Genomic DNA, 124215 nt, shown 5'->3' on the forward strand with positions numbered 1-124215 from the left:
TGCTACATTCCTATTTACTCTGCCTTAGTTTGTTCTCCTTCCTCTGACTGATTTTTCCATTTCTCACCTATCATTTATCTCAAGCTCTTGTGCTGACAACATGTTCTCTGGCCTGTGCCATTCCCTGTAATATCTAATGATTTTCCCATTCTTGCCTCTCAGCTAGCTTTCAGTATGTTTTCTCAGCTAAACACAAAGATCCTCGTGTATTTTGGTATACTTTTGTTCAATTTCTTTTGTCATCAATGTTTAAACCTGTAGAGCACTCTCCATATTAACTATAGCTCTAGTTTAACCCTGTGACAGCAAGATATTTTCCCATGATTACTCAAAACTGGTTTTGTCTGATGAATTCTGGCTCTGATCTTATTATTTCATCAATAATAATTTGGCATAAGAGTTCTCAAATACTTAACATGGCACATTGCATTTCATCTTGTTTTTCATAAGCCTTTAGTTTCCTGAGCTTTGATCTTAATTCAGACTCCTGGGTTGCAGAGAGCACTGATCATAAAGCTCTTTTTCTCTGAAATGACCTTGACCTAATCAATTTAATGATGATTTTTACCCAACAGTCCATCAGTTAAATAGGTTCTATAGCTGCATGAGCCACCTGAGAACTATGTACCGACTTATTTCAAAACAAAAAGATGGCATTGAACATATTTTTTGAATTCTTGTGTTAGAATTCCTGTACAAAATTGTTAAACAATGTTTACCTTAATGAAAGATTGAGCCTTGTTTATAAGTTTCTAGAATCATTCTTATAGTCTGTGAGCAATCCCACCATGCCAGAACAAGAAGTGCAACACCAACTAACATACTGCTGTAGCTACTGTAATTAGAACACAACAGCATTATCTAAAGTTATGGACCCATACTTATCTGCAAATGTGTTGAGATGATGCTTGGAAACTAAACAATAACTATGTGTCAGACTATCTAGAAAGAGACAATCTGCAAAGGACAAAAGACAAGTGCACCAACTAGGTACAACATAGTGTGTATGGTAGACTCGTCATTGCAGCAGATTACAACTCTGAAAGCAACTTTTAGCCTGTAACGTAAGTGAAACAGGCAGGCTAAGATTATTTCAGAAGATAAAGATTATGGCCACTAACTTTCTCTTGATTTTTAGTTATATATCACATACTTAGGTCTCTCACACACAACAAGCTCTGTACAGATATGAGAAGATAAAGCTTTTTTTAAACAACTGTTTAATGATAAAAACTGCTGAGATCAAGAATGAATCTTTCAGAACTTTATGTTTAAACTCCTTTATTTTTTTCCAGGTTTTTGAGTTTTCATTTTTGCTACCACATTCAAAAATGGACCTGGATAATACCCATTGACATTTGCCATCACTGCTCTCATAAAATTCTCTTAATTTTTGGAACCTGTTTACTGGACTCCAACAATAATTCCTTCAAATAATTCCTGCAATAATATCCAGTTCTCTCGTATTCCTTGACCTTCTTAATGTGAGACAAATATTACTAACATCTCCTCCTGTACTTTACTGCCTATATGTTTAGATAAAGATTGTCATGCAGTTACTCCATTACCATTTCCTCTTGAGTTTTCTGTCTCCCTGTAACCGCCCCTTGCATTTTTACAATGTATATAGAGTTTAAAAGTATGTGGTCAGGCAAATATCTATTTTAGTAATTGTCTATGAGCCTTAAGGCTGGATTGAATTTCATTCATAAAGCAAGGTGTAAGTCCCTTACATCATTAATGTTAGAGCATGACTGCCAAATTTGTGTCATTTCTGAGAACGGAAACAAATGAAACTCCAAATTAGTTTTCCAGCTATGCTCATTGGCAGTTTGAAGATTTTGAGTAATTTAAAACATTTCCTTTAAGAACATTTCCTTAGCATCTAATTTTTTTTCCTCTCAGATCAATCTAATTTAATCAACAGTCGCCTAATTTACCATATGAGTTAGCTTCACACACAAATATTCACATAAGGGAAACCTGAAAGGGCTACAAAGTCTTCAAGTGATTCAAGGCACATTTTTTTCTGTAGGTATACTGGTCCTTCCAGCATACAAGACAGAACTAGTGGGTGATAACTGAAGCCCAGAAGTGGAGTCTGACTGTGACTGGAGCCAGGAGATGCCTCAGAAAAAGACTACTCAGGCCTCTAATTCTCCTGGGTAGCTCCTGCTGTAGTAGGTAAAAGCAATGCTCTTTGTCCACCACCCTCAAGGATAGGAATTCTTTCTTTTTTTCTTGGTGTCTGAACAACAGAAAACTCTTCTTTTGTCACTTTCAAATTAAGCACTCAGCTTCAGTGAACCACTGGCATTTCTGCTCTGGTCACAGCATGTGTACAGCATAATGATGCTTTCTCTGTAAATCAGAGGTGTAGCATAGCTGGAGTGACAGGTTCGCACTCTGAGAAGTTGCCATGATTTCTATAGAAGCTTTAAAAATAGGGTTGATGAATAGGTTGAATAGCATGAAACTAGGTTTGGAGCCTGAAACAAAGCCCAAAGGCAAAACATAGCAGAACATTTAGAGAAAACACCCTGACACTGAAATTATACTCTGACACTTCCTCTCCTGTCACCTTCTATCAGTGTTCAAGACTACTGTCAGGCAAGTGGTAGTATAATTGGCAACTGGTGATCTAATTGCACTCATATTGTTAACAAAGTAAATGTGGAGATATGCACACTTTGGGTCAAAAGGCCCTGGCTAGTTCTTTAGTGTAATGTAAACGCATAAAACTGGTTTTAAAAACAATTGTCAAACAAGGGGAAAGTTCCTTGGAAATGCTGAAGTCCATCAGTATCACAGAACTTGGTAACAGCCCTGCCCTTTAGTCCACAAGGTGAGAAAGAGATGGTTTGTGAGAAGGCTCTACAAAGCATGTGGTTTTCACCCTGTTGTGGAGCCCTTGGAAGAGACCTGAGCAGCCAGCCCACGTTTGGTGAAAATTATTACAAACTCACTACAACAGATAGTGTTAGAGAGCAACAGAAACAAAGTATAAAATAAACAGGGGAAAGAGTAGGAGGTGCCTAAGAGCCACTGCAGAAGGGAAGATGTTACATGATCACAGGCAGGATTCAAACATATAAACAGTAAATGATTAGTGTTTGAATCACCTAGAGAATAACCTTAATTTTAGCTGTACGACAAGAAAACCAAAGCCTAAAGTCACTGATGGCTTGCAGACTTAGACATGAAATAGCTGTTGATCTTGTGATGATCGTCTAGCTGGACAACTAGTCCGTAGCTTTTTAACCAGCCTTTCTATTCTTAGTCACTGCTTTGAGAATATATTTTATAAGTAGTGGCTGTCATCTACCATCTATGACCTCTTAATGATCTGATACGTCCAGCTTCCACGAAGCAATTTTCTTGTGAGTTCAAAGAAATTGTTCCCCACTGATATATATCATATAACAAAATACAGCATCAGAACTGATGCAAAGCAGCCCCTTCTTGGTAATTGCATCAGACAACCCAAGGACTGAACGTATATAAAATTCTACTTGTGCAAAAGATTAAATGTCCATTGCATCTGCCCAATCTTGATTACTTTTTAGGCATATTGCCCAATTGTCTGCATTGTCCAAAGCAGACCGATAACCTCGCATTTCAAGTTTCATCTCTTCTTAACAGAATAATTTTTCAAAATTCTTTATCAATATGGAATTAGGTCCCGGATTTAGGATTTTTCTTATATGTTTGAGGTTGTTAATAGGGTTGGGAAGATGACAGCACATCATACAGCAATTGGAGAAAGACTTGGGAAGAATGGATTCCTTTGTTTAACAGAAATCTCAAAACAGACAAACTATTAGAAACCCTGGGAAATTATAAACTGCAAATGATTCTCCTTTCTGATTTTCAGACACACTCAAGCTCCAGCTAGGAAGATCACTTTCTTCTTGAAGAAACATTGTGTTCAAATCTGTTATCTAGTTGGTTGACTCAAGCCAATGTAGTTTCAGGTAGAGATTGAAAACAGTAGCAAAGCAACCAATCAATTCTCTTGATTCTCTGTGAGACCCAACATGGGACAGGAATCTCTTCATCACCTCGTGTAGATACAGAGTTCTACACCCAAGGCTGTCAGCAGACCACGTTTTACAAACATTACCTCCACTTAAGTTGTATTTATAGCTGGTATTCCTGTGGTGATTATCCTTCTGGCTATACTTTAAAATACTTAATTCAATTAGACAGATGAAGACGTCAGGTGTTGTATAAATGCACGCTGCAAAAGAATTGTGCTGGAGGACCTCTACGTCTTTGGATATGGTTTTGGCAGCTGTCCGGATTGCAAACACAATCTCTTTAATGTTCAAATTATGTTCTCTTAATGGCGTTTGCCCTCAGTACATTGGCTGTAATTTACAAGCTGCAAAGCTACAAATCCAGTTTGTGCCTGCTACTGTAGGTATTATTGCTCTATTAATACCTATTAAGTCTCTGAAATATATTAAAATTCACATTCAACACATTTTTCATGGAATGTTTCAGGCTAATGTATATTAAATAAGAAGTCTAAGTTAGGAAGCAAAGGACACTGTCCAGAATCAAAAAGAAAAAAAAAAAAAAAAATCCAAATGTGTTTAAAAGACATTATTACATTTACACCTGAAGGACAGGCTAACAAGCTAACAGGCATTTATAGAAAACCAACACTTAAAAAGACATTGCTGTCAGTATTATCAAGTAAAATAAAATCCAAAACAATTGGAGGGTTAGCATTTGTATATCTAACTTACATTTCTAGGAGGCATAAATCAAAATTCATTCCTCACTCAGTTCTAACTAAGAAAACTTAGTTATGGCCCTAAATTCTGTGAATAAAACCTCAGACATTTTAGTGAGTATGACTGTCAGCAGAATTTTAAGTCCATCTGATGGCACTTTGGAACACCTGCAGTTTTCCAACTAACGGAGAACAAAATAAGCATCTTTTGAATCAGCAACATATCTACTATAAGTAAGAAGTGAACAAATAAGCAACATCTCAAATGTTTAGAAAGATTTACACAGATTTTTACTACACAGATCTGAAATTAAGAAATTAATGATGGTGTAACAAGCTTGGGTGGACAAAGTACAGTCAAATGAGGAGGGAAAGGTGTGTGTGAGAGGAAGGCAGTATACTGCAGCAGTTGTGAATTTCCAAGAGAAGAGATTGAAACTACACAGAGATCAGATCTTTCTTACTTGTTTCATGCATCATGTAAAATATATGGTTTCACTGAATAATAAGAATGAAAAAATACCTGACATAAATTTTCTAACTGGTGATCCCAAGTAGACATAGAGACTGATCAAATATCATACAGTTAATCAAGAAAAAGTCAGGAGTGCTGTGTACCAATGGATGGCAAATTCCAAGCAGCTCAGCTGGAAGACAGAAAGCCTGCACTCTGTGTACATTCCAACACTCACTGGAGAGAGTGCATTTCTACAGGATCACTAGAGCTGAATCTTTCCAAATGCACCTAATGCCATCTCTGAGATTCTGAGAAACACACACACACACAAAAAGAAAACCAATTAAGTCATGAAAGTAGTATAAATGCAAAAGCTGTTATTATTACATTGAAAATATTGTCATCGTTACAGAGATACAGTTTACCTTGTCATACTTCCCCTATCTAATACATGAAGTTGAGTAGGAGAAAAGCATTCATATTGTGGTCATTGCTTTAGCAATTATGGGCAATCTTTCTCTCTCAGCCCTCTGAAACGCTACCAATTCCATGCCCCTTTATTTGTGGGTTATTTTCAGCTTCATAAAAATGCATTAGCAGCAATAAAAGACCAAATTGTGCCAGAAATCTTGATTTTACCTTTCATAGATTTTTTTCTTACAATCCTAATAGCCTTTGCAGAAAGTTTTTTAGAATATAACAAGCTAAGGAAAAAAGACTGGTTTAATTACTATTGCAAGAAAGTCCTATTTAAATAGCACATTTCATGATTCCTATAAATTTTATCTATTTGTTTCAGTGGTGCATTGTAACATCTCCCCTTTACCACTAAATAACTAAAATAGAAAGTCATTCCATGTCTAGTTAGTGCCATATAGAAAGACTATCACACAGAAACCGTTAGAATTTTCACAATCAAAAAATTGTTGTAATGTCAGTCTGCAAGGTTAGCTCATATTCCTTCATGACTATGTATATAAAAAACTTTGTGACTATAAACTGGAAACGCGGACATCCATATCAGTGATTAAAAACTGAGTTTTGCAGACCAGATATAAGCTCATAAAGGAAATTCACAGAATCACAGAATGAAAGGAAATTCACAGAACCACATAATGGTTGAGGTTGGAAGGGCCCTCTAGACGTCATCTGGTCCAACTGCCCTCCTCAAGCTGGACCACCTACAGCTGTTTGCCCAGGACCATGTCCAGACAGTTTCTGAATAGCTCCAGGACGGAGACTCCACAACCTCCCTGGGCAACCTGTGCCTGTGCTCAGTCACCCTCACAGTGAAAAAAGTGTTTCCTGACATTCAGAGGGAACCTTCTGTGCTTCAGTTGGTGCCCATCGCCTCTGGGCCTGTCACTGGGCACCACTGGAAAGAGCCTGGCTCCATCCTCTTTGCACCCTCCCTTCAGGTATTTACAAACATTTATGAGATCCCCCTCTCAGCCTTCTCCCACTCCAGACTGAACAGTCCCAGCTCTCTCAGCCTTTCCTCGTAGTAGAGATGCTCCTGTTCTTTCATACTCTTTGTGGCCCTTTGTTGGATTCTCTCCAGTATGTCCATGTCTTTCTTGTACTAAGGAAAAGAACTGAGTCCAGAACTGGACACAGCACCCCAGGTGTGGCCTCACCAGTGCTGAGCAGAGGGGAAGGATCGTTCCTCTCAACCTGCTGGCAAAACTCCTCATAATTCAGCCCTTTGATCTTACAGCCTGGAATGAAATAGGTCCACAACAAATTCTCAAGAACTTGCTGTTCTCATCCATGATATTAGATGTTTCACTCAGCAAAAAACTTCCACCAGAGTTCTGGTCCATGGGTAAGAGATCTAAGTTATTGCCAGGTCCTCAGTCTATAGCTTTTGTATCTGTAAAATGAGAATCTTAATCTTTACCTTGTTTGGGTGCTAAGAGATTTAGTTCATTAATGTTTATAAAGCACTTCAGAGCCTTAGATGGGAGTTATACAGGAATGCAAATTAATATTAAGTTCTTCCATATGTTACAAAAATACAGTTGTCTTACCTCATCGAAACAGAACTCTCAGATGTAATAATAAAATTTCAAAACATTTACCATGATTCCTAGTCTTCCCTCCTCCTCCATCTGCTTCATCCCAGTGACACACAGTAATATTCTTAACCTCCCTCTAAAACTGAATGAAAAAAAGTGCCAAAAAATTCCTCAAATCTAAAAGAATAATATTAAACCACCCAACAAATCGGAGGGCTTTTTGCAAACATATACATGAGTCAAAGCTACAGGATTTTAGTCCCTACCATTAAGGATATTTAAGCCTTAATATTCTATTCGGTAATGAAGCAAACATGTAGAATAATTACTGTCAAGCAATTAACACATTTTAGTGAAGAGGAAGTATATAATTTCCTTTAGAAAAAAAAAAAAAAGCAATAAGTGCTACAGATGATTACAGAAATTCAGTCCAAAATTCACTGTGTTTTCTTTTATAGTTCACGGTGAAACACGTTTTAGGGCAACCTTCAATATTTTTTTGAAGTTTATTTGAATGGAATACATTGGGCTTGTCTCTTTGAAGCAGTAAACAGTGAACATTTGCAATGTGCAGTCTTGATAAATAGGAATGAGTCCAGACAAGGGAAACAAGCACACATTCAAAAACGATGGGTAACTGCTCTCATTAAAAGAAAGATACAGCTTGTTACCAAGGATGTTTTGCTTAAGAACTAGGAATATCCTCTAGATCTTTCTGAGATGTACAAAAGAACAGTGCAGCTACAGAGAAATACACAAAATCAAAGGACAAATCTTGGAAAATAGCCTGAGGAAATTAATCTCTCCCCTACATGGAAGCATGCTACCTTCTCTTCACAGGCTGACAAAAACAAGGCAGGAATACATGAAGCAATTAAAACAGAAGGTGATAAAAATTAGGTCAGGAATTGATTTAAAATTAGAATTAAACCTTGGATACCAAAATGGCTGGGTATAGCTTGGGTTTATATAGAGATTATTTTTTCCAATAGTAATAACTCTAAGAAAACTCCTTTTGATTGGAAGCTATACATACTTTCCAGGCATCCCACAAAAGGGCACAGTCAACTTCATAAATGCCTTTATAGTGGCAGCTTCAATAGAGTCAGTCACCCCTGAGTACTTGCCAGGATAGTCTCAGTGTGCTGGGTGTTTGCTCACTGCTCTAGCTTTATGTTCCATCCATATTACATGTTTTTCTATATTACATTGGTAAGAAAAAGCTGCAAGAATTCCTCCCTCATAAGAATTATTCAATCCCCAGATTCTAGAGCAATGTATCCTGATATTATCTGTGTGACTTCAGTGCTAGTTGCACCAATGCAAAGGTCACAGTGTTCAGAAAATGCATGAAGGAGATTAAGAGAGTCTCATTCATAGAAAGAACAAGAGTGCACTCCTTATAATCAGTATTTAGTGAGTATGGGAAGTCTCATGTCTCAACAAATGAAATTGTAGAGGTAGCCTGATCAGATATTCAAAATGCTGCACAATGTGTAGTGATTTCAGCAGAACAGGGCTCAGTTATAACTGTTGTGCTTTGTACTTACTGGACCTTTTTAGTAGTTGTCCCACAATTCTGCTCTGTCAAGTAGACTCAGTTTCACCAAGGGAAATCTGAATACAGTTTTCTATTCATAAAAAAGGTTTGTACCCACTGATTTCCACCAGCATATCTCTCAGCAGTCACTTCTCACTGAGAACAGGGCTATGAGAAATAAGTTCATTGTTGATTAACCTGTTCAGGAACATGGTATTTTTCATTGTCCATTAATCATTCATGTCAGGAACATCTATTTCTATCCATTCTATAATTATTTTCCAATTAAAATAAAAATCCATATTAGTGCATCATCATTTAATAATGAACTCAGGAAAAACTCTTTCCGAAAGAGTGGGCAGGTCATTTAAGGCAAAGCTCAAATTGATGGCCAGGCTTCCTTATTCGGAAAGAATATTCAAACTGTATGTAAAGGAGCATGGGAAATTTCTGTCTCAAAGAAGGAGAGATGACAAATAGGTCAACATTAATTTAAGCCTCACTGAACATGTCTAAAAATAGCTGTCTGCAGTTACAGTGCTACACCTTCTTCATTTATTTAATGCCTACTCTCTGCAATATACACCTAATTGCAAAAAATGATCCATTCAGCACAACATAATTTAAGACTAACAGATTGCATTGTAGAGCTTTATAGAAGTCTCTGGGGTTTACTGTGCTGCTGCTGGCTCCTACAGGTCTTCAGAAGAGGACCGTTCATACCAACACTGCTAACAGGTGGAAAATTGGTCAGTCCTGCTTCTGCTTGGCACACTGCTGTCTCCAGTTTATTTTCATTGGCTGCATTTGGACTACAAATGAATCACAACAGATATGAGATACATAACCCTTCAGGCATATATATGCTGTATCATCGGCTGTGGGCCAGAGCATCAGACCTACTACATCAAACTGACATGTTCTGCCAACATTCATCATCTTGTATAATTCCATTGTATCATGACATGTCTGAGAAAAGGTAAAGTATTAACTGTTATGACCAAGCTGAAGAAATTTAAAACTTTGATTCCAGATACTGCTAATTAAAACAATTGTTTAAAAACCCTTCTAAATGAAGTCAATAAACATTGTTTCAATGACTGTATTTATTGTTTCAATTATTTTATGTATGTATTTATCAAACATATACATATCACACTGCAGAAGAAACTCAGAAAGTTAGCCTATGGGAAACTCCATCCCTATGTTCCCTGAGGACCAGGTAGAAAAGATGAGAAAACCATAAGTAGGCCCACAGAGCAAATTATCTGACCTACCACTCTCCAATAGTATATCCTCATAGTCAACATGATCTTTTCAGTAGCTAGAATCAGTAATAGTCAAATTATTCCACACAGAGCCCTGTTATCAAGGATTCAGGATACCCACAGACTGCTGGAACACCATAGTTTATGGGCATGTTCTGCTCAGTTCACAAAGCCAGGGTTCTCTTCCCATCTCTCATCACTGCAGCATAGGCTGCACTAGATGCACAAGCAGTGAGTCCTGAGAATTCAGACAACATCTTTGGCAAAGAGACTCATTTTCTGTCTTGTGCAGTGGATCTCCTGTTTTCACCTTTTCTGTTTTATCCCACTGTGGCACTGTTTGCTGCTCTGAAACACAGCTGTCTGACTTGTTCATCCATGTGGTCACACACTCGGGAACTGCAGTTCACCATTTTTGCAAGCTCTGAAACATTATCTCTCTTCAAATGAGTATTGCTGATCAAACATTAGCCAGACCGTAGTGACCACACGTCAGCAACAAGGCCTTCTTTCTTTTCAGACACATGGGAGTATTGCCACTGTGTTAATTCCTTGTACCTTTTGAGTGCATTAAGAGCAATGCACAGGCTACAGGAATAACAGTCAGTGCATTTTTTAAAGGTCTGAAAGTTGTAATCAAGCAAGCTCCGTGATACAGCAGTACTACTGCTAACAACAGGCCATTAGTTCCATACTGAATTTGCAAGGTTTCAGGCCTGAGGCTTGTCAGCCGTGCTCTATGTCTTTGTTTTACCTGGTGTAGCTACATTTGTGATTCCTCTGACCAGTTGTGTACCTCTAATTTGTTTTACTTTTGTTTATCTTTGGACAACCATAGTTTTATATAGATAGCAATAAAAAGCAGTTACTCTGTGTAGAATGAGATATTTAGGACTCTAAGATAATGATGTAGTATGAAGAGATATAGGCCTGGTCCGATAGCAAAGGCCTTAAGAAGTAGAAACATAGGGTGCGGTATAGAAGAGTACAGGTATGGGATAATAAGAGGTGAGGCACAGACTTGACACTGGTGACTATAAACAATCACGATCAGTAACAAAATGCAGACCTGGACAACACTGAGTTTAGAGGTAGCTAAGAGAACAAAGAAGCAGCATCCAGTACATGTAAAATGCACCATACATTATCAATCCAGATGTATCACAGAGCTGCAGACCAATGAAGAAATGGCAAAGGTGTAAAAGTGTTATAGCAAATGTATAAAAATGATCCTGAGTGGCAGATCCTAGAGTGAGGAAGAAGGAACTATCGATACAAAATCCTATTCCTCCTGGCACAGGACTCTAGATGCTGACAACTCACCCGTAACACCACCACCAGAACAAAACCACCGACGCTGGGACACAAAGGAGCAGTGAAAGGGTGAGCATACCCCCCCCTCAAAATGGAGTGAAGCTGAGAAGTGTTTGAAAAGCAATTTTAGCTGTATTATGATTTTTCTTTTTTCTGCAACAGATCTAGACTAGTAATGATTCTTGAATTAGACTGCTCAGATTTCAACTATACTAATTTAAGAAACCATGGATATATATTATATATATATACACACACATATATATGTTTATAAAAATGTGTGCTTCCTCTACTGTAAACAAGATTTTTAATGTAGCAGACTTCTGATTCCATTGCTGAGGCTAACTCCCAACACTGTATTTGCTTACATGACACCAATGGAGATGGAGGCAGACAAAAAAAAGTGGAAGCTATGGTAAGTCTAAATTTTGAGCAAAACTGAGTAAGTCCAGTTACAGCTTAAGTCAGGGAACACGTCCTGATTGGTGGAAATTACAAACATAGGACAAAATATGACCGTAGACAATTAGTTAAATTCTGAAAGCAAAACCTTAATAGATGTAAGTCTTTACTAGGACTCAAATGTAAAGTATTTTAAAATGAATAGTTTTCTCATTATGATTCTCACCATCTCCTGTTAAGAACAGCTGAACAGAGAGCATTCATATGATTTAACTTCCTGCAAGTCAAGAAACAAAACTAATTAGAAGACCTTTCTTTCCAATTGCTGTTGTCTGTCTAGATAAACTGAACAATAAAACTTTCACTTGAGAAGTTTTTTAACTCAAATGCATGGTAAATTCATACATTTAAAACCAAACATTCTCAAGTGGCTTCATCTTTTCACATCTCATGAAATGCAGTCACTCAGAATTTTCAGTTCTTCCTAAAAGCAGGACAGAATTCATAAATGCTAAAATTGTGTTTATTATTCAGTTTGGGGAAGTCAATGCTAGAAGCTTTCCTGTTTTTAGCAAGGGATATTGTTGGCCTTTCTTCTTTAATTAACATAATTCCATAAATTCATAAACTATCTGTCAAATTTCTTGATATGAAATACCAATAATCAGGCAGTAATCCTACAAGTTACAATGACTGTAAGAATTAGTTTTAAAATACATTATTCTGTGACTGTAAACAGGAATTCACTTACAGAATAAAACTAGTGATTTGATCCAATGTCAACATTAGATTATTCAGGGATATGACTGGTGACTGGGAAATGATTCACATAGAGCAAAACATGTAAATCAGGCTACAGAATACACACACGCTACATTCTGCTGAGAAAGTACTTGTAATCAGATGACTGTAGAAAGTAGGTACAATTATGAATAATAGAAGGCAGAATACTGCATAATCTCAGGTACTTCACTGGAGCCAAGCAAACTGAGGAAAAGGCCTATTTAAGTCACAGTTTAGATTAACTCACAAATAATCAAATCAGCTGTAGTTCAGTACAGTGTTAGAACGTTGTTAGTACTACACCACAGAATCTTTTCCAATTAGCTAAATAATAAGTACAGCTACGCCTGTTTCTCTGATTTTTTTTTGCTCAGGTTACATTAAAGATTACAAACATATAAGAAAAAAAGATATGCACCTTGAAGGATACCAGTTATGCGCTGGACTGGAAGTCAGGAGATGTAGGTCCTATTCTCAAGTTTATTGATGATTTGCTGAAAGATACTGGTCAACTTTGGTTTCTGTAACACAGAAATACGCTTTATCTATATTGACTATAAAGAATTTAGCCATACAGAAATTATTCATGGCAGAACTGGTTCTTCTTGCTTTTCATATAATGGGAAATACAATGGATGTTGATCTCAGTGAAGAGCATCTATGTATTAGTGCCATAAATTACTTAACAGCTTACATAGTGAATCTTCTGTGACAGCTAATTGCCCTACATATAAAATGCATCAGCTGTTTCCTACAACAGTCAGCGTGTCAGTTTAGTTGCAGCCAGGGAGAAAAATAAAAATCCTAGTGAATACTAGGAAAGAAACAGAGAAGATTTCTTGCTCCGATGGGCCTTGGTGGTTGCAGCTGTACATGCCACCAATCCACCTCTTGCAGTTAACTGTAGTGAAGTCTGCCCTCCTCAGCTGGCCACCAGCTAGCATTCCACTTTTCACAGTCACAAAAATGAGCACAGAATATGCTTCAAAGTTAACGGCACCAAAAATACATTAAGAGAAACACAATAAGATTAATTAATCATACTCTATTTCTCAACAAAAATAATGCCATCAAATATGAATGAAGATCACACAAATCCAGACAAACTATAAACAACAATATTTCAAAACACGGTTGAAATAGGGTCCAAATTATTTCTGAGGCATTCAATGCACTCTCACAATTTAAAATTATTAAAGACATTTCTGCAAAACGATATTATAATAGGTTACTGTAAGCGTTGATTGGTTTTACACTATTTTAATGGAAAATGATTACGAGAATTCATATGCAATTTCAGCAGAACAAACATATCAAGGTTGAATTTAAATGCAGTCTTTTTGGATAAAATATCGTGCAGTCAGTTGACTGGCAGCCATATATAGCATGAATTTACTTTATAATCCATCAGATTTAACCATACTGTGTTCTTTTGCTCCATTCTAGCAAAGCAAAACTAACACTCAACTAGAACAGGAATTGATTTTCAGTGGTAACTTTGCAGGAAATGCATCATCTATGGTGATTTATGGTGGAAACTATAGCTACCTGCTGGTGGTACCTTAAGAATCATATTTTTTGTCCCTTAGCAACCTTTGCTATCACTACTGTACCATTTATAGATGCAAACATAGCACCTGATGACTTTGTACATTACGTATATGTGAATAGAGGATAGATTTTTAAATTTTTCTTTTTTTTTTACACTGCCCATTGGGCCCTGCTTCATAATTCAGAATGTTGAAGTCACACATTATAGGTAAAATAATACACTTGAGTTAGGAAATTAATTACAGTTAGCTATTTATAGTTACAAACAAATCACTGTGGAAAAAAAAAAAAACAAACAAACCAACAAACAGCCAAAAAACCCCCAAACCAACAAACTTTTGCCAGTCTAGGAAGAGTACACAACATATATCTGTATCAAATTACTTGTAGTCACATGATATAAATCATGCGACGACTGTAATGTTAATAATTTTCAACAGAGATAGTAGAGCTACATCACCAAGTGCATTCTGGTTATTTTCTACAGTATGACTGCCACAGTATCAACTGTAGAGAAAAGGCCTTCTACTTATTAAGTATTTTTCACTAAACTATAGACCAAAAAGAACTTCTCTGCTACTGCAGTGAGACATTTTAATCTACATTTAATACAGAGTGAATAAATATTGAAATTCAGAAAGCGGTTTTAAGTACTGCGGTTTTGATTAGCAGCAAAGCATGTATTTTACTTAGTCCATTAAACAGTAAATGAACGTGTATATAAAATGTAAATAAAAGTACATGACACATTTTGTATACACAGATCTATACAATGTGTGCCCGAAGATAGACATATAATATGCAGACATTTTGAAATAGGAGTAAAAAGAGCAGTTTTTAAAATAACAATCATTTCAGAAGCTATGCCAGTTGCAAATAATGACTATTGATATGTCATACCAGCATTAGAATTTGCTACTATCCAAACTAAGTAGAGAAATTCCTTCTAAATATTAAAATCATACTGATGGTGTTTAATCTGTTTCTAAGTCTGGTACAATGAACCTACACATATTTTCTGTCTGGTCATATCACAGAGCTCTTTTTCTTCCCAGAGAAGACATACATCGATATAAATAAGGTTACAGGCTTTGAACTATCGTCCCAGAAAACCTAACTATGCAGTGATTCTTTAAAAAAAAATTACAAAAATAGAACATATGTACTGTTGGGAATTGTGTTTTGTTCCTAATGTATAAAACTGGAAGCATCAGTCCCAATGTTCCTTCTAAAGTGCTTATGCTGTGAACAAAGCTAAAGATTACAGTGTCATCCTGAAATATAATGTGAGGTCTCTTGAAGCTGTCCCACACTGGTATTCCATCTGGATGCTATTTAATGAGCAAAGCTTGCCCCTCTGGTAATCAGACAGACTCAGCTGAAGTACAGGCAGGTTGACTTCATTAGGATCAATTCTGAATCCTTTGTTCAGAATTACAAGTTCTCTTCTTTTGCTGGATAGTCCTTTGTCCCCCTTGGATAGTAGAGATACCTGGAGGAAAAGAAAAATGGGTACTTCGTATGTGTTGGAAGTAAGAATTCCCCACTATTCACAGTCACCAGGTATGGGATCAATCTTGGCACTACTAGCAGAAAGCAGAGATACAAGCCAAGGAACTTCAGAAGTCTATTAAAAGAGAAGTTTTAGTTCATGGTTTACAATAGGGTTTGATGCATAAATCTCTGGGTGAAATTCTGTCATTTATACTACACACAGGGAAGTAGTTCATCTAATGATCCTCTGACTCAAAATTTATGGACTAGTCTGCACTGCACACAAATAGAATTAGAGCAGCATGGTGCAAAGGTCTCCCACAGCTGATCAATGAGGCCTGAATGCAACATAATGTATTTGTGGGCCAGCTTTAACTTACGTTGCTGATGCAACATCTCCAGAGACTTCAGCACTATAGAGAACTAGTTGAAAGTCTTTAACACCACTTGGTTTTCCTTTTCCAATTCCCCTTCAGCATGCTACATAAAAAATTAGCAGAGAAAGTGATGGAGCTGCTTCTGTCAGCTTTATATAGGTGAAAATTGCCTCATAATCAAGTTGTATTATAATTATTCTATGAAAATATGATGTAAAGACTTCTCATAATCAGTGCTGTGAGAAAGTAAAATAGATGTTTCTTTTTTGTCTCAAAACTCCACCAGTGTCCATTCCAAGAATAAGACTTCTGAAATTTTCACTGACTACTTGGATACAATATTTATAACATGGATATTCAAAGCCCTTTCAAACATTCCTCTATACACATGATCCCTCAGAAAGCAGAGTGTTATTTTGATTACTGAAGTACTGAAAGATATGGAAGTATTCTAGTAATAAGAAAAGGAATAATAGGAAAAATTTTACAGTTTTGCACACATACTTCAACACATGTAGATAGAAATCCCTAAGCTGGAAGTCTGTTATTAAAGTTGCAAACTCAAGTGCACATAAGAAACATAAAACTGAAGACATTCAGCCCCCTATGTAGATAACATAAACCTTAATGGGGCACTGTACCATTGCAAAAAATAGAATCATAAAATACTTTAGGTTGGAAAGGACCTCTAAAGATCATCTAGTCCAACCCCCCTGCCATGGGCAGGGGCACCTTCCACTAAATTCGGTTGCTCAAAGCCCCGCCCAACCTGGCCTTGAACACTTCCAATGATGGGCTATCCACAACTTCTCTGGGCAACATGTTTCAGTGTCTCACCACTCTCATTGTAAAAGATTCTTCCTTATGTCCAATCTGAATCTACCCTTTTCAGTTTGAAACTGTTGTCCCTTGTGGTGTCACTAAAGGACCTCATAAAAAAATATCTCTCCATCTTTCATATAAGTCCCCTTTAAGCACTGGAAGACTGCAATAAGGTCTCCTCCAAGTCCACTCTTCTCCAAGCTGAATAACTCCAACTCTCTCAGCCTTTCTTCCTAGCAGAGATGTTCCAGCCCTCTGATATTTTTTTGTGGCCCTCCTCTGGACCCATTCTAACAGGTCCATGTCTTCCTTGTAGTTTCTGGGATGCCAGAGATGGACACAGTACTCTAGATCAGGTCTCATGAGAGTGGAGTAGAGGGGGAGAATCACCTTCCTTGACCTACTGGCCATGCTTCTATTTATGCAACCCAGGATACAGTTGGCTTTCTGGGCTGCAAGCACTTCCCTGGACATTGCTGGTTCATGTCCAATTTTTCATCCACCAGCATCACCTAGTCCTTCTCTGCAGGGCTGCTCTCATTCCCTTCCTCCTTCAGTCTGTATTGATACTGGGGATTGCCCCAACCCATGTGCAGCACCTTACACTGGGCCTTGTTGAACTTCATGAGGTTTGCATGGGCCCAGTCCTCAAGCCTGTCCAGGTCCCTCTGGATGACATCCCTTCCCTCCAGTGTGTCGGACCACACCACACAGCTTGGTGTCATTGGCAAACTTGCTGAGGATGCCCTCAATCTGTGTCACTGATTAAGATATTAAATAGTGTTGGTCCCAGTACAGGCCCATGAGGGACACCACTGATTACTGATTTCCACTTGGACATTGAGCTATTGACTATAACTCTTTGGATGTGGCCATTCACCCAATTTCTTATCCATCTAACAGTCCATCCATCAAACCTGTATCTCTCGAACTTAGAGCTAAGAATGTCATCAGGACTGTACCAAAGTCCAGGTAGATGACACCCATAGTACTTCCTTTGTCCACTGATGCAGTTGCTCTATCATAGAAGGCCACTGAGATTAGTCAGCTATGATTTGCCCTTGGTGAAGCCATGTTGGCTATAGTCACATAACTAAAATATTTACCATGATACATATTAAGAGTACTTACTATGTCTTTCTTGAATCACAACTTCTGCAATGAAGTTAAGAATATTTAATATAAAGCTTTGTGTATGTTACTTCCTAATTTTTACACCAAAAGCTAACCCCTCTCCAGGAATTTCATTATGTGATATCACCAACTCACTTCACTGAAACCATTATCTGCACTGCACAGTCTCTGCTTTTAGGTTAATAAATAGCTTGTAGCAGATACGGGTAGCTATACTTCTGTGAGGACCAGCACCAGATGATAATGACACACAGTTTACTCACAATATAAAAAAGAATAGCGTGCACTCAAGTGCTCCAGCTGTCAGAGGATCCCCTTCTGTCAGAGCCTTGGAGCTTGATTCCTGTTCTGTGTGCCTACCCTTTCTACCCTCTGCCCTTACTGCAAACCATTCTCTTCACCTAGTCAGTCCCAGCTACAGGTGGTTTCTCCTTCTCCCCACACCAGCCTCCTCTCCAGGATTCCTACATTCTGTCTTCTGCTGTTCTTGGCTCTGTATTAGATATATGTATCTACTGCTCACTTCCTAGCCTCTATCTCATCAGTTGCTACTTATCAGTTCTTTGCCCAGGCATCACCTTAAAATGATCAGACTGACTCACTTTCTGTTCTGATGTCTAGACTTGATGTGACAGTATTTCGGTGTTCTCATAATGCTACTGTTAAGCATATACCTACTGTGATTTTTCAAAATTATAACTTGGTTACATTGGCAGGAATTTCTAAGAGAAGGGTGCAAGTCGTATCTGTGACAAAAAAAAAAGGTACTTTCTTGGCCAGATTTTAAATCCTTGCACTAATACACAAGTTAATAAAACATTGATAGAATTTTTTTAATACCACCAAGCAATGTAGGGCAAAGCTTCATACTTTCAATGCCTTCATCCAGTGCTCTAAAGGTTAAAATCTTCCATCTCCTCCTATGGCACAGATTTCTAGTGCTACAGGACTCCATGGAAACATGGAAAACTCAGGATATGAGGTGTTTTACAGATACAAAATCTCAGTAAGAGAAACAGTTATTTCTTCTTTTCACATAATTTTCAGATGATTGTTCTTAAGTAAAAGGTTTCAAATTAACTTCCAAAACTGGTGCTGATACTTTGATGAGGCCTAAGAGTTAGTTTTATGGAGTACCATGTAAAAACATGAATCTGACTTTCCCTTATTGGTAAACAGAAGTTATGTTAGCAAAAAGGCAGCCTTCAAGAATAAGGAACACAACTACACTATGTAGAAGAACACTGTGCCTGTTAGTACTAAACTGACATCCTAAAATAGCTTTTGTTGTATCTTACAGTGCTATATCCAAACAGCTACCTCTGTAACCATGTGCAATTTCTCCCCTAGCCACAGTCATGAAGGACATCTTGAGACAGTTAAAAGGAATTTATCTTTGTATGGCCCTAATTTTTGAACACTGAGGCCAATCTTGTCTTCCATTTCTTTGAAAACTTTCAGATTGTCTTTCACATAGCCTGAGTTACCAAAACTCCTTTCAACGGCACCTTGCTGTGGCATGGAAAGATACTACATTCTTCTCAGGTAAACTGCCCTACCTGGACCAAACCATCAAAGTCTCAAACAAAAGAAAAATTCCTCTTAACTTCAACTCAAAGTGTTTAGTTCCCAGCAGCTGTATAAGATTCAGGCCTGCTAGCACAGGAATGATTCCAGTTTACAATGAGCTTTCTGAACCACCTTGCATAGGAAGGTGTCATCTTATTTGATGTTATTTGACAAACTTTATCTATGCTCTATACATGAACTCTGCCAAGCAGACATCTCAGACACACAAAAGTCAGTCTCAAAGTATATCTTTTTCCTCAAACTGGTAGAAAGACCTGATTCAGAACTGCAAGAGCAAACTCTTATCTCAGCCAAACAAGTCTGTGACGACAGATGCTTCTACTCAAAGATAGGAAGCTCATATAAGAATGTCTGAGAACTCAGGGCATGTGATCTCTGCAAGGTATCAGAGCCATCTGCCTAGTGTTGAAAACAGTCATTCCCACAGTCCAAATGCTGACAGACAGCTTCATAAACATGCACTTTTTCTACAGACAGTGTGGACTTCAGACATTTCCACTGTCAGGAGACCACCTAATTTTGTGTATTCATCACTGAACTGTATCAATGACTCTGTACCTATCAGTTAGCCAAAATTCAGGTCAGATACTCCTTCATTTTTTCCAACAAAGAGGTGAAATTCACCTTTCCACATACATCATTGCTAAAGAAAAACTTCAGCTGAGTGAGGGGAGAGGTGCATCAATGACAGTCCTACCACATGACCAGATTATTTTGGTACTTGGACCAGATGGATCCCTGGATCACTTCACTGTTCTGCACAACACAATGTCATGAACTGCAGTCAGGTTCTACATCTAAGTCTTTTATACCTAGCAGCCCTGATACTAGCCAAATCTAGTAGTCCTGATGCTGACTAACTGCTATAGCAATAAAAAGTTTCTGCCAGAGATCCTATCATTCTGATTCACAGGAAAAAAAGTCTAAAATAACAAAAGACTGACTTACTAACCAAAGTAGGAAAAGTGTTTTGTTATGGTATTGTAATATCAGAAAAATGCAAATCTTTTTTCTGTGTCATTAGATTACTGGCCATCCCTGAAGTGACCAGAACATTCCTGCAATTCTCCAAAGATCCAGTTAGCGGTAAGTTTTTTACACCTGGACATCTGATTTTGACAAACACAGCTGGTAATACCCTAGGATCGAAGGCATATATTTTCCCTAGTTTATAAATCATTATTTCTCTAGAGCTCCACTGTATCATTAAAGTCTGACACATGTATCTTCTGAGCACAGCCAATATTGGTGCAGCTGTAACAACATGGTAAAAATTATCCCTCTAGCAACCATGAAAAGGTGCAGTGTGACTTTCACCATGTGCAATGGTGAACTCTATCCAGCAAGTGTCTTTTCATTCATCTCCTAGTCAAAAGTTTCATTGTCATTGGAACACTTCATATTCATCAATGTGACAAGGATTTGTCTCTGCCTTACCCTAAGAGTTGGATGAAATTCACGCTAGAATCAACTGCTACTCCATGTTTTCACTTGCTTCTCCTTTTTCTAATTTCCGTAGAATCTGTGACTTGGGAAAGGTAGGCCAATACTGCCTCTTAGTGGAAGGACAGCTAACTCAAAAGATGTAGTGAATGATGGTTTGTGGGAACAGGGCGGCATACTTAGAGTGCCACACAGACCCTCAGCTGATAGCCATCAGAACTGCAGCTGGGTAGATCAAAGACTCTTGCAGGCAACAATATTTAGAAGAAAAAAGTTCTGCAGAGCTTTGGCAGACTTTCTTACCTCCTTGGAGAGAAGTACAAATCAACAGAATGTTGGTATGACTCTAATAAACATTGCTGGGCAAAACCATCTTCTTTTGTATGTGTGAGAAGTAAGAATCAGCATGGACAACCATTTGGAAGAAGAAAAGAATTAACAGAAAACACCAGGCAACATTAGCAGGGAGAGGTGCCAGAACGGAATAAAAAGTAGCAGTGTCTTAAATGACCTAGATATCACTAAGTCAAAAAATCCACTTTAGATTCCAGGAGCATTGGAGCTGTGTACTTTCATCTATTGTCCAGTTTGGTATGTTCTAGAACATTAAAAAACATTAATTAAGCTAAATACAAACTTGAATCTGTTAGTCATGAAAACACAATTAAAGAATACCTAGATAACTTGGTAAGAATTTGCAGATAGAAAAAGCTCTATTATGTACCCATGGACCATAGACCCAAATATCATAGACACAAATGAGGGCTGCCTCAAACAGGCAAAATTCAGAATTTGCTGACATTCCTGAGCTATATTATCCTGTGAATAACACCTTGAGCTATTCTTTGAGTAGTTAAAAATGTAGAGCTATTATTAGAGCCAGACTTGACAGTTTTCATGAAATAGCTTTTTCTAACTACATGAATGGTTGCTTCTCCAATTCTAAAACTTCAATAAAAATGGAAAAGATTAAATTGAACAAAGTTATGAAAATTTTAAGTGACAACATATCAATATATGCATTTGATTATGAAGACAGTTTCCTTCTATTCTTACTTGCATCGCAACCATTTTTTTCCTATAAAGCTAATGTTGAAACAACATTTCTCTCAAACAGACTGCTGGTCGTATGACCTTGTACTGGTTTTGGCTGGGATAGAGCTCCATTTCTTCACAGTACTTTGTGCAAATGAAAACAACAATGCTATGTTTTGAATTTGTGATGAAAACAGTATTGATAACATACCAGTGTTTTAGTTATTGCTGAGCAATGCTTAGACAGCATCAACGCCTGTTTTGTGTCTCACACTGCCCTGCCAGTGAGTAGTCTTGGGGTGCACAAGAAGTTTGGAAGGGACCGCTGACTCCAACTGACTAAAGGGATATCTCATACTATGTGATGTTAAGCTCAGCCATAAAAAACTAAGGGAAAGAAGGAGGAAGGGCAGGCGCAGATGTGGTTGCACTGATGGCACTTGTCTTCCCAACTAACTGTTAGGCATAATGAAGCTCTGCTTTCCTGGAAACAGCTAAGCATCTGCCTGCTGATGGGAAGTCGTGAATGAATTCCTTATTTTGCTTTGCTTGCACACACAGCTTTACCCATTAAACTGCTTTTATCTCAAGCCATGAGCTTTCTCACTTTTACCCTTATGGTTGTCTCTCCTTTCCCACTGCAGGGGAGTGAGCAAGTGGCTGTGTGGCGATGAGCTGCCTACTGGGGTTAAACCATGACAGACCTACAGCACTCAGCTGAACACAACGCCTGTCTCTGACCATTGCTATTTTTGTTTATTTATAACAAATCTTTTTTCATATAAATGAGTTTCTGCTTGGATTAAGTCTCTGAATGCGATTTATTAAAAATAGATTTCTGCATCAATTTGGGTATGACATGTCTACTTCAGTACGAAAAAGCACGATGAAAGTTTGAAACCAGTATTCATTGTCCTATTCGTAAATAGGCTCACAAACAAGGAGCTTGCCTCTTGTGCAGTATAATATTAAATCAGAAGGATGAAAAAGAAGAAAGAGTGGCACAATGGATGTGAATAATTTTGAAACATTACAGGGGCTTTTTATACATGTTTACTAAAATTCTGTATAAGTAATACAATTGGAGTGCTGAGTAATTTCAGGAGATTAGTGATAAATGGGCACAAGGTGATTATTCAAGATAAAGCTGAGGGTCATTATCCTCAGCTGGTCATTAATTTCCATGAAATGACTGGTATTGAGATAGTAATTACTATTATAATGAAAATGGGAAAAAAAAAGAGCATGACATTTTTCTTATGAAGCTGTCTCAGCTTCTAAAGAATTCACATTTCTCTCATAACCCAATCAAGTTGCTTGAATAATTTTAACCCTTTATACAGTTTATTCACCCTACTATGATTTTCCGGTCATTGCCTCTCTTAAGGTTTGGTTTCCCACCATATATTCCTGGAATTTCAGGGGGCACAGCAAGGGGCAATAGCAATGGGAAAGAAGGACAATGCACACACATCCCACAAAACCAGAAAATAAATTAAAAATATTTTCAGAATATTTTCTCTATAAAGTGTGCTTCACAATGAGGTAGAAGATTTCATTATTATCCTATATGCTATCTAGCTGTTTATTCTGCATTAAATAGTGCTTTTAGCAATAGCACACACATCCCATGTCGTCGCACAGCAGCTATGGAACTCTTTGTTCCAAACCAGAATTCACCTTGTAGCTTTACAAGATGTTGTCAAGTCAATTGGGTCAGAATTCATGAAGAAATTTGACCCTAAAATGAAGAAACATCTTTAAAAATTTGCAACTTCACAAATTAAATTTGTGTTGTTCTGATGTGCCTTCTGTGGACTTCTAAGCCTTTGGCATTCTTTTTTTCACATTTCTATTAGAAGAGCTAGAAACTTATTATGGGCAGAAGGGAAGGCAATTTGTTTCCTGCTAGAAACACTATCATTCTGATTCCACTGTGAAAGACCCACACATGCTGCATCATTACAACATCCCATCTTAGAAACTGAAAAACTCAAACTAAAGCTTTTAAAATAAGCTAAGAAAGTTTAAAAAAAAAAAAAAAAAAAAGGTATATTGCTCTATATGTTGCTAAAGTAAACTAGATACAGATATTCATTACTCTAGTGCTTTTTTCTAAAGCTTTTCTGTGAAAACTTTTCTAAGAAGGGGGTCCAGGAAAGTTACAGGATATAGTGAGTTTCTGCTGGAAAATTTGCTGTTGCTTCTCTTTGCATAAAAGAGAGGAAGTACAGCAAGACTCAAAACAGTTTTAGGCAAGAATGGCCTATAGGATGCTGCTCTGTGGGCTACAGACTAAACTGCGCATGGTGGAATAGATAATGGTGGACACTGATAGATGACTTGCAGTGCAGCTTGGGAGACTGATTTGTCCTTCTAGCTTGCTTAGCAGTTAGGAGAGTTTGAGGCGAAACCTAATGATGCATGTCTGCTAGCCAAATGAATCATTCAGTACTGGACAGCTATCAAAACTGGACTGTTTGGCGATTTGGACATGGTCCGAGAAGCCAAAAAAAAAAAAAAAAAAAAAAAGAATTGCTTAAGTTCTGACAGTTCTGAGTGGCATTAAGAGAGCATACTTTAGACAACATGACAAGTCCTCTGGAAATAGAGACATGTTTTTGACAGCCAAGGCCAAAGCATGGTCTGTCAATTTTCTGGAGGACAAAGAAAAATAGTTATTTGGGAGTAGAACTTTGTCTGGAAAAGATGTAATAGTGCAGGGGGACCAAACATAATTATACATCACAGCAGGTAATAGGATTCAAAAGCATAGTAAAAAATCAAGTTGTTGGTGACAGACCAACAACTGGGTTGCAGTATGGCTATTTTGTATCTGCCAGCTAAAGCCAGGACATGCTAGAGTGAGACACAGGCAGTGGAATGGGTCAAAGTCTACAATATCTGTTACATGCACACATTAACAATTCTAAGCAAGATGAAAAAAAAACCAAATCTAGACAACATACTTCTAAACTTCTAAGGAGGTTCACACCTATAACGAGATGTCACTCCATTCCTTTCACCCACTCCAAAATCAATTTTGTCTTTGCTACAAGTTCCATGAACAAAGCACAAATCAGCACTGACTGTCGATGACATCTTCAGCACTGCTGAAGAAGTTGCATGACTCGAGGGAAACACAGAGTGACTTCCAATTTTCCTGTGCTCCTGGGAAAATCAAATGCATAGCACATCCACCAATATGAAGAAGGATGCTGAGCATCCACTGGCCTTCTCCAGACTTTACGTATGTGTGGAGGTGTGCTGCTTGCTCTTTTCCCCCTGTTTCCTTCTGCAGGATCAAGGGTGGTCAGTCACTGGAACAGGTTCCCCAGACAAATGATCATGGTGACAAGCCTGTCAGAGTTCAAAGAGTGTCTGGATGACATTTTTAGTCATATGGTTTAGTTTTAGTTAGTGCTGCAAGGAGAAGGGAGTTGAACTTGATGATCCTTATTGGTCCCTTCAACTTGAGATGTTCTATAATTTCCATTAATAGATACCTTATTTCTATAGTAGCTTGTGTGAAATGCTCAAGTCCATATTCAGCATACACCTGATTTATTAAAGTTAATTGCAGTAAGATGCTTTTTGCCAGTATGTTGGTGAGATAAATACCTATACAACCACAACACATTTATATGTTTATAATAAGACTTGCTAGATCTTGATGTTAAAAATGAATGCCTTTTTCTTTTTGGAAGTTGTGGGATTTTTTTTCTACAGCACCAAATCTTGGGAGCTTGTGATTAGGACACAAATTTAAAATACTTGAAAACACTTATAAACAAATTTGTTAGACCTCATGGCTGCAAAAGTGATTTGTAAACATGATTCAAATATACCCCGAAGGTCTAAAGAGTGAATTATTATTTTATTTTGGGAGTGATGAATCATGATTTTTTCAATACTTGCAGCTGGCAGCTGCAAGACACTTGTAAGCTGGAATTCCAATTTAATGAGCAGCCTATAAAAAAAAATATTCAAACTAACATTTAACACTTTTCAAGCTAGAGTCAATCCATACAGAAAAGTTTGCAGAGATAATAAATAACTGAAAAATATCACCCGCCAGGAACTATAAATTCCTAAAACTTCTTAATATCTGTATTGGGGGGGTTGGTTTACATTTGTTTATTTGTTTTCGAAAACCTAACTGCAGTCTCCCAGGCTTAAAATGTTGATTACTGCAAAGACAAGGAACAGACTTACTTGATGGAAGTAAAGAACTTTTTTTGCACTGAAGAATATCTGAGATGATAAGTAATAGGCTAGCAGGTAAAAAGAATGAGAAATGATAAGCTTATACTGTAGACTATAGTGATATTTTTCAAATATTTTCTTTCTTGTGTTCCACAAAGGTTTCCTGCAGGAAAAATACACCTTCTCCAGGACAAGTCATTTCCCTAGTTTCAAAGACTATTAATTTTTTTTTCATCCCCTGCACTTTTGTGCTAACAACCACTTATTCTGCTTGTTGTGTTGTACTCAAATATTTAACTAAATATGTCAGCTTCACCTTTTCAACCATGTAATGGTAGATTGTTATAATAAAATATACTTCTGTTTAGCTAAAACTTTTGTTCAGCTGCGGTTTTATATGGGAAAAATGTAGAGGAAATTGCTGCCAAACTTGTTCTGTTCTATCATCTGAGTGAAGAAAACAGAGGTGGCCAAAAAAACCTGCTTAGATTAGCTAATACATCCCATGTACATTTCTTCCAGTCCATGAATCCATGTATAAACAACCGTGTATTGCACTAAGTTTAAAGTGAGATTGCAGTCACATAAACAGGCAGATGATACATTTGGTTTTAGCACATGACAATTAACTTTTTCTTTTTAAATTGAACAGACTCACCTGTTAGAAGAGAAATTGTAATAACCGCTTTCCTCTAGAATCTCTTCAATTAGAGTCTACAAGATAAAATAAATTTATTTCAGTAAATTATCTTTATTAAAAGTAATAAATTAATACATATAGGTATATTTATAGCCTACCTGCAACTGTTCATATGTCATCCCTTCTGCTATGTCAGAAGCGCCAACAATACCTTAAAGTAAAAGGCAAGTAATGTTATACTACTGAATTTGGGGTTTATGCTTCCTCATCAGTGTCTCAGCAATTTCACTACAAATGTAATGACAAAAGAGATACTTGATTATCAACAACTTATTCCACTGACCACAATGACCCCCTGTAAAAGTGGAAGGCCTCTTATGGCATAACGTGAATATTTGAGGCACACATTGTTATCACACTGTGAAAGAGTTCTCACTGACAGAAAATATTTTAAATACTTAATGTAACAGAACACAGTGCAACCTTCTTATTCTTTCCGATTTACAATTTGTAGTGGAAAGAGAACACAGCCAGCTGCAATTTGTGAGGACAAAACTATTCTTTGCAGGTTAAGAGATTCAGAAATCAGTTACTGAGCATCTGAACAAATCACATTGTTGTCTTCAGGAACAAAATAAAGTTCATATATAAAGTGATGGTTAGGGACTTTTACTCAAATATCACCCTTGACACAGAGTTATTTGGGGGTTTTGCAACAAGTTGTGGAACTAATATGCTAGTTTCAAAACAAAGGCCAGCAAAACCAAATTTTCTCACCCTTCTTTCTGGCACCATAGTTTTTAATGTTACTACGTCCTCTAATCCATGGATTGCAACAGAGATTTTCCTGCATTTAGAAGAATTGAAATGGCACAAATACCAAAATACAGGCTGCATGTTTCCCTTATGTGCACTGCACAGAGGCATCTGATGAAACAAGTCTCTGACCTAAGGTGGCTCCCCACCCATGATGCAAGTGATTGTAGGTTTGATTAAAGATGGAGTTCATGATTTGTCATGCTGAGTATCACTAGTCCAAAGTATATTTGACACTATTAATTTTCTAAAGTGTGTATGTATGTACTTAACATATACTTTACAGATGTGATAAGGCATGTAGCTTTTCCCTCCTCAAGTCTGTAGGGTTTGATTGAGCCAGGTAATTAAATCATCCCAGTATAACAGTTTCAAAAATGACAGAAGAACAACATAAGGTTTAAACAGAGTTTGTTTAAAAATCATGTGCAAAGACAGGTAAATCCTAAGTATGACATTTTCAGTTACAAACATTTATATTGATTTCAATAGATGAACCATGTGTTATTTGTATCTTTGCTATTTCTTTGTAATTCCAATATATTCTTTTAAATTATTAGAATGTTCCATCAGTGATAAACTACGTATCTTACCAGGAATTAAACAAAAGAAACAAACACCCTGGTAATGAAAATCAGTATAGTCAACATAACTGTCTTTAAAGTCAGATCTTAGAGCAGCAATTCCTTCTGCTTTGATACCATACCCTTTACTAGGGTACCCTTTACATATGCCATTAGAGAGGTTTTGTTTCTTTCTTTACCTTTTCTGTCATCTGGAAGCAACATGTTTCGACCTGAAGAGAGAAGTGCCACATGCCAATCTGCTGTGAAGAAGTTAGGCTCAATCAATTCAGGAGATCCTTGTAGCAGCTGGGGAAGAAAAAAAAAAAAAAAAAAAAAAAATAGAAAAAAGCAAAGGACACCTGAAATCCCCATCCTTCCTATCTGCCAAAACTTTGGACTTCTGTGAGGTGGTTTACCTTTTCCTATGTTTCCCAGTGCGCTCAGAAATCAAAGGAGATTTCAATACTTTTTAGATTAATGAAAAAGTGGTCAATACAATTATGAATGTCCTACCTTCTTCTCTCCAGAAATACTGTCTGAACATTTGAAGTTGCCAATCTGCACTGAGTTCTTTAGACTATCTGAATAAAATGTCATGAACTATACATTTCTGTAAAGATAAACAGGGAAGTGTATTCCCTCAAACCTAGGAGAGAAACAGCTGATGACTCTGGTTTTCAAAACTGGGGCTTCAATTGAAGCTGTCAGCCCACATTCAAATGATATAATCACCATTAGAAAGAAGTCAGCACTTCTGAAACCTGAAAGTTAGTTCAGCTACTTGATTATGTGAGGAAGGATATTGCCGTTAAACTTAAAACCATCTAATTTTGAAAATATCCACTGGTAACAACTCTGACATGAAAATATCTGTGGGCAGGAAAGAAATTCCAGTTATGCATTTCTGCAGCATGTTAACACTTCTACAGTTACAGAAACAGAAGAATATCTGTTGTTGGAAGACCTTTACCCTACTACCACCAATAAGTGGAGGAATCTTTTTGTCTTTATTCTAATTAGGTTTTCTAATACATCATAGTTTAAAACCCCATGATTTTTAAATTTTATTTGCAGAAATTGCACAACCTCATAACAATTGCTGGAAAAGTTCAACCTAATTCTTTTCTCTCTTTAGGTTCTTCCTATTACCTCCAGATGATATCTATGTTACCCAACATATTTATGGTGGTGATTTTGGTAAAATATTCACCAATGCTTATCAATTCTCTGTCCTTCTAACTGCGTTTCTTGTTGTTACTTTCTATTAATTGTTTCTATAACTATTTCCTTCAAGGTAGAAATGCCCAGAACTGCATTCAGCATTTCAAAATCTTCAATTTACTACCATTTACTTTTAAAATAGTGTATTTCTTTCCTTTTCTTCATGTTTGAAACCAATCATTTCAAAGTTACCACAGTCTTACTGAAATAAATAGGTTCCTTTATTTCTGGCCATTTGAAATTTAGGTTAATTTTATAATAAACACTTCCTTTTTCTTACCATTTTTTGGGCATCCTTTCTGGAAAACATCAACTCAATAAATTATTAGCAAATATATCCCTATAAAAGTTATGGCTGAAATACAGGAATTGCTTAATGCAAATCCCAGCTTGATTTACAGGACAGCAAATTGGCATGAAACTGATGGCTCAGAGAGAGGCATCTTTAACTATCTTTCAAATGTACTACCAACGTAAACACTAATTAGCCATCTTTCACAGAATTTAGCATCTCAGATTAATTATTACAAAAGTACAGGAAGGATTTAGCATTTAGGGTCAGTCCATTCCTAGCAAACAATGACTTAGAAGACTCCACAATTCAGTACAAGTAGGTGACAATCAAATTAGATTGCACAGGGTAATTATGTGAGTGATAAGAATTCATCTTTGCCATCATATTTTAGATAGAATAACATAACTAATAACTGCATTGTCATCAGTTCAAAAATGAAATAGCTTCAATCTCCCACAGTACACAGATGCCAAGGATGTCATTTTCAGATCCTCTGCTGACTACAGTCTTCTCAAGAGATTTTTGAAGGAACATTCAGAAATTCTGATACTAGTTGTTAGCTCTTTCTCTGTTGGAGGGCGCCCATCTTGTCATTGGAAAACATGCAAGCATCAGTCTTTAGTCATGCCATTCTTGCAAATCTTCAGTATTTTTAAACTGATGACACTAAACAGTTGCTGCCACACTATGCAACAATAGGACAAGGTATGCTATAGTCAAGACACTCCGGGATGGTGCTTTCTTAAAATTCATAGTTTGAGTAGGAATACATACCAAAACATGAATAACATTGGGAAAGTAATAACAAATTAAGAAGATCTTACATAAATTAAGAATTTACATAATCTCTGTCAGCCTTTAACACAAAAAGTTGCATTTTCTTTCCTCTTCTCTTTTTGAGCTCTGAGGAGGCAAAGTCTGATTTTGCATATTAGCAGCTAGCAGATCCTCTCCATTTACAAAAATGTTCTAATGATCAGACACAAACTTGAAACTAAGCTGTAGAAACTGCTTACTTAAGAAGCCTCCATATTTTCCAAATAAAGAATTGCTAGAGAATATTCTCAATATTTCCTTTTAAAAATGGAATCTTACACTTATATTTCTGTGATATTAATATCGATATTTTAATTCAAAGAGAAGAAGAGACAGTCAACCACAGGTAGTAATTGGTGTACTACACCTTTTTCATTTCTGATTTCAGATTACAAGGATTGCTCTGCTGACTGAAGAGGGACTTCTTGAATCTCTCAATGATTCTCCTTTTAAAGTTGCATTGCAAAGCTGGAGGAAGCTACATGAAACAAAGAAACAGATGTTTTCACCGCTCAGTTACACCTGCCATAAAGATGACCTAATCAGCAGTACCATTGTCAAAAAAGTGTAGCTACACTGCAAAAAGAAACATTGATATTTAATACCATGGTGATAAACAACAGTACAATATTTGATTTAAAGGCATATTAGAATAATGCTCCTTAGTTTGTCCATTCTGTGAGGCTTGGCATACCGTATAACAGTCCCTCTAGCCTTGAAGGTGAAGACCATGATAACGAGCCTAACACAGGTAATGCTAGATTTGCCTCCCTGATCAAAGTGCCAGTATTTGGGATATTTTTCTACAGATGAAGCCCATAGAACATTAGAATAGATTTCATGTTGGCTATAATGAGTGGCTCCAGCTGAAATTAATGGAATTTAAGAAGCTTAGATCTTCATTCAACGTGTGTAGAATGGCTTCAACGGGCTCTTTAAAGGTCCTTATGTACATCTTAAAACAGTTCAGAACATTCTTTTGCTAGAAACTTCCCGTGGGAGGTAATTTACATTTCACTTGTCCATAAAGCAAAACTGATTTTGTATACTTTTTTCTCCTGTAATTTTTGTTGAAAAAATACACATCTTTCAACTATATTTACAGAAGAAAACCACAAATCATACTTTATCATGTTTTAAAGTCTTCAATAGAGAGTTCAGAAGAGCTGTCTTTCTTTGCTCTTTGAGATTTTAAAATCATGTTTATGATCCAATAGTAAATGTAAAGTTTCAGCTGTTGGTCACTGCAGTGACGCCAACCCAGTCTGATGATAATTCTATAATATGTGCTACCCTTCTGGAAGGATCTCCTATGCTGTTTCTGTATAGTTGCTTATACCTACTGACAGTGTTTGTAAACCTACGATTTTCTACCATTTAGTATACACTTTATAAGCACATCATCGATGTAAATTCATGAAGTGTCACTCTGCTGAGTTCAGGAAGCTTTTTGACTACTCAAAGAAGGTCTGACTGCTAATGATTCATGTTCAAACACTGTCACAATACACATTATAATGATTTTTTTCCCCACTGGAACAAATTACTGCTTTTAGACGGCTATAAATCTGGAACAGCTATATTGGCCTCACAGGAGTCCTGATTTGCTCTGACAAACCAGGGATCAAGGTTACATCCTAAGCATAAAAGACTGCATCAGACAGCTTGTTACATACAGTTTTTTGTTACAGATAGCTACTACTCGCTTTTCATGTAGATAAGGCCTTACACAAATGCTCTAAGTCAGATGTTGAATGTTCCTTTGTCTGTAAGTGAGTAAAAAGAACAATGCCTTAGGAAAGGCCTGCAAGATACTCCATAAACTACATGCTACTTCAATGAACTGTGTGCAGTTAATGTACCATGGGCATATTGGGATATTCTTAATCAAAAGTGGGAAAGAACAAGTCCACTGCTCGAGAAATTCGGAGCTGCCTCAGGCACTAATGTTCAATTTTAGCTTTTGTTTTAATGAAATCAGATGTCAGATCAGTTTAAAAAAACCCTCAAAACCGGCCAAGGATTTACATAATGCTTTTTTAAAAGCTTTCTCTTACATTGTTTTCCACAGATCACTCTGACTCTTGTTCCCATGGAAACTGGATTGGGAAGGCTGCTGGCAGCCAAGAACTAACAGGCAAGAACTCTCCCTTGTAAACTTCAGTTTAGAATTGTCAGCTGAAATATGCAACAGAGTTTCATAAAACAGCTATGTATTATAACAAATATTCTACCTTAGATCTGTAAAAACATAAACAAGTACAAGAGAAGCACATGGTACACAGTGAACAAGTACAGGTATGGATTGGGTTCCCTGCTTTCCCATTCCAAAGTCAGCTGATACCCAAAGCATCCAAGTTGTTACTACTGCTTCAGTGGCCAGTTCTGAGCGAGTTTTTGAGTTGCTGTTAGTTCTCAGTTATTTGGCATACACATTAGGATAACTTGCATTAATTAGTAGGCCACTTGAGAAAACCTTCAAGAGAGAGGATAGGTTCACTAATGAGCATCTTGGACTTACTCCTAATATAGCATGTAAAGACCGAATTCCTCATTTCTGTAAGCAGGGGAATGGGATCATTTCCAATTATTTTAAATAACAATTGTTTTCTTTGTCTCTGTTAATTTAATTCCTGTATTACCTGCTTTGATACCTTGACAGTTAAAAAAAAAAAAAAAAGAGACATGTAAAACACTTGCTAGTTCAGTTATGCTATTCTGTTCTAAACAAAAACAAACAAATTTGGTTCAGCAATCTGAAATCCCCTGAGGTGAAAAGTATCACTTTCCAAATATAAACACTTCATTTTGGAAAATAAAAATACGTTTATTTAATAACAGCAAATTTTACAAGTAACTTTCTTTTGGCAGCCATCTTTCTGGAGAAGAAAAAGTTTCCTGTCACATTTTTAGTTGAGAATTCAATGCAGATATATATCAGCTCCATTTTCATTTTGGAATTACCATGAAATAACTTCAACTCTCTTTCACTATGAAACATTTGAACTTAATTTTAAAATAAGCCTTAAATTTGAAAAAGATCTGACATTTCAAAATATTTAAGATTTGAACTATTGCACTAGAAATCTCAATAAATTATTACTATTTATTGATAATAAAAAATATTATGTAGTAGTTATTTAGAAATTATTGCTATAGAGGAAAACATTTTATATACTCTCCATGTCATTATATGATATTAAGTCACTTAAAATATTCATATTGCTGGCACGACAGAATGTTGTAAAACCAATTTACGGTACAATCCATTTTTCTGAGGTGAGCTGATGAATTTTTTTTTCATATGACTCAATTATTGCCATCCTCCACATAACTAATATTCAAGGTTAGTCTTTATTTAAATGATATATTTTTAAAGCATCCTGCCATCTGCAAAAATGTCAAGTTCTGTTGTTTTTAAAGAACAGTGACTAAATTAGCAGCACTTTGCAGTACCATCATTTCGACAACAGCAAATAACTTAAAAGTATAGAATGTCAGAAGCAACAGTAATGCATACTTGAGTGATGAAGATAATTTTGTGCAGCTGAATAAGAATCTGCTGAACAGGGTCACTGATCTGACGCACCTTCCTTTGTGAAACAGCAATTCCTGCTGATGCTGTAGATGACAAGAATAAAATCAGAAGGAGGGATAATTTTGTTGCCTTAATATATTAATAGCATACACTGTTAAAAACCTGTAGATGGAAATATTAAGTTTTAATGCATGACTTGTTTTTCCAATACTGTTGGGAACATAAAAGGGATAATCTAAAAACTTAAAAGGTTAGACAATGTAATTGGTAATGGGTTTCAAGAGAAAATCCCTTTCTCTAATTCATTTCTAAGTTACTCTAAGAGAAAAGAAGTATCAATATACCTTACTAATCATAAAATTTTTCCCACATTTATTCAAAACGAAATTTAAAGATACAATAAACAGAATTTTCTTATTTTAACTGATTTTTTTTTACATAGATTAACACACATGATATTTATTTTTTTATATATTTTGATGTCATGAAATTTATTTTCATTTTATCTTCAGAATTAAAATGTCTGATGTGGACCATTTGGAGAACAATTTTATTAAAATACATTTTCATGTTGTTTATAGTGATGTGTGTATCACAGCTACTTTTTGTTTCCAACATCTAGCAAGAGCATGCTTTGAGAGAAACCTCAAGAAAATGTGCAAGAAGCTATGAATCTCTTGGGTCTTCTTTACTCTGCATCAGAAAATTAGTGGTTTCCCTTCTTTGCCATAAATTCCTCCCCACCAGAGATCACCCTATCTAAATGACATATTGGTGGAGACTGCAGAAAGAACCTCTTACCAGCATTCTCTGTGATCAAAATGACATCATCATAAAGCACGTTAATGTTCATTTTTCATATTTAGTATAAAAGAACACCAATGCTAAACAAAGAATAATGCTGTAAAAATTTCTCTCTCCACAAAAGAAAGAATACAGACATTGCTCTGTATTACAGTTTGTATATTGCTTTTGCTTGTAAATTCCATAAAAATAGTAGTGTTGACCCATGAATATAAGGGAAAAGCAGGCTATAAAAACTTTTAAATGCAAAACTAATTACATATTGATAGAAAAACGCATAAGGCTAAAGAAACCCCAAAATAGGGTTATGTAAACCAAAAGTATTAACACAGATTCAATTCCCATGTACATACACATGTAATTATGAGCTACGCACATTACATACACACTATACATAATGAAAATTTTATTCCCCCTCCTGCCCCTGCCATATTATATGGGATATAAAGTTGGCCTGTAAGATGAAAAAGAAAAAACAAATTTGAAATTAAATATTTTATCAGCTTTGAAAAGTGTTCTTTCTCTTAATATATCTCCATATCATTTCTCTAAGCATTAACATTTCAAGTAGACTTGAACATTAGACAGATAAGATAAAATATTCATTGACTAATTATAAGAAGAGATCTTGAAATTGGAGATGTACAATAAAAGTAGGGGCACTTTGAGAAAATAACGTTGCTATAAGTTGCTTCTAATATTTTCTTCTAAAACAGACATTACCCCCCCCTTTTTTTTAAAGCATATTGTATTTGAACATTTCCTTTAGCTTTTACCTAACAACAAGCACAATAGATATGCATACACAAATTCACAAGGAGTTCACACACATGCTTATATTTTAGTGCTTAACTATTTAATTGAGTATCCAGATATGATTTTTGCTAAAAAGCATCCATCATACCTGGTGACAATGACACCACATTTTGTAGTATAAACTCTGAAGTAAAGAACAGAGTCAGTTTGTAATTAAAAGGAAAAACAATACAATCGAGAATATTACAGTACTTCAAACATTTAGGCTTCCTCATATCATTTTTATTAGATTATTGTTGATTTTATTTTGATAAGTGTGAATTAATTATCAAGGCAAGGAGCAAGAAAGCTGAATTTTTCTTATCTTATGAAAATAGTGAATAAATGTAAACCTGTTCCTCTTCCTCTAAAGCTAGACTACCATTCTCTGTCAAGCAAATCCACGTACATAATGTATACTTTTCATAGACAAAAGCACTGCGAAGGAAGTCACGCATGATCAGAAGCTATGGTTTACTTTCAGCAAAATTTATTTAACACAACAATTTTAACATGTTCATTTACTTCTATGTGTTAAAATCGGAATATATATATATATATCAGCTATGGGGAGATACTTATTTCTTGGGATCAAGAACTGAAAACAAAAGCAGAAAGTGAAAAGTTATTTCCCCCACTGAACTACTGTTTGGTACTTACACAAACAGCCATTAAACCAGATATGGCCTTGGTCGTCCAGGATTTGAGACAGATATACTTGTCTGCTGTAGGTATATTTTTTCTTGTAGTACAAATAGCTTTGTGATTAAAAGACTGCACTTTTTTTCTAAAGCAGAAGTGCCTGATTTACCAGCTAGTAATATGAAATATCCATGTGATATTTTTCTTGCCATATTCAATGGCATGTTTGAAAAATACTAGACAAAGGCAGCTTGATAAGAAGCAAAATCAAATTCACTTGACTACCTAAATGAGTGAGCGTTACTTAAAATTTACAAAGCACAGTAAACTCAGTACCAATTCGTAGGTATTATACCTAAAAGGCTGACTATATTTTGCTAACTAAAGAGCATTATGAATTTACCTATCGAACCAAAAAAAAGACATCACAATTTATTTGTGTTCAATGGAATAATTTTAATTCCAGGCATAAGAACCAACAGAGAAATACTGCTGATCAAGCTTTAGGTAATTTAATAGAATTAGGACATAGAAGTAAATATACATTCTACAAATTGTGCAGATTTACAAAATATCATTCAGATTTTGAATATAACAATTAAACCAAACAGAACAGCTTTATTCTTATTTACCTAGTTGCTCCTCTATTATGCTTTGCCTGCTGCAAAAGAGTATAGAGCCAAAACTAAATCAGTTTTTTGAATTTTTATGTGGCAAATCATTTGTTATTTATGATTTTTGATCTTGTGTATTTAAGTCATACACACTCTCAGACCCAGAGATTAAATAAAAGCTTACCAGCAGACTGCCACCATAAAACACTTAGTGTTATCACTGAAGAATAGTAGTTAACAAAATTATCTTTCCAAGTGGCATATTAGACCTGGAAGCTAAGAAAAGAGCTTAGGTCCAAGTATTGGACTTCAGCCAGCAGACTGGTATCTCTCTCAAGTACAGTCTAAACTACACTTCTGAGGCTAATTTAGGTCCATATACTAAAATTTCCTATTATATAAGTAAATTTCCTATTATATAAGTAAATAATATAGATTTAGAATAATGCCTAAATTTAGACCATATAAATATTTTTAAAATGTTCTAAAATACATGTTTTCTAAAATATTATTCTAAATATTTTCTAAAATATTATATGCCACAAGAAGAGCACTTTTGATCTAGCTCAGAAAAAGTATCTCAAGTGGAAAACTTGTTTCATCAGTGATGATGTATAAATACATGATCATTTACAAGGGCTCTACAAAATGTTCCTTTCATAGGAGAATTTCCCATTGCATTCAGAAGTTTAGCAAGGATAATGACCATTAAAATGAGCTCTTGCTGATTTACTACAGGAATTAATATTTTTTAAAAATTCCTTAAGGAAATTTCAGATAACATATTTGTATCTGAAATGTAATTATCTCCTCTTCTAACATTTAAAAATATAATTATTAGATAATATTATGATTTTTCATATTGCAAAGAACTACAACTGAAAGACTATGAGACTGCCACCCTGTCACAAACTATTATCTTAGCGTGGACCTTGCGTATAAGTGGAGGCACTCTCAAGACCAGATCAATAGTCAGTAAAGTCGAAGAAATAAAAGAGGAGACAGTCTGCATGCAACAGGAGAATAAGGTTTAAATACTTGGAAATCATTAGGTTTAATTTAAGTTAAAGTTTGATTTTGTTGCAAGCACAAAATTACCTGGTCGCAGTCTTGATCCTGGACCTTCAATATAACCTCTAGTATTATTTAAAATTAAAAGAAAAAAAAATAGTTTTAATTGTGTTTAACATCAATGACTGTACAGGAAATATCAGTATATGAAGCTGCAGTGGTAAATAAGGAAATGTTTCATGAAGGCAACTGCACAACTGTTCCACTGTGAAACGACCAATTGGAATTGATCATAACAATGATCAATTATATAACCTATATTAAAATCAGAAATCATACCTACCTAACCTGAGATTGTCTTTCAGAAGCACTAAGACTTCGTTTAATTATACCTGAAACAAATGTATAAATATTATCTCTGGATTAAAATATATATATATATATATATATATATATATATATATATATATACACATACATGTAAATATTTTCTACTTCTCAGACATGGTATCAAAATAACCTAAAAAGCAGTGTTAAACAACCTTCAAAGACCCGTTTGACTGTGGAATTGCTGTTTGATGTATCAAAGATTTGTTTGCATCATAACTAAAATCTCAGCCCTGCACAGTATTTTAATAAATACTTTCAGAATTTCACATAAACTAACAACACATGCTGATTAGATGTCCACAGAAGATGTACCTGGATTTGCATTAAATTACTACAGTTACAGCTGCCACGTAGTCACAATATTACTCTAGGTTTTTATCCAGACTAGAGACATTTACATGTTTTCTCAGAGGACCTTTGATGGATTGTCTAAACTTTGTTTTACCAGAGTTTTATTGCCACCATTCTATTAGCTAACTACTCAAACTACTGCATGTGCAATATCTTACTTCTTAAATAATCCCACTGATTTTAAGACGCTGAAGACAGGGGTATGACCAATCATTGGTCAAATATCTAATCAGCAATAAAACTGAACTGAAACATTTATGTCATATCTTGCATAATGCCAACAAAATTTGTAGAGGGAGGGGTAATGTTTGATGATATTTATTATTATGCACTTGGAAAGCATTGTCTTAAAGCAAGTATTTGTCTTAAGCATGTCTTAAGACATTCCTATAAAACCATTCCTTTGATGGTAATTTTGACATATAAGACCACTCTCTCCTACAAATGTTATCTTTTTTGAATCTTCCTCATCTTGAATAAGGAATAAGTATATGTTTAAATCTAGACATATTTCAGCTAACTGAAGGTCTGAGTAGGAAATTCTACAACAGTTTTCCTATACAATTATTGCATTTTAATATAATACTCTGCATCTTTGTTTACATGAGATGTTTCTTCCAGACTAGTTACATCACAAGCATTATCATAAAACAAGAACAGTAGCTAAGAAAAGAAAGATATTACACCGAACTTACTCTAGTTTTCCCATTGTTGGTCTTGTTACAGCAATTATATTAGTTCTACAGCAATAGTAGAGGACTTTCAGAGAGCAAACACATTTCTGAGAGTCTTAAATCTTTTCTTTGTGTTCAAACATACTTTCTGTTATGCTCTGAAATACAGTGCCTCTTTTTTTCCTACTTTTATGAGATCCTCTGAATTTAAAAAAAAAAAAAAAAATCCTGAAGAAGGCTTGCATCTGTCACACAGAATCCACTTTAAAAACAAAAGAAATGATACATCTTTAGGCCAAATCTTTCTCCTTAAAAAGAAGACACACAGACAGACAGAGAATGAAAGAAAAAGAAACAGTATTTTATTCCTCACTAATGCTTTGCAAAACAGATATTAAAACTCTGTAGTAGTCCCAAAAGAAGGTTTGATAAGAGCAGTTGATTTATATAAAAGCAAATAAACTAGGCCCTTATGGAAGCAAAGATACTTCAATTGACTTTAACACTGACAGTAAAATAGATCGTAAAATACAATGTGCACTGTCTAAAAAGTAAAAACAGCCTTTGGAAATGAAAAAATATGATTGTGCCTATTCAAGAAACAGATATTTTACCTGCTTAGGATGCAGACACAATATTACAGATACAAAAGTAGACTGACTGAACCTGAATCAGGTTCCTTGGGGTAAGGATTTTGAGTGACAACCTCAGACACTGTTATAACAAAGTCTATACTATGTTATGGGAGTATGTGTGAGAAAATCTGTAGCAGAAGGCACTTGGCTAGAAAGCTAAATTTCAACACAGCTGTTTGCTAGAGTTTTAAAAACAGCTCCCCCTTCCAAGCATTCATATACAAAATTGGATTTGAAATACTATACCCTTTGGCTGTTTCGAATAAATGGTCTCTATCAGTAAAGGGCTCATATCCAAATTTGCTTAATTAGTTTAATGACTCACCACATTTGATCTGCTAATCCACCAGTTTATGAGTGTATTTACAAGTGCATGATATTTCACACCAAAGAGTCTGTCTCACCACTCACTGTACATGGCAGATGCAGTATTTTCTGATTCATATGCTAAAGTTAGGAAAATATGTATTTATGCTAAAAAAAAAGCCAAAACCAAACAAATAGAAATCATGATGCAGAACATCACTAAACAATAGCCAATAGCCTTCAGCCCTATTTCTATTACTTATTATTATGAAACCCACTGAGCATCTAGCACTGAGATCGGAATTTCTTTATGTTAGACACTATGAAAACACATTGGAATAATTTCTTCAGTAACTAAGCACAAGGAGACTCAGACATCTAAAAATCATTGTAACAAATACATTCATGCGTGTAGACACATACTCATCAAACACTAATGATTTTAGTTATAATCCTTTGTCTTTTTGTGTAAGAGATGCTAACCATACAAACACAGACAGGGAGTAAGAAACAACATAAATGTGTAGGAAAGTTAACTAACGTAAGTCATGGAGTGCATAGTGCATCCTGATGTTCAGCCAGGGTGCTACCTGGACCATAAGGCCTTTGACACCGTTTCCCACAGCCTTCTCCTGGTGAAACTGGCTGCTCGCGGCTTGGATGGGCACACGCTTCACTGGGTAAAAAAACTGTCTGGATAGCCGGGCCCAAAGAGTTGTGGTGAATGGAGTTAAATCCAGTTGGTGGCCGGTCATGAGTGGTGTCCCACAAGGCTCGGTGTTGGGGCCACTCCTGTTTAATATCTTTGCTGATGATCTAGACAAGGGGATCTAGACACCAAGTTGGGTGGGAGCGTTGATCTGCTCGAGGGTAGGGAGGCTCTGCAGAGAGACCTGGACAGGCTGGAGCCATGGGCTGAGCCCAACTGGAGGAGTTTCAATAAGGCCAAATGCCGGGGGCTGCCCTTGGGCCACAACAACCCCCAGCAGCGCTACAGGCTTGGGGAGGAGTGGCTGGAGAGCTGCCAGTCAGAGAGGGACCTGGGGGTGCTGACTGACAGCCAGCTGAACAGGAGCCAGCAGTGTGCCCAGGTGGCCAAGAAGGCCAATGGCATCCTGGCTTGTGTCAGCAATAGCGTGGCCAGCAGGGACAGGGAAGGGATCTTGCCCCTGTACTCGGCACTGGTGAGGCCGCCCCTCGATTCCTGTGTTCAGTTTTGGGCCCCTCACTACAAAAAGGACATTGAATGACTCGAGCGTGTCCAGAGAAGGGCAACGAAGCTGGTGCAGGGTCTGGAGCACAGGTCGTATGAGGAGCGGCTGAGGGAACTGGGGGTGTTTAGTCTGGAGAAGAGAAGGCTGAGGGGAGACCTCATCGCCCTCTACAGCTCCCTGAAAGGAGGGTGCAGAGAGCTGGGCATGAGTCTCTTTGATCAAATAATAAGCGATAGGACAAGAGGGAATGGCCTCAAGAGCCAGGGAAGGTTTAGACTAGATATTAGGAAGCATTTCTTTCCAGAAGGGGTTGTTAGGCGTTGGAATGGGCTACCCAGGGCGGTGGTGGAGTCCCCATCCCTGGAGATGTTTGAGAGTAGAGTCAACATAGCGCTGAGGGATATGGTGTAGTTGGGAACTGTCAGTGTTAGGTCAATGGTTTGACTAGATGATCTATCAAGGTCTTTTCCAACCTAGATGATTCTGCGATATTTCATTTTACCATGGTTACTCTTTTGACATGGATGGGAAGAGCAAGACAACATATGTTTGTTTAAGTGCCTTGCAAGAGGGAATTCTCAGTTTAAGATGATCTCAAGGAAAATGAAATATAAATCCTTCATCTCTTTCCTGTCTTGTGCCCACCCTTGTTAGAATGTGAAAGACACACAGAAGGCAAAGCTTTTGATTCTCATCAGTGTCCCTATTCTGAAGAGTTCTATGAAAATTGCTTGAGAACATTAAAACATTAAAAAGACATATATACACACATAAATGAGGCATCAAGAATTTTTCTGACTGCTACTTTGGTCATTAATAGCTGATGTAATTAAAGCAACTTTTTTTGCTCACTAGCAGTGACTACATGTACAGCAACAGAAGCTGCCATAAACATAATCTAAGTGTAACTCAAGCATCATACTGGAAAACCAGGTCTTGGCAGATTTTGTTCTAGCTACTGTCTTCAACAAAGTCCCATTAGCCTGAGGTCTCAAAAGAAATCTAAATCTTAAAAGTCAAAGTCAAATTGGGCAAATCAAGTCTACAATACATTGTAAGATCTCCAAAATTCTTCACAGACAGTCCATTGTGCAAATTATAGGTTTCTTGATGCAATAATAATTTTCAACAAATTTCCTAAGCTTTCCCTTCACAATCTCAAGAACCATATATAATAGATGTGAGATGATCTTAACCCTAAGATTTACCAAACAATCTAAATATCATATGTAAAGAATAAATATCTTCTCAAATCATCATATCCACCAAAGAATACAACTGGTCTGAATTTAAAAAAAAAACAAAACCAAACAAACAACACACACACCCCCCCCAAAAAAAAAAAAACAAACCCAAAACAGAAAAACACTGTGATCACAGAACTTGCAAGATACAAGGTAGCTGTCTGCAATTAAATTTTGAATGAAAATACTAGTTCCAGACAGCAAGTGACCTTACTGAATGAGTATTTATTTTCTACTGTGTTTGCTGTCATCTTCAAAAATAATTAAATTTGGAGCTAAGTGATGACCTAAACTCAGAGCCCAATCATTTACTACATACAACATGCAGAGTTCCTATTTTGAGAGTATCCTTGTTTCAGAAATCCCGTTATTCAGCTGGATACTTTTGACTGCTTTGAGCATTACCCGGACAAGACACAAGTCCTGGCACTGTGTAAACAAGTCATTTTTCTAAAAGCTCAAAGAAAGATATAGCAGACTCTTCTACAGTTACATCACTAGAATATTCTTCTGGCAGATCTGTGGTCTCTTCATGGTAACTCTGAATACTATCCCACTGCAGAAATTCTGGCAAGGAAAGGAGTCCTGAACATCAATGTCTTTGCCTATTGGTCACAGGTTAGATAAATTCAGAGATTTGTACAAATACTGGAAACATATGTTAAAAGTATGAGGTAACAGGAAAACTCATACAAAAAAGAGCAAGGTACAGCACAACAGGACTGTGCATTGAGACTTCTTAACCTCATGAAAAGCTACTAGCTAAACAATTCTGAAAGGGGCCTATTGTATGCTTACCTTTTTATTGTGAGGAAGTTCAGAGGGCAAGTACATAAAACCCTAGGGACTAGGGTTTTCTAATAGCATACTTTACACAGAACTAGTCTTTCAATGTATTTAGGACATTGCAGTGTAAATGAACATGATTCAAAAAGATGAAAAATATTTTCCAAAAAGTGTTCCCAGACACAGGGTAAACTTTTAAACTCACTCACTGACATACTAGCTCTGTTGAACTACTATGCATTAAGAGATACCATGTATTTTCCTGCTATTTGGTTTTACCAGCAGAAATGCAGGTACAGTTGCACTGTAAATCAAAACCAAGTAAAAACCCCTTAAATATGACTCAGCTAAGGTAAAGGTGAGAACCTTCTTGATTTTAAAATAAGAAAAAATGCAACTAATAAGCTATTAACATCCCATCACTCTGTTGCTTTTTGATTCAATATGTCCCTATCCTCTGTCAATCTTTATAATTTCAAATTATAAGGACTTCAGGGAAAAAACACACATCTCAGTACTGCTTCTATGCTTCTGAAATACACAGAATCTTGCTCCTATAGGATTAATCACTTTGAGTACCATGAACAACTATTTCAGAATCTACATACCCTGCATTTGGCAATCTTAGTTGTTAAAGGAGCTGGTCTTGTAGAACTACATTGCCTAGACTAAGAACAATAATTCTTTTCTTGAAGCAGAATTGAAAAGCACAGGGTATGTAAAATTATTAAAAATATTATGACAATTAGTGGACTATAAAAAGATCTAATCACTGTTACACTGTCACTCACATGTATACCAGCTTTGTGTCACTGAACCACTCAACATACTACAAAATACCACCCCAGTTTTAAATTAGAGTGGTATTTTTCTACATTTGCAGATCATGTTCTCTCTGAAAGTGATGTGATGGCAGCATGATTAGACAAACCCTTTCAAGATCCTGATCAAGATACCCATAATTGAAACCCACATTTTCATGTTAGCTGTTTCCAAATCAGCTAGATAAAAGTTGGTCACATTTCCCCTGTAATGCTGACATGCTTGACAAAACCATAGTTGATAATTCAAACACTGTTAGTCACTTCTTAGCAATGAATGGAGCATAACCCAAGCAATACCCAAGTATTCTGAATTTATAATAATTTTTTTAAAAGCTATCTTTTCTTTTTCCTTGAAAAGAAAAATTTGCCAACATTAATTACAACTGATCTACAGTGCTAACTTCAACATTAAGTAGAAACTACAGGTGATCTAAAAACATATGACTGCATAATTATTTTTGTGAAAAGGCAATCCTGAAGTATCTATATAACAAACTCTATCCTGGGAGGAAAATGGACAATGACTTCTAGAAATGCTGATTAAAGTTACTGGGATTAATAAGAACTGACTGGATCTTTCCACTTAAAATACTTCACTAAATCAATAGAAACCTGTCACAAAAATATTTAAATATTAGAAAAAGTTGATGATTTTTTGATGTCCAAATCTTAAAGAAAAATTAACAAGAAAATTATCATCAATAATGCTTTGGGTGTGATGGGTTACAAACTACACAAAGAGTTCAAATGTCTGTGTACAATGCTGAACCAGCCCACAAAGAATTACATTTCTGGGAGACATACAATATATAATTCTTCAGTATCAACACCAAAATAGAACATTGCCTCCACAGGCTCCTTTTCTTCAAGAGGTTCCTTCTATGCAGCCCCCTCCCACAGTCAGACCAGGCTTCCCTGTACCCTGTAACCTTCTTTGTTACTCTCTTAGCAAAAGAAAAGTAAAAAAGAAAAAGTGCTTTCTTATTTTTTTTTTTTTTAATAAAACTTTGGTAATAAAGTCAGGTTCTCCAGCTTTTAGAATGGCAGGCTATCCAGTTACAATTAGCAAATTATACTAATGGATTTTAAGTAGAATTATCAAACCATTTATTTGCCCTGCACTAATGGCTAGACATTTCAATTAAAAACAGACATCTTCCTTCAGTAGCTGGGCCAAAATCTGAAGGAATCCAGCTAGCAAATAGGAATACAAACAGATTAAGTAATTATATTCTATGTTTTTGAAGCCTGGAACCTTGCAACAATAAGATTTTTGTTAATCTTTAGGCAGCTGTATTTCCTTCATCATTTAAAAGTACCGTTTAAATCACCCACAGATTTTCTGTCAGAACCTCATGGGATGAAGGGAAATCTCAAATTTTGCTCAGTTCTAATATCAATCTTTTTCTTCTAGTATAAAATGCTCTTTGATTTCCTCTAATCAGAATCCCATTCCATTTAATAGGTAGATCACGGTAGGTCATAATTTAGCAGGTATCTCACAGTGGTTACAGATGTTTCACATCTCTTTTTTAAATTTTCATGTTTAGGATATAATCCAGAAAAACTATACTTAAAATAACATCCCACACAGACGGTGCTTTCCTGTCTGATTACCATAAATAACTACAGGCAGAATTAACGCTGTGTTTTGTCACATAACCCCTTTCGAATTCAAATCTAATTGTTAAGCATTCCTTCAATTACATTCAGTCAATTCATCTAGAGAGCTAAAACTTGCCTCTTTCAACTTTCTTTTTTACACCCTCTAACAGGGAACTCCATTTTTTCATATGCATAGCATTATTGTTACTGAGACAAAAGTTTTCACGCTCTCTTGTCTGTTTCTCATCAACATGAGTTATCTTATACTTCAAATTTAAAAACACCTTCTTTGTCAAGTTGCCCAATAATATTCCAGTTTTCATAGCCATTACAGCAAAATATGGGGACAAAAACTACACAAAGACTATGTGATGCAAAACATATTAGACTGGAAATGGCCATCACAAAGGCACAGTTATTTTATTTTTCTTTCCTTACGACGCACAACAGATAGTGAACTTGCAACAAATCATGAAATACCCTAATATTTCAGAATAAACAACTACTTTGCTGTTAAAAAGTAATGTACACTTCATTCTCAAGGAATCTTACCAATAGCAGACTCTTTAAAATGACTTGAACTGGAGCTGCTTGAGTTGTCCAATATGTCCAGCTCATCATCTAATTCGGAGAACATATCTGCACATAAAAATGAATGTAAAGAAGATTTTAACCTGCCTCTGACCATCATAATAGTATCCCTGATACTTCTTTTGCTAATGACTACCTTTCTCAGAGTTCTCTGAAGTGCTGTGATGCTCTACCAGGTTTTCTTCATATGTTCTTTCCTCATCTTTTCCACATGGAGATTTACAACTTTCAGCTGGGTGGTCAGTATTTTCAAAAAATTCACTTTTGCAACTGGCTACTCCACTGCTGCTCCTATGAAGATTCAACTTCTCATAATTTTTCTGACAACAAAGAAAAAAAAGGAAATGTTACACATTGTCCTTACCCAGCACTCATTAGAAAACCTGCAAATCAAAGTGTCAGTTGTGTATACACACACATGAAAATGTACATTCTGTTCCCACTCAGCTGCCAGTCCAGGACTACATGGTACCTGGTTCAGCCACTGATTCTAATTTTAGAACAAAACTTTTGAGCTGTTAATCTAGACAAATTATTTCTAACCTTTACATAAAAGGCATCTTTGTTCTTGATGGTCTGTTCATAGCAAGCACTGAAAGTGAAGAAAATGAAACAAATGCCAGACCAGAAAGAAATACCAAACAACAACAACAACAATAAAAAAGACTGAACAAAGATAGTAGGTTCCCAGGTACAAGCAACAGGAGATTTACTCTCTTCCAGCTTAGATAGTAAACGGCAGACCAGTTCCGGACAGCACAAAATCTGCACAACAGTCAAAATGGTAGTAAAATATGAAGAGAACGTGATACAATGTGATGCCAGAGAGAATCCCCAAGGCCAAACTGACCAAATGCTGACCAGCACTGCAAAGCAGAGCTAAGAAAATCAAAATATGGAATAGAAATTATTTGCCTGTAACATTTAAGTGCTGAATCTTATCTGCAGAATGGGGTTCTTTAATGAGGATAAGACTGCTGCTGCCAATATTTATAGCTTTTCTGGAAAGAACAAAGATCCCTGATCCCTGTTATTGCTTCTATTTTAATACAACATATTTTGAAGGCAGACTGTTTTTATGATGTCTTTATATATTGTTCCGAGTCTTCTCATATTATTTCTGTTGGGCATAAATAAATTCATGCTTCTTTTTACTTTGTCTTTTCAGAGTAAAGTGGGATTAAAAAAAACCAGGAGATATATCTATAAATATATCAGATTAAACAAATTGTTACCTTTAATATTACAGTAATTTCAGGAGATAATACTTATATCCCTACCAAGAGCGTCAAAGACAATTTGGTGTGTATCTAAGACAATGTTCTTCCAGAGTTTTTCCCATGAAATATTTTGACCTTATTGGTCACACAGCAAAATGGGTGCGCTAGAAACTCTTTCTCCTACAGCAACCTAACCTCACCCTTGAGCACTGACTATACCACTGCCTCTGTGTAACGGTCTGCTTCAATTACTTCCCCATCTTTTCTTCTGTTCCCAAAACTATAACTTAACTTGTAAGAGATGGCTTGTCAAGTTTTTCTCTCTAAATTTGGGTGGGAAAAGACCATTTTATACTGAAGAACTGGACTGAGCTTATGTCCAAGATGCCACAATATCAGTGACTGCAGTGTAGCACATCATGGCAACCACTAACAATGATTCTCGGGCTCACTTAAAGAGAGCAGCATAGTCTTAGCACATGAGCACACTTATTGTGCCCTGAACAGTCAGTGCACAATTACTGAAGAGAACGAACTCACCTGTTCTACATCAAAGAAAAAAAAGTAAAGAGAGAGAAAGGTCAGATTGCAATGGACTTTTCAAACTTAAATCTCCTTTCAACACTTCCAGTTCTGAACTTCACACTCAAATGACTGTTAACAGTAACTTGTAAATCAGGTGGAGCTAAGGGGATAAAAAAGGTCAAAAAGACTGCTGTTACCAATTGGTGTCAGATCTAAGTCGTGTCACATAAAGAAAGGAAACCTGCTTGAAATGCATGAACTGAATTCTGTAGACCTCATGATAAAAATAATTGTCAGACCTGCTAGAGAAACTGTTCAGAGATCAGTGAAACAGATCCTAACGCCTTAAAGCAGTTATATAAACTGTAAAGCTATAACCTATCTATACATAAAATCTGGTCCATTTACATAATATCTGAACATAGAAAACTACAGTATTTCATTACTTATCTGAGAGTAATAAATACATTTACTGCAATATATTTTGCCCTACCTAGACAATAGCTAATAATTTTCGAAAGTGAGATTCCATAATATTGTTTCTCTTTTGAGTAGGGCACCTGACTGATTTAGAAGGACAAAAGTACCCTGACTGGAGGAGGCTGGGATGTGAGTTCAATGACACTTCTGCTCAGCATTGGAGTGGGACCATAAGGACCTAAATAAGGATGCAAATATATAAAGAACATGATTTTGTGAGAAGAGAACGGAGAAGTATTCTCCAACACCTTGAAACAAGCACTTCCATATGTCTGAGAGAGACTTCTTTCAGATAAGCAGAAAGACAGATACTTATCTTTTGAAATCTATGAAACAGTCATGGACATCACAATTCAAAACATCACAGACATTGAAACATGAGTTAGGCTGATACATGTTCATGTGAGTCCAGTATTTTACAAATCTGTCTGGAGGCTTCATCCAGTTTATTTTCACATTTTCATAATAAACTAGTAGCTCAGTTTCCTCATGCATCAAATTGTTTGCCATCTTTGTTGAAACAAACACTGCTTTCTAGTATAAACACAGTTCAAACAAAAATCTAAGGAGAAAAGAATCTCTGTGCAAAAAATGTTCAAATTATGAACCAAATACTTTTTCTTTTTTTTTTTCAGGATTCATCTTTGTTTATGACTGAGCAAAAGCATCTCTGGAAACACTTGAAATTTGTATCCCAGCCATGAAGCAAGCTGTCTACAGGCTGAGACTCTTCATCCATATCCTGTATATTTGCACTGTCTCTCTCTTCACTGGTTACTATTACCACTGTAAAATCAGATATACTCTATTTTTGGAGAAGTGAAACCTAAATTGGTCTTTTCAACTTCCAACAGGAATCTAATCTTTTATAAATTGAAATTAACACCATCCAAAAAAAAAAAAAAAAAAAAAAGAAAAAAGAAGGTTTAACTAAAATAAAGATATTGATCTTTTGTTTAGCTCTGTTCTGTTATATTGCTGTCCAGGAGAATTAACTTTTCTGTCTTCAAGAAATATAGAGCTCTCTAGTGGCACTTGTAAACACTAGTTAATTAATCTTCTTTATTAGAGACAAGTAATTACAGCATTATACTAGTCAACTGAATTTCTATTTCAAGAAAAAACCCCACAAACCTACTTCCATTCAAATCATTTGTAAAAAACTAGAAGATAGAAATAAAATGAGCAGCAGCTAACATGAAATTGTCATGAAAAAACCCCTATTAAACCTATGTATTTCTTTCTAGGAACAAGAAGTAGATGCTATTATAATGGTTTTAGTAAGACTTTTGACAATGTTTCTCATGACATCTTATAAGAAACCTAGTGAAGTGTGACCTGGATAAAAATCATGATCAGTTGGCTGTATAATTGACCATAAAAATTGTACTGAACTTGGTAAGTACTTTGAGTGTTTGTTAAACTGAAAATGGGTAGTGAACAGAATTTTTCAGGATCCCTTCTGACCTTGTTCCAAAACCGTTCAATGTTGTCACTGAATTACGATGATAATCTGCATAATAGAATAGAGCACCTGTTAAATGAGACAAGACTGTGATACATTCACATCATATATCATATTACAGCATATACATTATACACAGAGTTGCATCAATGCAAGTGACAATTGGTGTTGAAAGTTTTGAGAAACTGGAGAAACTAAAGGAACTGATGAAGTTTAAATAGGGAAAATGCAAAGTTTTATGAGCAGGGAAAAACAAGTGTACAAATGCACAGACTGGGGAAGGGTTGGTCAGACAGCAGCTCTGCAGGAAAAGTTATGGGGATTTTGGTGGATCAGAAAACTCAATGAGACCATGCTGTTACAAAAAGGTAAACATCATTCTGGGATGTATAAAGAAATGAATCATCCCTAAGAACTGTGTAATCTTTCTATTTGGTACCAATAAGGTTCTCAGTTGGAGTAATTGAGTTCAGTTTTGAACACTAAAAAAACCATGGAGAGACAAGAAGAGAAACAAGGATAATCTGAGGTCTATAAAACTCAACTTTAAAAGTAAGACTGATGGAATTTGATTATTGAGTCCAAATTAAAAATTACAAAGGGGAGATACAACATATAAGAGAAAATAAATAACTCTTACATATTTCCACTGTGGGGAGGACAAAAAGCAAGCAACTTAAGCTGCAACAAGTAAAATTTAGTTTACACCTTAAGACCACCTAACAGTAATTAAGTGTTCAACTGTGGCATCTAACTGGGATCCTGCAGAGAGAAGTAAGTGTTCATACACTATGTAACAAGTTTGAATGTGCTCAGTAAATGCAGTGTTCTGGGGATATTCTTGACTTAGTGCTCTCAGAGCACTTATATGACACTTGAGAGTGGGTCTGAAAATTTCAAGTGTGTGGTGGTCCCTGCTGGGACCCGAGACCATGCTGCTGTTGTCCCTCCCCCACCCTCGGACTGGACAGGGCAGAGAGTGAGATGCAAACCCCTGGGTTGAGATAAGGAAAAATTTAATACAACAGTGTAACAAACAATAAACCAAACATTAACAATAACAACAAGCAGTAATAACAGTAAACAGGACAAAAGATACACAGAGATATACTAACAGGGTAGAGCAGCCCCGTTGCAGCTACCCTCCAGGACAAAAAGCAACACAGAAACTGTTCCTGCGCTTGGGCACCTGGACCTGACCTCAGGCTGGTATGGAATAACCTGGCTAGAGCTCCCTCCCCACTGCTGAGGAAACTTAACCCTATCCTAGCTGAACCAGGACAAAGTGTCATACACATCCCATATGTGCACATGCATATGCCCATCTAATATCTGCTGGAAACAAGACATACATAACACATCTACTCTGTCAAGCATACAAAGCAAGACCAAAGTTTTCTGAAAACATCAGACTAACTGCACATACAGTATATATGATATATATATTATATATACACACATATATACAGTGTATATGTGCTATGGGTATGGCTAGAGTTTCCAATTATCTTCTGACAGGGCTTCAGGCATCCTTATGGTTTTCCAGATGTTATCTTCAGATGGAAAAAAAAAAAGAGTCATTCAGACATGTGATCACTGACTGTAAAGACAGTTTTTGCATTTCTGCTGGTTCCAAACTATTCCCTAATTTCGTATAGTTTGCCTTGGGAGAGACCTTCTATCACTTGGTATTTTTATGACTGACTGTTCAAACACCCATCAGAAGTGACAGGTAGCTCTAAGACTTGGAGATGGACAGGATAATCTCTGACAACTCTTGCTGCCTTATATTCTCTAAATCTACTGAAGCACTTTGATGCACTAACAAATGGATTTGTCCTTAATATTTTGATTATACATTTTCACAGGTAGCAACTTGGCTGTGATGATTATTTTCTACATTCAAACTTTCTACATTCTCCTTTAAAAAATGATACCTCCAAAACAATTTTTGCATAATTATTTTATTCCCCAAATAGTATAAATCTAAAAAGGTTACTTTCTTCCTATAACACCAACTATAATTTCTAACATTTAAACTTTAATTTCAGCACCTGCTACATAAATGCCAAAACAGAATGGTGTCAGGTCAAAATCAATGGAAAGATGGAAGAAGAAAACAATTTGTGAAAATGCAAGCTTTCGTGACATTCCTGAGTCCTCACTCATTTCAAAAGAAATGAGAATTTGCATGCAGATGTGCACAAACAAGCACTATCACCCAATATTTTTTTAATTTTTAATAACTTTTTAATAATCAAATTTTAATAGAAATAGGAATATTCTAACTTAATGTAAAGATTGGACTGTATTGCTGCAATATTAATAACTTGCTGCATTATAAGTGTTTGAAAACCAAACATACTCTTTGCTTCAAGCACTACAAAACCAGTTGCTGCATTCATACAGAGTTCTTTTAAGAAAAAAATACAAAAAAACCCCCAACTTTTAGGCATTGATTGGCTGAATTGGGCAAAATATATTTCTAAACACAAAGAAAATGGAAACTGAACATTAATTCCATCTTTATGTGTTTTTCTGAGTTAAAAATAAATAGATTAATTTTAAAAAATGCTAACTAAGCACTACTTTGTAATGCATGTGGTGATGCTTAGAAACTAACATGATTATTAGCACAATTGCCAACAGTGCAGAACTGAATTGAGGTATGGGGAGAAATGACTTGGTGAAAACACAGTTAAATCACTGTGTTTCTTTCCCTTTCAGATAGCTGTGATCCTGTTGGCATTTATTCTAAAAACCTGAGGAACCTGATGGCTCATTTTAACTACAAGAGTTGTCAGTAGCCTGCAGGATGGTTACAAAAGTATAGATTATTAAACCATGAGCTTTAACCCTTTCTGTTTCAGCCAGACATCCTTGTGGATGAAGAAAACGATTGGGGAAAAAAGGAAATCCATTCCTGTGGATAAAGAGGAGTGGGAGCAGTAGCATGCTCTGTATTTACAGGTGTACCTACAAAATGCTTCACAATTATTTACCTTAACATCTTTGTGAAAGAAGGGACATACAAAGAAATCCCAACATTTCTCAAGACTTTAGATAGACCATTCATGCTTCTAAACCAATCTAGAAAAAGACATAATACAATCTACTCTTAATTATCTACAGGTGGATTATGAAGGTTTATGCCACAGATGGAAGACAGGAAACTGCATCAGCCTTTTCAGGTCTGGCCAGGCTCTTTAGTTTAGATATAGTCCTGTCTGAAAACAGCTATACTGCTTCTTTCACTATGTCCAGACGACAAATAGTAGAACTGCTTCTGCAGGAGAGTGCAAGGAAGGCTACTTAACATAAACTGTAATCAAGCTGCCTGGAAGCAGAATAATCAGAGTACGTCTCCTAGCAATAGCATCCTAATCCACTAGAGGCGTAATATCTTGATACCTGCCGATCTAGGTCTAGGAGGGCCAGTGTTGACCTGCAGCTAAAAATCCTATCTAGAGGAAGATGACTCACGTTGGGTTTGTATGCCACCATGCTGGGTTAGGGAAAGACTTACCAGTTCGAGTATGAAAACAGAAAAATGCAGAAAGCAACCTTGCTAATAAGCATTCTTCTGCAGTTGAACATTAGGACAAAGCACTCAGCTAACGGTGACCTAAATGGACCACTCAGACCAAGCACTGTTAATGACTTCTGACACTCTCTTAGCCCTGACAAACACTGGATGTGGAGCCACTCCACAGATCACACTACGCTCAGAAACAAAAGTTATACCTTCTTGTCCATTATCTAAGCATCTTGGTCTTCATTACTCTGCATAATTGGGAAATTCATTGGAATACATGGATTTGTACATATGGATTTAAAACTAAAATGTGTATTCTAGTGACTTTATTAATACAAAAATTAAAATAAGCTTAAACTCCTAAAGAACACAGTATTACAAAAGCCCAGTATAGAGAAAAAATGTGACAGAATATTTTGCATATGCACGGATCAGAACTTCAAAAATTGAGAACTTACTCTGATCAGCCAGGTAGTCTATCATGTCTGCCCATTTTTAATATATTCTCCGAGAGTAGCAGAAGGTACAAATGGCTCATATTTTGTTATATATATTTTAGCTGACAGACTCCAATTATAAAGCTTACAGTTTTCTCTCCCACATTCAAAATATAGGGCAGATCTCAATATTAGTCTTTCTATATTGTTTTAGGCTTATTTATATTTTATATTAAAATAATGAGAAAATGGCAATGAGAAAAAAGTTATTCTATTTATATGTCAAAGAGTATGTGAACACACTGGCTTATCAAGAGCTTTTAAGCATTATTTCTTAGTTAAAAATACTTCAGGATATATGCAGTAAATTAAACAAGGGATGACACCCATGTAGTCAAACACATATTTCCAAAGTGACTTATTTTCAGTTTTCTGCAAACAGCCAAAATAATGTCTAAATTTTTCAAATTATGTAACTCAGAAAAGCAATCAAATTATTATTTGGCTATCCTGTCATCTCTTTAAAGGAAAATATTAGAAAGATACTTTAATTAGTTAAATCAACTACCATCCTGAGACACAGACTTGGGCTTGGAACATAGAATAATAAACCTTGCCACTGGTCTGTTTGATGACCTTACACAAACTACCTTTTTCCTCTCCATCTTTTCCTACTCAGAGCATGAAAATATAATATTGACCACCTTGAAATGAAAGGTACTATGTGAGAGATAATTACTACTGTTACTTGTTTGGGTCCTCTGTACTCCGTGTTATGTCAGCAACTTTCATCTTTCACAACCAAACACACTATTAAACACTTTTCATCGCTACATCTGCTTCTGGTCTTACATAAACAACAGTTTCTATGGAAAACAAGGAAAGATAAGAATTTATCTGGAGAGCTGATAGTGATTCTTTTTATTAGGATTATTCTGAAGTATGGATTTTATGCTATACATGCCAGGCAAGGTAATTACACTTCTCCAACATCATCTACTGACCTGCCTTTCAATTGCCTACTTATCAGCTTCCATACTGGTCTTAAACTACTTATAAAACAGATTCCACTCTGGCTCCAAAAGATCTCTGTTGTTTAGTTGCATAAACGTGGACAGAGTACACTATTTTAGAAACATTCACAACATGACAAAACTGGGATGAAAAAGGAGACCATAAGTACATTTTAGTAGAGAGAAAACAAAGTATAACATAGCTGGCTTCAACAAAACATTGAACTACATGGCAGAAACACTGAATTCTCTGACACCATGGAAAAATGACAGATTACTTGGCCGCGGAATCGCTGGGACCTTGACTAAGATGAATTAGGTTGTCCATACCTCACAGAGTTTTTATTTCAAGAACAGCTGCTTGAAATTCTTCCTAGTACTTTTACACAGAATATTGTCTTTTTTTTTGAAAGTCAAACTTTTCAGGAATAATTATTCTCTTTATTAGAAATCCTCCAACTTCATAAAATTTTCCTACAATACTGGGAACAAAGAAACAACATGTGTCCTTCTGTTTCTAAGCTCCATAGCAGTCCTCTTAAATTTGAAATATCCTAGCCTGGTTTATTCTGTCTTATTTACAGCAAGAACACACAATTAGGTCTCCCACTTATCATTACTGAGCCATACTCCCCTCAGCTTCTGCAGTGTTCTGGATCTTTGTCAGATCCTCCTGTTGTACCTGTTTCTTTTAATATATATAATAAAATACCCGTTGGAGTAGAACTAGAATTACAATATTCCTTCCTTGAGAAGATTAGCCATTATCCACCAAAATACATTTTCCTTCTCATTTTGTAGATAGGTGTATTTTTCAAGTATTTATACAAAACTCTAACTTCAGTGTAAAACTATTAGTTTTATAATATCTTACAAGTGTCTGAATAGGGCACCTTTCTCTCAAAGATAGAATAATGGCATTGAAATTCCAAATCAAGCAGCTTTCCATCCATAGCATGTTTTTTTCAAATTTCATTACAGTTATGAAAGAGAATGACTATATCAAGATATGAAAAAATGACATTAAACAAGCTTCCAAATGTGTAGGATAATAAAAGATAATAAAATGCAAAAAACATGGAAAATAATTGCTTATACTGTTCTAAGTTACAAATCCTACTCTGTATCTTTCTTTCATCTCAGTACCTCTTACATTTCAAATGACAGTGGTTTGTTAAGGTTTTTCTGGACGTTTTTGCCATCCTTTTTATTGTAAAAAAAAAAAAATGGTATAATACAAATAATGATCATAAATTGATAGGTCAAAAAACTACTGAAAGAAAAATTACTAATAATTTCTACAAGTCTTAAGTTTGGCCAGAAAGGTGAAGACAAAGAACATACTAAAAACAAAAAAAAAAATCCAAGAGTCTGGGACCAGGTGTTTCCGAAAACCTTTTTCCTACACAGAGGTTCTTCAGTGCAACTACTGAGCCCTGATAAAGGAATCTAAGAGACCTGCAATAACTGAACAGACAAGAGTAGCTGTGTAAATTATAACTTTGCTTCACAATTACCATAACAATAATTTTCAGTGAGCTTTTACTATACAAAAACATTGTCCTTGTATTTTTTAAAGTAAATTCTCTCAGATCATATATGACTTCAATTCATTATGTAAAATACTGATGTCCTTCATGAAGAGTGCTTAAAACAATGTGTGAAGCGAATGGAAGGATTTTAAGAAGTATTTTTGCAGAACTGTATCAGACACTAAGAAAGCATGAGCAAATACTTATCAGCATCACTGTTCTTTATTTAGAAATCTGTAATTAAAGATTATATTTGTGTAGATTCCATTTTCTAGGTGTCATTGTTTGTGAATCATACACAAGAATACCCGTTTGTTCCACCCTAGCCAAGTGTATATTCTCCTATTCACAAACCATTCACAAGCGTGCAGTAATAATTAAATGTTATCACATACTATCAAAACTGCAAGTACCTCCACAACAATTACATTTTCCAACATGGAATGATATTGCGTTTTAAGATACTGTTATTTTTCCTGCATAAGCATGTCCACAAAAAAATTAATGAATACATCATTAAAATAAACTAAAGAGCCTACATGAAAAAATGTTCTAAGAAGACAGATCTTTTCGGTTTGATTTATTTTCTGCTTTGTTGTATCTTAGTTTCTCAGATACAGCAAACAATGATAAGAAAAAATAAAGCCTAATACATGTACTTACTTGTGATAAAATGGAAAGCTGATGGCGATAGGTTACTGCATTTCGATTAGCCTCCATGAAGTACGTCTGGGTTCGTCTCCTCTCTCGATCCAGTTTCTTCTCCAACATGAGATGAGAGGTGCATAGAACATCCAGGTATTTCATCATCACATCAGACAGCAGTGAGCTGACCTCCACTATGTCTGGACGTGCCTCTGCATCAGGAGTCAAGCATCTACAGAAAGAATATTCTCTAATGAAAGCTAATTACTCGTTTCTTAAAAAACTGTTTACTACCCCTGCATTCCTCCACTGACATTTATCAAGTCATGCAGCCCAGAACTCTGCTCAAGCCTGCATGGAACAGTTTGACACTGTGAAACCTTGCTGTTGCCACACCACTGAGTACAGTCTCTGGCATCAGCTGGAACAATTATCCTGGGCACCGACCCAGACAGATCTGCTATGGGGGGCTGCTGCCGGGCACTCCCAAGCACACCAGGAAGTGCCTGGTGCCTCTTCCTGGGGCTGGGGGACACATTGGCCTCCCTCACAGGGACTGTGCTCTGGTCAAGGTGCTGCACCACTGGACAAAGCTGTGGTGAAGGAGATGAGTGTGCTGTCAGGAGGATTTACAGAACGACAAGATCTTCACAGACACTTCACAGACATAAGACCCCCAAAAGATGCAAGGAAGGAGGAAAATCTATAAAGTACTCTCAAAAGAACAGTGGATAGAGGCTCCCAAGAGAAAGTATTCTCCAGACTCATGACTTCTGCCAACAGAATGAAGGCTTTTCCTCTGACTACAGATATACAGTTACAGAACAGATATAGTGACTTAGGAACAGGTGAGGAAGACCAAGACCTAACAGAGGACACATCAGAGCCAGGTGAGTCTCAATCAAGTGTTCACCTCACAAATAAGAAGCATGAGCACCTCCCTAAACTGAGGGAACCAAGGCATCCATCTACTTGATCTGGTTTGATGATTGTGAAGCCAGTTGCTTGCAAGGTGCTTGGATTCAGGACATTGTGGAGATACTACCAAGACTCATCTGGCCCTTGGGCTGCTCATTCATATGGGCATGAATAACACTACCAGTGCTGTTCCTCAACATACTGAAAGTGACTACAGAGCACTGGGGTCGAGTGTGAAGGGCAGAGGGCCAAGTTACTCTTCTCCTCAATTCATCCACTGAGGGGGAAAGGATCAAGTCAGGGTGGATGCAACCTGCAATCCAAGACCTGGCTGAATGTAGTCAAGAGCTTATGGGTAAGGATCAGAGGATGGCGAGGAAGGAACAGACAAACATGGGTGACACTGTGGTAGATGCCTGCTACAAACCACCCAAAACCAAAGAAGTCGTCAGTGAAGCCTTTGTTGGATGGAAGAATGAAGCTTCATGATTCCAGCCACACATACTCATTGGGGCCTATTAACTACCCTGATATCTGTTAATGGGATAATATGGCTGAGTGCAGCAATCAGGAGATTTCTGGAATCTGCTGATGACAATTGCTTGGTGCAAGTGTTTGCGTTTAACTAGCAAAGGCACTGTCCTGGGTTTGTGTGTGTAGTGGGGGTTTTGGTAGCAGGGGAGGGGCCTACAGTGGTGGCCTCCTGTGAGAAGCTTCTTTAAGCTCCCCCAGCTCCAAGTTGGGCCCATCTTTGCACCAAGGGTGGGCCAATTAGCTACACCTCTGTGATAACATATTTAAGAAGGAAAGCCTGGGAGAAGGAGTTGGATTTGTGAGGAGAACATCTGTGTGAACGTCGAGGTCACTGGAAGAAAGGAGAAGAGAGGGAGGTGCACTGAAGCAAACACTCCCCTATACCCCATGGTGAGGCAGCAGAGCCACCTCCCACACCACCCATGGAGGTCGCCGGTAGAGCAGATGCCAATTTGTGGCATGTGGGGGGCCCCAAGATGGGACAGGTGCCTGCGGCTGAAGAAAGCTGGGACACCATGGGAAGAAGCTCCCACTGTTGTAGTTTGGCGCTGGGAGGACTGCAACATGCGGGGGTGACCCACACACCCATGGGAGTGACTCGTGTTGGAGCTGGTTCCACAGAATCACAGAACCAACTGGGTTGGAAAAGACCTTGAAGATCGTCCAGTCCAACCATTAACCTCACACTGACAGTTCCCAACTACACCATATCCCTCAGCGCTATGTCAACTCTACTCTTAAACAACTCCAGGGATGGGGACTCCACCACCTCCCTGGGCAGCCCATTCCAATCCCTAACAACCCCTTCCGTAAAGAAATGCTTCCTGACATCTAGTCTAAACTTTCCCTGGTGCAACTTGAGGCCATTCCCTCTTGTCCTAATGTTTGTGCAGGACTGTCTCTTGTGAGAGGGGGACTGTGCTGGAACAGGGAGGGAATGCCAGGAGTTCCCCCACATGAGGTGGAAGAAGTGACAGGACTGACTGCACCCTCCATTCCCTGCCCCCTGTGACGCTGGAAGGGAGGAGGTAGAGAGATTGCGAGCAAAGCTGAGTCTGGGAAGAAGGGAGGGATGGGCGAAGGTGTTTCCAAGATGTGGTAATACTTCTCACTTCCCCACTCTGTTAAGTGCTGTTGTTAGTGTCTGTATTAAATTTGGGGTTTTCTTCCCCTAACAAGTCTGTCTTTTGCCTGTCACTGTAATGGATTAAATGCCCCTTCCTGTCCTTACCTCCATTCCTGAGTCTGTGCTTTACCTTCTCTTTCCTAGCACTGGGGGGGAAGGGGGCAGTGAGCAACTGCGTGGTATCGGTTGCACTCTGAACTCAAACCATTGAGCCTTTTGCTTTATTTTCTCCTTCTCAGTGCTAGGGGGGAAGGGGAGAGTGAGCAGCTGCATGGTATCAATTGCACTCTGAGCTCAAACCATGACAGGCACTCTGCCAGACCCATTGCTCACAAACAAGGAAAAACCAGACAGGAATGTGATGAGCAAGGGCAGCCTTGGCTATAACAACCATCAAAATCCTGAGAGAAGTGAGAAAGACAGATTGTATGATTACAATACAGGACTTCAGGAGAGCAAAATTCAGCCTGTTCAGGGATCTTTCTGATAGAAGACTGCCCTGGAAGGTGATGGGAAAGCTTGGGAGAGCTAGCTAATCTTCAGGGACACCTCAAAGCACCAGAACAGCCCGCTCCTGCATGTAGGAAGCAGGGGTGGGCTGCACAGGATGATGGGGTGGAGTTAGGAAAGCCAAAGCTCAGCTGGAATTGAAACTAGCAGTGGATGTAGAAAGCAAAAAGGCCTTCTATAAGTACATTGACAACAAAAGAAAGGCTAATGAAAGTATAGACCCACTCTGCAACCTAGTGACAAAGGACATGGAAAAAGCTGGGGCACTCAATCCATTTTTTGCTTCCATTTCCATGGGGAAACTTTAACCTTAAGTGTTCCAGATCTCTGAGCCTAACTGTAGCATCCATGAGTGTGAAGCTTTAACACACAGTAGAAAGTACAGTGAGAAAGCACTTAAGCCAACCGGACATACATAAGCCCATGGGACTTGACTAGCCTGATTGCTCTCTATTATGAGACTACTGGCTCTGTGGACAAGGGTAGGGCAGTATATGCTATAGGTAGCTTTACTTTAGCAAGGCCTTTGACACAGGACTATAAGGTAGATAGATAATTGGCTGAACTTCCTGGCTCAAAAAGATGTCATTGGCAGTACAAAGTCCAGCTGTTGGATGGAAGTAGCATCCTGCAGGGATTGACGTTGGGTCAGTACTGTTTAATGTCTTTATGAATGACCTAGATGATGGGATGAAGTGAATTCTCAAAAGGTTTGTGAACACCAAGCTGCAGGGATCTGTTGATACATGGGGCAAAGCTTCTGTCAGAGGGACCTGGGCCGCCTATACAGAGATCTGATTGCTATCAGCATAATGAGAGGGTATAGAAAACATGCAACCGGATCATTCTCAGAGGCGCGCAGTGGTAGAGCAAGAAGCAATAGACACGTCAGGGCACAGGAAAGTCTGACAAGATATAAGGATTATTATTATTACGTACTACTACTACTACTTTTAATCACAGAGGCAGAGAAGAACCTACAGGGGCCCAGAGAAGTTGTGGGATCTCCATCCTTCAAGATATTCAGAACTCAGACAAGACCCTGAGCAGTGAGCAACCAGATCTAACTATATCCACTTTGAGCGGATGGACTAGATGACCTCCACGAGTCACTTCCAACTGAAATTACTTTACAGTTCCATGGTTCTTGTCTCAGGCACCCTAGGTAGCTGTTTAGTAACAGTAATAATATATTAGGTCTACTTTTAAATCCCCATAATATTTTGTATGCAGTGTAGGACATGAAAGCTGATAGGGACAGTCCTGCATGTACCATAAACTGTCTTAAATCCATAAACTCCAGTGACCCTGATAATTACTATGATTTCTCCGTAGAGTACTATTAGCCAGCTAGCATATAGACGCACTTAACCCAACACCCTCTTTAAAGAAAGTGCCACAGAATGATTTTACTATTTCTAAAACAGTACTTTCTAAATAAATATAATTGCCATGTAAAGTAGTGGGTTTGAAAATGTTTTACAGTACTTGAACTTCTTGATTTTAATCTTTTTTGTTTAAATTTGCTTAAATCCTTTGAGTCAACTCATTAATTTTCATAACATTGTTAATCTTTTTTATTTAAAATTTTATATTTCCTTTAAACAGGTGCAAGTTTTTCAACCTTAAGAAATGTTCCATTTGATTTTTTCTTTTTAATTTTTTATTTTAATCCATGGAAGTTGGTCAAAATTTCCAAGAACAATGTGAGCTATAAAAGAATTCTGATAAGTCCTAAATCCATTTCCCATGCATCTAGAAATAAATTATTTATTTATGACTAAACACTGAGTAGATTGATGTTCAGCTCTGAAAGACTTTGATGATTATGATTCCAGAACTTTAGATTAATCCAATAAAACTGTATTTTAATAACAATATTGAATAATAATAATGATAACACTAAATGCAAATTAACAGCTGCAACATGAAGCTTTCAATGTTTTTTCTAACTGTTATCAATAAATTATTTTTCTATTTATGACATCCATCTTTGAATATGTGTTGTGCTTCAGTCATTTGAAAGAACTTTTCAAATTCTGTTAATGTTTTCTCATCTATATTTTAAGTAAAGTCTCATTATTACTGCTTTCCTTTAATGTTCTTTATTCTTTATAAATATCTCGCAAAGCATAAACCAAAATGTAAACTTAATATTTCATTTCAGGATTAACCCATAGTAAGTGAATCGACGTTTTTTTAAAAAACATCTTATGCTTCCCACTATTATTAAAATAAGCAGAAAAATTCTTATGTGATAGGAAAACTTAATTTTAATATTTTCATGCAAATACCTATTTAATCATCTATTTAAAACAGTTAGCCTCCATAGCAGCCAGTCTCATGATGATATGGAACTTTGAGTGAACCTGTTTAATACAGTCACAGTATCTACAATCATAAGTAACTCAATAGCTGGCCTTGGGAAAACCCTCAAAAACTTCCTATTATCGAGTTTCTCATTATTATCAGAAATTAAAAGAAGGAAAAGACAGAGGGCCAGATACTCACATAACTTTATGTAAGTCACTGATAAAGATGTGTGTAAAATTTGTAAGAGAAGGTAATACATATCAATACTGATACGATGTGACTGGAAGATATTTTCTGGATGCATTTGAGATTACCATACTATTCTTAAATAATGAGCAATGAATTAATAAAGCCAGTTATTCTAACTACAAACATCTGTAAGTATTTAAAATACTAAAATTCATTTCAGGACTTCTTAAATATAAATGTTAGTTCTGTTATCTCCTATCCCCTCCATTGTTGTCCTTCATACTCAAGGTCTTTAAACAACAGAAACCTTTTTGTATAACGAAACACCGTATAAAAATGTTACAGTCTTTGTAGAGCAAAGTGCTTTTTAGAGATGGAACGCAACATCTGTGTGAAAAGAAAAAAAAAAAAGCTTTTTTGTGCTAAGTGGAGTTTTTCTAAAATGGAAAAATAAAAGAGAGCTAGATCTCATAGAAATGCACCAATTCACTCTCTATACTTTGCCTTACACATTACATTATCACCAGGAAAATGTAACCATAGCTAAGAGAAATATGTGATAAGTGAGTGGAACAAATACAGGCTCATCTTTTCCTCCATTACTCTGTTATCTCTGCTTTGTTATCTCTGCTATCCTGCTAATAGAAATTGAAGATAGTGGGAAACATATTTCTATCAGCCAAGTAAACCCACAAAACTATGAATGCGATTATACAGTGATCTATAAATAATATATTGCAACAGGGTTACATCCTTGACCATAAACTCCACTTCAAAATGACTCAAAATGCTGTATTTTCAGGGGTGGGAAATTGGTGTGTAGGGAATTAATTAGAGCACTGGTATTGTTAAACTTCACCGCCAAGTATGAAGTCTATACTGGCTCGATAAATGTGCTGACTATACTGGCCTGAGTTTCCAGTTGAATGTATGAAACTATATGGCATATATTACTAGCAGGCTATGAAGATAATGCCGTTTTTCTTTAAATCATAAGATAGTTCATATTTAGAGACAAATGCTGGCAGTTGCTAAAGTCAGGGAACTGTCACATTAGCACTGCTGGAAACATGCAAAACAAAACATCTTTTCAGCAAGATGTCAGAATAAAACTAGATGAGTAATTACCTCTTAATGGTAAACGACACTTTTTCAGAGTACAGTCCTTCTGGCACAGGTTCATACATAGCCCCTACTATCTGCAAAACAAATAATCTACAGTTAATTGAAGAAAAATATTCTGTTATTTATTTGAAGATCCCATATGATAAGTATTGTTCTTTGAAACAACCCTATGGGCATTACATCATCAGCTCTAACTTCCAGAACAACTTAGAACACATCTTCTAATGAAGAATGTCACTTCTAACCATGTATACACATTAATGCACATAATCAGTGTAAATCAAAGGGCTACAATATCTGAATAAGGAAAACATTTAAAAAACCCAAACAATTATACATTTTTATTTATGATCACATCCTAAGGTGTAATATACAATGCTATAGAAAATCCAGTATTATAGTACATCAAGAAATTGTATATATCTAAAGCTCCTGTCACTAAATGCAACTAGTCCGAGAGGTAATTACATACTAACGTTTACAAGCAATTTTTGCAATTAGAAGGACAAGATGGCAATTCATACAGTGATAAATACTTGTGCTCATTCACACATCAGATCAGAGAGCAGTTTATGCTTCTATAACCTTAAACATAAATTCTAATGGATCTAATGAACATATGCAGAAATAAGTTGGTCTGGCAAATCCAAATACCTTAGTTGCCAAGGAGAGCATATTGGTGCTGTAAAACGGTGGGTTCAGAGTTGCCATCTGATAAAGGATGCATCCTGCAGCCCAGACATCAGCCTTCTCTCCATACGGCTCACTCTTTACAACTTCAGGGCTAAGTAAAAAGCAATGCAACCCACAAGCGTTTAATTAATTCACCTAGAAGTAGGCGCTTTTTTTAAAAAAAATAATCCATCCAATATTCAGTTGGTCACTATAACATATTTTCAGAGCACATACAATTATGGTCAAAAGGTTGCATTTATTTCCATTACCAGTCAAATTCTTTAAGTGGAAATATAATTAGTAGCTTTTCCACTTCTGCTGCAGCTCTTCTCACACTAGTGGTTTATATTTTGTTCACTTGTCCTTTCCACTCATTTCATGTTATAATGTCTTTGGACTTAATGGATACAAATGAACTACAGCATTGAGAACTTGTTTACAATGATGGCATTTCAATAAAATGGACTAGACAGATAAATATATCACATCATCTTGTGATTCAGGTACCAGAAAGATTTGAATAAGATTTCTATATTTAGAATGCTAATGGATATGATTTTGCTTTTAATGTGAGTAAATAAACATTATATCATTTTCATTGTCTTAATATTGCTGTAATGCATTCCCTGTGAGGATGCCACATGAACACTCAACAGCCAGCCGAATGACAATAAAAAAAAAAAAAAAAAAATCCATTGTAAATATCTATTTAAAGCAAATGGAAGGTGGCAGTAATTTCAGTTTTGACTCAGTACAAAGCAGACTCCACTTCCTTCTCTTAATTTCCTCAGCACATTTCATAAACCTCGATGATGATAATTTACATTAGTAGGGATACTCTGATGCTGGAGTTCAAGTCTTAGCAGTAAGTAAAGGTCATATCACATGACATGAGTTTTTTTCACTTAGCATCTTCTCTCTGTAATTATTCAGAGATATAAAAAATACTTGACTCCTTTCATCTGCAAAATCAACTTGAAAATCTACTTGCTTGCCTTCTCCTTTCAGCTTAGAATTTGGAACCACTGTATCAACTTCAGGATTATACTACTGATTTCTTTGGTAAAATGCCTTATTTTGAAGCTGAGAGGCACTGTGTACATTCAATTAATGATGCAGTCTGGATAAAGTATATTGCTATAAGGTGTGCTGCTGATATGTACAAAGTTCAGAAACCAGATTTTTAAAATAAATGGGTTAAGGCCTCTTTGATAAACTATTATGCTGAAGAGAAATTAGGTGATCTTAACAGAACATAAAGTCAGAACAGAGGTCACAGCGTGGTGAAGTGAGAGAGACTGACAGGTCATGCATTTCTGATTACATTGATCAAGCAGGATACAGATTCCTGGTAAAACCTAATTAGTAATTTTTCTTGAAATTTGCTGCTGCTGCTGTTCCATAACCACAGAGGGGAATACAGGATGTTGAACATGGTGTTAGAACATAAAACCATTTCTGTAATTAACCTGCCTTCGTTCCTCACTGTGATACTAATTCAGTAGAGGACTTTGCGGAAATTTCATTTTTACATCTTAAATGTGTCTGTTATAGCAAACATCAGTACTGCAACTTATCATATAGATGGTGAGCTCAAAAAGGCAAAGCCCCCGTCTTAGTAAAGTTCTAAACATGCTCCTATTCAGAAAAATACATCTGACTTGAATTTTACAACCTTTTATTCTAGTGATAATTTTCATGCATGAAGAGAGAAAAAGTTATAAATCACTATTTTAAAATTACTAAATAATATTAAAATCCCAAACTGAAATTATTCAAGTCAAATCTATGTAACTATGCAAAAAGTCACAAAGAGGTCACAGAAAAAATAAACTGTATACAATCAAGAGAGAAACAGAAGCAACCATGATCTGGCCTGCAGAACCCTGTATTCATGAACAGTAAGGAAGAACCTAGGCTTGATGTCCAGAGCAAACAGCAGTCCACTGGGCTTGTGACTAGGAAAAATGTATTTGTTACTACTATGATTCGGAAATCACTGAAAAATGTACCACTCACAGGGTTGTAGATTTAGCATGGTTTCACACAAACGCATAATAGCTGGAAGTTAATGAAGTCATTTGGTCTGCTTATTTATGCTGAAAGAATTCTTGTTCTAAATGCATATCTAATCCCTTTTTTTGTTACATCAAAAGGAGGGCTTGCAGCAGAATACTACTTTATCTTTTCCTCCAGAACAAGGGCTTTTAGTCAGTTATTTAGAGCATTAGGATGACCAAAACCTTAAATAAATACTGCCTTATGCTTAAGAAGTACTTTAAATTACTGAGGTAATATTTATCTGAAGTGACCAGGAAAGTTTTACAGAGAATATAAAATCCTACACTTAGATGATGCTATGCTCTCATGGCTAATTAATTCTATAATTTAGTTTTTATGTAGATTTTTAAAATATTATTTATTTACTTTTCAGAGATACAGTGAAATCCCTCAAACATGTTCTACAGGCTTGCCTCACCATCTGCTAGTTAGAAATGTGGGTGGGGTACTCGTTGACTAGCAAAACAGTTCTGCAGTCGAGTTGCATCTTTTGAATCCACACTGTTGAGGGATGCCAAGCAGAGAAAGTATCCAGTTCTGTTCCTGTACACTGCCACCCAGAAACAGGAGGGTGGTGGGAGTACATACAATTTGTCTAATTCAGCTGACAACTGTGTCTAAACTCACTGCCCGGTCAAGACCAGAAAGAATGAATAGAACCAATCTCTGAATTTTATTCCAAAAAAATCCTACAAAATTAATCTTAGCCACAATCACTGGAAATTAATTTAAGCGTGCAGCATTATAATGACCTTTTTTTTGGTTTACTTGTAAGGGCAGGATTCTTCTTCTTTTAATTCTTATATTAAGAGATCTTGATTCACTCAAACAGGACAGTGGCATTAATTAAATTTTTAGCAAACAGATGTCCACATCATAAAATGCATTCACTGCCAAAATGAAATACATAAAGAGAGAAACTCTAGGATCTGATAAAGAATTTCATTTCCATTGCTCCAAGAGTTGATCATACTGCCGTGAAGCAGCAGTACTGATGCTATACTCTATGATATCAAGAGTCCTGATTATTAAAAGAGGCAGCAGATACTTATACAGTTAGTCATTTAGTTCTCACAGCTAACATATTCAAGATAATCACTACAGTTTTCCTCTAGGTTTACAAATCACTGCTCATTTCCAGATTACATATTCAAGTTGAAAAAGCTTACTTCAGCAGCATTATGTTAACTATAGGAGAGTCCTTCACTAAACAAGTGTTCAAAACAAAAGCAAGACCAAATTCTTCTAAATGAAAGACACAGAAATATATCCACAAAATAGTTCTCAAAATTCTCAGCATCCTTGAACAGTTTATAACTATTTCTCATAAAGTTCACTCTTGCTCAACGTATCAGCATTGCTTTTATATTTAATAACAAAGCCTATGCCAACAGCCTTAAAATGAATCTTGAATTTAATTAATCCATTGCTTAATATGAGTTATCTGGGTTTTTTTCTTCTGAACTACACTTTTGCAAAAATCAAGCAGCTATTTCAAATACAGAAGATAGCTTTCCATAGTACCCCACATTTTTAATTAGGATTTAAAAAAATAAAAAACTTGTCAATATTTGTGCTACTCAGAAAACACCAAACACATTTCACCAAAGCACCTCTACATGGCCTTGGCGATATTTTTGCAATCAAGCTTTCATTTGTAATTTTGATCACTGCTGTTATTTTGTCATGGTTTTCACTTAAGAATACTTTTAACAGAGATTTACAAACAGACTGTCCCAATCTGAATCTGCTACACTCGTACTATGACACATCTATATGAAAGATGACTATCCTCACCGGATTACCTCATATTCACATTAATCATTAGTGGATAGAAGTTCCAAACTGAAGGAAGAAGTCCTGAATTTGGAGGAGGAATAAAGGAGGAGCTGAGGGGACAATGTTCTCAAAACAGCATTAATTTTCTAGAGTTTCTAAAGCTTCCAAGAAATTTTGTCAATATTATCAGGCTGACTTTACATGGGACACAACCAGTGAAGATTTCCCAGGCTGCACGGAACTTCATTATGCCACTCGTGAGTTGTCTTGGTACAGTGTTCACTGGTTAATCCATGTGCTTCCAACAGGTGTAAGCACAAGCTGGTGCATGTCATCCTACAGTATGAGGAGTATTTTCAAATGAGACATGATTTCAACTCAACAGTTATGGATTAATTAAAACAAGAGTGGTTCTTCAAGACTAACTCTCAGAAGAGGTGGGAAGAGTAAATAAATAAGCAGCATACACCACTGCAGAAGATCTTAAAAATGACCACGTTATTGCTTTTAGTCTTTATGATTCCTCCAATTGATTATTTAAAGTTTGATGTATATTCCTGCAGTTGTGATGGCTATACAAGCACTCATGCCTAGAAACCATAACTAGTTCAAGAAGGAATCCAAGCTGAAAATAGTTGGAAGCTAGCTACATATCAAATATGCCTATCCTATTCTTTCTTCCCTGTGGGTACTGATTTATTGCCACTGTTGCAGACAGGACAGTAGGAGAGATGGTAGACAAGTTTGCCACATACTGATAAACTTTTTTTTTTTTTTTGTAATCCCAAATACTAAAAGTCTCTGCAGCTTCTATTAGCTTTAGATATTCAGATGTCTTTGATAATATATCTAGAATAATTGCTTGCAATGGATAGCCATTATAGCTAGCAGAACTCATCAAAGCAAAGTAGAGGAAGGTTTTTTAACAAAATCTGCCACAGTTCACTATAAAAATGAGACTGCCATTCTCTGGCCCAGGCTAACCAGGGATTTATCCAATAGTGTCTTGAAAATTTTTTAAGTTAAAAACTACACAACCTCTCTGGGCAGCCTGTTCTACTTTTGACTGTTATAAAAGTGGAAAAAAAAAAAGCCTTATATCACTTTAAACTCTCTTCTGTTTCAATGAATATCTATTTTCTCAAAAAAGGGACAAGACCACCAATTTCAGTCCAAAGAATGAGAAAATCAAGGGTATGGTTGTGTTTGGGCACCATTTCTAGGTTTCTATGAACCAGGCAGCCTGTTTTCATTGTATTAAAGTATTGCAGGATAATTTGTGAGTGTCTGGAGTCCAGTATGAAAAAACACAGATCTACTCCATAATCAGTTATCTGAATCACAGAAAGAAGGGGGTGGGGAAGATAAGGGGAAAAAAAAAAAAAAAAAAAAAAAAAAAGCTGTTCACCATCAGCATCCTCCCAAAGCAGAAAAAACTAAAATAGAAAAGCAGTTGCTGTTTGTCACAATCTTTCTCTGGATAGTTTGCTGTAAGCTACAGATACGCATTCGGTATTATAGCTTCATAATTACCACTAAAAGCAACGGAAAAAGAAACAGGAGCCACAAAAGCAACAGTCTGAATAAAAAGCTTCTGTGAACACTGCTGAAAGCTATTTGCATTTCTCACCTACAGGAAGAATTCAACACAAGCCTTTTGGGGATATTCTGTCTATCCCTTGAGTGATGAAGCTGGAACAGGATTCTCAATCACGAGTTAAAAATTTTGCCTTCAGTTTTCTGTTTTGAAATGTATTGCGAAATAATTCTATAATATTTCAGTACATTGTCTTTTAACTTGTATACATTTTTCTTACTACAAATTATGTTAAATATTTTTGTAATATTTTATAGGTATAAAATTTCTTCCTCACAAAAGACACCTTTACAGGCATCCTAAGCCTCTGCTGCTGATGACAGAAAAATTCATCATTTCCACCATTTTTTTAAATGTATGGGGATAGGGAAGAAATTTACTACCTTCAGTTTGCAATTTTACGCTGTAATAAATCCTCTTGCCATCAGGTGGGGTATGTAATTTTTAAATGGGTCACGTTCACTAAGAGAGGTAAATTTCTTGTGTATAATTGCTCTCTCATCAGTGTAATCTCAACAGTTTTATTTTCTAGTCCAAGCATTGCCTGTCTCTGCCCAGAAAGTTCCTCTACATTCACATAATTTAGTTTACAGAGGCAAAACCAATCTGAGGTCAGTGACAGGCCACTAAGAACTGTAGGATACAGCAGACTACATGATACCTCTCATGTTTTTACTAAAATCTTTTTTTAAAAAAAAGGCTTGTTTGATGCAGAAGGACACTTTTCACTGCAAATAGTATTAAAGTTGTGTAGTCTGTCTCAATCTGAAATGTTAATGAGCACTGAGAAATGTGTAAAAACAAAATCCCAGTAATAAACCAGTGTAGCTCTCAGCTACACTGTTGTTGATTGACAGTTTAGAGAAATCACTAACTTGCAGCTTTCCTTCAGCACATATTCAGTGTGTCTCTCTCTAAAATAGAAGCAGATGTTTTCTACTCCACCTTTTGGGGTTTTTTATTTTACAGTTTTAAAATAAAGATACGGGCATCCAGTTAAAATTAAAAAATTGATTCATATTTCTTTGCATTTACAAACTTCTAAGCTTTTATGTGTGCTAACATTATATCTTATTGCTTAGAGATGCCAAATATATTCTTTGAAGAATAATTTAAGGCCTCTAGCAGTGCAGTAAGACAGTATTCTAGAACACATGAAAAACTGTCAACAATTCACTTCTAATTCACCATGTCACATATTAATACAAATCAAGTGACATTTTTTTTAAAGTTTATTGTTCTTTTTACCTATTGCTTTGTTAAACAGAAACAAACAAAAAATCTTCTTCATAACAAAATTCATTAAATATTCAAGGTAGAAGCATGTTCAGAGTGCAAGGTCCTCTTCCTAATCCCCAAGTGCAAGGAGTCACTCATACCTACTTTTTTTACCCAGCAAAACTTAGAGCAAATATGAAACTGTGAAGGCCAAGACATCATCACATGTGGCAAGTTGTTTAGGCTGTATATTTGAAAAATACTGCAAGGCAAGGTGTTTTGCTCCTGCTGCTCTCAGTCACTCTTTACTACCACTGTCTGCTCTGCTGTGCCGGCACAACTACCACTACAGCTGCATTGTGCATCAGATCAAAGACCTGACGTACATGAAAAATAAGACAAATTATTTTTCAGCCAGGTCAGTTCTCTAATCTAGTTCATCATCATATGTTTATGCAAATCCTTGTGTTGGCCCAGGAGTGGTATGACTGGTCTGGGGTTTTTTTTCCACAACTGTTTTTTTTTGTCCCCTGGAATCATTTCATTGACACAGTTTATATCACAGCCCTAAAAACAACTGCTACTGGCAGAAATTTGTGAAATTTTTTCTAGGGAAGAGAGATATTAAATACAACTGCCAAGAGGCCAGCTTTATAAATATAAAAGCAGCTTCCACTGAAGCACAACTTTCAGTTTTACTCTTAGTTCATAATGCTCAACTGAAACTTTTCTTTTAGCGTTTTCTAAGTAACAAAAATTTAGTCAATCAAAATATAAGTAATCCAATAAAATATGTAAAAAGCTTCAGCGTATCTCTTCTCAGTTCCTCTTTCAGAGCATAAAGCCTATACAAAAAGCTGCTGAAAACAGCAGTTTTATTGTGAAGACTTACATGTTCACACTCAGAAGTAGAAGACCAGTGAGGTATATTCAACTATTATGTGTTCTCCCATCTTTGAACTCTACTTTTTCTGCAAGTACAAACATGTCTGACAGTTAGAAAAGATACATGTATTTTTTAGACAGACTTTTTTTTTTTTGTAGCAACTTTATATTTTCACTGCTTTTACACATAAGAACCTTTAGCTTCAGGGAAAACAAGTTCTTTCTGAATCTTATAGAACAGTACTAAAAAAGTACCTCATTGCACAAGTGTCTTTTTAAAAAGTATCTTTAAAACTGAAGGATACACTTCACCCATGTTCACCAAGTATGCTGTCCAAGAGACATCCATATCTAAATGTTCCCATCTTCGAAAACAACATGCTCCAAAGATTCCCACATATGGCAACTGGCTACTTGCTGGGACACCACTGTGTAATTTCAGTCTTCTGCTTTAGCATCAGCGGCAGCAGGCAGAACAAAAAGGCTGCCAAGAATTCTCATTAAAGTATAGGAACGTATAGACTTGAAAGCATGGAAGACATAAACATGACAACTTAGTTCGAATATAGTTATGCCAGAAACAGTGTTGTTAGCTGGATAAACCAATCTATGCTTAGTTTGACAAGGTGGAACAACAAATTAAACTAAAAAAAACCATGGAGGTATCTGTCTTATCCTATCTAAACCGAATTACCTTCTCCACAAGTATAAACATCCTTACTGATTTTTACATATATGTGTGTATGCATGTCTCTGTGTGTCCATATATATATATATATATGTGCATACAAATATACACAGTACTACTAAAAGATACATTTTCTAGAATTTTCCAGCCAAAGCAGTATTCTGTGAGTATTTCATTTCAGAAATACAGCAATTCAGGAGCACTTACAGTGTACAATACTACCAATTTACAATGGCAACAAAATTTGAGAGAACTCTCAACATAATGCAAGGACCAAAGTTTATCAATATTTAAATATCCTTTATAAGCAGACCATGAGTATTGGAGTTTAATGGGCTTTTATGTGCATTTATCCCCAGTGAAGGCCTTCTATAAACTTCTAAAAAATTTAAGCAACTATTTGCAAGGTTTTTTCCCCTCATCAGGATAGAGTGTGCAGGTATCTTGGGAAAATATCCCATAAAGATACAATTCAGTTTGAATTTGGCCTTCTTGTCTATACGCTGTATCTGTTGCTATGGAAAAAAAACCTTGTTGGGAGTTCCTATGTAAAACTACTACATTTCTAGGCTGTCACTTTTTTAAAAACTTGTTTCAAGAACAGTTTAAAAAGTCTTGCATGCTACATTACAGACAGTGATGCTTATAGCAAGCTGCTTCTTCCTTCAATTGTCTTATTACTACTAAAGAATGTCATGAAGTATCACCTTTCACACTGTAATGAAAATACAGTTATCTAATTAAGCTCAAACTGTGCACAGTTCTTTCAACTTTTTTATGCTTCTGAATTTTCAAGATTATCATATGCACCTCTGAGTAAATTATAAGGACAAATCCAAGTATCATTAATATGTAGTTTAGTGTTCCAGTATTACATACAGAGATTCTGGGAGGCTGAAACCAGAAAAACACAATAAAGTTTTAATTTACACCTGTCATTCCTTCAGACACCTCATGGAACAAAGTCTAAAACAAGTGGAATTATAAACCAGGTTCTGAAACTTACAAAATAACATTTCCCTTCAATGTGATTTTTGATTTATATTATTAGAGGCAAGCATCACTGCATGGTCCACACATCTGATGTTCTTATTCATACAAAAATATCTAGCAGATTGTCAAGCTGTCAGTTTTAACAGCAATGCAGTAGATAAATTGTATCTGTAAGTTGTGGTAAACTGCTATCCATATACATAAAAACTGAAACACTCATATTCTAAAAGGTACTCATAACATGCATCTGACAGATACCTCTAGGAATTGATTCCTTCCAATCAGAGATGTTTTCCAGTGAATTATAACTGCAATTTCCTATAAAATGCTCTGAGGAATTGCCTTAAGTCTGTAACTGTACAAACAGCTCAAGAAAATAGAAAAGTTCTTTCCTTTTATCTGTGGAACAGAAATCTGAACATTTAAAAATGGTAGACGATTTTGCTTATTGAGCTATATGCCCTTCAGAATGAACTTTGTTCAGTGCTTTTGTCCAAGTAACCAAGCTCATCAAGAAATTGCATGAATTTTTAAAACTGAAAGGGAGACATAGAAAAGTAAGTATCTGCAAGAAGCAGACCACAATCAGTAGTAAATTCAATTCTACAACAGCCCTAAAATAAATAAATTTTAATAACAGATTTCATATAAGGTGTTGATTTCACCTAAATTTAAACTAAGCTAGTGCTCCATATCCATCTGCAGCAAATGGAGAGGGACAGGCACATCAAGTGCTTGATTCATCTCATCATAAAATAGTTGTTTAAGATAGAAGGGATGAAATTCATTATTGAAGTGCCTGGTTTTTTCCGTTACTTTCAGTAATCATCTAGTTGCTTGACTTGAATAAGATGCCTAGGTTTTGAATGACTACACATAAGCAAGATGAATCCCAGTCACACAGAGACTTTCTTCTGACAGTAACTTGTTTCTGACAGTAATGTATGAATTAGATGACTTTTCAAGCATTTGGATTTTCTGGAACCTAATATACAAGTAATAACTATATTGCTGTCTAGCAATCACATTTATTATGGATTAAATGTAAAATAAAAATTAAAAACCAAACTGAAAGAAAGCAGACAGCTGAAGATTTTACCTGAGTAAGATCATAACTTCATTGCCTTCTTTTACACAAAATTTAGAATTCCCAAATCTAAATAAAGTCTGTTGATCCAGATGCCTGCAAAAACCCTCATGAAAGTCAGTAGACGAAATACAGGCACAGGATCATAACATAATAATCTAGGCATAACTTGTTATATATTTTAACATTAAACAAAGAATGTATTGCTTGGTGGCTCACTTATAAATATCAGTTGAAAAACTAAGGCTACATGGGAAATTGAGCAAAGACAAAAGAGAAGGAAGTAAGAGGTTTGAGATACCACTTCATTCTATTCAGCTCACTCCCTAATCACAGTAACAGGCACCCTTGAGAAACAGGCCAGAAGTAAAATAGGACAAGTGACCTAAATTGAACTGTCACATGATCCGGTGATGAGGAAAACCATTTAATTTCACAGTTTTCTTCTCTAAATTCTCTATAAAATTCCTTTCAGGGATAAACTAAAGCCTTTATCAACTCTTCTTGAGATAGGAAGTAGAAGGATAATACTGTACGTGTTAAGCTGTAAATAGTAATCAACAAATTACATTTACAACACAGTCCTGCATCTCCCAATTTATTAACTGGGCACTTTGATCTCCTTAAAAATACACGCATGACTTGTTTGCAGTTGGGATCATATAGCTAATTCACTGCTACATCCCTGGATAACACTGTACTACCTCATCAGTCATAAAATCATTGACCTTTACTTGTGCAGCTCAAATTATGGAGAGCCTAGACATTGATTAGTAACCCAGGAAAAGAACTTTCTTCAGCAGAACAGATAGCAGAACAGATGCAGGTATATATGTCTGTCTGAAATCATGAGGCATTTGAATTCAATCTCCTGATGATGTTCCTATAAGCAATAATTAGCCATAACCAAGAAGTTTGAGGACTCTAGATGTGGAAGATGTCACCTGCCAATGTAATTTATTTAAAAGGAAGTTTAAATTATTAAACCCACAAAAGCTATTCCAGTTTCAGCAAATAATTTATTTTTACCTCTCCCCTCCTTCATTCAAAACAGACTCTTCCATAATGTCCATTTTAAAAAAGACCCTCATAAGTCTAGGGATGCATCTCAAGCAGAAAATATGGTCACTTATGATAAGAGAGGAAATGTAAGGGAAGACTAGAGGCTGCTCTGCTTGCAGATGACTCAAACATGAACCTCTTGTTCATTTAAAAGGCATCAATGCCCTTTTACAGTATTTCTTAACCAGATGTCTCTCCTACTTATTTTCTTTATTTCAATTATTCTAGAAAAGTATTACAAACATTCAGCCTCCTGCTTGTTAGTCTGTTCCTGACATGGCTGTTCTTTCAGTCAGATGCCTAGCATACCTCAAGATGCCTCCAGTAATTCTTAAGTCACAGGTGTACTGCCATTCCTTGAAGTAGACAGTGAATCTACTACTGTACAATATACAAAAGGGTAAATAGAGGAGAGCAGATCCTTAAAAATCCAGTATTAACATTTGTCCAATGAGACATGGCCACTTCTCACTGGTACTTACACTAATAATGTCTCCACGTAGTCCAAGAACTCTATTCTGTTACAGTACTTTCTCTATTCTACCATTAAAGTTATTATGACAACAAAAAACATCATTCTGTGTAAAAACTCAACTGTGAAAAAATCCAAGAAATAGTATAAAAGAGATTAAATTAACCAAGGAAAGACTAAAGCAGTTTGAACAAACCTTGACAGAGCTTTGAAATCTGGCTACTATAAAAAAGCAAGGAACTGAACAAAAGCCATATCAGAAACTAAAGCCAAAGACACAAGTGAAAACAGGAAATAGCTTTAACTGCCCACTGAAGACATGGTAAAATGGCAAACACACTATTAAGGTAACATCAAAGACGGCAAGATGACATATAATGGCACTAGAATTAAAACAACACACCATACACTGAGCAGCAAAGGAAAGCAGAACAAGAAATAGTAAAGATTTAGAGATAGTAAGGATCTGTCAAGATACCAATATGGCTGACACCCAAGAAGAGAATGGGAAAAAACAGAAAGAAACACTAAAAGTATACTAAGTCCTGCAGTTCAAATGTCATAGTAACATAGTTCATCTAAACAAAGCTCATTTGACATTACTTAAAAGAAAAATTAAATAAGAATAATTCTAGCAAACAAACACCAGTAACTTTTCACTAAAAGACATTTACAAACTCATAAATTAGTTTGATGAAATGACTAATTTTATTCTCATAAAAAGTGCTCATTCACTATTATAATCTCTTCCAAAGGGATTATAACATAATAATTAATGTGCATTCAAATAATTGCTATACAAGTTCTACAGGAAGAATTATTTCCAAGAAGTACATGGTTGGATTATAATCTGTTAAGAAGATGTTGGTAAAATAGTAATTTATTTTTTTTTAAATAGCAGTTTAAATTCATCACGGAGTCTATAAAATTATTACATATATTTTTATATTTTTTCAATCATTAAAATAACTCTTCAGAAGATAGATCAGCACCACTCACTTGCTAGAAAACAAGTATAGAAACTAACCTGCATGTTTTCACGCTGCCTTTCATCAAGAAAACCTATGCTATGACTTTAAACTACTTCTATGGCTTTATAAAACAATTCTTCTCAGAATAGAAAAAAACATCTGTATGACCTAGTCCATGTGACTTCCAAAGTGGCCTGTTTTCTTTTAGTCCAAGATTTTTTTGCCTTTTTTTTAAAAAAAATTTTTTGCATTTTGAATTTTCCTGGCTAGTTATGTCTTATGATGGGGACTTCTGTCATTTATAATGCTATGTAATACTGGATGTAGTATTAATTACATTTCAAATGTGAGGTGACAGTTTTCTAGACAAACTTGTTACTTAATAAAAACTTATATACTTTAATAATTCGGTCTTCTTTCTATAAGGTAATCTCTGTCAACTACTTATAATGTTCTTCCTTGAAGTTCACTCAGCTTATCTTTTTTTTTTTTTTTTTTTTTTTTCCAGTCGTGATATGTCCATAATGAAACACAACATTCTATTCAGAGCTGCACTGTGGCATACAGATAAAGCCAGGTTTATCTGTCTGTCCTCAGCTATGCTGTCCCTGTGAATTCCACCTCCAATTGCATTGGACTTTTTGCTGACACACATTATTATAAACCTTCATCTAAACTGCAACCACCCTATCACATTACACTTCATTACTATGTTTCATTCTCAGAGTAAACACTTGTACTAATCAACTTTCAGAAGATCTGATAAAAATGCTGTATTAATATACTGAAAGGATTATTTAACTTCTGTTACCTTTCTAACCAAATCAGCAAATCCTCTCCAGGAGCCAGCTGTTCCATGAATGGCAAAACTAGCACAAGACTAGTTTTTCACTAGTCTTCTACTCTCCCTCACCCCATTGTACCTTCTGTTTCCTATTCTCCTGGTTATCTAAACACACCAAACTACTGTCACATGACAGCATGTACTGCAGCTTATTTGGAAGATAACATTTCAGCTGAGCTTAAAAACTTTTCTCACCAACATGACTAAATTGTGTCTCTACTTGCTTTCCATCACCAAATTTTCACAAACATTGAAAGAACCTAAACTCTTAAATTTGGTTGAAATTGGTGAAACGGTTCTGAGGTTATTTTTGGAGGAAGAAAGAACTGCTCGGAAAACCAATAATAATTTTGATCATAGAGCATCATAAAGCAGGCTAAAAACTAAGTATGTATGAAAATACAACACACACCCTCATCTTAAATTATCATTCCCAACACAAAAAAGCTTTAAATAAGTGAAAAAAATTATCATGACACCAGAACAAGCAATGAGAAGAAGAAGCTACTGAAGATCTCTGTATTAAATCATATCACATATATTTAAGTATGCCCTCACAAGATATGGTTATGAATAGAAGCAGTGACCGGTACCAAAAAAGAAATTTGGGTAATATAACACAGTATGCTGACTGTCTAGTCCATAAACAGAAACTAAGATCAAGGAATATTTTCTCCTCCACAGCATAGATGAGGGACACAAGCAAAATAGTACCTCTAATTATGACTAATACGAGAGCTTCCTCAGAACACCACAAAGAGAAAACACTTCAACCTTAGAACAAAAAGCCAAATCTTACATACAATTGTTCTGTGTATGAGTCTTCCGGTATTTTCAAACAATTATGTTTCAGAAAGATCAAGTTAGCTCTCCAACTAACGTGGAACATTCTCAACTACTTCTTAATGATACCTGGGGGGTGTCTGCTCTTCCTCATGGTTTCCCAACAGCTTTTCAAGATCAGTCAAGTTCTAAAGGAGTTATGATGGAATTCTCTATCCCATCCCAATCTCAAGTTTACTTCATTTCCCAGAGTTTTTCTAAAATTTCTGTATACATATATGACTACAAAAGCACTTATCACAACCATGACTCAGCTAACTTTTACTTGTATCTCTTGATCTGTTCTTGACATGTCCTCTCTTAACTTAGAATCCTTTTTGTGAAACAAAGTAATGGCAGGTATACATGAAAGGAAACATCATTCTCTATAACCATATACAATTTGCTACATCTCTTCTGGAAAAACCTTTGAGACAGCAGGATAACAAAGATTCTGTTACCACTAACTTGGAGCAGATTGTTTCTGGTGACTTATGAGCTGGAAAAAGACCTTAGAATTCATTACCAATTCCCTAAAGCAGTCTTTTCCTCAATTTTTAATGTATTAAGTGTAATTCTGAACTTACACATTACTGGATTTTTTAATTCAAGGACATAACCAATTAAAAGGAATTTAATGAGTATAATAGTAGAATAAAACCTAGTATGAAATAGAATTAAGAACCATCACAATTACCAAGCATAATTATATAAGCCCCTCTTTAAACATAAAACAGTGGCTGCTGTTATTTTATGACGACACAGTTTTTGAAAAATTGCATTAGCAAATCGATTCAGTCAACTCCAAATACAAACATGTTTGGCACATATAGTGATACGTTTTTATCTGAACCACTCTGCATAACATTGCACAGCCAAATTCAAACAATAAGCAACAGACACTACTTTTGAAATTTATCATTTTGTTTCTGTATTATATTGTGTGCTCCAAGAAGGGCGGGTTGCATCTCAAACTACCCAGAACTATTATCCTGTCAATTGAGAAGAAAACAATTTCTAAAATGACAATATTGTCTCACAGTTCGTTCTCTTCTTTTTTTTTTCTTTTTTTTTTTTTTTGGTGCAGGTATTAATATTGCTGCTCTTGGCAGATATGCATTCCCAATATTTGAGTATTTTATAGCACTTCATATCTACTTAAATCACACAAAAAAACTAACAGAAAAACTCTAGTCAAAGAAACAATTCAGTCTATAGGCTCTGACTTCTGCTTCATGACATGTTAAAATACTCAATCAATTCACCTCATTCCCTGTGAACAGGTTTCCATATCAAAAAGCCCACTGTCACACATGGTACTAGACGAGTACCTTGAAGGTGCCATCCAGTGCATTCAGCTGTTTGCAAAGCCTTTTTAACATTCTTAAATTATTATGACATTGAAAAGACTTTAATGCTTTAGGCTATCATTTTAAATATTACTCAAGCATACATTTTAAATACAATTACATCAGTACTGTATCCTTGTTCTCTTTTCTGACAGCAGACAGGCAAGGACCACTGCTTCCATGATTTAGCCTGTGGAGTAGAACTGACAAGTAATGTCCCTAAAGACCACTTAATGAGAGACTGCAACACGTTAAGTGACTTTTTATCCTCATGCCTACATCCAAATAACTACACAGAGAGGTAGAAAAAGAACTGTCAAAGTCCTAGCTGTGATGTGAACTTCCATGTAGAAAGAAAGTGTATGAGAATAATAATAAATGTGGTATAAACAAACATTAAAAAAAAAAGGTATTTAAATCTACAGAACACTACTCTCAAATAAAAATTTTCAATGACATGTGAAAATCCAAAGACATCAGTGACAGAATCTAGCAGAAAGAAAAAAAAAAAAAAAAGTGAATGTAGATAGGATAAGAAAACTACAACTTGGTGACCCTGAGGGCCACTGAGGCATGGTTTGGAACCTGACACTTATAAACACTGATCTAACTTGCAGACAGTTTAGCTGTAACTGTTGTTTAAAAGAATGCAATAACTTCCCATTAACAGCTGCTCTGCCCAGTTATAACTGAAAAAAACAAATCAATTATTTCAAAGGACCTGAAAAAGATGGCACATAACTACTTACACCAAACTCTTACTACACTTAACTACCCAAACTATGACTCACAAATTGTGCATCACTCAAATTGCAGCTTTGCAATCACCTTACTTTTGCTCACTAAGAAGCAGCATAAGCATCAGTCTTCAAGGTATGAGACTTGAATATTTAACACATTACAAGGACTCATTCTTGAAGTCATTTTAGGATTTAGCAGTTTCTAGGGATTGTCAATCATTGCCATTCTGGCACTAAGAAATCACAAGTAACAATTTCAAAAATGGCAACATGAATTATATTCAACTGCTGAATATCTAAGTTCTTGACTCTTCCTCTTATTTCAGAAGAGCCATCAGTAGCTTCCCCAATAGCTTGAAACATTTGATTACTTATTACAAGCACGCAAGTGCAAGCCAAACATTGTGGCAGGTCATCACATGTGGTCATCACAGCAGAAAAGAAGACTGACATCGAAAATGCCTGTAAACTTCTGAGAAAGATACTGTCAGTGCCCCAACCAGTGCAGTGCTCTTAGAATAAATTTAGGATGAAACCACTTCCCGTTTTAATTAGGATAAAATGTTCTGTTAGATTTTTCTCCTTATTGACAGGTATTTTGTAAATTAAAACTTCTGACAAAACCAGAAAACAATATTATAGACTGCATGCTGTGCAACATCCTTTGTGTGTCATTCACTGTAGTTTTCTTTTTCTATTCCCTATGCCAAATAAACTTCACTTTATTCACAGGAGCTAGAACTGGCAATGTATAGCAGCAGGAACAAGAGCACCAGAAAGTCTATAAAAGAAGAAAATCAACTTCTGACCTTAGAAAGCTGGACATTGAGTAGAAGCAACAGATAGACTGTGAAGGGAAGGAACAGCAGCTGTATGCAAAAAAGTGTCGTAAAGCTAGGCAAGACCATGCAAGAATGAGGAATATTTGGATCTGCAAGGTTCCAGCTGAAAATACTGTAAAAATATTACCTTAATAAAGCAGTTGTTAGGGTAGGAAAAACTTAACCAGTAATTTTACAAATGAAGAGAGAGATCCAGAACTGTGGCACAAATTAGCAATTCCTTGATTTCTGATGTTAGCATTTTAATCAACAGAAATTCTCATCTTAAATGGCAAGCCCAGAATACATCAACTGTTATTAGATGAATACTGAGACTGTGCTATCTGCAATTTAGATTTTTAAACAGATTACATGTGCTCCCTTTGTTTCCAATACAGTAACCTCAATTAAAAGACAAGTTTATTAATTATATATCATGCAACATAAGAAACCAATACTCTGTCCTGCCTACAACTACTTTTGTTTGAGAGACTCTGACATGCATATAATACTCTCAATTACATACACTGTTTACATATTGAGAGGAAACTTTTGGACAGGAAATGCTTTCTATCCCATGCTCTTGAGAAAACAAAACCCAAGTCAGTAGTAATCTAGGAATTTAGCTATATTAGTACACAGTTTAACACAATACGGTTTCTCGCTTTGGCTTGTTCACAAATGGGATGCCAAAGGAAACTGCAGCTCATTCAGCAGACAGAATAACGTATTGTCTAAGGCAAAATTTTAGAGCTGTCATTTATGCATTTACTAAGCTTAGATTGTAAACAATGAGTGCAATGCTTTTCCACCACTGAAAATTTCAGATTCCAGAAAATATTTTTTCTGTTCAATTATTAAAACCATATGACTACTGACTCAAAACAAATCCACTAGCACCAATTTCAAATATTTTTCAGAAGGTAAGCTGTCCACACATACAATCTAACTGAAGCCACAATTACAAAACACAACGAAGCTGGTGCAGGGTCTGGAGCACAGGTCGTACGAGGAGTGGCTGTGGGAACTGGGGGTGTTTAGCCTGGAGAAGAGGAGGCTGAGGGGAGACCTCATCGCCCTCTACAGCTATCTGAAAGAACACTGTTGTGAGGTGGGTCTCTTCTCCCCAGTAACAAGCGATAGGACAAGATGAAATTGCCTTAAGTTGTGACAGGGGAGGTTTAGATTGGGTATTAGGAAATATTTCCTCTCCAAAAGGGTTGTCAAGCACTGGAACAGGCTGCCCAGGGAAGTGGTTGAGTCACCATCCCTGGAGTTATTTAAAAGATGTGTAGATGTGACAGTTAGGGACACGGTTTAGTGGTAGACTTGGCAGTGTTAGGTTAATGGCTGGACTTGATGATCTTAAATGTCTTTTCCATTTTAAATGATTCTATGATTCTAAAAGACATTAAAATTAATTTACATTGTTTACATATTTTTTTAATAACTTGAGACCACATTTATTTATCTATAAGGATATAGATAGATGAATAAGTTACTACGCAACCACAGTTACTTCATTTTTGCACCAATTTAACCCCCAGTAACCACATGTGCAAGAATTTGCAACATTAAAATAGGTAGGCAACCAACTACTGCAGAGTAGCTGTGGGTAGGTAGCTTTCACCTTGTTCCTTACTCCATTGTAAATTGCCTGTCTGCTCCAAAAAAGTAACCATGAAGATGGTGGTCACTGGACTGAATGTTGTAAGCAGGAGTACTTACCATGAGTATAGAATGGTTCCCACTACTGATGCAAGTTTGCTGTTTTCTTGCTTTTGCTTTGCAAGACCAAAGTCAGCTAGAATAAAGAAGAAAAGATTCAGATGTCGATAAACAACCTCTTCGCATGACAATCAGTGCTGGTTCACAACAGCTGAAAAGTTGGGGGAGGGTGTAAGGGAGGTTTTGGGTTTTTTTTGTCTTTTATATATTTCCCAGTACTGGACCATACTGTCTTCCTATCTCCACATTAATCAACAACTTCTGTTTGAATTAGGCCTGCCACCTTTAAAATTATCATAAACACACTTCTGATGCTTCCAATCCAAACTACATGACCAGTTTCATGTTTCTATTAATATATTCCAATAAACTGCATGACAATGGTAAGTATCTAATAAGCAGTGATCTAATGCCCAAAGTAATGGAAAAATAATGTAATGAAATTAGCAATTATTTCAATTTCCTTCAAATTATAATAGCTGGGAAGGGCGGACTTTCTCAGAAATTTAATTTCAAAGAAGTATGAGGGGGGGTCTAATATCAGAATAGTTCATGTTCAAAGATTGCATTTGGTAAGAAGTAACAGTGAATCTTAGCCTTACCTTGTGACAAAAGCTGTAGATTCAGATGATCATGCAATCATCTTAATATAAGTGCCTTTCGTGCAATTATCAAGTGACAATTTCACAAAATTGTCACATACAGTCTTTAGAAATTATTTTTTTAATCTAAATTCCATGCAAACAGTTCATTTTTTTCAGTTCAGTACTCTACTGCTGCCTGAATGCAACAATGCATCTAAGATAAATTGCACTTTCTTAAATCCAAGCATAGAGAGCAAGAGAAAAATCACTGTACTTGTTAAAGTCTGTTAATAAATTTTGTATTGTAATACTACTTCAGAATTGGTAAGAATTGTGTAGTAAATAGTATTGTTTAAAGTATTTTAAAACTCCTGTTCTACTTGGACAGAGCCCATAGCATTCCTATTCCAATTGTTTTTACAGTGAGATAGTTCATAAACATTTTAGTTCAAAATGTTGCTACTCATCAAAAAAAGCTGTAGATCTGAAGAAACACAGGTAAGAAAAATTAGTTTCTGTTGGCTCTGGCTCAGCGTGAACCTCAAGGGTCTGAAAAGGAGTAGATCTCTTATTCAGAAAGGGCCTTTGATAAGAAAGCCAAATCTAGGTACCCAGGCCACAAATCATTTTTCTTTGAACAAAATGTACAAAGACAGACCAGCTCTGCAGTGCTTGGAAAATGTAAGTAGAAAGAATGCTAAATTAACAGGATGACTGGACTGAGAAGCCTCCCTTTTGCCCTTGAGTTAAGACAGTCTTAAGGCAGTTCACTCCAGGGAATTTTAATCCCAAAAGGACCAGAAGTTTTTGCAATGTTGATACATACTATACTTCCCTGAATTAACTGGGGTGCATCATTCTAAATTCCCCCCTTAGGAAACCTTCACATAATATTATATGAAGAGTATCAATACATTGGAGAGTATTAATACATTACATCAATCAATAAATTCAGTTCCTGGTGCTTGAAAGATTTAGGAAAGGAAAGAGGAGAGCTGGACATCTTGGTTCTGGAAGTAGACTATTTTAATACAACATTAGTGATTATCTGGAAAAAAGAACGTAAGGGAAAAATCATCCAGATGGAGTAAACATATTCTCTTCCTTTTAAGCTCATGTCCTCAGAAGTGGAGGGGAAAAAACCCGTTTCACAGTCAGTAACTTTTTCCAAATTCTGCTAAACCGTCTTGACACCAGCAAGAAGCTCCTACACACTACTGGTACTGCCAGAGCTAAGGAATGTAAAGCACAGAACAATTACCTTTATATTAAACAGAAATGCTTTTTCTTCGCTTTTTTAAGACCATAATACAGTATTAAATGAAAAGGATCTGGCAAATGTTGAATTGCATCGAACTAGTGAAATTGCTTCTTTTAATTTATTTAGGCGTATGTCTGCAGCTTATAAATTGATCTACAACTCTTAATACTCCGGGATTCATTTGGTATTTGATGCCAGAAGCTGCTACAATAAGTAACAAACAAATGAAAGAATTTCTGAGAACTGTGAAAAGCTTGGCTCCCATACCATTAAATGAAGATATGACCAAATATAAAGATGACCCCTAATAACTGCTATTCATGGTTCCAGCTTTGAAGTGAGAATTGATTAATGAGGGCTCATTGCAACAACTTGTATTTGGCAATTTTCTGAAAGAGCTTCATACCACAGCAGTATGTCTTTAGAAGCTGGAATGGAATTGTGAGAGAAAGATAACTCAATACTTGCTCGGCTTCTTATGAACTTCACCCAAGCATCAGCTTTTAGCACAGAGAAAGACCTACATAAATCTTTGATTTGATCTTGCGGTTTTTATGTTATGATCTTATTGGTCACTTCTGAAATTCAAAATCATACTTATTAAAGAAAGTATTCTTCCTGAACCATCTCGATTCACTACAGTTAATTCATCCAGTGGTACACCAAGCATTAAGACACAGCTCTTAAATACAGGAATGCGCCCTTCCTTAGAAGCTAGACCTAACCAATTCACAAATATCTGTGTGAAAGCAAATGCATCTGATTACAAATCTCACCAATTTCAGAATGAAATACAAAACTTACAGCTTCCAAATATTTTCCTACACTTCCATTCTCACACAAAAAAGCAACTTACCAGTTAACAGAAGTGTGAATACGTGCTGGAAGGAACTGTATCAGTGCTGACAATATCATGATAAATATCAGTAGAATAAAGGTGGCCAGAGAAAAATAGAAAAGAAAAGCCCTTAGAGAATCATACTCAGAAGCCCAGGGACAGCTTTGTAAACCAGTAAATTAGATGAATCAAAACAAAGGTTGGTAAGAGCAAAAGCAAAAACACAGCACAAAACAGGAGGAAGGGAGAGGATAGGCAGGCCATCCAACCACCACCAGCGTCAGGATGCAGAAATTCATGCTGCATCAGTCCATCCAGAAGGGTTGAACGAACTCGTCTTATTGATTCAGAGCAAAATTCTATGAGAAAGATGAGCTGACAACCCTCTGCTGTAAAACAACCAGTCCTGCCCCTTTCTCGTACTGTCTTTGTAAACCAGTTCATCTGGCACTTGTGTCTTGATGAATTTAATTCAACCTTTTTCAGGCAACTTTTGTGCTGCTTTAACCTAGTCACAGACCTGATATTTCAGTCCTAAAATCATTGAACTGTCTACCACTTGTTGCCCTCTGTAATCTTGCAATGAAGGAAGAAAACCGGCATTAGAGAGGCAACTCCCTCATCCCCCCAAAATAACAAAACCCCTCATTTTGATTGTTACATTACCTTCCTGAAAAGTAAAAACTACCCCTTCTGCATCAAAAATAAAAGAAACCATGATTATTTTGTTCTATAGCTGAAGAAAAAACAAAATGCTAGTGGATGACATGAGGATTTCCATGAGTGGATTTCCATGAGGAAACAGTCTTGGAGCTTTAATGGCACCAGTGGAAAGATCCATCTACCTGACCCCTTCCCCCACCCTCCCAAAAAGAGTTGTCTGTTGCTGCAAAATAATGGTTGTTTTCATCTGAGTATGTAATTTTGGAAAAATGACACTTTTTCTGGTTTTAAACACTACTTTAATTTTTTCAGGTTCATGTGAATACATGCATATCACCACTACAAATTTATTGTACCATCCTAATACATGAGAGTTTGTAAACTAAGAGGAACGGTAAGTATACCAGTCTAGCAAACAAGTTTTCTAAAATAAAATTTCCATGGTAATATTTTCTGGTGCTTTGTCTACCGTGCAACCTCAATTGACGTTACTTCTTTACAGCTAATTCCCCTAATGGTTGGAAGCTTGTCATCCTTCATTGATGAAGGAGATTATTTTTAAGTCTGTTCAAAGACAATAAAAAACTAACACACTTTCACCATTAGATGGATATTTATAAACTATGACTAGATGGTATTATTATACTTGATTAGAATTTGTACTGTGTAAACATTAAGCCTTGAAAGTATTTTTCTCTGTGTATCAGGAATCTAGAAAACTAAACTTTATGTTAAGGGTTTTTTTAAAATTCGTTAAAAAATAGTCAAACAACCATGCAAGACAGTCCTCAAACACGAAGAAATATTAACACAAAATGATGCAGTCATAATCCTTTAAAATTCTGAAACGCCCTTCTTTACTTGTTTTCACTTGTTTATATTGTGTTTAGGGCAGCAGAGTAAGTGATAATGAAGTAAGACTGTTTCAGAAAACATTAACAGGCCGGGGAAGAGAGTATGAAAGGAAGAGAGAACTATGAAAAAATGAGTAGGCTGACTTGACTAGTATCTTAACCTCCTACAGAACGATCTCTTCAGCTTTCATAATAGCTGAATTACAAGAAGTTTCTATATTTTAGCAGTCTCTTTATATGAGTATTTTAGGTACCTGCAATGCTTTTTCTCTTTTTATTGACAGAATTTGCTTTTTCTTTTGTCATTTTATTTCCAAAAGATTTCACCTAGTAGGTTGATCTTCTATAATAAAAACAAAAGGAAAATTTTCCAGATACTACATCTTCAACAACATCAATCTCATATTTGCATGTTTGTTACCTTAATTTATATTTGAACCCTTTTTGAAAATGCCATTAATTTTTCCTAAAATATGGACACAAAGAGCAAAAGCAAAGCAAAAAGGAGGATGAATCATATCACCACACATGTGAACTTCAGACCTACTCAGGTCAGATTTTCACTGTGTCCCCCACTGAACAGTTTCTTCTTCTACCCTGAAAGGCTCAGGATGAGACAAAATCACTTTGCTTCTCTTCAGCAAGTTTGCACTGTAATCAAGAAAGTTTGTCAGCAACTTAGTGAGTTACAGTGATGTGGAAGATAAAAATATAACTTTAATTTTATTTTCCATAAAAGCATATCCTAAAATCAAGATAATCAACAACAGTACATACTTGTTCTACTCTTTTTCATCAATAGAATGGGAACAGAACTTTTCATCATTCCCAAATGCACCTTCTAGCTATCCTATTATTCTCCTTTCTGTGTGCTAATATCAATGCTTCGTAAACTCAGTCTACTATCTGTCAGTTTTGTGACGCTTGTAACTTCTGCACTAAGAACATTAGCCTTGATCCACATCTAGAACTGAGATTTGTAGAAAGAGATGCAATTGTGCTGTTAATCCACCAATAGTGTCCAGAACGTTTAATTTACAGTGTGAATGTAAACAAGTGGAAAATTCCACTCAGCCTATTATGGAAGCTTTGAAAATTAAGTACTACAAGCATTTGCTTGAATCTTAGTATGAAGGCTAGCAATTCTGACAATGAAGACTGGTTAAATAAACCAAATAATCTGAAAAAAACCTAGCACTGATCCAAGTGGCTCTGGAAAGTAGTGACTAATACACAACGGACACTAGTTATATCCACTTCATCTCACAGCCACTGCTTCTCCAGGCATAGCACAGAATCAAGAGCCAACAGGTCTTTTTAAAGGTGCACTCAACAAGCAAGTACCCTGAATTACAAAATTAACAGGTAGCTTTCTTCCAGCATCCAGAAACTATCTGAACTTTTCAAGTCTCATTCACTTCACTGTTCTGACAGTTCATGGCTGTCTGCTATGATTAAAAGTACATCAGACAGATGAGTTGTCTCAAAACTAGTTTTCTGCTGCTATATAAACCTAGGTTGCAGTTCCATACAGATCCTTTCTGCTGCCATTGTATCATGTGTACTAAACATTAAACAGAGCATGTCATCTAAAAGAGCGTATGAAACCCTTCACAATTCTTGATTTTCTTGACCTGAAAGGTGTCAAACTGATTGCACATGGCCCTCTTTGACCATCAAGATCTAAACCTTGCTGCAACTAGATGACACTACAGAAAAATGGTGATCTACAGAGTCTTCTGTTTTGTCCTACAAACAGATGCAGCTATGGAGTTCTAGACAGAAATATGCTGTGCTAGAAACAAAATACAGCCGCAGTAAGATATGGCTGCAATAAAAGCAGATACACATTTTCAATTCATAAAACTGTAACTTCTCAATGTCTTATATAAAAAGGCTGGGCAAATTAAACTGAGAGCCACAGATAATATTGGTTCAATGAATCTCTAAAGCCCTATGCAAAATTACTTTTATTCAGGCTGTGCCTAAAATTCTACCTTTTTTTTTTTTTTTGTATCAGAAATTATAAATAGGACATTCAACCAGACCAGACACATACAGTTTCAGTACCACTTTTCTACCAATTTAGAATTAGATGTTTTATGAAATTGTAGGTTCACATGATTTAATATTTATATTTTCATAGCATTTGTAGCTCAACAAATTATGATTAAATGCTGTACCAACATAAGAGATGGTAGTTATGTCCCCCTTCCTATCAAATTTATGTCAGAGATGAAACACAACAAATGAGTGGGGTGGGCAGTTCCACACACTACATAACAACAGCATGCTTAAAGTTCTCTACAGTCAGAAACAGAGATCTTATATCACCACTAGCCTGGCTAGGATCAGATCGTAAATGTCTGTTTCCATTTTCAACAGCACACAACTTAGAAGAGCCTGAAAATGATTGGGATAATTCAGATTTAATTGACATGTGTAAAAGATTTAATGGGAACCACAAAGGAAGTTATATAATCTTCACATTAGAATGAAGCACCTCCTGGGTTTAGGATTTTCATTTGTATATTACATAAGTTTAAAAACAAAACAATAAACAAAGGTCTTGGATAAAGATAGTGTCTAATCTCACTCAATATTTAAGAAAAAGAAAATACAGTGTGACTATACAGATTCAAAAATTCTTCCTACTATTGCTTCGGGAGTATGTTCAGGGATATTCAGAGACCATATGTAGAAAAGGCCCCTCAGCTTAATCTTACATTGTGCGAGGCTGGTTGCAGAGTTCTCTGCCTGTATGAATTCTAGTTTTCAACCACCTTTCACCACAGGTCCCTGACTACCAAGTTCTGCTGGCATTGTTCTACAAGGGCCACCTACAGAACATTTCTCCATGAATTCAGGGCGAGCAAGCATAATTCTTTAGCAGCTTTATTTTTTTCTGTGCTGACAGCAAGGTGGGAATGTCTCCCACACTATGCACTCCTTTCCTTTTCAACCAGCGTAAATGCAGAAACTGTATGAGAAGTCTTCATGGGATTTGAAATGCAAGTGGTTCATTTCTCACATATGTGGTGAGAAACGCCTACCCGTGGGTCCCAGAACTTTCTTAAAGCAGTTCATTGTTGGGACTGCTGCATAGCCATGCACAGTACAGAATGCAAGTCTTAGCCTATAAAAGCACTTTGCTCCAATGTATTGCTCACTTTATTTTTATTTTTCTTTAAATCAAAATCTACCATGAGAGTTTGAAACTAAGGCACCTCTCTAAAGACAACATATTCGAAGAATGATAGTTACAAAGGAATAAGCTGCCTTTGTTACATTGTCAGCCTGCAGATTCTCATAGCAAAAGATTAACAGGAGTTCCATTTCCAGAAGGACTGAATAGCAGTATTATAAGCTATACAAGCTTCTTTTATGAAGCGAAATAATTTGGACCATTGGAGGCTATATCTTCATTACACAAAACAGTGCTTGACAGGTAGTCCACAGCAATATTACTCTAGTTAGATCAAGACAAGTTTTGGACAGTTTTGAGATTTGTAAGACTCCAGAAAATCTCTCTCTTTAGGATGATTGTGCAGCTTGTAAACACAGAACTACGGTTCTGAGTAAGTCTTAGAGCAGACCTTCTCATTTTGTAAAAGCTGATAGGTTAAATTCACTGCAAAGGCAGATACAAGATTTCTCAATATTTGAGCATATGCTTCCACCTTCTTCTGACATTTTATATTGACTTTCATCTAGAACCACCTGAAATTCTCAAATGTATAGTACAATTATTCACAAATACTGTGAGATATAATTATCAAGATCACAAATGCTCCATTCTTTGGAATACACAGACTGTATGAGTTAGGCACAATACCACATCATGCACCAATACTGTACATATTTACTATTATTGGAAAGAAAGTAAATTATTCTTAATCTTATTAAGGTTCTAAAACAACAAGGCTCAGTAAAATTCAGAAGTAATAGATAAAAGGTCTTCAGCTCCCTCTGAAAATTCAGTGTACGCTGGTATTAATTAAAGTACTAAATAAAGTAGGTGTTTGTTTAAATATTGCAATAGTTTCAAAACAATCGCTGTAGAAATGGTCAATACAAGTTTCAGTTCTTCCCATTTTCCTCAACTCCTGTAAATTTTTGACAGGAATATGAATGCTTTTCAAGGGCAATTTTGATCTTACATTTGAAAGTACATTTGCACTTCTTTCTATCTAGATTGGACCAGAGATAAGGCAAACGTTAAATCAAGACAAGAGTGCCCCTCTGTGGCAGTATGTTGATAAAAAATACAACTACATGATACTTGAAAATAATAATCTGAATATTTATTTTCATCACTCAGCGACAAATGTTCCATTAAATTACCTTCTTTCAGAACTGTATAATTACTAAGGATCAGAGGTTTTTAGTACATACAATTTAATAATGAATGAAAGTATGTATATCATCAGGTATAAGTATTTACTATATAACATCAGAAACTAAATATATTTGCCTCTTATAGCTGAGCGTTTTGTGGCTGGGTGTGTGCATGTCTACACTTCCCTGCTAGTCTTAAAGAAGAGAGATTTATTTTTGCATAAAGACTTTTCACAACAATTCTGCAGTATTCAAACTGTTTATTTAGTTCTGTGGCACGAGCAGTAAGAAAGCATGCAGTAATTCTTTGAGAAATTTAAAAACTACAGTATCTGAATTGCCTGTAAGGTTCTCTGTGTGTACCCGGTTGTATTAATTCACTCAAAGAGTAAAACTCCGTCATACTTTGTACTGTTCACACTACTTTCAAAGCCTGTCCTGAAAGCTGCCTAGGCTCCTTCTTCCACACTGTGAAGATTATAGAAACATATATCAAGAATATTCACTACTACAGGCTTAGACAAATAGCACCTCACTGCAGTTGACCACTGGGAATAACTGATGGATATTAAACAATTGCATGGTAAAACTGGAGTAGAAAAGATGGCTGTTGTACTTGGTATGTTCATTAGCACTTGTTATCTAATCTGGTTATCTCGATATTCTTGCTGATTTAAATAAAAACAGGCCTTGAAGCAAAACTATAGCTTAATTTTTTTAGGGCTAAATCATCTCCTCCATTCCAGTAAAAAAATTCTACCCACATTCATCATGGGAAATTCTCTTCAAGTAAAGTAGTTGTACTTACTAATCGTAACTTTGTCTTTATCCCCCAGCATGACATTGTTCGGAGTAAGATCTCGATGAACAATCCTTTTCTCTTTATGCAAATAACGAAGAGCTAGACAAAGCTTAAAAACAAACAGTCTTACAAAGATTCTTAACTACAAGCACATAAAATTAAATTCATATCTGGTATCAGTGCCTTATATAAAAAGCATTACTTTGTCATTTATTAGCCTAAAAAACATAAATGGTGTTACTAATTACGTGCAGGAAAGGTCCAGTAACAAAAAAAACCACAAAAAACAAAAAAAGAGGCCCTTACTTGGATAAATATATGCCATATTCTTTCTTCTGTAAACTGCTGTTGCTTTTCCTTCAAAGAGTGAAAGTGTTCTCCTAGTGGCACTCCCTCTATGAGCTCCATGACTATGTACAATCTGTCATCTACATAAAAGACAGTGAATTAATAGAACATTACATTTTTACAGAAGGAATTTGAAAATAGAGTATTTGAGGTTAAAATATATTTCAAAATATGTTACTTTTTACTTTTTTAAAAGTTTATTTGTACAGACAAATACATTTTAATTATAACTCATTGTTATTCCATTTTTTCCTCAATTTATATCACAGCAACTACAAGGAATTCACAACCTGATAATCATTCAGCGGGCAGATGCATGTAACTAACTCTATAAGAAAGAAAATTAAGACAATATGGCTGAGCAATCTATATCATTCATTCTACTACTCACTATAGCTCTTCTCCCTATTTAGCATTCCAGCTGTAAATTTTGTATCTTTAACTCTATAGTATGAGAATGATGCCTTCTTATTATATTGCATCCAGTTCTAATGATAGGTAAATAAATACAAATATCTCTCACCGTTTTTTCAGTTTTAAAGAAATATAAGCCTGTCTGAACTGTAGCAGTTCTTGAAGAAAATACTACCATTTGCTCCTCAAATGTGATGTACTCCTTCCAAGATGTAAATGGTTTTATTACATATTTCTATTTCTTCATTATGTACAAGGTGGTAAGTCTCTGCCTTTATACTTACTTTCCAAGAAGGTTCTGTAATAACGTACAACATTTGGATGATAAAGCTACAATGAGGAAAGAAATGTAGATGTTTGAACAGTTAAACTGGTGGCACATATTTATAATGTTTAGCTACACATTGGAAGGAAAGGTTCCACAAGGATTCCACAAACTTCCTTATGAACTGCAGTGCAGTAGACCTTCACTGCTACCCCAAACATAGAGGAGTGTTGCACATTACTTGAGCAGCCAGGAAGAAAGCACAGCATGATTCTTATGCATTCACCCCTTAATAACTGAAAGAGAGTAAATGAAGTTTGAAGATGGGCAATTATGCCTGCATCAAAGTATTGGGTTGCTTAGTTTAAGAACACTAATGATCAGGCTGAGCTTTTAATTTTCAGTTACAGAAAAGACTATCTTCTCACTGTATTTTAAATGCAAGAATTCATTAAATAGAAAACTGATGAGTCTTTGTTCCATCACAACTTTAATATAGAATGCCTGAAAAAAGTTCAAATACTGCCAACAGTAAGAATCTTTAGTAACAAGTATTTGCACTGCTGCTAACACTATGGTAAGAAGGTTTTCGATACTGGCAGCATTCAGGCAAAAGGGGCCCATATTGTGCTGACCGGGCAAAAAAAGTAACAGCAGCTGGAAGCCCTGCTATATAAAATCATAGAATCATTTAGGCTGGAAAAGACCTTTGAGATCAAGTCCAACTTTTAACCTAGCACTGCCGAGTCCCACTAAACCGTGTCCCTAAGTGCCACATCTACACATCTTCTAAGTACCTCCAGGGATGGTGACTCAACCACTTCCCCAGGCAGCCTGTTCCAGTGCTTGACAAACCTTTCAGTGAAGAAATATTTCCTAATATCCAATCTAAACCTCTCCTGGTGCAACTTGAGGCAATTCCATCTTGTCCCATCGATTGTTGCTTGGGAGAAGAGACCAATACTCACCTTGATACAACCTCTTTTCAGGTAGTTGTAAAGAGTGATAAGGTCTGCCCTGAGCCTCCTTTCCTCCAGACTAAACAACCACCCCAGTTCCCTCAGCTGCTCCTCTTACGACAATGTGCTTTAGACCCTTCATCAGCTTCGTTGCTCTTCTTTGGACACACTCCAGCACCTCAATGTCTTTCTTGTAGTGAGGGGCCCAAAACTGAACACAGTGTTCGAGGTGCGGCCTCACCAGTGCTGAGTACAGGGGGATGATCACTGCTCTGTCCCTGCTGGCCACACTATTTCTGACACAAGCCAGGACGTTATTAGCTACCTTGGCCAGCTGGGCACACAGCTGGCTCATAGTCAGGTGGCTGTCGACCAACACCCCCAGGTCCTTTTCTGCCAGGCAGCTTTCCATATGAGAACCCACAGCTAATAATGCTAACAATAGAATGTCCATACATGAAACTAGAGTCCATGAGACATACCTGCTCTTTGATGATGGTTAATTCAGAGACAATGGTCTTTACACTGCTGTCTCTGTCTTTTTTGTCCTTTCCAAATGCTGGATTGTGTAAATTGACTTCTTTCATTGCCAGGAGATTTTGTCCATTCTGTTTTCTAACCTATGAAAAAGATAATGTCCTTCTAAAATTAATAAAAGATGGTGTGCTGATATTAGCTGGGATAGAGTTCGTTTTCTTCATAGTAACTAGTATGGGGTTACATTTTGGATTTATATATTTTGAAAAATAATGCAATTATTTATCTATTAGTGTTGATAATGCAAGGGTATTTTCAATATTGCTGAGCAGTGCCTACACAGAGTCATGACCTTTTCTGCCTCTCACTCCACCCCACCAGTGAGTAGGCTGGGGGTGCACAAGAAGCTGGGAGGGGACACAGCTGGGACAGACCCCAAGTGACCAAAGGGATATTTCATACCATATGATGACATGCTCAGTAATAAAAAGCCTGGGGAAGAAGAAGAAAGGGGGAAATGTTCAGAGTGATGGTGTTTGTCTTCCCAAGTAACCGTTACATGTGGTGGAGCCCCGCTATCCTGGAGATGGCTGAACACCTGCCTGCTTACTGGTGTGAAGCGGTGAATGAATTCCTTGTTTTGCTGTGCTTGCACACGCAGCTTTTTCTTTACCTATTCATTTGTCTTTATCTCAAACCACAAGTTTTCTCACTTTTACCATTATGACTTTCTCCCCCATCACACTGGGGAGAAGTGAGCAAGTGGCTGTCTGGTGCTTAATTGCTGGCTGGGGTTAAACCACAACAGATGGGGATAGAAAGGATGTTATGGCTGCCAGATTTGTTATCAGAGTCCAAACCTGTCTCACAAAAGTTACAGTCATAGTTTTTTCTGTGAATGATGTGATTAGCCAAAAGAACTGTAGTCTCATGATACAGGTTAGTAGCACACTTGAACTTGCCACAGCATTTGAAGTAACATTATCTATGCCCAAGGTTGCTTTTCAGATAAAACATGCTTGAATTTCTGTGGTTTTATACAGATTTGTTAGCCTTTGCAATAGGCAGAAACGCTGTTTGTGGAAAGGAATGAAAAGAAAGTAAAAGTAGGAAATCTAAGAGATACACTAGTCAATCTTACAAATACAAGAGGGGACAAAGAAAACCACAGTAAATACTAACAACAAGTCCAGATCCATAAAGACCTTTTCACACCTGAATTTCCCTAGTGAAATTCAAAGGACAGTAATGCCTTAAAAGAGGTATATATATGAAGCCTCCCCTCAACCCTGTAAATTAATACCAAAAGGAAAGTTTACCTTATATACGTTTCCAAAAGCTCCACTGCCAAGGTGCTCTAAAATTGCATAATTGCCTATATGTTTTGTAGGTGCCTTATTCTGATTCATGCTCTCAATACTTTCAGCAATATGCTTCAATTCATCCTCCTGGTTATAAATTAAATTACAAATAAATAAATATAAAATATTTCATGCCTTTCTTGTGTAAAGAATATGCAAAGAATACAGCTTCTTAAAACTATTAAAAGTAAGCATTTTACTTACCTTTAGTAAATTTAGCTTTGATACCAACTCTTCATAAGCACTGATATCACGCACATAATGTCCAATATCAATGAAGATTTCAAACAAGTCAGTAGGGAAAAGTCTACAAAGGTTTAAATTTTGATATATTTTAGTAACAGTATACACAGTAGCTATTAACCTACAGCAGAGAGTTTTCAATGTTTATTATTACAAGTTACTTTAGAAACTTCTAAATAATACACTTATTTTTTACTAATCTATTCAGATATTAACTTTCTAACATTACATACATAGGAGTTAAATGACCTTTCAAAAGTCAGACTTCAGCCTCCATTGATTATTAATGCAAATGCCAGTTCTCCAATCAAGTACAAGCTTCTTTGAAGTCAATGCATCTCCTGAGTTTCCAGTAATTTTCCTATTTTTTTCTTACAGTACTTTATCTTATGCTTGTCATCACTTTATCTGAGTTCTTTCTTCTAATGCATTAAGTGATAGGACTAATGTTTGTCTGCATTTAAAGAATTATGACACACATCTTAGAATTTTTGTCCAAGAAGTCTAGTCTAAAAAATGAAAAGGACTGAGAAAAGCAAAAGCTAGCAGATAGTAGGCAATATTTGATCGGTGACATGCTTAACTGAAGGTTTGTTTCTTTTCAAAGTTCTGGCAGAAGTAGAAATACAGAAAATTAAGGCATTTGGAAAAATAAAAAAGAGACAGCAAATTAGTTCAGGTTTATCACTTTCAAAACTTGGCACCAACCATGAACATTCATTACAAACTGGGGCCCTTTCAGTAAAAATGACACAGAAGTTATATTTATAATTTTAGTAATTTATGATACAGAATAAAATCATATAGAAACTCTACTGACAGGCAGACCTCCTAGGCAGTATGATTACTACCCTAATCCCACAGATCAAACTGTTAGGTTTTACATGGCCTTTGTGGCCAACCTGGTGAAAACTGTCATCTTACTAGCAAAAATGGGTAACTGATGAGAGATATTTTCACCTTATTGATCCAAATCTTTCAGCAACACTCCTAAGTAAACCAGATTGATGCAAAGTCATTCCCATGTGAAGGAGTGACTCAGAGAAAAAAATTACTGCTCCCAGTTACTTGCTACTATATCCAGGGCTGTAACTTGTATCTGCTAATGTTCAGGATAAAAGTATGGTTTATTTCCAACAGCATTAAATCTGTCCTCAACATATTTAAAACATTGATTCATGGGGGAGGAAGGAGCCCCTACAGAGCCAGGTTCTCTGGCATGCATACAATGGAAGTCCCCACACTGAACGTCTAAATCTTATAAACTGGCACTAATGCAATGCAGGAATGGGTATCTATAGCTGTGAACAGGACAGAAGTTGCCTGTTACTATTTCTTCATGTTGGAAATACATGACATTTAAAAAACCATGTATTTCTGATTGCAGTGATGACTTTTGAAAGCTGTCCTAAAGGAATTTCACAAAACATTTTGTTAACATACCTTTTAAAGATATGGCGATTTCTTTCCATACTGAAGAGAAACCTCAGGGCTCTGAAAGCATAACACTACAGCAGGAAAAATACTTAAATTAATGACAAATTTACAAATGGAAAAGTCACTGATAAACTTCAAGGATTCCCCTTGATTTTACACACTGGTAAACTTTGTACTTAAATGACTAGACAGATTACATTATTAAGCTGATAATGAAAAGAGTAAAAATATGTTAAGTTCCTCCTGTATTTTAAAAGTACACAGGGCCATTTAGGTGGAAAAAAAAGTTTTTAAAAGTGGGTGACTATAGCTATAGCATATCTTGGGGAACATCTAAATCTTAATCATCTCCTTTGCAGATAGCTCAAGACTTGAGATCTGCTCTCTCCTTCAGTGGTTCTGTAATGATGCAGTAGAAACAACATTTTGCATTTTTTCTGAAAAATGCAGTGTGGAACACTGTAAGTTCTAACAGGGGACAAAAAAGAAAAGCGAGAAAGAGAGAATGTTCAACTTGGTATTAAAAAAAAACCAAAAACACCAAGTTCATCATATTTACAGAGATCTTTATGTACCTAGGTTTCTATCTTTATGTACCTTAGTTTTGATATGATCTCTGCTGAAGAAAGTTTATTTTTAAAACAGTCACTGACAGGTAGTTTATGTGTATGCTTTTAAGCAACTCATCTTTAATTTCATTTATCAAGAGTTGATAATACAGCACATATATGGCTGATAAGACAAAGATGACTGTATGAAGTAAGCCAGAGAGAAATAAGTTATTGATATGTGAAACAATGCAAATAGTAATTGCCTTTAACATAATCTAGAATCACTTTATTGCATCAGTGACTGAAACACTACTACAGTCCAGTGTGATAACCACTATTTTGACAATGGTAACTGCATCTTAGTGATAGCTGCAGAATTAAGTATTATGTTAAAAACAAATTTTTAAATATATAAAAATGCATTAAATGAAGAAAATAAAGGCCAAATACTACTTTTGAAGGAAGCATGATACTTGAAATTTTACAGGAAAGAAACATATGTTAATGCTGCTAAAAAGCTGTCTCTTTTACAGACAATGTTTCTTATTAGTCCAGACTAAACTCCCCATCACAGGAGAAGGATCGTGTCTTACGGTTTCCAATATTCCACTGAGAATCACAGTCACAATTTGGCTGTACAAAATAACTCAGACCAGCTGGGCCATAGTTGCTACCTTGAAAGTTTTTCATTTTAGAGACTATACATACATCTTACTGTAGAAAGCCCATCAGTGAAGGGACAAAATAACAGATTAATAATGAGTTAAATAGATATTTTAAATGGCAGTAATATTTGTCTCTCACACTAGTATTTTGAGATTAATATTTAACATCTGTGATATGCTTCAGTTAAGGCATGATGATTTTTATATATGGTATGTACACAGAATAAATGACTCATATCAGTGCCACCCTTGAAGTAATGGAGTAAGATCACTAAGGTAGTACAGTAGAAGGAAGGTGAAAATTGAATCGTTGAAAACACAGACAATGGAGCAGTAAAGAAACCAGACCAGCATTGCAAGAATTCTAAGAAAAATGCCTATGAAATTTAAAAAGTGTATTCCAATAGCTGCAACTGTACTGCATAGCAGTAACAATGATAAAGGCAATCCAGATAGCAGCACGAGAATTTGAACAAGGTTTCATTAAAAATATATACTTCTTACTGTTTGAACGAGACAGATTTAGTTTTCATATGTGATCATTAAGTCCGTTATTAATTCACATGGCTTCATGTTTAACCCAGCTACAGTTGCTTAGTATCTCTTGTGAGTTCTTTCTGCTGGAATCTAAAAATCTCGGTGGGCATAAATTAAGCACATACAGTTGTATGAGGCTCCAGTTTATTAGGCTGCATGTTAGTTTCATATACCCTCTAGGAAGATTTTTATTTATCTCACCCTTAAGCTGATTTAAGTGAAGTGCACTATAAAACCTGTTGGAGAAGAAAGGTATCTACTGCACTGAATCTGCACTCCAACCCTTATCTAGAAGAACTGCAATGAGAAAGATGACACTACAATGACTTTTTTTATTTTGTGGAAATACCTTCCCTTGCTATCCAGGCATGTCTACCTGATCAGAGAGTAGCTAGGTCGCCATGTTAGTGTAGGGCTATTGCCAGAACAAAGACCAGGTGAAAGGCAGGATCCTGACCACATTCACCTCTGCTAAGGACCTCCTCACACTTGTCCACAGAAGGGCAACTGGAGCAGCAGCAGTCGTGTTCATCCTGAACCCCAAATCACTATTTTCCTATAGCTCAGAGAGACACCAACACCATTTCACAAAGGCTGAAGAAGAGCTACTAGATAATTAATTACTACTTTCAGCCTAAGTTGACTCAAACCAGTACATTTATGGGGGTATTGACATGCAAAACCAAGAGTCATTATGCTTATTAGCTCTATATTTATCCTACATTTAAATCTGCTCTACTTCATGTGACATTTTCCTGTACTTTATTTAACAACCACAGTAATGTGGTCCAGAAAGAAACAGATATTAGTACAGTGTCAAATCTACAGAGGGTTTCAACGAAGACCAAGGCATTAAAAAGATCTGATGCTGAGCAGCCTGAAAAAAGTGGAGGAAAGATTACCAAAAGAAAAATATTTGCTTTCCTTTACACTATATGAGGTGCCAGAAACAAAGTAGATCAGAAGAGAATGCCAGAAATTGAGTCACCATTTAACTTTTAGTTCCCAGGTCATTTGTTGTTTTGGGGGGGTCTTTTTCCCTTTTAAGTAGGATTTTTTTTACTGTACTTTAAAAATCATAGAAATTCTCATGGACTGTTTGGAGCTTTCAGTGTGCAATGATAATAAAGGGAGTTACCTGTAATAAATTAGCTTTTCCAGTATTCCTTTCTTTGTTTGGTAAAGTAAGCTTTGCTATTGTATATATTCCATTTGCCTGGAAACAGAGAAAGGTCAATATTAATAGCACTCCTTTGCATAGAAACCACAAATAAAACCAAAGTTACTTCAGATAAATCAGAAGCTAATACCAATTGACAAGTTCTGAACACCCTGCTGCACACCTAAATTATAAGATCAAATTACTTAAATCTACATAAGAATTAAATCATTGTTACATTTAAACTGATACTGCAAAGAGAGCTTGCAAACAGGTAATGAAGCAATGCTGCTGTCTCTAGAGGTGAGGAGTATATGTCTGTGCCTTCAGGAGGATTTTGTGAAAACCATACTGTATCTCAGCTTCCATTTTCATGTAACCATGAAATTAAATGTATCCATCATGTTGGTTTGATAGATAGGCACTGGTAGATTTAGTTACAGTACTGCTTCTAGTTACACAACTATCTCCCTGTTGGAGACTACTCTCTAGCAGAGTTGAAGGGAATAAGCTCTGCAGAGGCTCTGCTGCAGTTCCTGATGTGTTTTCTTAAACTGTTCACGAAGGTAGAGTTGAGCTAAGGTTTTAGGTTGTGCAGTAGAGCCACTGAGTCATAAATGCATTCTGGCCTGCTACAAGAATTGATGCAGACTGCTAACGAGGCTGTAACTTGAGACAAGGACACAGGATGGACAGGTAGAGGACAGGTACAGCAGAAGCAACTGGTCCTCAACTACCTGAACTGAGAGTTCTTTGTCACTGAATGAGATAAATCTTTAAATTCTTCAATCTTCACTTAGATTGACCTTCTCAGCACATAACGGAAAGAGCTGCCAATCATCTTCTGCTATCTGTTTTTAACCTAACTGAATTCCTACATCTGGTTCACCATGCAGCTTTTGAAGTTGCATTAGCATAGAGAGAGAAGTAGGATTTAAAACAAAAGATGCTGTAGTAGGATGGAACTCCAGTTGAAATGAACATGCTTGAAGCTATGTCCTGATCTAAAAAGGGGACATTGGCTGGTGTTTTGAGAAAGGGATGGGTCATGGTCTTTTAACAGGATGAGTGGGGGAAGAAATTAAGCTTGAAACACCTTTTCCCAGACTACATATCATTCCATCAATTTTTAAGCAATTTACTGACACCATAGTTATGCACTACTAGAGAAATGCAGAAAAAGTCTATGTTAAAATCAGCTGTTTACTTCCCAAGTCCTCAAGGAGTTACACTGCTTTCAAAATATATACAAATTAAAGAAGTGATATTTTATTTTGATGAAATCAGACTCAGCCTAAAGTGTATGCAGTTTTATGGCTCAGATCAAAAGGTGTCTAAATTAGTATGGTTTATTGACAATTTTAGTGGTTAAGATACATAGAAAACTTTTTCCTAGACTTACTTCCATTCCTTTCCTCTTAACCAATAGTTTTGAAATACACATGAACTTCTTTACCTGTCATATTTAAGGCTCTTTCTTCTCTTGATTCCTCTAGGAATACATCTAGTTGGGTTTTAAGCTAACTTGAAGGCTTTGATCTCTGACTTAACATTTAGAGCATAAGAGCTGGATACAGCTTTTAGCTGGTATTAATGTCCTAAATATTTGTGTCTTCGACCATGTCTGGAATACATACCAGGGATTTTAAGAATGGTTTTCAGAATCATAGATTCTGGCTGATTTAAATATTACATTTTAAAATGCAGTTTCGAAACACAACCCTGGGGATGGAATGCCCGGATGTTATCTCAGAAATACCAAACTCTGAAAAAAAGATAAATTTTTTGTGAAACAACATGCCAATATTAAGCTACACAGTTTGTTTTAATAAACTTCATGAAATTCAGAATTTGTATTTCTCAGTTAATTCCAGGATTACTCTCATTTACTATCCTATTTTGAATATGGCAAAAGCATGGCAAGAGATGCCAACCAAAATGAACCTTATCTGAATAAAGGTATTTATTCTCCCAGACAACTAAATATATATGTTGGTACCTTAGTGTCTATATCACTGTGTGTAAATATATAAAGAAACAGAGATGCTAAAGTTATAGAAAGGCATATTTTCCAATCCCTTTCAAGTGTGTTTTGTTTGTTAATTAAATAACGGTGACAGATAAGAACATTTAAGTCTAAAAAATTATAAACTGTAATGCCTTACTTAACTGAATAAAGACTTCTTACCTGTACAACCTGGTAAGCGTTAGTGTCATTGAGCACCAGTTCAGTAATTGCAGCACAACAAGCTAGAATAAAAATTCAAGTGTAACATTTAGGGCCAGATCATAAAGATATTCAGATAGTGTGGTGAGTTAACCTTAGCTAAGGGCCAAATGCCCATCTAGCTGCTCATTCACTCCCCTAACAGGACAGAGGGAGAAAATAGGATGGAAAAGTTCACGGGCCAAGATAAAGACAGGGAGATTGCTTACCAGTTACCATCACTGGCAAAACAGACTTGACTTGGCAAAAATTTATTTATTTCCAATTAAAATAGATTTTGATAGCAAAAAAAACAAAGACAAAAAATTAAAACACCTTCTCTCCCACCCCATCCTTTTTTGCCTCCAGATTCTTCTTCTCTCCTTCACTCCTGACTCCTCTACCTGGATCTAGCGGATGAGGGTTACAGTCAGTACTGAACAGTTCCACTCTGCTGCTCCTTTCTCCTCACACTTTTCCCCAGCTCCAGTGCGTGGCCTCTCCACATGCTGCAGCACAAATACCTATTCCATCAAGGTCTCTCCCATGGGCTTGCAAGGGAATCTCTGCTCTGGTGTGTAAAGCACCTCCTCCCCCTCCTTATTCTCTGACCCTGGTGTTTGCATTGCTGTTTCTCACACCACCACCCCTTTTTTTTTTTTCCTCTCCTCCTCTGCTTGTACAGCATTTCTGTCCTTTCTTAACTATCTTTTCACAGATGCATCACTGACTTTGCTGATGTGCTTAGTTTTGGCCAGCAATGCACCTGTTGCGGAGCGAGCTGGAGCCAGCTGTGTCCGGCACAGGGCAATCCCTTACCTCTTGCCAGAGAGGCCACTGCTGCAGGCCCTCTGCTAACAAAACCTTGCCACCTACACCCAATACAGAAGGCTAAAAATATAAACAAATACTCAGTCAGAACTAAAAAAGACCTCTCTAAGTTCAATGCTTATTCTTTCTTATGAGTCCTTAAGAAAGGCAGAAGTAACGCAGAAATACTCTCCACATCGGCAGTACTTTTGGTAGTGCAATTTATTTCACATTACCAGCTCTTCAGAGGTACCATCCATGACAAAAGATTCAGAAAAATTTATGTATTACATTACAGCTTTCAGGAAGATGCTTCAAGGCTCAGGTAATCCTAGTAAGAATATTCTGCATTGTCCTATAGTCACTGGAAAAAGACATGATCCTCCAGAAGGCATTTCAGAACAGACAGTTGAAGTGCTATGGAGAGACCTACTCTAAAAGGGATTATCTCCATGACTACTGAGGAATCCTCACCTGACTGGTAGTCTTTAAAATATCACTTTGAAAGAGTTTGATCACAATCAATTCATGATTGATCTACAATAGTAAATTTGAATAAAGGGAAAAAGATGATGAAATAAAAATAATCTCAGGCTAAAAGCAAACTTTAAATATATATATGTATATATGTTTGAGACATTTTTACAGGTGGAAGAAATATATTATTCCCATGTACTTAATACTCTGTGATTTGCTTTTTTTCTAACAGAAGTGTGCTTTTTGAAAATATGTGTTGGTATCACACATTTAGAAATAAACACTGCTAACTTGGTGCTCCTAATGCCTAAAGCAGGTATAAAAGTTTACAACTTCAGTTTTGAAATATTTTGAATCTCTTTGTGCAAGTGTAAGCAAACACCTAACAGAGGATTAGGCTTTATAAACCAACCTGCTTGAAGTGAGAAAGTATTTTCTTGCATCTCATCAGGAATCAGATCACCTGACAAATGCAGATGTTGGATTCTCCCTGCTGCATTTGCACTAGATAAACTTCCAACTGAAGAGCGATCAGAAACAAGATTTCTTTCTCTGGAAAAAAAGAAAAAAATCAAATTGCAGTATAAAAAAAAGGCTTAACATATCTTCATTAATAACTTCTGAATATCTGAAAATTTGTGGTTTGTCACTAAATTAGCTAAAACACTTTGAAAAAGCAAACAGACCTTTAAACAGAAAATTCCTTTACCACATTCATTGATTATATTCACAATTCTAGCTCACTAAATTAGTGTCTGCTTAATAAGGAAACTAAGTAGAAAGTAATGACATTTATATTCTGTTCATTATTTAGTTTATACAACTGAAAAGATGAAAAACACCTTAAGATAGAAATGAAACATGCATAGCTAAAAAAAGCACTGTTTATTCATTTTATGTTCTAAATAGCCTTTAATTTCTGCAGTCATCACATACAGCTGAACAAAACAAAGATTCTATTTGATAAATGAGGGCTTGGTCAAATATATCTTAAAATATGAAAGAGTCCCATATAATTGCCACAGTGTTGAGGACTGAAAACCTACCCCTGTAATATATGAAGGAGCTGTTTGATTCCCCCCCAAATCCGGATTTCCACACTAGTCTCAGGATCTTCACAAACCTGAACCAGAATCCAAACTATACTCCATAAGAGTTTGATATGATCAGAATGAAGTAAACTGAGCAAGACTGGAACTCCTTTATACATTTTTACTTGCTCTTTGACTTGTGACTCTGCACAGAGGAGACGTAGCAGCTCTGCTGTGAGCCTAAAAAAATCAGCAAGAAATTTTAGTAACTCCATCATTACTTTGTATTGTCAGATAGCAAAGGGAAAAAATACAGCAAATGTTTAAGAACAGAGACCTCCTATAAAAGAAGAATGTAAAGAAAACTGCTTAAAGTCACTGGTTAAAAAAGAAAAATACGAAGGTCCAAATTTTCAAAAGGGATGAAATTATATTTATATTGAGTTTGACTGTCAGCATAGGCAGTCAAGCACCCACAGCCAGGATGGAGGTGACCAAGTGGAACGCAGTCATCCATGGTACCACCTTCTTGTTAATGAAATTAGTACTACAAGTAGCACTGACTGCATGAACTTGTAAAGTCCATCTGTGGAATCAGAATAACTCCAAAAGTAACAGTGATTCTTCTCCGGTATGGTTTGAATATTATGTTTAGAAAAGGGATTGAGTATATCATTTAAAAGGTTTATACAATAATTTAATTAACTTCAATTAAGGTGGACTTTCCATAGAAAATATGGTTAGGGATTTCCACTTAAAGCAAAAAAGCTGCATGTGTGTTTGATGAAATATATGAATTCAGATTCATATCTAAATTTAAAATTATTCTTAACTAGCATTGAACTCCATCAGCTTCCTGTCTACATTCAAATTCCAGTTTTTATAACAAACTTTTAGTTTATATATAATCTAAATAATTTCAAACCCAGAAACTAAATAAAATCTTCTGGTATATTTATTCAAATTCTTTAGTCATATGTAAAAAAATTTTACATGTGTGAAATAGTTAAGCATGAAATTTTAAAAATCTCTTCAGAATTTTAAATGTGATAGTTTGTGACGTATTATCAAATCTGAGACTTTCGGTTTCTTACTGAAATGCAGCTGAGATGAGAGGACATTTAAAGAACTGAAGGAACCTTTATGATTTTCTGATTGAAGGGATGTAGGGTCTGACCCAGTCTTTGGCATAAACTACAACAGCTATATGTCTTGCAATTTTTTACTAGTTTATAATGGGCATCCCAGGAACTGTCAGAGATGAGCGTGCTTTCCATTTAACCACTCAGGTCTGCCAGAAGCAAAGAGGAGATGCACCAAGAAAAGCAATTGCTATCACTTTATCATAACACTGCAATTTCTTTGCACCATACTGTAGGCCATCTGTGGAGAGAGAGAAGACAGCTTATAATCAAACTACTGGAAAAGGTTTTGCTGTATCAATACCTGTCTGAAATTACATAGGTGTCAGAACTTTACCTTGAGCACATTAAAGTGACACATTATCTAAGTCCTCTAAATAAGCATGCCCCTAAATGAAAAAGTCAAAATAGATTTTAAAACAATTAATCTACAAGCGAAGTCTCACCTTTTAGAAAGCAAATCGTATTCATGTAATATCACCAGCAAGTTCTCAACAATGGTGAGCTCACTTATCTTCTCCCTACATTCTGGACTACAAATTGATTATTCCTGGTGTTTATATCAAATTAAATTATATTAAAAAACCCACATTGCTCATTAGCCTCCCTCCTTATACATTTGACCAATTATTTTTTTCTCAAGTCTTAAGTAATAATATAATATTGTGCACACAAATATTTAAAGCCACAAAGATATGCTGGGACAAGAGTGACAGAGCAACAATTACCAGTTTTCCCAGTACAAAAAAAGTAAATGTGAATGCATAGAAGTAAAGACAGAAACTTTTTTTTTTTTTTCATGCTAGAAAATAAGTAAATGAGGTACATTTTTAAGAATCTACTACAATTTCCATGAATATTTGTAATATTCTCCAAACACTTCCTTGCCCAGTCCAAATGTAGCACATTTAATTCTGTGAAGAAAGTTAAATGACAGTTGAAAATGTATGTGTAACATTATTTAAAGTAATACTGGTATTTTAAAAAATTAAACTGAAATAGAATGAAAGACATTTGGGAAAATAAAATCCAGAGAAATCTTAGTAAATTAATTCTTACTGATCTCAAGGAACTGTATCTATTATCTTTAAATTCTCATTTAAAAGATAAAATGGTTATACAAGTCTGGAAGCCAGCAGAACAATAATGTAGAAGCAACAGCTTTTCTTCTGTATTATTATTAAGGATGAAAGGTGCTGTATCTTCTTTTTCCTTTTTTCCCTCCACAGCAGGAAAAAAAAAAAAAGTCTTATTTAAAACAGTCATTAGTGAAGAGAGGATACATATACATCGATTTAGTGAAGAAAGGACACGTATACATGGATTTGAGTGTGTGCATTCATCATTTACTACATTGGACAATATTCTTGCTGGTTATTGTGAGGCACTGTTATATTAAGCTCAGCACAAAAGATTTTTATATGCAGGAATTCAATAAGAATTCCAGAATCCTGCATAGCGATTGCCAAGAGAGATTCTATGACTCCAGCCTTGCTAAGTTCTCCGCATAAGCAAGGACCAAAAGTTCCTACTTAGTTTCTGCTGATTCAATATAAAATTAAGCACACTTCATAGACCTCCACAGAACAAGACCTCATTCTGAAAAAAAAAGGAAGCCTTCCCCATAAACAGCAGTCATAATATTGTGTCAAGAGATAATATTAAAATGCAACACATTAAATTGAACCTACCTTTCTGCAAGGCTAGTCAGGGCAAGAAGGGCACCCAAAAGCACATTGCTCTCTCTGGCGGACAACAAATTTACTAAGGTCTAGAAAATTAAACATGATACAAGATAAATAAATATGAATTATATTCTTTTCCTTTACTTCCACCTAGATCAAATCTGAAAAGCATAAGTCATTCAGTTAAGTAGCTAATTGGTTATAATTAGCAATTTTGTAAAGCACTTACTTTATGTGCTCCACTTGCTATAACCCATTCTCTTTGATCTTTGGCAGCAGCAAGCTTTTGGAAAATGTCTATGGAATAAAGGAAGTCACATAAATTCAAGTTTTACCATTTACTGTTTTCCATTTTACTAATCAGATAATAAAGCAAAACACTGGATAAGTTCTCTGAACCATGACTACCTCATTTTACTCCTGTTATTTAGGTTCACAAAGAGTTATGAATTTCGTAAAGAAATATTACTTATGTACAAAACCAAGATGTGGTTTTCCACAGCAACTGAAGTTTTTACTTGTGTGATGATGCCTACAATGAATTGCTTACTTAATGACCATCTCAAGTATTTCAAACATTTTAAGACTCACACTGAAAGTTAAGTGCCCTTATAATTTATGTTATCAGCTACAACACTTACATGTCATGTTGACCAACTTGTCTACATTATGCTGCTCTTCTCCATGATCAAGATAGCCATTTGCCACTGTTTCCATATGCTCCAAGTAAGGGGGAAAAAATAAAGGATACCGTTAAAATAGTTTTAATTCATGAACCTAGAGTGTTATGCACATAAATAGCCTGTAGGTGGTGCATCTGTATCACGAAAAAAGTACGTCTGCAACATCCCACATACTTTTGCTGTAAAATTTGTCAGGGAACAGAAGAGATTTTGGAAGTGTAAGAATTCAAAAAGCAAGTGTAAAATTCCATAAGAGGAATATCTACTGAAGACTATCAATTATAACGACCCTAATTCTAGGGCCAAAATTCCCTTCTTTGCAAGCTGCTAGAGGTTGATAAGAGTTTTCTGAGGATTTATCACTCATGTTTCTGCTCTCAAACTTTTTCCTCAGTATCTACTACTAGGCCCTGTTTGGAACATCCAGATAGATCTTCAGTCCACACAGCTGACAGGCTCAGACTCTATAAAGCCTACACTACACAACTGCAGGGGGAGATGTTGTTTTCTTTTTCTTTTTTTTTTTTGGACATAGCAAACTGGTGAGAAATGGTGGTCAATGTTTTTTAATAACCTGTATTTTTCCAGGACATGAGAATTATCACAAGAATGTAATGTTTGTTAGCACACAAAATCATTATATGATTCTCAGCATATATTGGTCTTACATACGGTGGCATTTTGAAATTTCCAGAACACTCTATAGGGAAACTGCAGCAGTTTCAAGCAGATGGTACAGAAAGGCTAGAACTACAGTAGTAGCACATAATTTAAGAAGAAAACTCACATGAAGAGACAGTACTATGAAAATATTGGTTAAAATAATTTTATCAGTGTTTTCTACTAAAACACCCAAAAATCCTCGAGGAAAGTTTTTTTTATTCTGAAACTGACACCCCCTGGAAAAAAAAAAAAAAAAAAAAAAAAGGGCTTTAATGCTGTATAAAATAGTCTAAAGGAGGACTTGAGACTTGTGATTTGGCAAGAAGTTTTGAATGTACAATTCACCTTAAAATCACTACCACCCTCCAAATTTCTGAGGGATTTTTGAAAGTCTCAGCTATAACTTTTTCTCAAGCTGCATTTCAGAGTGCTGGAGACACATTTAACAATTTTATCTCACTGCAAAGGACACAAAAGATTAAGCTTCCCAGAAGTTCAGAAATTTTAAATTCTCTATGCCAGCAAAACACGCACAATAAAAATTATTATCAGTTATAGGATTTGGATTCCAGCCACTGAGGACTCCACTCACAGGTGTCACCCATGTCACCTCAGGCTATTGCACTTTGCACTGTGCAAGTTCCTCAAAAAGTATGGCTAAGCATTAATGACATGCAACACTGGAAAACACCAAGCAGTTCCTGTGGGAACTCTATCCATTAGAAACTAACAGTCTTTAACTCCTGCAATGTAAGGGACGTTTCAAACAGATGATTGGTTGTCTGACTAAAGGGCTCATAGTACACTATCGGCTCTTTGAAATACAGGTGGCTCCAATAAATATTAATAATGACTGCATTCTAGAAAGGTACATTTATTTTTGTTCTAGAAAGAGAACTCCCAACAATTTCAAAGATATCCAAGATATGCCATATCTCACTGCTAAATTGGTACTGATGAACAAGTATTAAAAACCCAAGAGTAAAACAGTATTAACACAGAGAAATAGCAATACAGCAGTCAGTTATCAACAATGTTTTGGAATGCAAAAGTACTGTATTCCCCAAATTTAAACCTGTTCAACATTCTATTACTATGCTTTTAACTTTGAAAAGTCATTTGCTACAGTCCAAGGTGACTTTACTCATCTTCCTTCAAAAGTCTCCATTTCTTTTGCCTAAACCAATTGTGGTGACTTTTCTAATCCTTCTCCCACTTCAGGAGGCGTTTGTTACGCTTCCTACGTAGAAGTCCTGGGTTATTGCTGCTAGATCATAAGGACAGTTGCTTTGTACACTAGTGAAAAAGCCACTAGTGAAAAGCTTATACACAAAGGAACAGACTCATTTCTTTCCATAAACCAAGAATATGTGTACACTGCTTTTTACAGTGCATTACATTGTATTACATTGTATTTCAATACATTACAGTGTATTACATTGTATTTCAACTGATATACAACATAATGGTCAAAGGTATCATGAGGAATACTACCTGAGCTAGATTTTCAATCCCACCCAAGCTGTGGAGCATTTCCTAAAACAAAATAAATTTTTTTTTTAAAACTGAGTCAAAATACAGAAAACACTAGAATGAGAGAATACTAGAATATAAATGCTCTGTTTGTTATGAATGTTGAGAAACCTTAACTCCAGTAGTCAAAGTCATTGGATTCTGGAGATGCTTAGCACCTTCAGAGTAGATAAATCAAAACACAGAAGTGAAACTTTAAAGGTTCTAACCTGGAAAAACACTATCAGCTTTGGAACACATAAAAAAGAAATACAAAAAACAAGTATCTTAACAGATGTCGGAGGCTTAATCTTATGAATAATAACTGTAATAGCCAGAATAAAATTAAAAGCTAGTTGTTTGTAGTTCAGAGCATTGGGCTGCTAGGAGAAATAACCAGCTTTCAGTTTTCTTCACTTCTTCTCTTCCATGTTATGGGAATTTTACATATCCATTTAGTAAAATCAAGTATGAAGTCTAGGGCTCTGAGCAATGACCAAGTGACCTGTTACGCAGATTTACAGGTTCTTTGATAGGGTTAGCAACAACAGATACTACATAAGAAATATCAGAAATTGAGCAAGTTATGCAGTAACAGCACAAATTGACTCTTGGAATCTGTTTGCAAATCGGACATTCACATATAGAAATATAGGTACATACATATAATAAGTATGCATCCATAAGAATGCATGTTTTTATACACATGCACCAACTCAGATGTGTGATGCTTATATGCATTCTTTTATCGAAGCAAGAAACAATATTTTGACATACTGACCTGATAGCATGGATCCCTTATTAATAATCTCAGAGAGATCAATACTCTAAGAAAATGGGTGGATGGAGCTTGATTAACCCACTCTCTGTAAATGAAATATTCAAAACATAAATCAAATACAATAAAAAAGTGTTAAAACACTTAAATAAAACACTTTGATTTGGGAATCAATTGACTAGAAGATTACTGACCTACAACAGCTCTATAATGTACTATAGTATAGAACTTTTGATACCATTTGTATCTAAATATAGTAACAGTTTTAAATAAATTTATTTCATTATATGAACATTGCCAGCCATAGCTTACTATCACTGGGAATTACATGCTTATCTCTAAGCACAAACTGATCGATACTGCTTTGATATAAACTTACTTTAAATGTTTGGATCAAGGCCCAAAAGGACAAAATCACTGAGAAACCACATATCAAACTTCAGTGCACAAAATACAGTTATGTAAAAACATGGGCACTACAGAAGTAAAAATAGCTAGATTTGAAATTATTTTTTTAATTATAATCATCTATGCTGGGTTTTAAAAACTCTAATACTATTAGTCCTCACGATAATTTGTTATTTAGTTTAAATGTTCTTGATATAGGATTATACTTCCAAATAGAACTCGCTCTTTTACATTTCTCCATACAATTCCCCAGTGCAAGACTTGGCAGAAAACACAACTCCGATTTGCACACATCATCCAGGGGCAGTAATCCTGCGTAAAATACCAGTAACGGAATCACTATTTCCATTGTCTGTTGAAGATAGATAGATAGATAGATAGATAGATAGATAGATAGATAGATAGATATCTCCCCATTTTCCTACTTAAAATAAACCTAAAATTGGTAATCTTTGTGGGGTTTTGTTGTTGTTTGAACTGAGAGAACAGAATTTGTAGTATCCGGGCAATTTTCCAAGGAACAGAAGAAGTCTATGGGACATGGCAGTTCTCTTCCCTTTTTATCGTTTGCAGTTGGGAATGACGCCAATAGCTAAAAATATTTTGATAAAAATAAATGTTCTACAAATAGATATTAACAAAATCTCATCCCTTCTATGCCAATATTCTGCCCAAAGTAATACTATTTTTCATTATGATTCCATAATTGGCCACTTCAGAACGGCACAAAACTTTCATGGAAAGAAAACAGCAGCCATATACCTGTAGGCAAATTTGTAGGTCAGATTTTAAAGTGGCATGAAGACCATTACCATGGTGGTTCGACAAAGCCATCCTTTCAAGAAGATTTGACTCTTGACAGAAGTCTGTTTCTTTAATGGAGGAACACATCTGTTATGTTTCCATGCAGGGACAGTAATTCTCTGAGCCTGGTTAACACCTGAGAGCCTCTTCTACTAAGTTACCATTTACAATACACATTACTAGATATCCTAGTGCATATCCAGCATATGCCAGCAGGATTTTTTCTGCCTGCTTAATTATACTCCTTATCCAATCTACTTAAGCTAAGCTGATCACAGCTTTCTTGTCGACAGAACTACCTCCAAGCAGGACTTTTGCTGACACAGTGATGCCAGTAAGTGGGTGTCACTTTTTTCTTCCACCCCAACCAACATAGTTATGCCAGCAGAAGTATGTAATACAAATCAAGGTGACAATTTCTAAGGCTCTGACACAATGCAACGGCAGTAGTTCCAAATAGAAGACATCATCACACTCATAATAAAATATTTACAAAGGGCAACTAAACCACCTTTGTAACTGCACTTAACTTACAGGTTTTACATACCTACTAATAAATGTTTGTTTCGTTAACCTTACCTGGGTGCTTTTATTTTAATACAAGAGGCTGGTTTTGCTACATTGTCATCATCAAAAAGTACCAAAGAAAACAAAAAACAAAATATGAGCTAGGTATGCCGCAATGTATAAATAGAACGTGGGAAGACATAAAGTAAGTTATTCTTAGATTTTTGGCAAATGAAGCTGAGCCACTGACATCCCACTGGTGGGTACTGAGATGACAAAGTTCACTTGCAAAAAAAGTACCAGATTTACAAATCACTTAAATTATTGGTCTTAAACTTGCTACTATTTAGATAATCAAAAATGAGATCCCTAGTTTCCTACATAGTTATGAAAAAAAGGATCTAAGCAAACTATGTGATTCTTTTGGTGATTTTTAGGTTCTTTGTAAATTCTAGCAGTTACACATTAATACCTTTAAATGCTCTAGGATTGGTTCTTTAAGATTCTGTACCACTTAAGATTTCTTCAGAAAGTGTACTTGGGCTTTAAACAGGAAAAATACAACACACTGCAGTGGCGTATAGTAAAATATATCCTGAAAAATGCATTCCTTTTTTCAGATAATATCTTTTTGTGCCCTCACTGGGTTTTTTTAAGGTCTTAAATTACTCCTCCCTCAGATGGGTGTAGCATAAGAAAGGGTTTTCCCTTTCTAATCCTGTTATACACATGATTACAAATAAATATGAACAGCAGCATAAACTCATCTGAATTTTATGAAAGTCACTGACATTTCTACATGAAGGCAGGAGTCCATAAAATACAAGTAAAATCAGTAAAATAAAAATAACATTAGAAAAGTAAACCACAGATGACAGATACCAGATATGGACAAAGGATCAAGGAAACATAGTAGCTCTTAGAACTTCGGTCATCCAGGTTTTGTCATATACCAAATCCTTCCTTCTTCCATCCCACTAACCCAAGCATTTGGTCTTCAAAGCCAGTAAGGAAGTGATTGTTTAAAACAGATTATGCAGAGATGTGAAGCTGGTAGTTTCCACACAGAGGGCTATTGTTGAAACATATATGCTGTATATATTGTTGAAACAATATGAAGTATTATCCATGTATCTTGGTTCTTCACTTAAGGCAAGAAAGAGTGACACCCCCCTTCTTGGATACAAATGTGTTCAATATACTGACCTGCAGGCAAGTCTGTTCTTAACTAAAGCTGTAAAGATCTCTTGAAACGCTTTATGTTTGGGATGTTTGCTAAAATTTCTCTCATTCTTGTAGGTCACACTAAGGGGGGGGGGAAGAAAAATGCTGAATTAGTAATTATCTCGCCACAAGATAATTTTAACATTGTCAAAACTTAACATTAGCAAGAAAAATTAAGAAATGTCGTATCAGCTGTTACTATGGAATAACACCATTTCAGATTTCCAGACAGTAACAGTATGGAAGAACAGTCTGCCTCATGCATAATTTGGGGCTTTATAACAGTATAATATAAGCTTTCCAAATAAAAAACCATTACTTTATTTAAATGTACTATATTAACTCTCAAGAGCTGAGTGGGAGCATGTGCCTGAAACTTACAAAGGCAGAAACATTCACAGACAAGTTTAGAAAGTCAAAAATATATAATTCATATCTTGGATAATGGGTTAACATGAAAGTACAAGGAACAGACAGAAGTACAAATATAAATGCCTTCAACACCTCAGCAACATTTAGATACGTAAAGATGATCAGAGATACAACAGAGCATCATACTAGCTTTTTTTTTTTTACCTGAAGTTTTCAAGCTCAACAGCTTCTGTTGATTCTTGCCATTGACTATGGCGGTTTTGTTCATTTCTTTTGACATTTTGCCAATCTCTTGTCACACTGGTTTGACCACTTTCAAAATGTATACCTAGAAGCTAAGGAGGAAAGGGATAGTACTCATGAGGTGAATTTTAAAATTAAAACTGCATTTTAAATTTTTTAAGAATGTTATCAAACAAAAGTACCTTTTCTCAAGTTCTAACTTGAACATTGGACCTATAAATTGACATTATAAAATTCACACACCCTCCATGCAAAACACAGCCAACATGGTAGAAAACTGATGCAAAGCAAGGCTGGAAAACAAGTACATGAAGATATATAAAATGTGAAGAACTGTGTCTTTTAAAATTTATAATAGTAAAGCTCCATTGAACCTGCAACACATTATCTACGCTCCTTACCTGTCCCAATTTTACAATTGCACAGCTTTTATTTTCTTTTTCAGTTGTAGAACTCGGATGTTTCAGCTTACTGCTCAGAAGCAATTCCATGCCTCTATCCAGGAAGGGAGTGCGTAACTCCTGTCTCACATGGATGACCCCTAAGTCATTTTGTCATATCTTTTTACAGAATAGAACTGGAAAAAAATGTTCTGGCATTCCAAGGACTCACACCCATCATCATGTGTTGGTTTTCTTTGCTTCAAATGGTAAAAGCTTTGCTAAGTGAGTTGAGGTGAAGGAGATTTTACTGTGTCCTGTAAGTTTCATGCATTGATATTTATGCCCTGAATATTTTTAGCTGAAGTATTATTCTCCAAAGACAAATTGTTTATAGTTCAAATGCTGATCTTGTTTTATATTCTTTAACACTCTTCATCATGTTTTATCTAATACATCTCTAAGCCTACCTTCTTGTGACATTGTGGAAGAGCATAGAAGAAAACAAATCTGTTAGGCTACTTGCCTATATGTAACAACAGCTGCTCAAGATACAAAACAAAGCTATTCTTTTCATGTTAAAATAAAAATTACAGCAGAGTAGAAAAGGAAGTGGGCCAGTTTCATTCCTTTACCCTTTCTAAATGGGATTTGTCCCACAGAGAAGCTCTAACATTGCCAAAAAGAAGATATCCTCTACACAAGCTTTTGCTAGTACGTTTAATCGTAACGAAACACAATATCCTAAGCATCTGCCACAAACCATAATCACCATTACTTATAATTATACAATTTTACACCATGTTTAATAACAGTTATTGAAAAATACCTGTTGGTTCCTTGACTGAACGTTTAAGAGAGACTGAAGTCTTTTAAGATCAGAATAATCCCTAGGATAAAAAGCAATAGCATAAATATATGGGTTAACAGTTACATAAAAGTAATTCTGTAAGAGCGAAGAAGGTCAACAAGCAACAACGCTACTGACAGAAAAGAAAGTTTTCTAGTGTTGCTTAGTGTCCCCATTTTGTGTACAGAATTTATACCTTCTCTAGAATGCCTTAAATCAACAAAGGTGTAAATAAACTTTGTGACCAGAGTAACAGTTGTCATGTTTATAATGCATTCCAAATTAAAGCATTCTGCTTTGGCAGCTAGTGCAAATTCCACACGGGTCCTGCTGAAGTTCAAAGTAAGATGTCAGAGACTATACCTCACAAAGTTCTCACGAGGTTTTCTGTCTGTTGCTTTTTCTGTGTTCTTCAATTTTTTGTCCTGGTCAGGCATTGTGTACCACTATTATCATCATATTTCTTTAAAAATAAAGTGGATAGATAGAATTATATCACTGTAGCAAAAGAAACATGTTTATTTACAGAACCAACTGTTGTAATTTTAAGAAAAAAAACAGCTTTACCATTTTCTCAGTATGAACCCTTGGGCATTCTATGAGGATACCCTTTAGAATTCCAGATATTAACAAGTAATTAACCTAACATAGAAAAACCTCGGTTTCTCAACATATGGCTAGATAATACTAGCTGTCTTGCTATTGTATGTATTTTTTATTAGGACTTTTCCTCCTCCTCTTCTTGCATCTTATTACCATTATTTCTCACTGTAGATTGGCTATTTATGTTACAGCAGTGCTTACAGGTTGGCATCAAGGTTGTATCATACAAGCTGTTGTCCAGACAACAGAGGATATAATAGTTTTATCATCTAAATAAACAAGACAGGTGAAGGGTAGAAAAAGGAGGTATCTGACAAATAAATGAGATGCATACATCATGCAGTCTACCAAAGAACCACAGAAATTTTCAGCAGTTTGGAATGTGGGTCTTATGAATTTCAGCTGAATGTCTTGTACTAATAGCACCCAGCTTTCCTTGCAGTGGGACACACGCCTTATTTCCACAGATGATGGTGTTCCTCAGGGGTTGGTGTTGGGACCAGTGCTGTTTAACATCTTTGCTGGTGACACGGACAGTGGAATTGAGGGCACGCTCAGTGAGTCTGTCAATGACACCAAGCTGTGTGGTGCAGTCGACACGCTGGAGGGAAGGGACGTGCCATCCAGAGGGACCTGGACAGGCTGGAGAGGTGGGATCATGCAAACCTCACGGAGCTCAACAAGGCCAAGTGCAAGGTCCTGCACATGGGTCGGGGCAATCCCAAGCACAAATACAGGCTGGGGAAAGAGTGGATTGAGAGCAGCCCTGGGGAGAAGGACTTGGGGGTAGTAGTGGATGGAAAAGTGACTACGAGCCAGCAATGTGCCCACTATCCAATGGGCCCAGAAAGCCATGGTATCCTGGGCTGCATTAAGAGAAGTGTGGCCAGCAGGTCAAGGGAGGGGATTCTCCTCCTCTACTTGTAAGACCCGACCTGGAGTCCTGTGTCCAGTTCTGGGGTCCCCAACACAAGAAGGACATGGACCTGCTTGAGCATGCCCAGAGGAGGCCACAAAGATGATCAGGGGACTGGAGCACCTCCCCTGTGAGGACAGGCTGAGAGTTGGGGTTGTTGAGCCTGGAGAAGAGAAGGCTCTGGGCAGACCTTATAGTGGCCTTCCAGTACTTAAAGGGGGCTACAGGAAAGACGGGGAGGGACTCTGTATCAGGGCGTGTAAGTGATAGGATGAGGGGTAATGGTTTTGAACTGAAAGAGAGTAGGTTTAGATTAGATTAAGGAAGAAATTCTTTACTGTGAGGGGGTGAGACACTGGAACGGGTTGCCCTGGCAGTGTTCAAGGTTGGGCGGGTTGGACGGGGCTTTGAGCAACCTGGTCTAGTGGAAGGTGTCCCTTCCCATGGCAGGGGGTTGGAACTGGATGATCTTTAAGATCCCTTCCAACCCAAACCACTCTATGATTCTATGATGAACAGAGCTGTATGGCCTGGCCTCATCAGGGCCATTACCATGTATTAGAACCACTGCAGACAGATACTCAGTCTGTAGGTCTGACTTCCCACAGAAGCCCAGTTTGTTGATTGCATAGTATACAGTATTTGTTCACTGAAAACCTTATAAAGCTCAAGAAAGAGATAGACAGACATAGACAGAAGGTAGTCAGGAATCTCTTGCTCGCACAAAAGCGATCATATTGATGTAGAACCTGCTCTGAGTGAAAATGGATGGTCAGGAGCAGGCTAGGACTGAAGAATTATGTCAGAGAATTGCATACAGCTGCAGCATATTGGTAGAGCCTCTCTGATTTGAAAAACAAGGATACAATACCACTGTCTAATCCTTTCTACCCATTTTACTATTCATTAAACAGGATCGTTTGGATGTTCCCTTTGGTGTCTCTTTAATAGGATTTTCCATATGAAATATGACAACCTCCTTTTCTCTTTGTGCAGTGTAGGATTCCTCTGCTATTGATTCTTATTCCTCTTCTTCATAAAGACAAAGAAGAAAACCTGGCAGGAAACAAAAGCATTGTAAACTACCAGGAGCTGCTGCTTCCTGACTGAAAATCAGAGTTATTTTCCCAATTATACATTCTTGCAATGGACACAGAACTACCCAAAATGCAACTGTTGACAGTATTAACTCATGTGCTATATTAACTCCCTCTGGCAAGTGGCCTGTAAACTCAGTTCATCCATTTGTATTCTTTTGAACAAGCCTTTACCCTACCCCAGTACACCACAGAGAATGATTGACCTGAATCCCCAAGAAATTCCTCCTCTCTCCTCCACACAGCCATTCAACAGAGTTATTAAAGAACACCTCAGAACACTTCTGTTGTACCAGTTATCACCAATGAATATAAACAGGATCTGTTCTAGCAGTCAACAGACAAAATTCCTGAATTCAGATTAAATCAAATGAAGTTAGTTCAATTAATTTACTTCCTTTGCTTCAGAAGCAGTAAAAGAGAACCCATGTATATTGCTAAGCATGTTTATGTATCCTCATGAGCAAGAACTTCCATGTATTGTTTTAGTGATATTTGTATTTTATATCCTCTTCGCAATATCCCAGTCCATTCAGCACATTACTGAGGCTGACACGATGCAATCATCACCTCACATTTGCATAGTAACAAATACTCTGAAACTGAGAATTTATCAACTTGCTTATGAGTATGTGTGTACAAAGAACAGATTTTAACCAGTTAAAGAATCACTAAAACCACACACAAACCAACTTATTCATGAGCAAATTCAGTTAAATCTTCAAATTTTCAGCATCCCATTTAAAAATTAATCCCTGGGTTAAACCTTTAAACCATAAACAGCAGGATTACCAGTATGGCTAGAATTTCATACAAAATTGTTACGTCTGTGTGATTATTTACAAAATCTTAGAACTGTAGACCAACCCTTGCATTAGGGCTGCCAGTCCAGTGCTTTTGCTGTTTGCGGTGAAAACAGAGTAACTGCTGACTAGTATTTTAAAGGTTCATTGCCATTACAGATCCAAATGTCCCTGTACAAAACTGAACCTGAAAACACCAAGCCAAACTCCCTTCACTGCTGTCTGAGGGGATGCAGCTCACCCAAGGATGCAGCGCTCACCCAGCTCTAAGAATGCATCCTGAGGTTACCTATTCTCTACAGGTCACTAAGCCAGTAAAAGTCAGTAAGCGCTTCAACAAAGAGAGGCCAATTCTGGCCACAAATGGACCCTGCGCAACCCCTCTGGGCTGGCAGCACAGCATCACCAGAGGTACACAGCTCACGGGATTGGGAAACTTGATTCATGTTACAAACAAATCTCTCCTGCTTTAGCCCTGATTACCTTATAGCTTGTCCCCAGGTACTTCTACTGTACAAGGGCAAGGACAATATTCAGAAAGGAGCATTTATCCATGCAGCTTAAATTGTTGTACCCTTCCACTTTACTACTGAGATAAACCAATTAATTAACAGCCAACTGCTGCTGAAAATGGCAAATCCTTTCACTTTCCCTTTCCTTCCCTTCTCTTTCCCTTCCCCCTCCCCAACCTCAGCCACTCCCCTCCACTTCAGCTGATCTGATCCAAACCTGAGCCAGTTCAGAGAGCCAAACATGGCAGAAAACAATATGCCTGCCTTTGTTTTGTTGGTTTTCTACCAATTTAGCTCATTGTTACAGTGGCCTGATGAGTATCTGTGCTGACACGGCAGGGGGCAAGAACACGCAGCTGTAGAGGGAGAAGAGCAGAAACCCCTTTCATCAGCAGCCAGTCATTAAATCAGGTAGGTGTATTATCACCACACCCTGAGTGAGGGGTAGACAAAAGGAAGCAACCCCCTGTTTTTTTTGTATCAGCCATAAAGCTGAGAGAAAACAGACATGAAGTATCTTACCCATTCTCACAGTTTTTTTCTTGAAATCACAAAGTTCCCACCCCTGTGTTCCTTCTTTACTCCTGCCAGCAGAAATTTCCATGGAGCCAGGCTATTCACTATCCTTGCAACTATCCCTCAGCTATTAAGCCAGCCATGAGTAATGTATAAGAAACAAACCAAACAAGACTCGCATTTCACTTTGATGGTGCCAGAAAAAGATTTGAGAACAGACAACTCTTTAAAAAAAACAGAAACACATTAAAAAGAAAATGTCTTTAGAGCATAGAGTCTTATTCAATTCCACTTAAAACAATGAGATGAGAGCAATATTAACTAATTCATTTTAACTGGGGATAATTACATTTAATTAGTCATGTTAATTCAATTACACAGGAAGAGAGATGCATTCTGATAGCGCTGATGTGCAGGATGGGACAAGAAATGCTCCAAGAACCCTGTCAGAAATGAAAGAATTCACAGGATAAGAAACAGGAGACAAAGGAATTACCACCCCTGACTTGATCTGTGGCCCAGTCTAGTATCTGTCTCAGATGACACAAGCACATAAATCTTCAGAAGGTGAAAACAAACCCCAAAATAAACAAAACCACAAAGAGATGTTGGAAGATAAATCTGCTGTGACAAACTACAGTGTAATGGTTAGAAACTCTCTCAAACAAAAAGACGTGTTGTGTTCTTTATAGTCTTTATTAGAAATAATAACTGAATATGGACTGTTTGTAAGCCAGTTACCCTTGAACTCCTTTCTTAATCACTCCGGTGGCTGAGTTCCACTATCTAATTATACACAGAAGGTTAAGTGGCTTAAGGTGGATAAAGAAGGAGTAGATATGTTATATCTCAGCTTTAATAAGACTTTTGATTCTGTTGCTAGATAGGGATGTATCTAATACCATAAGCTGGGTATGATGTCCAATGGAAATCCACTCCTAAAAAAGCAGTTATCAATATATTATTGTTAAAATAGAAATGCATTTCAAATACCATCAAAATGATGGCAAAGGAAGCATCAAAGATGATGACAAGTTGCCAAGTTCGTCCTGTTCCTCCTCCAGTCTGATGAAACCAAAGGGAACCCTGGACCGCTTCCCTTCTTGTTCTCCGAGAGCATGGCACTCGGAAGATGGGTCACCACTGGTGACAGCCTCTGCCTAGGAAATTTTAGCAATGAACCCATACAGACGATGTTTGCGGAATATTTCTTATATATTTTATTGACTGAATCGATATGGAAATCTGCATGTTTGCTATTTATCTCAAATTTCATTTTAATAACTTCTTTGAAGGTTCTCTAAAGATTAACTAGGATGCAGTGTAAGATCTCTGTTTTCCTAACAAATTGAAATATTCAAGCCACTGCTGGGGTTTGGGTTGTTTTTTGTTTGTTTTCCTTCTGCACCACCCCAGTTCCAGTGGAGTCATAAATGGCCAGGCCTTTTCTCAGATTCCTGGACCCATGCAATGCTGGCCTTCGGTCTGTTTTCCAGAGCATAACTTTATCTTACTTTTCCCCACCCTGTTTACCCGCAATTCACAGCTGTAAGAAACAAAGAGGCTTTCTGAGGTCTTGTGAGCAGCTCTGTACCAGCTCAAGAACGACACGCAGCTCTGAAATTCCTCCTCCCTGCCCTTGCTATCAGGCAGACCTTTTTAGGGAATTGTACCGCTATGACTCTGGGAACCATGAGAGACTCTTGAATGTCTCCTGAGTGCTCTGAGCTGGTAAAGGTGCATGGCTGGGGAAGATGTCATTAGGAGGAATGGGAGAGGGATGGGGACAGAACAGCCCTTATTTTCGAGGCATTACCCCTAGTTTGGTAGGTGAGGTTCAGGGCTGAGACGCGCTCTCGAGTTGGCAGGCTGCGCAGCGCAGGAACTGGGCTGTGTTTAGAAGCACGGAGATGCCCTGGGGTTTTCACAGCTTAGTCACGACTAAGCAGGCCTGCCTCGGCACTCGATTATTTTGAAGTGTTTCATACCGAGATGCATGTTTGCACACGTTCCTAAACGCCAATACTATCTTTTGCCTTTTTCAACATCCACTTGGAAACTGTAACTTCTCCACGAGTTCGCTTACGCCACGGCTGGAGTACGCGATCACCCGGTACCTCCGGGACTGAACCGTGTCGGGACGAGCAGACAGCCGCCCCCCTTTGCTGCCTCCTTCGCCGCCGCCCGCCCGCCCGCCGCGCGGCCCCTCGCGGGACGGTTCCGTTGGGGCGGCTGCCGCGGCGCGCGCCCCCCGGCCCCGGCCCCACTCACGCGCGCCCGCCGCCGCTCCGCGCCTCGATACGGCGACGCTCCGTCCGCCGGCGA

At 36.4% G+C, this 124215-nt stretch overlaps 1 protein-coding gene across 1 annotated transcript; it reads right to left on the bottom strand.

Moving 5' to 3' along the window:
• Positions 1–13585: 13585 nt before the first annotated feature.
• Positions 13586–117880, bottom strand: NEK10 (NIMA related kinase 10). Its single transcript, XM_074898101.1, has 35 exons — positions 117807–117880; positions 117423–117483; positions 116175–116305; positions 115581–115679; positions 112659–112743; positions 111860–111901; positions 109661–109739; positions 109249–109316; positions 109026–109105; positions 107781–107867; positions 106208–106432; positions 105574–105713; positions 103857–103918; positions 101648–101725; positions 98763–98827; positions 97281–97383; positions 97035–97163; positions 95721–95858; positions 94299–94344; positions 93559–93680; positions 93259–93361; positions 83913–83988; positions 64775–64904; positions 64124–64194; positions 57424–57637; positions 46690–46873; positions 46515–46601; positions 38277–38325; positions 38021–38058; positions 34050–34150; positions 30897–31007; positions 28395–28503; positions 26974–27026; positions 26834–26889; positions 13586–15566 (listed from the first exon to the last, which is right to left on the bottom strand). The coding sequence occupies exons 1-35, from the start codon at positions 117878–117880 to the stop codon at positions 15509–15511; spliced, it is 3354 nt and encodes a 1117-aa protein (XP_074754202.1). The 3' UTR covers positions 13586–15508.
• Positions 117881–124215: the final 6335 nt, after the last annotated feature.

The sequence above is a fragment of the Athene noctua genome, chromosome 2, assembly GCF_965140245.1.
Source record: "Athene noctua chromosome 2, bAthNoc1.hap1.1, whole genome shotgun sequence".
In the NCBI taxonomy this organism is placed as follows: Eukaryota; Metazoa; Chordata; class Aves; order Strigiformes; family Strigidae; genus Athene; species Athene noctua.

Coding starts and splice junctions, on each gene's coding strand:
- NEK10 (XM_074898101.1), bottom strand. CDS start 117,880: ATGCCTGACCAGGACAAAAAATTGAAGAACACAGAAAAAGCAACAGAC. Junction 97,164..97,280: donor CAAAGCTAAATTTACTAAAG/GTAAGTAAAATG, acceptor ATTTATAACCAG/GAGGATGAATTGAAGCATAT. Junction 28,504..30,896: donor TGAAATCAGAAATGAAAAAG/GTGTAGTACACC, acceptor TTTCTTCCCCAG/CTGCTACAAGGATCTCCTGA.